Here is a 144,179-nt window from a genome sequence, read left to right as displayed (position 1 = left end):
AAACTTACCTGTGTACCGAACCGGACTCGTAATCGACTAACCTCCTTCTCCTTCCTCGACCACGGCTAGCACTTGACTCCTCTCGACCTCTCTCCACGGAACCTCCCCGGAGGGCACTCTGGGACCAACTTCAATTCCTCTGGAAGCTAAGTTAACTCACCGCATTATACAAACTTTCCCCTGACTACTGAGCTCTCAAGCTTCAGCCTGCTCACACATTCTCCTATCGTTATAGGAGTAATTCCTATTCATTAACCTTTCTACCTCCATAAGAGATGTTTTCTATCAATTAAGCTAAATCAAATCTCTGCAAGTTAATCTGCATTGCCTTCCTTCATTTTATTGCTGCAATTCAATTGTATAGTAAATCTAAGAATCCACTCAACAATCCTGAACCATTTAAAGATACAGTACCTATGTTTCTTCAATCAATTATATTAAAGACACAGTATCAGTTAACTGTCATCTCTTTATTTCATCAACTTCTCACATTCACATCTAATTAATCAGAAATCTGCAGTTGAGCTCCATCAAACTCTATGTGAACGTGACAGATTAATCCAGCCCTTGTAATGGATCCAGCAGATTTCGATTCAAAATTGACGATGCTGAATCAAAGAGTCGATACACTTGCTCAAGGCATGCAAGATCTCCAGGTTACAAATGAACGGATTCTTACTTATGTCAGAGACTTACAAACCCACACTCCTCATACCGTTATGCACTCAGCCAGTGACCCTGCTGTCTGTAATCCGGAGAAGTTTTCTGGAGATAGATCAAAATACAGGGAGTTCCTAAATTCCTGCAAACTATTGATTGCTCTAAAACCTCGATCTTATCTCACTGAAAGATCTAAGGTTTGTTCAGTTATCTCCTTTCTAAGAGGTGAACCTATGGCCTGGGCCCACTCCTTCTTGGAAAATGATGATCCCATCTTAGACTCATTGGACGAGTTCTTTGAAGCTATGTCTCTCCTTTACGAAGATCCTAATAAACAGTCTACAGCTGATCTAACCATCCGAACCCTCCAGCAAAAACATAGACCTGTCGAGGATTACATAGCTGAGTTTAAGAGATGGGCAATAGAAACTCAATGGAACGATATAACCCTGCGCAACCAATTTCAAATTGGGTTATCCGAAGGAGTAAAAGATGAACTTTCTCGAACTGAACTCCCTGCTACATTAAACGCTCTTATTCAACTATCTATCAGTATTGACAGACGGCTTAGGGAAAGAAAGGCTGAAAGAGCTCTCTCAGGTTCATCAATTAGGAAACCAGCTGCTCCTCCAAAACCAGCTGAAAAACCTTCATTGCCTAACGAACCTATGGAAATTGGCACTATAAGAAGTCCTCTCACACTAGAAGAAAAAACTAGAAGACGACTACTTAACCTTTGCATGTACTGTGCCTCACAAGACCACTTAATCCCGGACTGCCCTCTATTGAAAAGACCACGGAGTGGTAAGCATGCTCATAACACTTCTATACTGAGTGCACTCCCTCCTAAATCAACCACTCAATTTTTCTCAATTTCTCTCATATTACAGTGGGACAAAGAAAGAATAACAACTGAAGCCATCATTTACTCTGGGGCTAACGGAGTGTTCATCGATTCATCCTTTGTAATCAAAAATAAAATTCCTTGTGTCCGTAAATGCACTTCTATCTCTGTCAGAGTAATTGATGGCTCCCTCATAGCCTCGGGTCCTATCACAAAAGAAACTATTCCTGTACGAACAACTTCACTTAACACTCATATCGAATACCTCATTTTCGATGTTATCTCTTCTCCCCTTTATCCTGTCATCCTAGGAATCAATTGGCTAAGGGACCACAACCCTCAAATTACCTGGTCTCCCTTTTCTCTCGCTTTTAACTCTGTGTACTGTAAGGAAACATGCTTACAACATATTCCACTCCTCCAAACTATCGAAGAACCATCTATACCTTCTTGCTATTCAGAGTTCTCTGATGTATTCAGTAAAAAGGAAAATGAGACACTTCCACCTCATCGTCCCTATGACTGCCCTATCGACCTCATACCTGGTGCCCCCATACCATTTGGGCACATATACCCTCTCTCTGAATCTGAATTAAAAATCATCAAGGAATACTTGGAGGAAAACCTCCGTAAGGGGTTCATTAGACCTTCCAGCTCACCTGCTGCCTCCAGTATGTTTTTTGTGAGGAATAAGGACCAGACCATCTGTCCCATCATAGATTACAGAGCTTTAAATAAGATAACAGTCAAAAATCGCTATCCTCTTCCCCTGATAAACGAGCTGATTGAAAGGTTAAAAACAGCCACTATCTATACCAAGCTTGACCTCCGTGGGGCATACAATCTCGTTAGAATCAAGGCTAACGATGAATGGAAAACTGCCTTCAGAACTAGATATGGTCTCTACGAATATCTTGTGATGCCTTTTGGCCTCTGCAATGCCCCTGCCACCTTTCAACATTTCATAAATGACATCTTCAGGGATCTTCTGGACGTCTGTGTTATCATTTACTAAGATGACATTCTTATATATTCTAATACACCTGAGGAACACAAAAAACACGTGAGATGGGTGTTATCCAGACTTAGAACTCATAAATTATACGCTAAACCAGAAAAATGTCTCTTTAACGTCAACGAAATAACCTTCTTAGGTTACGTTATCACTCCTCATTCAATTGGAATGGATAGCTCAAAAATCAGTTGTATCCTCAACTGGCCCATTCCTTCTAACGTAAAAGAATTACAACGGTTCTTGGGTTTTGCTAACTTCTACAGGAAATTCATTAAAAATTACTCTGATGTAACTCATTCACTTAATTCACTTAACAGCAAAAAACATGCTTTCAATTGGAATGAAAAGCCCCAAAAGGCTTTCGATGAATTGAAAAGAAGGTTTACAACTGCTCCTATCCTTCAACTCCCTGATCCCACATGTCTATATGTCCTTGAAACAGATGCTTCAGAAACTGCTCTCGGAGCTGTCCTCTCCCAACACAAAACTCCTCAAGATCCTCTTCATCCTGTTGCCTTTTTTTCCCGTTCCATGTCTCCGGCTGAAAAGAATTACCCTATAGGAGAAAAAGAATTATTAAGCATAAAATCAGCTTTAGAAAACTGGCGACATCTTCTAGAAGGAACACAAACTCCTATAATAATTTATACTGACCATAAAAACCTTGAATATCTTCACTCCAACAAAACTCTATCTGCGAGACAAGTAAGATGGAACCTCTTCTTCTCCCGGTTTAATTTTCAAATAGTTTTTAGACCTGGGGCAAGGAACAAAAAGGCGGATGCCCTCTCCAGAATTCATCAAGAAACTGAAGTAGAAAACCCCCATACAGTCATCGGAATTGTCACATCCCTTATAGATGACATAAAAGGTCTTCATCCAGATGCTCTTGACCTTCCTAAATCAACTAAATTATCACTGAAGGACGGTCTCTATTATTTTCATGATAGAATTTACATTCCTCCCCAATTTAGGAATAAAATACTTGAATTCATTCATGACTCTCCTCTGGCAGGTCATCCAGGTATAAAAAAGACCCTCGAATTATCCAAAAGATATTATTGGTGGCCGCGTCAGGACAGCACCATCGAATCCTACGTGAAAAATTGTTCAACGTGTCAAAAATCCAAATCTGACCATCATCAACCCTTTGGTCAGTTAATGAACCTACCAGTTCCAGGGAGACCTTGGCAATCCATCTCTATGGACTTCCTGGTGGAACTTCCCCCTTCTCAACACCATTCTACCATTTTAGTAGTAGTAGACCGATTCACAAAGATGTCCCATTTCATTCCTTTGAAGAAATTACCTTCATCATCAGAACTTTCAAAAACATTTCTCGATAACATTGTAAAACTTCATGGACTCCCAGATGAAATCATACCGGACCGCGGAACCCAGTTTACCTCCAAATTCTGGAATGCATTATGTACTTCTCTTCGTATCCAACGTAAACTATCTTCCGCTTATCATCCTCAAACCAACGGGCAAACTGAAAGAGTTAACCAATGCCTGGAACAGTATTTACGTTGCTATTGTTCCCACCTACAGGATGATTGGATGACGTGGTTACCTATGGCCGAATTTGCTTATAACAACTCAGTTCATACAAGTAGCAAAATGACTCCCTTCTTCTCCAATTATGGATTTCATCCCTCCTCATTTCCTTCTCAAATTATTCCTTCATCTAACCCCACTGTCTCGGATCAAATCTCTCATATGTCCTCCTTATTTCGACAGTTACATGAAAATCTTGAAGTGGCATCTTCTAACCAGAAGAAGTTTTTTGATGCTAAGAGACAACCTTCCCCTACATATAAAGTTGGCGATTTTGTCTGGCTCTCCTCAAAAAACATCTCCACCAACCGCCCCTCGAAGAAGTTGAGTTCCCTGTTTCTTGGTCCTTTTCAAATATTATCTATCATAAACTCTAATGTTGTGAAATTGAAGCTTCCACCTACTTATAAGCTTCACCCCGTCTTTCATGTGTCCTTGCTCAAGCCCTATCATCCTGATCCTTTTCAAAGAAATGTAATCACTTCTCCTGATCCTATCTTGGTACATGGTACTGAGGAATACGAGGTCCAAAAAATTCTTGATTCAAGGATCCATCGTGGCTCTCTACAGTACCTCATTAGATGGAAGGGTTATGGAGTTGATGAAGATTCATGGGAGGATTCCTCTGTGATTCATGCTGATAGGCTACGTACAGCATTCCACAAACGTTATCCATCCAAACCACGTGGATAGCACCCGGTGGGTGCTCGTTACACGGGGGATACTGTCATGGCCGTTACCTGTAATTCCTGTCTCTTCCGGGTTGACGGACTGTAGCCACCCCACCTCTCTGACGCGGTCTCATTGCGCTACATAATGCGACTGCGCCAGGCAACAGACGCTGGATTAATGAACAGCGTACCGCGGAACTCTTCTCTACAAACTTACCTGTGTACCGAACCGGACTCGTGATCGACTAACCTCCTTCTCCTTCCTCGACCACGGCTAGCACTTGACTCCTCTCGACCTCTCTCCACGGAACCTCCCCGGAGGGCACTCTGGGACCAACTTAAATTCCTCTGGAAGCTAAGTTAACTCACTGCATTATACAAACTTTCCCCTGACTACTGAGCTCTCAAGCTTCAGCCTGCTCACACATTCTCCTATCGTTATAGGAGTAATTCCTATTCATTAACCTTTCTACCTCCATAAGAGATGTTTTCTATCAATTAAGCTAAATCAAATCTCTGCAAGTTAATCTGCATTGCCTTCCTTCATTTTATTGCTGCAATTCAATTGTATAGTAAATCTAAGAATCCACTCAACAATCCTGAACCATTTAAAGATACAGTACCTATGTTTCTTCAATCAATTATATTAAAGACACAGTATCAGTTAACTCCCTGGTGAACTGTCATCTCTTTATTTCATCAACTTCTCACATTCACATCTAATTAATCAGAAATATGCAGTTGAGCTCCATCAAACTCTATGTGAACGTGACATTGCCCTGCCCATTGTCTGAGTCTGATCTGGGTTAAGTACCAACGTAGCATAGTTTTGAAAGCCTGCTCTTTGTGGTTCACACAGACAGTTATCGTTGCCACTGCTTCTCATATCTCTGCCCAGTCTGAGGGGTCATCAGGTCCCTCTCCCAAGCCGACACATAGGATAGTGCGTGTTGCATGTGGGTAGTGCTTAGTAGAGAGTATATAGTGGATATTTGTCCCCTCTGTGTTGGAGCTTGTGTGCCCATTTTCTCAAAGGTGGTTAGTTTAGTGACGGCCGCCGTCTTTGTTGGGTGTTGTGTTAAGGAAGCTGCGGATTTGAAGAAATCGGAAATGGTTGAATGTCGTGAGAGGGGTGGTCTGGGGGAGATCTGTGAAAGGGGTCCGTTGTTGGTTACGGAAGAAATAGTGGAATCGGGTCAAGTTGTTATCTTCAAAGTGCGCAAAATTTTACTGTGCCATTCCTGGAATGAATTGTCTGTTCTGCAGGATGGCGGTCAATGGGGATGGGTTGTTGATAATGGAGTATTTGTGTACTACTCTATCCTATATATGAATTGATGTATATAGCGCTGGTGTGGGCCATGTGGGCCTTGATTTCTTTAGTGGCATCTCTCAGCAGGAGCTGTAGGTCCCGCTTGGTGAGGGTAGCGTCATGATTAGAGGTGATTTCACTCCTGTCGGAGTCAATATCATGGTCTTCCACTTCTTGAGAGCAAAATGTCTTACGCAGTTCTTTAGGCATGCGGAATAGCAAGGCCAATGTTGGAGTTTGTTTTCTTCGCTTTTTCCCTCCACCCATCTTCCTGAGTGTTCTTTGGATGGTGGTGACCACTTATAAATTGGGGCTTGGGGCGTTAAGTGTGGTTAGATCGCGAATGTTTGCTTATTTTGTGCTTGTGGGATTAGGAGCTACAGCATTAAGTGTCCATCTTCTCCCGAGGTTAGGCTCCCCCAACCCCCCCCCCCCCCCCCCCCCCCCCAGCTGCTAAGGTTTTTAACTAATATTGTGCAAATTTTTTCGGCTGTTGGTAAATGTTAGTTTTAAAGGGAATATTTATGTTATTAAATGCATGCCACCATAACTGCCGCTGTAGATAAATAGATCTGATTTTCAAGATGTATCACTGTTCACCAGTAAGATATCTAACTCGTTAGTGTGCAGCTGTGGCTTCCCGACTGTTATCAAACTATATTTCCCAAAAATCTCAACCAGGCAATGGTAATTATTAATGAACAGCTTGAGGTTGATTGGAAGGACACCACTAGACAACCAGCAAAGCCTATTTATAACATTAAAGCGCACTCAACAAATCACATTTAACAATTGCCTTCATGTGGAAGGCACTCTTTGAATACATTACTTCCCTGATAAACACATTGAAATCTCTGTTCTAACTTTCTTTTTTCTATTTTGCTTTTAATCTATTTCGTGTCCAGCAGTGACCGATAGCTCCAGACAGATCACTATGAGCAAAGCCGAACTCATTAGTTTTTTGCAAATCTTTTGGGACAATGTCTAGTTAGCAAGCAATTTAGAGGAGCCAATGGTCTTGACAAAGAAAGCTCTTCATTATTGTTTTATATAAAAAATGATATGACTTTATGACTAGCTGCTTTGATTTTCAATCAAATTAATATTTAGCCGTAGGGAAAATGCACAATCTTGGACTGTAACATTGTATTCTTTAGTATGATGTTCAGAACTTTAATGACCCACATAAGATTTGACCTTAAAAGAGCTTATTATGTTTTCTTAATTTTTGTGCCTAAAGTTTGTGTATGCATGCACACATAGACATACTCACACACAACTATACAATGCTCTTCCCATTATTTCAACAGGCTGGTGAAATGTAATATAGAACAGTCAGATCAAATCATATAATGTGTGTGATGTCATTCATTTATTTCTATCCATAGTGCAGTTTAGCCACATAATGCAGTTTATTCATTTTTTTTCCCCAAGTAAAGTTTAAGAAGCCTTAAAGGACCACTCTAGTGCCAGGAAAACATACTCGTTTTCCTGGCACTAGAGTGCCCTGAGGGTGCCCCCACCCTCAGGGACCCACTCCCGCCGGGCTCTGGGGGGAGGAAGGGGTTAAACTTACCTCTTTCTCCAGCGCCGGGCGGGGAGCTTTCCTCCTCCTCTCCTTCTTCCTTGCGACGTCATCGGCTGAATGCGCATGTGCGGCAGGAGCCGCGCTCGCATTCAGCCGGTCGCATAGGAAAGCATTTACAATGCTTTCCTATGGACGCTTGCGTGCTCTCACTGTGATTTTCACAGTGAGAAGCACGCAAGCGCCTCTAGCGGCTGTTAATGAGACAGACACTAGAGGTTTTCTGAAACTGCTATGTTTATAAAAAAAAGGGTTAATCCTAGAGGGACCAGGCACCCAGACCACTTCATTAAGCTGAAGTGGTCTGGGTGCCTAGAGTGGTCCTTTAACCCCTTAAGGACCAAACTTCTGGAATAAAAGGGAATCATGACGTGTCAGACACGTCATGTGTCCTTAAGGGGTTAAGGTGAAACACGTGGACATGGTGAAATTGCACACGTAGCTGGTCCAGAGCAGCTGCTGCATTTCAACTCGAAAGGACTCTTGTCTGGATTCACAAAACTGTTTTCACGTGAGTGTAGTGAGTAACAGCTTCATGCTGCAGTAAGTGCTCTCATTACCTCTTGAAAGACAAAATTGTATTCTTTGTTTTTGTCATGTGTGATATAATTAATTGGATGTGGAGATTAGGGTTGTCTCAAGAAACTGATGGGATGGTTGTCACGGGTGGCAGTCCGGAGACCGGGACCCGTGTATGCCTGAAGATGGTAGGAGTCACAGCGTGGAAATGAACAATCAGGGTCTGGTGCAGGGTAACCACACGCCCCCTGGTGTTGAGCACCAAGATTTGTGCGGCCACATACCAGGGCCCCGAAGCAGCTACTGTGGATCCCAGGAGCTTGATAATATGCAGATATGTATCCAGTACTAGAAATAAGTCAAGACTAGAATAGACACCAGACAAGATAACAAGACAAGACTACAAGAACCCAGAACCGGAGAAGGACACAATGCAGAACCCAGACATGGGTTTGCTTACTCCTATACCCCAGTAAGATGTGCACACTGCAATGGTAAAGGAAGTGTTACAATGTACACAAGACATGAGGGAAACAAGAACAGGACATAATTGTACATGAACTGGGAATACAAGACAAAATAAAACAAGACAAGAGATACAAGGCAAAACAAGAGGAGAAATAACTAAATACTATTTATGTAATAAACATTGGAGATTTAGACATACATAAATGGCCAAGATGTATGCAGCCTACCACGGCACCAAAGTACTCCAATTACGGTGGGTCCTAGCTGCCTAGATATGCATGACTAAAAGTACAACAATAAAACACACACAGTACTTACATGCAAGGAAAGGAGCAGAGGAACGAGACCACTGCTAGCAGGGAACACACTGAAACAAAAGGATAAATGGTAAAAGAATGGGTGTGGCAACAAAAAACAAACATTTAAAGGAATCCAGGAGACTGGGAATTCCAGGAACAGAATAAAGGAATGAACCAAGAAATCCCAGCATAAAGAAAAACTAAACAAGAATTGTAAAAAGAGTACTGGATAACAGATGCCAAAGCCATAAATGATCCGAAAACATGAACAGAATGTGACAATGGTGTAATGACTACCTTTGAAGTCACACAGGCGAGTGAAATTAGAGCTCATATATGAACTCTAATAAATATGAGTAGGAGATTTAAATATTTGGTAACTCAATTATTACATTTTGGGTACCATCTTGCTCTTTATATTGTATTTTTTTTTCCTTTTTAATGTGCAATACATAGAAGTCCAAGATCAACTTTAAATCAAAAAGCATCCAATGATGTGTAAGTATTTTATGAAATGTAAGTCCAAGGAGTCTTTGCCTTGTTGATTTGTTCACTTCTGTGGTTTGAATTATTTTTTTTAATATTTATTACTTAAAAAAATTATTTGTATACACCAGGAACATTTCATTTCCTGTTAGGACTGATTTATTCATGTCAGGATAGTGTTTATTTAGACGAGTCTTTATTTTCTTCAGTCTCCTCATTATTTGCTTATTGTATTGTAAACTATTCAGGATTCAGGAAGGTAACATGCTATCAATGAGGTCGCCAAGCAACCATAGATCAAGTCACTGCCAAGCAAGATGCCTGTAATTTTGACAAACATAGTGTACGACAGAAAATATAGAAATGTGCAAATATCACATTTTCCCCATTCCATGAAGTATGCAAAGAAACCCAAAGACCGTGTTTCAGGATTATAATGTTGCAAATCTATCAGAAGATTGCAGTTGCAAAAATTACCCATCTACCTTTTGAAGAGTATGTTTCTAATCTAATGTAATCATAATGTTTTAAACATTTAGGTTTTGGTAGGATTTATAATAGTAAATTAAATAGCAACATATATACTATTAGCGTTATATGGCAGGAGATGTAAGTCTAAGTTGTGAGCTGTACAGAAATGTGAGGTAAGTTATAATGTGTGTGAGCTTGTGGTTAGTTATGTATAAATGCATAAAAACATAAAAAAAATCTGTTTTCAAGGTCGGCAATGAAGAGATTAGAGTATGGTGGTGACATTTTTGTGCCCATCGCTGTCCATGTCATTTGCAATTAGCTACTGCTATTAAAACTGAAATAGATACCACAGACGTTCTCAAAAAGCTTATCCAGATAAATATACTACCTGAAAATACTATACTGGTAACCATGGATGTGGAATCCTTATACAATAACATCCCATGGTATTGAAGCCTGCATTAAATTTCTCTTATCCCACAAACCCACGCAGAAATATGATAGTGGAATTATTGCCAAGCTTAGAGAATTTATTCTCACACACAACTTTTTCAGTATTTAAAACTGTAGATCCTTACAAATAACAGGGACAGCGATGGGCATAAAAATTTCATCACAATACGCTATTCTTTTCATGGCCGACCTTGAAAACAAATTCTTATGTTCACAGACAAACAAACCATATACCTATTATTGTTACATGGATGACATTTTCATAATATGGACAGAAGGAGTAGAAAGTCTTATAGACTTCTACAAATCATTTAATTTATTCCATTCCTCCATTAAACTCAAAATTAACTTCTAAGCACATAGTTTGAGCTTCCTGGGCTGCACCATAACGGTCACCATTCTCCAGAATTCCAGCTTACATGAACGACGATGGGCTCCTTCAATGTGGCCGGGCCGCGTTACTTAGCCGGCGGCCATAGCTGTCGCAGGGGTCCGCAGGGCAGACGGTGAAATATATTTATTGTAGGATTTCATCTTTGTAATATCATATTTGAATTTGTTAAAATTAATTTCATTTCAAACCACTTTCAGACAAAGAACTGAGATCCTATTCATCTGTATATCAACGGTCACCACATATGGTTCTTTTTAAGATAATGATGCATGAAGGCTTGTTGATATTGACCTTTGACCCAGCAATGCAAGCAAGACTCCCTGAAAGCATTCATTCATTTAACGTATAAAACCCTTTGTGCAACTCATAGTTTACCGCCAAATATAACGTATGGCTTTAATTATAGATTGGACAGTGGCTATGATAGCCACTTATTTTAAAGTATCAGGCAAACCTTATGTGTACACCCATTAGAAACTGAATTTAGACATATAAAATCTTTTTCAGTTAAAATTTCTTTACCAATACGCTTAACATCAAAGATGGATACTATCTTGAAGTGCTTTTTACACATTGCTCTGTATTGGTCCAGATGTGTGCATTGACTTATGCTATTTCGGATGTTGTGTATGTTTGAATAAATATACATTTTTGGCTGCAAGACACTCTGATTCGATTATTAGAACACTGGTGTGTGACAAACAAACATTTCAATAAAAGCTAATTTCCTACAGCCGGGCTCCCTGGAGTGACGGGCCCGGTCGCAGCTGCGACCCCTGAGACCGCGGTAGTTCCGCCACTGCATCTACCTTAATAGTGAAAGCCATTACTTCCTTTAAACAGAAATTATTATTTAAGAGGTCTGTGAATCTACAAGAAACCTTCTCCCGTCCTCCTCGTTTTTCCGTTCTTTCCTCCTTCTCATGCCCTTACTTTTTGGATTACACTCTCCACCCCTGTAAGAGAGATTTTTGAATAACAGCCTCCTCCCCCTTTTTCAGACAGATTAAAAAAAAACAGCTCACCTTTAATGTGCCATAATTCACTTTGAATTCTCACTTTAGTGAATAACCCAGTATATGTACGTGTGTATGATTGCATGTGTGAGCGATATATTGGATGTTTGTGGTGAACTGGGTGATGAGGTGTCATTTGGTGGAGGGCAGATGAGGAGAAATCTAGGGGGGGGTTGGAAATCTACTGGGGAGGGCAGGGGTGGGAGACAAATATTGTTGGATTTAGGGAGATGAATTGGGCTGTGTGAGTAAGTGGTTGGAGATGTACTGGGAATATGTTCTGAGTAATTTGTGTATGCATGAGCTGAAGGAAAATATTGGAGGGAGATGTGTGGGGAGATAAAGAAGAGATGTTCAGGAGATGGTGTGGGGAGGTAAACATAGAGGGAATGTGCTGAAGGACATATATTTGTGCACATATTTTGGGGAGGATGTTGTTGGGATATGTAAAATTAAGACTTGAGAAGTTGGGATTTTGGTAACTCAAGCAGGTGGGAGCCAGAACTGTGCCTAGGTCTCACATAGAAGAATGTATTAGGCTGAACCTGAACTAGGCCACATTGCTCAAAATACTGCTTGTAATAATATGGTGGTCTGATTGACCCCCAAAAGATTTCTTTTTTTTTTTTTTTTTTTTTGTGTGTGCAAGGGATTACAATTAAGCTTACATTGCCACAATAGCATTAATAAGCAGTATATTGTCATGTAATATAACATATAACATTTATATGGCAAGCGAAGAAATTGCACTTTTTTATATTTATAACAGGAGAAGCATAGTAGACATGTCAGGCTGCGACACAGTGCTAGCAGCTGTTGGAGATGAGGTAACAGGATACTCGAATGCACTGGAAGCGTGTTGGTCAGTTATTTAAGGGTTCAGCGCCTGTGAGTGTCAGCATGATGATAATAGCTATGTTGGAGCCGTAGTAGAGAAAGCTAAAAGCATAAAAACATAGTGTAGACATTTCCTGCTATATTGGGTAACCCACACAGGAATTGCTTAGAAAACACATGGTAGATTACATGCAAGGCTGTACTCAATTGGGACAGGTTAAGTATTGAACGTTAGGTTACATGCTAGGCAGACAGATTTTATAATAAAGACCACTGGAGTCGGGCTAACTGCTGAACAGGTAGATATGTCTATATAAGACCATGTTGGAGAGGTGGTTAGGTGAGAGCAGGAACGAAAACCAAAGATAGCTGCCGGGGATTTTAGGGATGTCTCGCTCAGGAGCTGTAAGTGGAATCCCAAACGCTGCATGACTCTTGTTGTGTGTGCCTCTGTGGTGACATAGGGTGCCTTAAGGACGTCGCTGGAGACTGAAAGTCCAATTAAAGTTTACAAAGCAGGTCTGAGTTGGTGAAGTAGTGTAGTCCCACAGTTCTTGGCAGGTATTACTGGGTTTCCTTTGCTTGATATGAGAGCGTCCCATTCACGGTTGTGAGGCATTCTGGGAAGCTTAGTGGCTGTCTATGATGTTTCAGCCTGTGGCTTTTACCTTGCTGAGCTCTCCCCATCAGGGGTTAACTGTAGGCTCACCGCTGGGCTGGCTTTGCGGTCATGCAGGTTGGTGAGCAGTGCGACTTCGATCCTCTGGGGCTGCATGAGGCAGGGGCCGTTGGTGTCGGGCTCCACGCTGCCGCCATCTTGGAAGGTAGGTTTTGGGAGTACCGTGCCTCTCAGTCTCCACTTCTCCCGAGCTCTCCGCAATGGGGACTGGGATAAACCCCTCGGCCCACGGGGGGGGGGGGAAACGGGACTGGCAGGCATCTCAGATAGTTGGCGTGTGGTTGTCACGAGGGGAGACAGGGCAGCGGCCATCCACCCCACTCCCCTCTCGAGTAGGCCGCAGTCCCCAAAGCTTTATTCAACCCTTTAGGGTCCCAAAACTCCCGATCTCGGGGTTTGCCACCTTGTCCACCACCGTGTGCGTGGCTGTTGGGCTCTTTGCGGGCTTCAGAGCTGCAGGATTTGCAGGCCAGATTTCTCTGGAGCCTCTCCTGCATGCGACCAGTCAGCATGTCGGTCCAGCCCCGCCCCCCAAAGGATTTATTTGCTGTTTTTCTCTTTTTCTTTCTACTTATTTATTGTGCAGGGTGGCAAACAAGCATTGGCCAGTCTCCACACAATTAACCCTGGTACCGCCGTGGGTTTTTAACTATTTGCGCGCTGGCTGTTTGCGCTGTCTGCTGGCAAACATTTCATGTCCCAGAGCTGGTGCCTTCATTTATTGTGTCTGGATTTCAGCTGTCCAGTGACGTTCAGTCTGGCTGAAATCCAGGAAATTCCTGATAATGATGAATTCCATGAACAATGTCCGTATTTTGCCGTCCGAATGGCCCTGTATGCAGACGGATAGTTTTGCCCCATTCAGTTATGAGCCATTCTGACTTTAGTGAATGACCCTGTAAATTCACGAAAACTCTAATTTTAGTAAATAACCCTGTATATGTGTAAAGTATGTTTGTGTGTACATGTGAATCAGAAACTGAACACTGAATCATAATTCCCAACAATTCTCACTTTAGTAAATAACCCCGATAGTATAAATTATGTCGATTATGTGTTCACTTGGAAAAGGGTTGTAAAATATAATAGTTTCTTTGCTATGCTTAAATAATCAAGATCAACCATAGTTTTGCAAGTGTTTTGTACTATTAACATTGAAACTAATTCTCGTTCAATACAGTAGAATGGCAAATAAATATATTAGTGAAACAAGCCTGCCATCTAGTGGAACTTAACAAATCATAATTGTCTACATATATTTACAGTACAGTTAGAAAAGTTTAAAAGAAAATTGAATTCTCAATGATTTTGCATCCAAAATGGTATAATGAGCAATAGAAAAATCTAAAGTACTGCAAATGTCTAAAATAAAAGGGAGACTAGAGATCAATTTAATCATTGGTGGGCAGCAACATACATAAAAAGAGCGACTTAGAAAAAATCTTGAAGATCAGAAAACAACAAAGTATTTGCACACCAAATGAATGAATAGACAAATATAAAAATAAAATAGACTTTATATAAATAAATACAGAAATATGTAAGCAGCATCCAGAATCGTCAGCCAAAGATGAGGTCTCACTTAGTGTCCATAAACCCAAAAAACATAAACCAAAAATAATAACATGTATCTAAGTATAAAATAAATATCTCAAATAAACGAAGCAGTCCAGATGAGGTATTTATGGGGGAAAAAAGGGTGTGCGTGACGCACTACTTCAAGAGTGTGCGTGACGTAGTTGTGGTGGTGAAACGGTTAAAGTTCACTATTTGTCTACACTAGACCGGAAAAGATGATAAAATCTCACTTAACACTTAACAACACCCACACTTAAGCATAATAATATGCCACCACCAAGACAATTTATAAATAGGTCCCGCAGATAACTAAATAATAAAAAAAAAAAAAACATCAAATAGAACTTAGCACAATATCTATGTCATTGCAAAATACTAATTTGTCTCTCCAGGTACCGTGATTCTTAACCAGACAAAGGCAGAACCTAATAAAGGAATATTTATTACGAGCAAAAAATAGTTACAGTGCATACAAAAATATAAATGACAATCAAATTAGTTAAAACAAGTTAGTGTAAATTCTCCTGCCATGTCAAGGCAAAACCTTTTAGGTGAGTCCTACAGTAACAATTTGCATTGCTTCTTTAAGCTGAAAGGCAAAATATCTAATGAGACAGAGAGGGGTATTTTTCTAAACCCCTACATACTTATTAAACTTTAATTTAAAAAAATACATGGGGCAGGCAGCAGCACGGTAACATGGCTGTGTAATACAAAAGCAAGTACAAACACTACTCCTGGGTGGCAGCAATGACTATCGTAATACCCCGTAATAAATCTTTTCACATATGTAAGCAAGCATCAGTTCATGGCAATGTCATACCTCCAACCAGGCATCAAAATTGTGTGCAGCTTCCCTGCATTTAGCCGACACCGAATGCTTGTACACTAGGGGGTGTGCGCACTGACGTAGGACTTTTCTCTGATCTCAATGCTGACATGAAACACTGCAAATCTGCCCTGTTTATGCCCATATTGATGGCTAAAAATAAGTAGGCAAACACCTGTGCCTCATTATTAATCATGTTGTGCATAATTGCTCACAAGCCAATCAGTTCTGACCTAAGGCCAGGGTCGGACTGGCCCACCAGGATACCGGGAAATTTCCTGGTGGGCCGCGGCACCTGGGGGCTGCGCATGTAGGTGTCACCAGGAGGCCGGTCGGGTGGCACACTGTGAGGGGGCCGGCTGCATTCCACGCTGATGCTGCCGGGCCAAGTGGCCCGGCAACAGATCCAGCGGCACACTCACTAATACTGACAGCAGTGAGCTGTCAGCATAGGAGGATTGAAGGAGGGAGCTCTATCATCCTTCCTTGTGGTTGCCACCATTCCAAGCACAGTATGAATAATAATCATTTTTAATTTTAAGTTATCTTTTTAACTCTTTATCAGCACACTATGCTGGCGCGACGCATTATTGGGCTGGTAAATAAATTTTTTCCAGGGCTGCTTTTAGTTCCCAGTCCGGCCCTGCCTGAGGCTATATTAGCTCTTCTCTGACCTCACTTCCTTGCTCTGTCATTGTCTCAGAAGACCAAGAGTGCACTCTAGTTGGCCTTAGCTTAATATACTTGTTTATCCTAATTTATCCTGTTCTTGACCTTGATCTGTTTATCGTTATTCTTCTTTCCTCTCTGGATATTATTTTATACTTATTACAGTAGATATTATTCTATACTCCTGGTCTGCTAATATCTGCTGCCTTAGAAACATAGAAATATAGCAACATAGAATGTGACAGCAGATAAGAACCATTCGGCCCAATTAGTCTGCCAAATTTTCAAAATACTTTTAATAAGTCCCTTGCCTTATCTTAAGTCTAGGATAGCCTTATGCCTATACCATGCATGCTTAAACTGCCTCACTGTGTAAACCTCTACCACTTCAGTTGGAAGACTATTCCATGCGTCCACTGCCCTCTCAGTAAAGTAAAACCTCCTGAAATTATTTTTAAACCTTTGCCCCTCTAATTTAAGACGGTGTCCTCTTGTTGTGGTAGTTTTTCTTCTTTTAAATATAGTCTCTTCCTTTACTGTGTTGATTCCCTTTATGTGTTTAAATGTTTCTATCATATCCCCCCTGTCTCGACTTTCTTCCAAGCTATACATGTTAAGATCCTTTAACCTTTCCTGGTAAGTTTTATCCTGCAATCCATAAACCAGTTTAGTAGCCCTTATCTGAACTCTCACTAAAGTATCAATATCCTTCTGAAGATACAGTCTTCAGTACTGCGTACAATACTCCAAGTGAGGTCTCACCAGTGTTCTGTACAATGGCATGAGCACTTCTCTCTTTCTACTGCTAATGCCTGTCCCTATACAACCAAGCATTCTGCTAGCATTTCCTGCTGCCCTTTTACATTGTCTTCCTACCTTTAAGTTATCAGAAATAATTACTCCTAAAATCCTCAGATGTTGAGGTTAGTAGGGTATCAAGTATTCTATACTCTGCCCTTGGGTTTTGACGCCCAAGATGCATTATCTTGCACTTATCCACATTAAATGTCAGTTGACACAGCTCTGACCATTTTCCTAATTTATCTAAATCATTTGCCATTTGGCTTATCCCTTCTGGAACATCAACCCTGTTGCAAATTTTAGTATCATCAGCAAAAAGACATACCTTACCATCAAGACCTTCTGAAATATCAAACAACAACGGATGGGGCTGCGCCACTATAGAAAAAAGTGAATAAATAAAGTTCTAGCTCGGATAAATCCCCGTAAGAATTTATTCACTATTTTGTATTGTGGCGCAGCCCCATCCTTTGTTGTTTGCTATCTCTCAAATTATTCTCAAGGGCACGTGAGGGAGTCCTTGTTTGGGATTTGGGGATTTTTTTTTCCCTTAGGATTTACTAGCGCTGACTCTCTTCTGTTTTTCCTTCTGCAATATCACTATTAAAAATATTAAAGAGAATGGGATCAAGTACAGATCCCTGAGGTACCGCCATGGGTAACTAGACCTTGCTTTGAATATACTCCGTTGAGTACAACCCTCTGTTCCCTGTCATTTAGCCACTGCCTAACCCATTCAACAATATTGGAATCCAAACTTAAAGATTTCAGTTTATTGATGAGCCTTCTATGTGGAAAAGTGTCAAAAGCCTTACTGAAATCTAGGTAAGCAATGTCTACTGCACCACCCTGGTCTATTATTTTAGTTACCCAATCAAAAAAAATCAATAATATTAGTTTGGCATGATCTCCCTGAAGTAAACCCATGTTGTCTCTGATCTTGAAATCCATGTGATTTTAGATGTTCAACAACCCTCTCCTTTAACATGGTTTCCATCACTTTCCCCACTACTGAAGTACGGCTTACTGGCCTATAGTTGCCTGACTCCTCCCTACTATCTTTCTTGTGAATGAGTACAACATTTGCTAATTTCCAATCTTCTGGGACTACTCCTGTTAATAATGATTGGTTAAATAAATCTGTTAATGGTTTTGCTAGTACACCACTAAGTTCTTTTAATAACTGGGTATCACATCAGGCCCCTTCAACTTATTTGTCTTTACTTTTGACAATTGAAATAGAACCTCTTCCTTTGTAAACTCACATGTAAAAAATTACCCATTGGGGGGGCGGGGCCTGGACGCCAAGCCGGACGGTCGCAGACTGCTGGGGCTCCTGCTTAATCCCACTCTAATCGTTAAATAGAGAGTGAAAATCTTCTACAACCGGACTTACCCACACTAGTACCCTCGTCTGATACTCCTGGGGCAATCTTGGAGCGGTCTAGTGGGCGGCCTAACGGCTGTGGCCTCCAGCAAATCGTGGCCTGGTGCTGTCTCGGCGGGAGAAACGGCCGATCTCTCTGCCTGGGGCGACCGGAGCTCTTCTCTGTGTGAACCCACATAGCCCTGCACTTCTCCCCCCCCCCCCCTCTGGACCGGCGGGGGTTATCCCGGTCCCCACCAACTACCCAGCTGTCCACAGCTCCTAGGTCAGAACTGCCGACCATACCACTCTGTGGTCTACCTAAGATGGCGGATGACGGCACTGCCGTGAGGCGTGCTACACAAGCGGAGACACAGACCTGGGAGGAAGCCTTCCTAAACAAGTTTGATGCAATATGCCGAAGGTTCTGGCGACGCTTGGCGAGGAGACAGCACCCAGCACTGCAGATACCAGTGGCACCGCCTGCACGCAAAGCTCCGGCTGGGAAACAACCCCTGAGAAGGAACCCTAGAAGAATCAAGCGGGCGCCAAGGGTGAAGCGTACCCGCGAAAAGCACAGTCCTCTGCAATCTCGAGGACTTTACCGCATTGAAAGGGGACAGATATGGAGCCACAGGAGTTGGAGAGATGGGGCAATCAGCAGAACCCAGAGAGGTTTCTATCGGCTCTTATACTTGCCTGGACTTTATGAGTGTGCTAGGGGTATTGGCTGAATGAGCGACTAACAAGCAGCCCCTGCCCGTTTGATATTCTAGTTCAGGGAGCATGCTGCACTGCCTTCCCATTCAGTGAGCGAGGTTAACAAGCATCTGTTTTATGCTCTTGTTATTGTTTTTTGTTTTTTGTTTTTTCTGCTCCCACGTTGTTCTCTACCTGTCTCTACCTTCTCTTAGCATAAATCTGGCCCTGGAGCTGTAACCTAATCCTGCTACCACCAATAGTATAATCAACAAACAAGCTTTTAGAGGTTTTAACATAAGGGGTAGCCCCTACCTAATCATCATGTACCCATGCATGCATACTTGCTATGTTTTTTCCCTTCTTTTCAGCACTGTCCTTTACCATGTATGAAGACATGCCTGTCGCCTCACATATAGTGCATATTATCCTCCAATGTTTTTAACTGTTTGTGTACCGCACATGCACTGTTCTTTTATACTTGACTCGAAACAAAAAAAAAAGAGGCTTCTTTTTGCCATGGCTCATGTGAGCCCTACTGCTATATTCTGATATGTATTACTCAAATGCCTCAATAAAAATAAAGAATTTAAAAAAAATTACCCATTTGTCCTTTTTCTTAACTGAAGTCCCTCTCCTTCATTTTCATCTGTAAATGCTGAACAAAAATATTCATTGAGGCAGTCAGCTAGAACTTTATCCTCTTCTACATAACTTCCTTCTTTTGATTTTAATCTAACTAATCCTTGTTTTACTTTCCTTTTCTCATTTATGTATCTAACAAATGATTATCCCCCTTTTTTACTGACTGTGGTATTCTCTCTTCTGTGTGTGATTTGGAGGCTTTTATAACTTAGCCTCTTTCTGCTAATCTTATAGATCTGTCTGTCTTCCTCACTCTGTTTTTTGTTTTTTTTATAATTACTAAATGCTAACTTTTAGTTTTTTACTATTTTGGCCACTTCTGCGGAGTACCACAGTGGTTTCTTAATTTTTCTGCTCTTCCTGACAAGCCTAATAGAATTTTCTGTTGCTTTCCATAGTGTAACTTTTAAATAATCCAATTTCTCCTTGATTCCATTAAAGCTGCTCCAGTCTGACAAGGACTCCTTTATGCATATTCTAATTTTAGAAAGTATGTTTTTCTAAAATCTAAAACTTTTTTTTTTTTTGTCAATCTCTTTTTTTATTGAGGCATAACATTATATGGGGTACAGAATGAGAGAATGGAGACGATAAAGTTTAATACATAACGGGTATAATACAATGCAATTTATATCATCTCTGAGTAACTTTTAGCCTCATTTTATATTAAGAAGAGTGGTTTTAGTACGTTTAGCGTAGTAGTAAAGAAAGTGGTTAGGTGGTTAGACTTAAGTGAGATATCAAGCAGCGTTATAACATCAGTAACACCATACAGGCTAAAAAGATAGGTATATTTTAAACATCATTACCACGTATAGTCGATTCTTAAAAGTCTACAAGGGACTAAAATAAAGTAAAAATGATAACTTTCTCATGTGCCTACTGAGTGAGTAATACGGTTTAAACATTGGAGAGTATTACATGAGTAACAGGCAGTCGGGCTCAGCTTCTCTAGGTGATTAAATGACTGGCTACTTAAGAGCATGATTGGTGTGTGCAGTACAGCAATATACTTGTATGTAAGGCATATTGTGAGAGTGCTAGCTATATAAGAGTGGTCAAAGAGTGAACATTTCTATAAGATTCTGCATTGTTGGTGAGTCTCTGTTTAGGAGGCCGCAATGTGGCCCATCCAGCATCTGTTGTGGCAAAGGCTTTGGAAGTGTACCTTTGTGGTTCCCATCTTGTGAGTCCACGGTCAGCCAATACCCAGCACAGGGAAAGTTGTTGGGGATACGTAAGAGTCCTGCTGGGTCACAGCAAGATGCAGCGTCGCTGGTTCCAGCGGCTGGCTTGTCCGCTCGTCACGGTGATGGCCTGGTCTGGTGATGCAGGTGAGTGGTGTTCCTCTCTGATACCCTAGGGCCCTCTGCGGTTTCATGTGGATTCCGAGCCATGTGGGAATCCTGCCAGTTGCAGGGTGTGTCGTGGGTCTCGGTTTCATGCCGGTTCTGTGGGGAGCTTGTGAGCTACTTCGGAGAGGCATCTTTGCGTGGCGCGGTCTCGCTCGCTTATGTGTAGGCGGGAGGGGTCTCCTTCTCCAGCACCATCTTGTAGGCCTTGTCAGGCAAGGGCCTGTGTGGTTCTGGTGGGTATGCGTGGGTTCTTTATTGGGTGAGTCCTCTGGTTCTGCGGCCTGTCGGCCTCTGCTCGCCAGTGTCGCCCAAAAGGCTTCGAATAGGGCATCAAGCTTGGTCTGTATATTTTGCCCTTCCGCATGGCTGTTGTGGGCATATGTGGCGTCCGCCATTTTGTAGGCCCGTGTAGTGAAGGGCTGCTTGAGAGGTTCCCCTGTCCGTTCATGAATTAGCCCCGCTGCCTGGGGGGGTTGGACCGTGATCACCCCCACCGGTCCTGGGGAGGGGGGACGGGTGCTCAGTGGCTTGGTATCTCCGGCGTAGGGGCGAGGAGAGCGGCCGTCTCCCCTCAGCTCCATCCACCTCAGGCCGCAGCCTGCCGCCTTGGCTTCTCGATTATGGGAAACACTCAAGTCCGGTATCGGATACTTCACCAGGGAGCCCCCTGGTCATGGGTAGCGTGTCCCGGTATCATTTCAGGCTTGAAAAGTGTGAGTTTATCCCAATAAGTAGTTTATGTGACGGGAGCTCCTCCACCATGTGACTGCTCTGCTTGCGAGTCAGGCCCCGCCCCAAACTTTTGTTTTTGTCACTGTTCTTATATTAAACCACACTGACTGATGATCACTGGATCCTAAACTTTCACCTACAGTAATATCTGATACCAAATCTCCATTTGTGAACACTAAATCTAGTATGGCCTCCTTATGAGTTGGTTCCTCAACGACTTGTTTTAGCGATCATCCCAGTAGAGAGTTTAGAATATGTGTCCTCCTGGCACAAGCAGCTGTTTTGGTTTTCCAGTTCGCATTCGGAAGATTAAAGTCACCCATGATAATAACTTCGCCCTTCATTGTCATTTTAGCCATTTCCTCAACTAGTAGATTATCTAACTCTTCTATTTGTCCTTGGGGCCTTGGGGCCTATAAATCACACCTACACGAGTTACTATGTGATTACCAAATTCTAACGTAACCCAAACAGACTCTATGTTCGCCTCACTAACTTTTATTAGGCTAGATTTACTATCCTTCACATACGGAGCCACCCCTCCCCGTTTTTTGCCTTCTCTGTCTTTTCTATATAAGGAGTACTCTGGTATTGCTATATCCCAGTAATTTTTCTCATTATACCATGTCTCAGTAACAGCCACTAAATCTACATTATCAGTTGCCATTATTGCCAAAAGTTCATGGATCATATCCCTTAAACTGCGAGCATTTGTAGACATGACAGTAAGCTTATCATTTTTTAACACACTCGTTACAGTTACTTTCTGTCCTTGTTTGGGGGGGCAAATGGATTGATGTTTTATCACCCTTTTGTTCCCCCCCCCCTGTTTATATACTTCCTAGCAGGGGGGGGCGGAGCTAAGGGGCACACTAAGACGGACGCAAATCAGACCGGTTCCGGCCATTAAATTAAATAAACACTCAATCCCGGCGAATAAAAACTCCACACATAGATTATATCCCCTGGAGCTACACTCAGGAGCACTCACCGAACCAGCAGATGCCCTTTCTGTTTCCAGCGACCACCAAAATCCGGCGCTGAGGATCTTGGGCCTACCACGAGGGAAGCCGGCGGCTGGAGTGGAACAGCAGCCTCGAGGCAACCATCGACCTCCTCACCAAGAACATCTTGGGCAACTCCTTCTACAACACAATGGACCTCAAAAAAAATGCGGCAAAGTCAGCCGGCGGCCAGAGATGGCCAAGACATCGGGCAAATGCTCACCTCAGTGCAGCGCGCAAAAGAAACGGCACCCCCGCAGCCTGCAGCCTAACATGCCTGGGGTCCCTGTTGTCAGGGGACAGTGATGCTCCGTCCACAAAAGAAGACATATACAACTTGTTCCTGCACATGCAAAGGCTCTTCACAACGGACATCACATCAGTGAAGACTGAGATACAGCAGGTAACTGCCAGACTACACACCACAGAGGCAGACATAACCTCACTGAAACAGGGCATAGATAACCTTGAGGACACAGTACAACACCTCAGCTCCTCATACTCACACCTATCGAGTCGAATGGAGCAATTAGAAGACAGAAGTAGGAGTAAAAACATCAAAATACAGGGAGTCCCTCCCATCACCCCATAGGTCAGAGGGCACAGCAGATAGGTCAGGAGCTGTAGAACGGTGCCAGAACGCTGATAATACCATACCGCACTGACCTGAGGATAAGCCACACATAGTTTTTTTTTTTTTTTTGAAAATCTGTTTATTTATGATAGGAGAATAGAAAGAGTACATGAAGGATCGGCTCGCAGGCCCACAAAAAAATAATTACACTTCGGTGTGGCCGAGTAAGTGTAGTTCAAGATTGTTTATATCAAAAGTAACATTGCATTTATATGAGTTGACTTACAATATAACTGTTCAGGTTTACATATAACTGTAGGCAAGAGCCTAGTAAGGTTTAATTAGGTTTCTGAATATGCTAATCGAGGGGTGTCAAGCACCTGGACCTACATATGCTTTATTGAGTACAAAGCAACACTGTGTATCGTGTCAAAACCAGGCTGGGCGGCAGGTCGGAGATAATGATGAGACGTTGTAAATGTGTCAGAGGGAGTATTAAATGGGTAGATGAGTGTGCACGTCTACGTTCTTGGTCGGGTTATTATAGCCGGTCAGCCTTTGAGCGAGTGCCCGTGTCTCTCGACTCAAGGTGTCCAAAGTGATGTTGCTATCCAGTGTTCCTGTTACATTACTTTGTTGTCAATTATTTCAGTACGGTTATGTATCATACAATAGGAAAGTAGAAAGGTAGAGATAAGGTGAATTAAGGTGGCCATCGTAGTGGACCCCCTCCCTAGCTCCACGGAGCGCAGCCCGCGCCCCCGCCGGCGTCGCAGACTCGGTAAAAGTGAGGGACTTTTTAAGTGGGTGTCGTGTTTCAAGCCCCGTGGGGTGTGTGCGTATGTATCAGGTCGTCGGGACAATGTCGATTCTGTCAGTCCAGTGCGTTGTCCTTATTGTTGTGAGCGTCTTGCCACCCATAAAGTCAGTGGCGTGGAGTATTAATTGTCGTTTGGGTCACAGTCTTCCCCCTTTTACTGGAGGTCTATCGTCTAGTAGCTTGGTATGCGAACCACGGCTGCCACCGTTCCACGTGCCTGGTTCCCCCACCCGTAAGGGATGCCTGTAGTGCTTCCGCCAATTGTATGTCTCCGACCCTGTTTAACCATTCCTCAACCGTGGGGACCTCGGACCGCTTCCAGTACGCAGGTATGAGGGCTTTGGCTGCGTTCAGTAGGTGACGTAGGATGGACCTCTTATAGCCAGAAATAGATCGAGTGGTGATATGTAGGAGGGCCAGTTCCCTGGACCATTCCGTGTCGTCTCCCAGCATTGTTTTGATTTCAGATTTAATACTGTTCCAATATGGAGTGATGAGTTGGCAGTCCCACCAGATGTGCACGATCGTGCCCCTCTCCTCCTGACATCTCCAGCATGTGGGGGATGTCGTCGGGAATATCCTGTGTAATGTTACTGGTGTCCTATACCACATGGATATTAACTTATAGTTGACTTCCTGATAACGGGAGCTGGAGGAGCTCTTGTACTGCCAGAGGAGTGCCGTGTCCCACTGTGGTTGCGAGATCGGGTTCTCCAGTTGTTGTTCCCATAGTCTCCTGAACGTGGTGTTCGTCGTGGTACTTCCTACCAGCAGGTGTTGGTAGAGTAGTGATACCGCCTTGTTAAGCGTGTCTCCCCGGTGGCATAGTTCTTCAAACCACGTAAGATCTCTGTGAAGGCGTTCCTTGTGCGGGAGAGACCTATAATAGTGTGTCAGTTGTAAATAGCGGAGAGATACCATTGGTGAGTTAGGTCTATCGGCCAGTAATGCGCGGAGGGGCCGAACAGTGCCCCCATGGAGGACCGTTCTAATTGGGACGTAGTCTTGTTCTTCCAGGAATATCCAGGCCTTGGCTGGGATGCCACCAGCAAGGTTTGGGTTGGGAACAATTGGGAGAAGGGGACTAGGAATCGGGGATACGTGCGTAGTTTTGCGCATCGAGTCCCACGCCTTCAAGGTTTGTGTCGTCGGAGTCTCTAGTCCTTCTCCCGTGCGACAGCTTGTTCCCCCTTGCCATACTGCTGCTTTAAGTGCGGCAGGTGATTCCCCATTGTTCAGGGTAACCCATTGCTTCGGGGAGTCAGCTACATGCCACTCCAGAATTCGTTGTAGGGTGGTGGCTTGATGATAGCGTTTGAAATCCGGGAGTGCCAGGCCACCTCTAAGTCTGGGTAGGCAGAGAGTGTCGCATCGTATTCTAGATCTCTCCCCCCTCCAGACGTACCGGATAATTGCGGATTTTAAGGTGGAAAAGAAATTATTCGGTGGCGTCAGGGGTATTGTCTGGAACAAGTAGAGAAGTCGCGGGAGAACATTCATTTTTAGCACTGCGACTCTTCCGTGCCAGGTGATGTGTGGGTACGTCCATTTATCTAAATCTGAGATAACCCTTCGCAGGATAGTGGCAAAATTGTGGCGATAAAGCTCCTGGGGGTTCGTGGTGATCCATATACCAAGATATTTCATCCTCTCCGTGCACCAACGAAATGGGAAGGTAGTTCCCAGTTCCTCGTATTCTTCCGGTCGAAAAGTGAGGTTGAGCACTTCACATTTGGAGAGGTTAAGTTTGAAACCCGAAATCTTTCCAAATTTTTCGAACTCCAGGAGTAGGCAGGGCAGCGTGACTCGTGGGTGGGAGATAAAAAAAAGGAGGTCATCCGCATATGCGGCCACCTTATGTTCTGTCCCCATCCAGGTGTATCCCGAGATGTCCGGGTGGTGGCGGATCGCATGTAGCAGTGGTTCCAGGGTCAGTGCAAATAAAAGTGGTGACAAAGGGCATCCTTGTCTAGTCCCGTTCCGAATTTCGAAGCTGGGAGTTAGGGCCCCATTCACTCGGACGGCAGCATGTGGTTTATCGTATATGGCTGAGATCCACGCCAGCATATTGTGTCCCAGTCCCAAGGCCCGCAGGGTTTCCATCATGTATGACCAGTTGACACGGTCGAAAGCCTTTTCGGCGTCCGTGGAAAGAAGTAGGATTTTATCCCGTGTCTCCCGAGCCCTGTGCTGGATGGAGAATAGGCGCAGCGTACTATCTCGTGCCTCCCTCCCCGGTATAAATCCCGTCTGGTCTGCGTGGACCAGGCTCGGTAGTACCCGTTGCAGTCTAGTGGCCAGGATCTTTGTAAGCAGTTTTGTATCCACATTCAGCAGGGATATGGGTCGATAACTGCCACATTGCTCTGGGTCTTTTCCCGGTTTGAGGAGGACCGTGATAGTGGCAGCCAGAGATTCCGCTCCAAAGCGTCTCCCATCCGTAACGGTGTTCACAGCAGTAGTCAGCCGGGGTAGGAGGATTGAGGAGAAGAGCTTGTAATACCCCACAGAGAATCCGTCGGGGCCCGGTGCTTTGCCTGTTTTGGTGGACTTCAGGGCTGCAGCCATTTCTTCGGCGCTAATTGGTACGTCTAGTATATCCGCCGCTTCTGGGGGCACTCGTTTGTCTACGTTATCGAGTAGGTAGTCTTGAATGAGCGTGGAGGGTTGGTGTCCCAGTATTGTGTTGTCAGGGCCCGGGATGTTGTAGAGGGCGCCATAGTAACGTCGGAATTCGTTAGCTATGTCTTCGGGGAATTGGGACAGTTTTCCGGATTGCAAGCGGATTTTATGTATCCGTGTGCGGGGGGTGTCTCCTTTCAGGATGCGGGCGAGGTATTTGCCGCCTTTGTTTGCGTGAATATAGAAGAAATTCTTGGAATGTTGTAGCGAGCGGTGGTATCGTTTTGTAAGGAGTTCCTTCAGGTGGCGTCGGGCATCCGTTAGGTCCTGTTGGATCGAGGCTAGTGGGGTTTGCTTATGTTGAAGTTCTAGCTTCGAGATGGTTTTATATACATTTGTCATTTCCTGCATGGTCGCCTTGCGTCGACGGGAAGCTATTTTTATAAGGATGCCACGTATGGTACTCTTGTGTGCCTCCCAAAGTGTGATTGGAGAGGTATCTGTCACGTCGTTTTCCTGGAAGTAAAGGTCAAGGGCTTGTTTGATCTCATTTTCCACCGCTGGGTCCTGAAGTAAGGTGTCATTCAGACGCCAGGTCCACCGTGCCGGCTTGAATAGCGGGGAGTCCAGCTCCACCGTAACCGGGCCGTGGTCTGACCATGTGGCGGGGCCTATCTCGGCCGACCTCAGTCGTGGTAGCCCTTCCTGCTGAAGCAGGATGTAATCTATCCGCGCATAGCGACTGTGGAGCGCAGAGTAGTGGGTGTAGTCCTTGGCATCTGGATTGAGTGCCCTCCAACAGTCTACCAGTCCCAAGTCACTCATTGACTTATGGATCGCACGAATGCTAGATGTCGGTAAGGAACTATGTCCCGTCGACGTGTCCAGTTGAGGGTCCAGTGGGGTGTTAAGATCGCCCCCCACAACCAGCGTGCCTTCCGAGAATTCGCTCAGTTTGCTCAGTGTTCTGCGTAGAAAACGCGCTTGATTCCTGTTGGGCACGTATATAGAAGCCAGAGTGTAAATTCTGTCTGCTATCGTGCCTTTTAGGAAGATAAACCTCCCCAATTTGTCGGTTACTTTGTCTAGTTCTTGAAAGTCTAGGTCAGCTGCAAGAATAATGGCAACTCCCGCTTTACGGGCCGTGGGGTGGTTGTTGAAGAAATTGCCGGGGTATTGCCGGTTTCGAAGTTTAGGTGCAGATCCTTCAAGGAAGTGAGTTTCCTGGAGCATTGCTATGGAGATCCGTTGTTTCCTCAATTCCCGAAGTAGGTGAGTGCGGCGTTCAGGTACGTTAAGGCCTCGACAGTTGAGGGTCACCACACGAAGCGGAGCACTAAGGTACGCCCTTGTCCTGTCGTTGTTTGGGCCAAGGCACGCGGAGGCTTCTGCCCTAGCTCCCATACCAGTTAACCAGAGGTCTCCGTACACTATCAAGCTGGTCCCTGGCGGCCAGGCTATTGCGGGGGTAGTAGGTGAAACGGTCTGTAAGTCTCGGTTATGAAGGGAACTCGGACCGTGGGAAATGGTGCTCTGAGTCGGTACGCGAGTAGGGATGTGGGGCGATATACGTCGTCTGCGTCTAATGAGGTCGGGGTGGGGAAGACAACGAGTAAAGCGAGCCGCCCAGTGCGGGGGATGCGCTCCTAGAGCCAAGGAGAAGGCGACACAGAGACGCCAAAGTGAAAGTACAGAGTATAGAAAGTAGAGGGTGAGTATGTTAAAAAAATGGGGGGGAGTTAAGTAAGTCCCCAAGTAGAGGTGACCCCGAGAGGTGGGGTAAGAGAGGTGTTCACCTCAGTCCTCCTCCGAGAGTAGGAGGGAGTAACCGTGCGACGAGAGGGGATGCCCGGGATCACCCAGGTACCAGACCAGGGGGTGAGTCAGCGGGAGGCTCCCTCGTCCAGAGCTATGCACGGCTCGTAGTGGGGGTCAGTGGTCCTACCTCGGCCCGTAATGGACCAGAATCAAAAGTGTGTGGTAACTGTGTAATTTCAAACAACTCCTCTCCGCCGGCCACACAGCCTGGTGCTTTAATCTATACATGGAATACTAAACATGGAAACATAAATACATATAAATATGGTAACAGAATAACCCATGAAAGGAAGGGGTCCCGTCCCCCCGCCTCCCCCAACCCGGGGTGAGCCCTCACGGCAGCTAAACAAAAGAAATAATGGTTAGGCATTTACGGCACATTTAACATATATATATGCAGGGAATAATGCGATCGGTACAATTATATACACATATCTATGGTGAGAACACGTAGATCGATATCAACATAATTCCTAGCTAATCCACTCTAGGTGACTGGGGGGTGGCACGAGCCACTAAGGCATGGTTAGGGTGCGTCTCATCTACTTCCCGGCTACATTATTCAATACAGCTATCTAGTGCATGCATTCCTGTCTACTTTAGTGGAAGTGATAGAGCGTGGTTCGGGAACTATACATGAGACGTCATACATGGCAGTATAGCTGCGCATAAATAGGGTGACCCGAAAACCCAGGGAACCATGGCCAGAGCCCACCCAACCTGCCCCAGATGGGGCTTATCCCCCCGCCCCTCCCAACCCGGGGGTAGCTCCCACGGCAACTGAGCAAAGGAAAACAATGGTTAAGCATTTGCACCACATTTAGTAGACATATATGCAAGGGGTGATGTGAGTATTGCAATGGTGTGCACTCAGACTTAGCGATAACAGATATAATAACATCAATATGCTTCTCGACTAACCCTTTCTAAGTTGCTGGGGGGCAGCATGTGTCCCCGAAACATGGCTCGAGTGTGTTCATTCTACGTCTCAGCCTCAATTACCTGTATGGTTATCCACGACATGTACTCATATCTATGCCAGTGGAGGTGGCAGAGCGTGACCCTCCCATCCCTGTGTGTGGTAGATTGGTTGTCCGCTAGCCAGCGTGGGGCATGACGTGTACCATCCCCCCCCCCGCCCCTATGTGGTAAAATGAGAATAACGTGTGGTGGAGTATTGTGACCTATCCGGTGAGTGTCTGTTGTAACGTGTGGAGGGGCAATGTGTAGGGCTACGGGTGTAGTCTGGTCCCTGAGTGTCATACGGGCCCTGTGGCCATATAGGTGTGGTATCAAATAAGTACGTAAACGGGACCGAGTATATCCAGTGTCCTGTATGTAGGGGCATTGCCCCGTACCGTATGTCCACGTTGAGCATCTGAATAGGTGATGTTGTGGAGTGGAGAGTCCAGGGCTGCAGTCAAGGAGAGCGTATGTGTCCCATACAAAAAGGGGGTGGGTTGCAGTGTGCGGGCATTGACATACCCTAGGGTAATCGTGTTCCCCATGAGATCAGTTCAAGTGTCTCGTTGTATCGTAGTGAACAAATGAACCCGCTGGACGTTGTCCGTGTTGTGGAGTGTGTGCCCCCCGTTATCCCCCCTCCCAAGTTCTTGACTGATACGTAACGTTAGGCAGACGGGTATTCAGGGCCCGGATCACAAAGAGAAGAAAAAACCCAATTGGTACCTCCTCGTTGTCAGGTCAGATAAGTCCCCAGGTTTAGCAGTAGAGAGGTGCAAGCGGTCTAGGCAGGTGTCGTGAAGGTTAAGGCGCGTGAAGGGTCCCCAGGTAGGAGTGAGAGTCAGGGGGATAGATCCAGAGGGCAGTGTGTATACCTCTTATTCCGGCGCCTCCGGGTTGTTGCGCCTGCGTTGTGCTGGGCCTTGCGGTGGTTCTCTGTCTCGTCTCCTATGAGCCCGGTGTTGTTGAGGCCTCCCTCCTAACGGGCCCAGGACCCAGTCAGGGGTAGGGATATGCGGCAAGTTCATTTCCTCCAGGAATCTCGGGATCTCTTCGGGCCAACGGATTGAGGCCCAGCCGTTCCGGTGTCGGGCCAGTAGAGCAAAGGGGTAGCCCCACTTGTATTGGATGTTGCGTTCCTGCAGGGCTGCTGTGATAGGTTTCAGTGCTCGCCTGGCCTCTAAGGTGATGGGCGAGAGGTCATTAAAAAGGGAAACTTGCGCGCCCTCGTAGTCCCAGGCACGGTGGGATCTGGCCGCCTGCATGATGGCATCTTTGTCCCGAAAGGAGCTGAGGCAGCATATAATGTCTCTTGGGGTGCCGTCCGCTAACTTGGGACGTATTGCTCTGTGTGCTCGTTCGTATCTGAATGTGAGCGGAGCGCCCTCTCCCAGGATCATGTGAAAGAGGTCGTTAAGGGTAGTTTCAGGGTTTTCCTCACCTTCCGGTTCAGGGACCCCGCGGACCCTAATATTACATCTCCTTCCCCTATTGTCTAGGTCCTCCATTGTCCGCCTCATGTGTAATAACAGCTCCCCTTGGCGTGCTAGGGCCATATCAGTCGCCTGCAGTCTCGTGGCCTGTGTGTCTCGGGATTGCTCTAGGCTTTGTATTTGGCCTGCGTGTGTGTTTACCTCTGCCCGGACACCTGCTATTTCAGCCCGTAGTGCATCCTGGATGGACGTGGTGTGCACTAGGAGGTCAGCCTTCGTGACCATAGCAGCAGCCATGGATCTGATTTCCTCACCGATCTGCTCCAGTGTAGTAGTGCCACGAGGTTCCCTGGAGGACGGCTCCGGCGGCGCCATCTTGGATCCGCTCGCCTCCTCGCACATGTCGGCCGAGTTTTGGAGAAATCCATCCATCGGGCCGTGAGTGTGCCCGGATTGGGAGCCCCTCGGGGTCTGGGGGGTGTCGGTTCGTCGGTTGCGTCCCATGTGTGCTGATGAGGTCGGATTAAAGGCTGTGTTTTACGCCGGCGGGTCGGAGCTCACTCACTGTGCTGCCATCTCGTTCCGAGCCCAGGCCACGCCCCCCACATAGTTAATACATAAAACATTTAACAGATAAATTCCATTAGACGTGCCCTAGACACATATCGGCATATACTACACATATTTGCCACTAGGGACAACGAATACTGCAATGGATGAGAAATCGGCAACACAAGTATTATATATTGTGCAGTCACATAAATGCAATTACCTATATTGAGTTATGTTGTGCCTTCGATTTTACTGTCATGGTATTGTAAACCTGATACAGGGGTTAAAGTGTCATATAATAGAAAATGTATTCATACTTACTGTAATTTTCTTTTCCTGGTCATAGGCCATGGCAGCACAAAATTGGGTAGCTCCTCCCTAACCCTATTGGACAGGAATAATAATTAAGCAGTATAAGTACCACCTCCTACCCCTCCTTCCCCAGTCATGTTTTCAGCAATAGCCCTGGGTGGGAACCTTGTGCTGCCATGGCCTATGAAAAGAAAATTACGGTTAAGTATGAATACATTTTCTATTTTCCTGGCCATATCCATGGCAGCACAACATTGGGTAATACCCAAGCAATAAACCAGGGAGGGAAGAAGACACAGACTCAAATTTTTTTTAATGCGAAGTGTATTAGCACCACAATCAAGTGACAAAATAAAGAAATCACGTATCGGATACAGACAGAACGGATTTAGCAAATTGATCTGATAGACCTGCTCTGACATCAATTTGGTAGCTCCTAATGAAAGTATTGGTTGAAGACCATGTGGCTGCCTTACAAATGAGTTCAGGAAAACTACCATGCCAACACGGACATAAGCCGGATCCATTATCCCCAGACTACTCAACGCGGCCAAGGCGACCATCCCCATCTACAGGAAGCAGACCACTACACCCCCACAGAGACGCTGGGTAGAAGAAGTGGAAGCGACACGAAAATTTGAAGACATGAAAGCCATCACCACGCGACAAAGGGACCGCTACACACAACGCTGGTTCTACTGGCTACGCCACACCACGTCAGGCCCCTTCCAAAGCCGCCTCGCAGCAGACACCCCCAAGAGGAACGAGCGAGAAAGAGACAGGCCCAAACGAGGAGCCGAGGGACCTGGGGGCTGAGCGGATCGGGGCGGCGACTGGGGACTAGATGGCAGACCACCAACCCACAACCCCCCCACCCGCCCATCCAAGACACAACCACACACACTAACACACTCGAAAAAATCGACCTCAGGCACAAGAGACAATCACATTACAGAACGAAGAGAAAGAGACACATTATACGACCGCAATCAACCACCAGCCAAGGCGACGCCCACATGTCACGCCAATCCCACACAACCCAAACACCAGGGAACATTCCGAGAGACTACAGCAAACAAGTACGGACTGAACAAGAGGAGACAACGTAACACAAACACCCTCACACCACTGACATGCACACAGGAGGCAAGGACCGCAATAACGACCCCTCTCCCACACAATAAACAAACAACTGAACCAGACTCGCACACTAGCAGAACCACCAGAAACTTAAAAGCGACAGCACGACCACAGACTGAGCCACACCCTGACCCGTGGAAATACACAGTGACAACCCAAGGGCACATACTGTTACATGCTATATTTTCCTATCACATATTTAAGTTCAGTAAATGGAGCATTTACGCCAGACGATATGCAACCTTACACAGTAACGATACGTTCACTCTGTTACGTAGTTTTCGAGTTTTATTTCAAGCATAATAAGCCTGACAAGCAGCAGCTAGCAACAAGGACATGACGATATGTTTTGGAACAATTATTATATGCCTCCCATGCTTCATTACTGTTTACTTACCTACCTAACCACAGAGTTGCATGCTACTATGCCTAAGACACCTCACGGATCAACCAACATGAAGCATTGACAGGAATCGGCAAACACAAAACAACTGCATAAATTAGCTAACGTAAGGTAACTGCCCAGACAGCCACGGCAATAACATAATTAATACGAACCTGCTCACACAAAGCACTTGCACAATCCAGCACACACACAGAGCAATGCACAAACCAGCTAATTAGATGCGATGGCATAAACCAGCTAACACAAAACACAGCTCACATACTGCAATTAAAGGGTAGATACCAGCCTGCTCTTCCATAATTATGTGTATGGGTGCTGATTCTTAACTATTACGCCTTTTTTATTGCTGCATGCCTACTCTGTGACTGTTTAAGTGTTGCTACATGACGAACAACTATTACGTACACGCCTAATAATGCGTTAGATATATGTAATAGCACTAGCACACTCTCTGCAATTTATGCTGTAATGCATGTTAATATATACCTGCAAAGTACAAATACGCTTATATGTTTTGATCGAATAAGCTTTTTCTTTTTCTAAGATCAGAGAAATAGCGATTAGATGTAGAGGGTTCCTTCTCTGAGGGTTCCTTTAAAGTGAGGGTTTCTCTAACCAGGGCAATTAAATGATCCACTTCCACTGGTACCAGGAAGTCTGGATCTGACATAGCATCCTCCTCCGAGGAAAAGGCTAGATCTCTCAGTGAAGCTGAATCCATAAACTCATCTTCTGAGTTTCCTGGAGAAAAATCTGAGGGCTCAGAATATCTAGGTCGCTTGTGGGTCTTCCCAACCTCTCTGATGCCCTGGGCAACTGTATGCTTTATAAGGTGCATAATGTCCGGTTTTGCTTCTTTGCTTCCCTTCTATGGCTCTGTTGTCACAGGATATGCATAGCGTCCTTTTGGGCGACTTCCCTTTGGACGATCCTGAAGTCTTTGTACTTTTAGCACTACAACAAACAAAACGTGCTTTTGAGTACATTCCCACTCTTTATTTTTATGGAAAAAAGATGGCTTACCTATATTGCTTAGATTGTGACCTATTATGATGAGATGAATCCGATTCCCTGCATCTTGAACGAGAATGCATCTGGAAATAAATGATGGAACAGATGAACTTAAACCAAGAAGAGTAAGGATAACAAAGAGGAAATAATAAGGAATCAACTTACTTTTTTCCCAAGAAAAGAAAGGAACCTGGCAAAGATGAGGTAACCGACAGTTCCGTTGAAACTATTATGGTCAGGAATACTACTTCTGCAGGAATTAATCAACCTTGGAATAAATGAGGTTTGCCGCTTTAAAAGGGCGTCTGACGTCACAGTGCATGCGCAAATTAACCGAAAAAACGCGTGAACGGCTTTAGGAGAAAGGGCTTCAAGTGCACGAATGGGTAATATGCCAAACTGATATTCAACTAGTAGCGCGCGAACGCGCTTTGTTCGCGTCTGTGCACTCATTCGTCTAATGCCGCGCAGGCGCCCAGAAATTCCCGAACGCTGCGCAGGCGCCATGGAAACTCCCGTATGCCAAACAGGTGCACTGGAACCCCTGAATGCCGTGCAGGCACTCTGAAGCTTCACGAACACCACGCAGGTGGCCTGAATGCTCCCGCAAGTATGGGAAAAGAAAAACTTACCAGCTAAATGATCCTGGCAGTAAGTTTAATCCATATCAGCTTCTTATATTGTTTCAGGTGGGAGGATTCCAATCAGTTAACCAGTTTAATTAGGAATGTAAATGGTCCTTTGCTTGCTACCCCTGGGGTCACTGCAAGGTAATAGAAAGGAAAAAAAACCCGGTCACTAAAGGGGTTTTCTCCAGGGGGACACCTTTGAGCAGGGCCGTGTACTGGAGACTTCCCAGGGGAGAGAGGGTGAACTCCTCAGGGGCTGGAGGAACTAATCCTCAGGTAAGCCATAAAAGAAAATTTTATAGTCCTAAAGACCAACATGTCCTAGGGATAGGACAGGAAAAAAAAGACTGGGGAAGGAGGGGTAGGAGGTGGTACTTGTACTGCTTAATTATTATTCCTGTCCAATATGGGTAGGGAGGAGCTACCCAATGTTGTGCTCCTGGATATGGCCTGGATATGGCCAGGAAATATATATATATATATATATATATATATATATATATATATATACATACAAAAAGAGATGGCTGCACTCACGGGTATTCCTTAAAACTTAGCTTTTATTCGGTTCCATAAAACAGATCAACGTTTCAGTCCAACATGTGGACTTTCATCAGGATCCATCATATCATATGATCCTGATGAAAGTCCACATGTTGGACTGAAACGTTGATCTGTTTTATGGAACCGAATAAAAGCTACGTTTTAAGGAATACCCGTGAGTGCAGCCATCTCTTTTTGTATGTATGGACTACAGCCCAGGTATTGCACCCGGTTTTTGGACATTACAGCAGCCTGAGTGCAAGGTATTGTACTTTTTATATATATATATATATATATATATATATATATATATATATATATATATATATATATATATATATATATATAAAATATATATTGTAACAAACCACCTCTTTTATAGGTAGGACTTTGTCACTGATCTTGTAACCACAGCCTTCTAGGGTAATGAAAGTCCAGGACACATCCAGCTCTGTTTTCAGATTTATTTGGTGAAAATTATATACAGGTGTTTCAAAAGTAAAATAAACAAAACAAAATTCCTTGCTCTTGTTTGAGCACTTACTAAACAGAGTAATTACTATCTGGAATTGGGTGGCTTTCCCACTTACCAATTTTCAAAAAAAACGAAATAGCTTTGCAATAAACACAATAGTTCTTTCTCTCTCCTAGCTGGCTTTTTCTCCCTCACTCTGCAGCATGCTGATCCCTTCTTTTTAAAAGCCTGCTAGCTACTTGATCAGATACAGGTGAGGTGCAATTAGACATAAGTGATACTACAAAGCAAAATAAAAGTTCTGGTTCAACTCTTACATAGCAGCTGGTGCTATTGGAGCACTGGCCCACCCTGCTCTCCAAGTGCTCCGCCCCAGGGACCCATACCGTGGTTTGCAGAGTACCAGTAATGCATCTTGCAAACCTAACATCTCTCCCTGGGACATTTAACTCTCAAACCTCAGGCTGCTGTTCATTTCCTCTCACAATATATAAATATACATATATATGTATGCACATTGTACCTACTATACACAAACACTACAGCCCCTACACACTACAGCCTATAAAACAAACACACATTGCCACTCCTAACACACACACACTCAAGGAAACCCATATACACACACACACTGCAGCACCTAGATACAAACACACAAAAACCCAATAGCCTTTATACACACTACAGACCCTACTGACACCCGCACAAACACCCTTTACAGCTCGTATGCACACACAGTATTTGCAACCCTTGTGGTAGCAAGGTAACACATGAGCACACACTGCAGCCCCTGCAACATATGATAAACCATAAACAGAACCCTTCACACACATACCACACAACAAACAGCTCCCTCTGTCCACACACAATCCTACAGGCAGCCTTCCCACACATGTACAACACTTTTTGCCAGCTCACCAGCAAACACCAGCAAGTGTAACTTTATATTTTTATTTATTTATTTTAATCACTTGCTAAAGGTCCACCAGGCTGTACATCCCCCTTCAGAACACAAGGTACCCTGACAGGACCAGGGCGAGAAAGAAAATGGCCATGGAAGACATTTCCTCAAACCATACCCTTTACAATTACCCAGGTATTGGAGCCCACCCTTAGAAAGTCGAGAATCAACAATGGATTGGATTTCATATTCTTCTTGACCTTTAACCTAAACAGAGAATGGAGGCATAACACAACTAGTGAATCTATTACATGTCAGGACTTCAACAAAAATATATTAGAAATGTATTAGGAATACGTAAGGGCAAAACTATACGCCACAGGATTAACTCATCTAATGATTTTGTAAGGACACACGTATCTAGGGGCAAATTTTATGAAGCGGACTTTTAAGCAGAAATAAAACATCTCAAGTATTGTTCCAACTTTTTGCAAGTATGTTCTACTGCTCCACTCAATTCACGCTTACAAAATGAGTTTATTGAGTTTAATACCCATCTGTGCACAAAAAATCCATTCTGATGCTGGAAACACATTGGGTAACTCTTTTTTTGATATTTTCTCCATTGGTATACCAAGAAAACAAAAGACTTCCCTTGCAAATATTTTAGCCAATTCAGTAACTTAGTCAAGAGAATAAAGTGAGCCAACCGATCTAATTTTGTTAATATAACAGTTTTCTAATATGAAATGGGTAAATCTACAACAAAATCAATTGCTATACTAACCCAAGGCTTGTTTGGAATGTCCAATGGTTGTAACAGACCACAAGAAAGCATAAAGGGTAGTTTGGCTTTAGCACAAGTTCCACAGGCCATAACAATCTCTGGTGTCCTTATGTAAAGACAGTATTTCATTAGTATAACCCCTTAACGCCGTTACGGCGTTCTATGCCGTCGCGGCTTTAAAGGGCTTTAAAGCCGTTGCGGCGGCATAGAACACCATAATGGCTTAAGCCCCCAGAAGATCGCTACTACTACTCACCTCCGCGATCCTCTTCTGGAGGGCTGCCTGACAGCCCAGGCAGCCCCCCCACGGCAAATGAGGCCCCCGGGGGCCATGTGATCGCTCTCAAAGAGCGATCACATGGCCCCCTATAGCTGGCTGTGGATCTGCCAGCAGGGGGACTGTCTGAAATATCAGACAGTCCCCTGCTGGTGGGAAAGTAAAAAAAAAGTATTAAACATGTGTAAAAATAAATTAAAAGTATTTATATATATATATATATAATATGTATACATATTACATATATATGTAACGTCATACAAAGTGTATTTTAATATTAATATTAGTATATATATTAATATTAAAATACACTTAGAATGAGGTTACATATATATAATATGTATATATATTATATATATAATAGATCTATACACATATATTATATATAAATACGTATAATTACAATAATAAATAAATAAAATAATAAAATAAATAAGTAAAATATTGAAACAAAATACATAAGGGGTACTGTTTTACTCGGGAGACTTCGCTGAACTCAAATATTAGTGTTTAAAACTGGTAAATTGTATTAAAACGATGATATTTTAAGTAAAAGTGACGTTTTTTGCATTTTTTACAAACAAACGGCACTTTTATGGACTATATTTTTGTTGTAATATGTTTTACTGTTTTAAAACACTAATATTTGTGTTTAGTGAAGTCTCCCGAGAATAACAGTACCCCCCATGTACAGGTTTTATGGTGTTTTGGAAAGTTAGAGAGTCACATATAAGGCTTGCATTTCATTTTTTTGACATTGAAATTTGCCAGATTAGTTATGTTGCCTTTGAGATCGTATGGTAGCCCAGGAATAAGAATTACCCCCATGATGGCATACATTTGCAAACGTAGACAATCCAAGGTATTGCAAATGGGGTATGCCCAGTCATTTTTAGTAGCCACTTAGTCACAAACACTGGCCAAATATTAGTTGTTTGCTTTTTTCACACAAAAACAAATATGAACGCTAACTTTGGCCAGTGTTTGTGACTAAGTGGCTACTAAAAAAAACTAAACATACCCCACGTTCAATACCTTGGGTTGTCTACTTTTTCAAATGCTATGCCATTATGGGGGTAATTCTCATTCCTGGGCTACCACACCGTCTCAAAGGTAGCATTACTAATCTGGCAAATTTCAATTAGAAAGAGGAACGTTCTATATTTGACCCTGTAACTTTCCAAAACACCATAAAACCTGTTAATGGGGGGTACTGTTGTACTCATGAGACATCGCTAATTACAAATATGTGCATTTTGTTGCAGTAAAATCTAACAGTATTATGACATTTACAGCTAAAATGTGAGGCGGAACTACAAATTAAAAAAAAAATTACATTTCTCACAGTTTTTTAAATTTTATTCATAATAAATTATGTTTCATATATAAATATTTGATATAAAATGAAAGCCCTGTTTCTCCTGAACAAAATGATATATAATAAGTGTGGGTGCATTTAATATGAAAGAGGTGAATTATGGTTGAACAGACATATAGCGCAAATTCCAGTTTTTGTTTACGTTTTGTTTTGATCAGAACGTGCACTATTGACTCCGTCCTGAAGGGGATAATCTTCAATCCCTCCACACTACTTTAGGGTGGCGAAATACGATAGCAATGTGTCATTTCAGAAATGCTGCAGACGACACAGAGTCATCATCCGCAGGAAAAAAAATTAAAATACTTCTATTTTCATTCCAGCAGTCCTTGAATATTTTCTTATTGCATTTGTCAGATTGCATTTAGAGAAGAAAACCAGCACATGCAAGTCTAATGCTTTTGGAATTACAGGATCCACTTCTTAAAACTATGCCTTCCCCCTTATGGGCCTTTACATTGCTTACTTAAAATTGGTTTATTAAATATTTTTAACCTTCTTTGGCAGACACTTCTGGCACATCCACTTTACTGTCTTCGTTAGTTGATAGATTTCAGAAAATAGGTTTTACCCACTACAACATATAAACAAAAATAGCATTGTGGTCTCAGCGTTCTCTTGCTTTTCACAGTTTCACATTTGCGTTCTGATAAACTGCTTACTTCCTTGAAACCTAGCCATTGCACCGCAGTGCTTAGTAAATCCCCAGTGTTCTATACCTGTAATTGCAAGTCTGACTTGCTTATAACTCCCTGTAATTGTAATCATTATGAGTTATGTGCAATTAATGACTTTGCAAGCAATTTGCTTTTAATGAATAGACAATTTGGAAATGGTTTGCAAAAGTAGAAATTCCCTGAACATTGATCAAATCCCTTGAAAATATAATATCTTAAACCAGATGGATATGTTGCACTTCAAAATTAGTCACTGATTTTAATATTTAACCTTTTTTTTTTTTTTTTTTTAAATAAAAATGCTGAGCTGCAGTATTCTCCTTGGCCATAAGATGCCGCTCAACACCATTTCATTCTTCCATGTCTATACTGTAGATTGCACTCTTATCCTATCTGCCAGATGCCTCGTAAATCTATATCAATTAAATAGATGTATAAAAAGAAAAGAATAAAACAAATTATTTGTAGAAAGAATGAAAGATAAAAAAAAAATACAAATAACAAATAAGTGTAATAAATTTAAAATAGCTTCCAGTTTTAAAAAATGAGTGTGATCCGAAATGATCAAGGACCAAAAAAAAATGATGCACCACACATCCTCATTCTTGAAACATGCTACCTGTCTTGTGCTTCCCTACATATTGAGTAAGACATTCTGGGAGAAGTGTGTTAACTTTGATCTTTGTTTAGCGGATAACTCCCCTATTTGCTATCCTTATGTTGCATTGCCATATTTAAGGACACCAAATAAGGGAGCTATCTTCTAAACAGCACCCTAATGTGGTATCTTTACATATGGAATCTCACATAAGGGCACCAATTTAGGGAATTATCTACTAAACAGCAAAAAGATCAAAATTTAAAAAGCCTTTTACTTAATTTTAATCTCTCAGTTGTTTAGTAGATAACTCCCTTATTGGGTATCCTTATGTGGGATTGCGATATTTAAGGACACCAAATTAGGGAGCTATATACTAAACACATACACATTTATATACACACACAACCACAGATATACACACACATTTAATTATTAAGAGGTTCAACCAACCTCCCTACCTTGCTCTGTGAGGGCTGGAGTGGGTCCTCCCCCTGGTGACTAGCGGTTGATGCTGGGTTGGGATCTCTGTGCTCTTCCTGCACAGCTCACTCGCACGACCAGTAGTGATGCCGATGCCAGGATGACGTCATATCCCGGCTGCCGGCTCACTGCAGGGCACACACAAACTCCTATATGGTTCATAAAAAATGTTTAATCTCACTGCCTCCCACTTTATTCCCCCGCTAAGATGGGCGTTTCACTATTTTTTTCTATCTATTTCCCCTCCAATATGGCCGCTACTATTGGCCTCTATTCCACCACCTATAAAGCCATTTAGCTGTTTTTTCAATATATGTTTCTACTTAGTTCTTACTTTGCTGACGCCCATTATTTGAGCTTACATGATGTGCTCATATGTTACTGCCCCCCGGGGTGTTGGTGAGAGTCGTCACTCTGCCAACGCCCACTGCAAGGATGCACATTCCCTAAGGCTACAGCCCCCATAAGGCTGTGCGCCTGGGCTTTTTAAAAAATATATATATATTTTTTGTTTGTTTGTTTCATAACACCTATTTGTTCTAATGCTCGTTTTTAATAACAAATGATATATTTGGGCTCCTTTAACTATTCCTAATACATACATATGTATTTTATTCTGTTTTAATCTATGTTTAGACTATGCTGACAGCATATTGGCTTACTTGTTACACTGTGTTTTTGGTGCCAATTTTAAGTGAGTTTTATGCCTATATAAACCCTCTCTAGCAAGGTGTATGTTTTTACTCCATTTGAAAAAGCCATACTGGTGAAAACACGTTAATGGATGTTACTACTTTGTATTTTAATTATTAAAGGATTTTGGTCACTACACTTGTGTCATCTTTACACGAATGTGCCAATTACCTTTTTTATTTAGTTTTAATACTGTTTTCATACTTCCTGGCATCTTTTATCTCTTCTCCAAAGCAATCCTAGGTGGGGATCAAACCACCAACACCGTCATCATAGAGCAGTTAGTCTGCTCTATATTTGTGAGTATATTTGAACTATTTTTATTATATACATCATATGTTTTATTGAGAGCACTATCTGTCAACTTATCTATTTCTCCCTGGGTTCCTGTCAGTGTGAACCAAATGGACAACTCCAATATATCCTATAAGTGGGGATTATGTCACCCCACGCAATGCACGCTAGAGCTGGCTAAGGCTCTATAAAATGTGAGTGTGATACTGTCACTTTTTTTTTTACATAACTAGATTTGATGTATTACACTATTTCCGCCCTTCCTGCTTTTGTCTTTCTATATACATCAACAAGAAAATAAAGACAGCTGCCCTACCCAGAGAAAAGTCCTGGCTGTACTAAAGACTAAAATATCTACTATCAAGAGACTATTATTTGTGAGGACTGTCACATTAAATTATTTCTTGTTTGTTCCAAAAATCTATTTATTTTTTATATTGTCTATTGGCGCAGCCCTTTTTTATCTTTTTATTTCTGTTTTTTTATAGGACCTTTTTCTTTCCTCTAAAGTAGTACACAAAAGAACCAGAATGACATGAAAAGTTACATATAAAAAAAGTTATCCTTTTATTAATTTATTTAAAGAGGCACTGTCAGGTTGACATTAACTTTTCCCAATTGCTTTCTCTTCTCTTCCTCTTTCAGACACTGTTCTTCTTTTCTTTATTTCTAATCTAGTTCTCTTTAAAACATAAGACAAAGTAGGGACTACTTTGTTGTACATATTTTTCCTACGCTTGACTCTCTTTGACACAAGGAGGGACTTAAGTAAGCTGAATTTCCTGTGTCAAAGAAAGTTTTTCCACAATACTCACCCTCCTCCGTGTTCTCGCATTGCTTCCTTTCGCCATTTCTGAACATTCTGTCATGTAGACTACTGCGCCGAGGAAATGACCGAAATACTCCCAACAGAATGTCGACAGTTTGTCTGTTCGTGTTCAGATGATATTGTTTATTATTTTCAGTTTGAATTTCATTCTGAAGAATGAAATTCTGATCCAGGCCCCGTCTGCATCTTACAGCCATTTAGTATATAACCCTACAACCTCCTAAACAGGTACCATGTGGGATTGTCATATAATGTTAATTCCACAAGTATTATGGAGCTATCTACTAAAAATCTGAAAAACAAGATTGCTCTTTCAATCAACTTTACTAATACTAAGTAAAAAAAATTATTAGTGAGGTTGAAATTTTCCTCCTGCTGACTCACTGTGCAGCTACTAGTGGAATGTCTGCTAAACAGTGAGCAGCCAGTGGCCCCCTCCCACCGCTAATGGGTGTGTGGTGACATTTTGTCATAAAACTAGTATGGTGACCAGGGGTCATTTGACCTTGCTCATGCATGCCTTTCTTACAGGGGGATAAACTTTACCCTTTGGTATGGTAATTGGGTAATTCAAAACTTTATTAGTCAGTAAAGAGATAACCAGGTCCCCTATCTCCATTCCACTCTGTTCCTTCTTGGCTGTGCTACTGAGCAGATGTTAGCAGACATGGCTTAATTGTTATCATGGTGAACTTTGAGTGGGATCTGATGACTTCATAAGGTTTAGCTGTTATAGTAAGTTAGTTAGATTGTGGCTGTTGTTTTAGTTAGTTAGATTGAGTGTCATTAGTCATTATTTGTATGTTGTTGTTGTTGTTGTTTTGTCTCTGAATAAATATGTGTATGCGTACATTATATAGTTTGGAAAAACACCACAGGTTGGAGGCTGGAGGGGACACTAGACTCTCCCCATTATTACTTAGGGCACTCACCCACCGCTAATGGGTGGAGGCTGGAGGAGAAATTAGGTCTCACTTAGGGCCCCTACTCACCACTAATCAGTGGGGCCAGAGGGGGGGACACTGGGCCCGTCCCTTATCACATAGTGTCTCCAAGCCTCCGCTAATGGGTGGAGGCTAAAGGTGACATTAGGTGTCTGGTAGGCAATTCAATTATTTTGTGCTAATTCAGCCATGTCCCAGATGCCAATGCGCCCAGGTTGTGCAATGCATTGTTTTTCATAATGACCCCCTGTTGGGAATGTGTGCATATATACCCATGTCTTTTTTTAATAAAGTTATACCTGTTTTAACCTTCATCAAACCTCGGCTGATGCTTTAGAAGAGCTATAATCACTCTAGCAGCTCTAGCCTAGGGATAAAATACAAGCTATACTCACTTTGGCTTACATGGTGGAGATACTCAGTCTGAGTATAGGCATTCCGTAATACATCCAATCGGCCCAAATTTAGACAAATTGCAAACTGGACCAAAACAACTCTCTTGGCTTTCTATTAAAGGTCAGGCTGCATCTGAAAGCATGCCCCCTTTGACTGTCAGTTAGCAGATCATACACTAATTATCTCAAAGATGTCTAAGGCTCAAAATAATAGGTGAGACAAGGTGTCAGTGTTTTGCAAAGAAGCACTGCTTAATGGAGACTCTTTTGAAGTCATTTGTGATTTGACTCGTGTTTAAATATATTTCATAATTTTCCTGAAGGAAGTATGAGAATTGATCAGGAAACATTACTTTAGTAAATCTTAATACATTCCTAGTATTTGATGTCACACATGGTTACATTATTATTACTGATATAGCGTCTACATATTCCGCAGTGCTTTACAATCATAGAATGGGATAATTGACATCAAGTAGTTGACATACAAAGTATACTTTATATAGTCAGTATATCACGTTTCACCTTATTTTGGGAAGGTTCTTTTATCACATTTTGTTTTGTTCACTATCTGTTTTATGTAAACTAGCTTTTAATAAAAAAAATAAAGGTTCCTGTTTTAACTTTTATATATTGCAGAGCATGGCTCATTTGTAATAGGTATCAAACAGAAATTAACATGTGAAGAACCCTTTAAGTAATCCAGAAAAAGCACATACTGGTTATGCCTACTTATATATGGTAGTAAAGCTGACAAGCACTGCTCTTGCGGTGTTTAATTATTTAACATTTCTGTACAGGGTTCCTAAGCAGCTTGCAGCAGCTTTCCCCACATTTCTCCTGAAGCTTGCCTCGCGAATAATTTCACAATCCGCAGTGGAGACCCTAAAATAGAGTGCCTGAGCAAGCTTAATCTTTATGGAGACATTCTAATAGTGTGGCTGTGTACGAGTCTGTATGTGACTGTGTGTGACTGTAAGTTGCATGAGAGTGTGTAGTTAAAGAGAAACTATAGTGCCAGGAATACAAAGTTTTATGGTGAGTCATACCTGGGGACATTGGGGTAATATGGGAAACAATACTTGTGGACATTGGGAGATATAGTGGGGGATATGAGTACTTAAAGTGGAGGATATGGGTAGACTAGTGTACATGTGGAGATTTACTGTGGTATATGGGGAGATGCTCAGGAGTGGATATGAGCAGTTCAGGAGGTAAGATTTTGGATAGATGGTGTTGGGATATTACTGTGTCCTTGGATGCAGACAGCATAGTATCTTGGGCCAGCGATGATGTTAAGGGGACTAGAGAACTTTATAAAGAAGGGACTAGAAAAAATCGTAGGGTTGCGACAATGAGAATTGTGAAGAAAAGGAGAGGAAATAAAAAAAGAGATACAAGAACCTGTGTGGTGTGCAATAAACAAACAAAAAAACAAAACTGAAATTATGTAAGGGTGAACAAAAAATGGACTTGACACTTTACTTTTCTTTTACTTGATTTCAGCAGAATATAACATTTGGCACAAGGGCTCAAAAACATCACCATCACAGATCTACCGTCAAGGTTCATTGCAAATAGTGCAAAGTCCCCAGACCATGACAGTTCTGCTTTAAAGAAACACTACAGACACCTAGACGACTTAATCGCAATGAAATGGTTTGGTGCAATGTCCATGTCTTCTTAACCCTGCAATGTTGGGTTACATTGCAAACTTAAGTCCACCTGTAGTGGCTATCAGTATGACAGCTGATAGAGGCACATCTGCTACACTGACCGTTCATTGTATTCCTATGGAAAAGGTTGAATGCGCGTTCAGTATTTGACACGCATTAGGTCCCCAATGTTCCTCTGAGGAGCATTAGATTAGACCTTTGGCGGAGGATGCCCTGTCGTCGGAGGCGGAGTGAAAAGCAGTGCAAAAGGAGAAAGGTGAGTAAAAAACAATTTTTTAATCCTTTCTATACCAAATGGGAAGGGGAGACCTCATACCACTAGGGACAAGGAAACTATGGCATTAGGAATACTGATTTGTATTCTTAACACTATAGTGTTACTTTAAATGCCAATCATTTGTCTAAGGCTCCTTTACATGAAACTCACTTATTCATTCATACTGTTAGACATTCGCATTGAATAAAAAAAATTAAAAAATGTAAAATCATATTTTTGTTAATCACAAAGAGAAAATTAAACCAATAATTTTGAGATTCACAAGAAATTATTTTTGCACTTTCTACTGGGAGATAAAACCAGGCTTATTTACATCACAAGTGAGTTTTCAATATAACATTATTTCTTTCTGCATGTCTTGCCAATTCCTATTTAGCATTCTCATAATCAGAGATTTGCAAGGACTCTGGTCTGCTGAGAGCAGATAAACGTATCTCAAACTGTCCAAAGACTCCAGGGAAACACTAGCTTGGAAGAAATTCAAGCCTGCAACAGCTGTAGTCGGACAAGGATTTGTCATTTCTGATGTGTTACTATTTTTAAAATAAAGTAAAAGCTATTCTGTCTTTCACTATTGATGCGAGGTGGTTTAGGAAATGTTTAGTGTTTGGAAAACCATAATAAATAGTGCAACTGGCATTTTTGAAATTGTAATGCCAGTATTAAAATGTCAACATAATTATAAGGTAAATATTATGTCCTATATTGTTTTCATTAGACTGAATGCATACTTGACTAAAACAACATTTAAACAATATAATATGGTGAGCAAAAAAAAAGTTTAAATACAAAAAAAAAATTCCAAAAATGTAAAAGTGGCATTAGCCCCATTTCCCATCATCATGCTGTGTCTGATACGTCTGAGTAGGAACTTGTTCAAAACTCAAAAGATGTAAGTAGGGGAGCGTCTAATGGTAGTTGGAATGACAGATGTTACAAGTGCTTATTTATTCGTAGAAACACCAACAACAGGGCAGCATCTATGCACAAAACCAACTATATTAAGTGGTTAAAGGGTCCATTTCATATTCCTTAAATGCTTAGGGTAAAACTACCACCCACCCCAATTAACTAAACCACAAAAATAAAAAAATAATAAAATAGCCAGAGTCAGCAGTCAGAATTTTAACAGCCTCATTTGCCCTGAACTTCCTCAGCATCTGAAATCTTAAACAGAAGAACTTTGACTATAAAAATATAAACTGTATTCAGATGTTGTCCAGAGTTTGGACAAATTTAAAACAGTTCCCAATGATTAGGCCGCACTCAGAGGTGTCAGTTTTATGCCCCTCTGGTAACACACGCTGCACCTTTTCTGGGGGGTTTTATTTTTGGGAGTGAAAAACCAGAAGAAGAAGTGACCTGCCTCAACTCTTCTACTGTCAAAGAGCAGCCCAGAAATTGTCTGAAGCTGAACTGTTAGAAATGTACACTTCAGTTTAGGATATATGCATTGTGGGTTGCCATCTGCATTGAGGATAACTATGAACTATGGTATTTCTTAATAGTTAGGTAATCTGTCACTTGTGAGAAAAAATCTTCTATAGTATTTGTTAAATAGTCATAGTGTTTTCAGTGATAAAAGTTTTCTTTTCCTTTTGAAGTTAACCAGATAACTATAATAAACAAGGGGTCCTAGGTAAACAGTGTTCTAAAATGTGTATTATATAAGATATTTTGTAACATTATAATTGGATTAATGTACACCTTATGGTACATATTATGACAATTATCACATTTAAATAACAATAGAGTAAGGAGCACAACCATCAATAATAATAAAACAATCTTTATTAAGTGGGTATACGCTATAAGAATATCACATAACATAAAGATCCAAAATATAGGATCATGTCACGCTATACAGCAATGATCAGAAAAATTCTGAATATATATGTATAAACGCCAAAAGCGTCTTATATGAATAACAGAGTCTCAATATACAAAAATAGAGAAATAAAATACCAGTCTAATCCAACCCCACAAACGCAGATATAAATATACAAAAATATATAGCAATAAGCATACCAGACCTAGTGAGAAGCAGGGACAGAGTCAGTCACCAAAACAAAAGTCACCTGGTTTGGGGTTACGCGATGTGCCGACTGATTGCACATGCGCACAGCATTCGAACAGACATATTTCTATATTGGAACGTATGTACGTTCCACCAGATTCAGCTTACTTCTGGGTTTGACGATTTTGAAGCGCTTGATGCTGCTCACGCCTCTGGTCTATATTTTCATTCCTTTTTGCATCAGTTTAAGCTTGTAGATCAAATCTCTGCACCAGGTATTTTGTGACATTTACTTTTGATTGTTTCTTTTACTCTATTGTTATTTACATGTATTTGGGCTTTTGGGGATAAAGCCTTATGTGAGTGAGCACCCCATATCGTATTTTCATAGAGCTCCACTTGGGAGCTTGCATATATTTCATATTGAGTGTGCCTACCTTATTTAAATTATCACATTTAAAACACACAATTGATTGTTGTTTCTAGGTTAATTTATATTTAAGAGTACCCCTCTCCTTCAATTTTCATATAATGTCATTAGCACAATTATTTCATTTTGTATTATATAAAGAGTCTTTGGATAGTTTGTAACACTTTTTTAGCACACAGGGAGACAAAGCATCACAACAATTTCAGGACTCAAAACGAGGTGGAACACATGTCTTAGCAGCACTGTGATCACTGGCACATCACCATTTGCTGCTGCTGGTCTGCTTTGGACACTGAGACATCCAGCAACAGCATGTAGTACATTACCAAAATTTTCCGTGATGCATCCTTAAGGGTAGGACTCACATGAGAGAAAGTTGTTCTCAGCCTTGTTAACCCCAGTGTGTATGGGCTCAAGTTACAGTTTCTGCAATGAGTGATACAGTAAAGCCCTTTCATTTGCTGTTTAAACTGTTGTTCCCTCCAATCATTGCACAATATTACACCATCACTGCCAGGAATCATGACAGTATCCAGGTAATACCATGTTTGAAAATACCTTTATATTTATAAACCAACATTTGAACTTAATGTGATTTTGTTTTTCTTCTTCTTCTTCTGAAGTTTAACAGAGAATGAATGTTGACACCTGCAGGATAATGTAAAGGGATACTCTAAGCACCAGAAATTCTACAAGTTAACCTCTTAAGAACGGAGGCTTGCAACAAACAATAAATCATCTCTATAATCTCTACTCATCTTTATTATTATTTATATGAAAAAATAGGAATCCTTATTAAAAAAAATAGATGGCCTATATAGAAACTGCAAATGTTGATTGTCAACCTAGGACATTTCTCCAGATAAAACCCATATAGATCAGTAAAGTTAATACAACTACAGTGATAATGTAATGTGAATTCCAAATTTAAGGTTGAAATAGCTGAACTGGAAAAATTAGCTCAGTCAGCTATACTTTCCATTCAGCTACCCTAGACTTAAATCAGAAAATCACTTTGAATTAATGCTTTAGTATTGAATACCCCAGCATAAAAGGGACCAATACATTAACAATGGTGTAGAGCCAGATTGCTTAGAAATAGGTATCTGCCCAAATTGAGTTATAACTATTTAATCAAATACTACCATCTAGTGGATTTAGCAGTAACAACAGTTAGTCAAATGTAAATAGAATGAAAACAATATCTGGTTTATAGTTAAAAGTGTTATAGGTAGGGGTTTATAACACACAGACATTTAATACAAAGCAAAATTAAATTAATAAACGTGAGAGAAGAATGAGAAACAAGCTAATTTGTGACACTGAATTGATGAGAAATTGAAGATTTACAGTATGTAAGAAACTAAGAGATGAGAGTAGCCATATTAACACTGGTTAAAATTATTAACTAGGGGACAGTATAAATAAACCAGAAATTAGAAAATAAAAAAGGAAATGTTCTAAAATAGTAAAAACCAAAGAAAAGAAAAAGTTACCTGCGCTCTCTCCTAAATCCCTGTGTATATTTAAACAAATGGAGGTCATTTAGTTACTCCAATGGCCATTGGAGGGAATGCCCGCCTGCCAACGTCAAGGCCAACCCCCTCAGGTGGGTCCTACACTGACCTTTCACCTTGCTTCCTTGAGCTTCTGGCAAAGATATCTCTAATGAGACAGAGAGGGGTATTTTTTTTATATACACCCCTATATACTTATTAACCCTTAATAGGGAACACATGGGATGGGCGGCATTCTAAGTTTTTTGACTGATTTGGCTTATTGTTTTGTGTGATTTTTTTTTAATAGGTCAAAGTCTTGACAAAAGCAGTCTCATAGATGCTCTTTGTGTAAGAGCTCTGGTAGTTTTACTAACAACTATTAGCTCTCTTCAAATCAGTATTCCAGGCTGCAAAAACATTTTGATTTCTGTGTTCTGTCTTTTTTAAGGGCAGGTTCAATGGTGTATATGAAAGCAACAAAACTAAATAAAGCACAAAGCAAACAGATAAGATTCACTACATCACCCCTCGATTTGAATGCCAGAATTTGCCTTCCCCTGTTTTACTATAATTCCAATCATGCCTGTCACTGGATCACTGAGCTAGAATAGATGTCTGTCTAAAACAGTCCAGGCAGCTTTAGCAAGCATGATCACAAATGGGTGCCCAGATCATCATCTTACAGGGAGAAAAAAAATGTGTACTTCAATGCTGTATTTTATCCCAAACATTTGTTTTTGCCATGTACCGCAGAGCCCCACACGGCCAATAAATCTGTCATTATTATGTGTAGTAGCCGTGCATTGTGTGCATGTGCATCATTGAGAGCTACAAGAATTACACTCACACAAGCATGGATGGCAGGCTTTTGAGTGTCCTTGCAAAGAAAGGTGGCTATATTGGTCACTGATTTGTTTTTGTTATGTTTTTGAATGTCAGAAATGTATATTTGTGAATGTTGAGATGTTATATTGGTTTCACTGGTAAAAATAAATAATTGAAATGGGTATATATTTGTTTTTTGTTAAGTTGCCTAATAATTATGCACAGTAATAGTCACCTGCACACACAGATATCCCCCTAAAATAGCTATAACTAAAAACAAACTAAAAACTACTTCCAAAAATATTCAGCTTTGATATTAATGAGTTTTGTGGGTTCATTGAGAACATGGTTGTTGTTCAATAATAAAATTAATCCTCAAAAATACAACTTGCCTAATAATTCTGCACTCCCTGTATATACTTTGAACCAGCTTGTATTCTTTGAAACAGTTTGTTGTGTGTATTTCTTCTTATGATAAGCCACAGGTTGTTGCAATACGTAGTAAAAATGTTGAAGATAGCAATCAAGATGGTTGGAGTACTACAGTCTTCAAAGTCACAGTATTCCAAACAGCTAATTGGGTGGCAGATAACTTCTATCATGCTAAATGTGACTCTGACTGAGGCTGGTGGGAGTTAATATATTTCTGATGTAAAGAGAGAGTAAGCAAGGCAACTTACTTGTTAAACATTTTATATGGAATATTACTCTAATCAGCCACATCTACTGGTTGACTGCATCTGAAAAGTATTTTAGTCCACAATAGCTTTACATAGCAATTCATAATACTAATAAAAAATAAACGGAAACTACAGTCCCGAAAATAACAATCATTATTTAGGGAATATAGGTTCCCTTCTGTCCACCCCCTTTGCTTTAAAAAATACATAGTAAAATAAAAAAAACTTGCCTCAATTCCAACACCGGGACTCCACCACTGCAGAAACCCGTTCCACCTCCGAAGACATCACTATGCATGCCGATATCTTCACAAACTAGTCCATAGAGAAGAGAAGCAAACGATTGGAGGTACACATGAGCGACCAGACATCACTTCTCCAATCAAATGCTGAAATCACCAACATTTGATTTTCAGACCAAGTTATACTCGGTCTGGAGGAAGAAGCGCCTATAGTGGCTATCAGGAAGACACTAGGCATAGTTTTACCCTGCAATATAAACATTGCAGTTTCTAAAAAAAAACATTGTTAAAATAACAAGACCACGGGGGGGCCAGGGCCGGACCGCCGAGCTGGATGGGCGCAAGACAGATCAGCTCCGGCAACTTATCTAAATTTAAGCCCTGTAACCATGATTCCTGAAGGATGTACTGACCAGCAGCGGCGGCCCTCGATGAGCTGGGGGCACTTGGTCCGAGGAGAGGCAGGCTCCTTGAGCTGCAGTCCCTTGGAGGAGAGGCCTTCAGGAACTGGCCCCATTCTCTCCACCCCCCCTCCCCCCGTCCCGGGGGGTGATCCCGGCCCTCACCCCCAGGGCCCGACCGCTATAAAGCACCCAGGACACAAGCGACATTACCACCTCGACCCGCAGCCTCCATTAAAGATGGCAGAGGCCACGTGCGCCAGTGCCGATGAAGAGGGACTGCAAACTGTCTCCCCGCAGCACTTGTAACCTGCGCAGCTCACAGACATCGCCGGACTTAACACCTGCAACAACCAGCCTGGCACACAAATTCCAGTGCCCCAGCATGACGCTCACCTTATGACACTCACCATAAGACACTGGCGGAGGAGACGGAGACACAGCCAAGCGACACCACACAAACCAGCCTCCCACGCTAGATGCCGCAAATCACTCTCGGACTGCCACTGTCAGGATTACTGTTTGATCCGGCACGTAAAACTGTATAGCACGGATGACAAATAAATAACGTATTACCGGTCCTTAGACTGGCCGGATTTAACGTACATAGAATAGTCAAAAATACTAGCCGAGGTCAGGGAACACAGAAAGGGACGCAGCTATGAGGAAAGCCAGGAGTCAGGATACCAGACTATAGAGAAGTCAATAAACAAAGCCAAAGTCAAAGTAAAAAAACAGGTAGAAAACTAATAACAGGAACGCGCTCTCGGACAACCACAAGGGAAACCTCGACAGGGCACTGAGCAGGATGAGAACTGGGCCTAAATACCCCTCCTTTAGTTCTGATAGGCTGTAACCGGCCTTTGACCCCAAAGTCAGTTACCAGGTTTCATTTGCATAATTGCTGCTCAGCATTAACCCTTCTGTGGATTAGGTTGCTGCTCGGCACAACTTTTCCTGTGTGGACAGTAAATGTCATTAACCACATTACTATAAGCGGATGAATACGTGACAGCCACACAGCATCTCCCGACTAAAGCTGCAGGAACCTAGATATACAGCCGGGCTGCAGGGAGAACACGCAAAGTCCACAGGGGACATCTGCCAATCAGGGACTAATGTGGACACTGATAAAGCGCCCCACTGATTTTAAACAGCATAATATGTATGTATGTAGTGCAACTGTAAGTTTCTCCACCAGGATTAGCCAAGCTTACTGAGCCGACTCATGTGTGGCCACAGGGGTCTAGGGGGTGAATCTTAATCTTATCCTGCATAGTTAACCACCCAGCCTTTTACAAGCAGCATGCAATGTCTACCTGCAAAGTTTATACCACTGTTGCAAAACACTTGACTCATTATTCTACATCACATGCTTGATTTGTTTATCCTGTTAATTCCCATATTACTTAAAACATGCACAGTTCTAATCTTATACATATCTCAGGGGAACACTGATCGACGAAACACTATGCATGACCTTAATTAACTCTACTGTCTCACGTATTAAACCCACACACAAGCTATTAGAAAGAGAAATTACCTCTCATGTTAATATAAAATTGTGCAAATTTTGTTTTTTACTGTCCACCGATAGCAGGAAAGAACACAAATAGAAAAAATAGAACATATACAGTGAGACACCAGCCAATCTCCATCCAAGTCCCAGTATAACAGCAAGCATTGCCTCTCAAGCTTCCTATTTCTTTGCTGCTCCACAGTCAAGATAAGTACTAATACTTTTACTCTTAGCAGTATCTGTTTTTCATCGACTTTATCTACTTTTGGTTACATCTTATTTGCTTATAATTGTCATGCCTTAATTATAATATCCTCTTACTTCCTGGTTCCACGGAGCTTAGCCACACCTCTTTATGACACGGTCTCCCTATTTAATCTGACCGCACCAGCTGATCGACGCTGGATTAATGAACTACGTTCCGTACTCACGAACCGGCTGCAACATCGTTGTGAAAGCCTCTGTTACCGGACCGGACTGGAAGCCTTCAAGTTCCCTTCACCTTTCCTCATCCACGACTAAAGCTGAACTCTCACCATTCAGGCTAAACCGCCTCTGAGGAGAACTCGGGAACCAGTGTTCTATGTGCCGGAAGCTAAGTAAAACCTCTGTGATAAGCGTTGCATCTCAAGCTGTTATTTCCTGTCTCCAAAGTCCTTTGTTAAAGCCAACCCGTTACAGCTAACTTCAACTCATACTTTGTCTCAGTTAGCTGCATCTGTCTTACTTCAGTTAAAGTCTATGGAACAGCTATTATAATTTCTTATCACCTAATTAACTAATACTACTAAAGGACTCTTTCTGATTCAGTCACCGTTTACTACTTAAAGCTACAGTGCATCTAATTGTGGACTTCAGTTATCGTTTACTACTTAAAGCTACAGTGTATCTAATTGTGGACTTCAGTTATCGTTTACTACTTAAGGCTACAGTGCATATAATTGTGGACTTCAGTTATCGTTTACTACTTAAAGCTACAGTACCTGTAAATTGGAATTAAAGTTAATACCTTTTACTTTTTATAATAAATATTCAAACTATAAGAAATCTGCAGTTGTGTTCCTTCATAACAAATGTTTAGACGTGACAGATTAATCCAGCCATTGTAATGGATCCAGCAGATTTCGATTCTACTATAACTACGCTGAATCAAAGAGTTGATACACTAGCCCAAGGTGTGCAAGACCTGCAAGTTACTAACGAAAGACTTCTCACTTATGTCAGAGATTTACAAACTCATACTCCTCATACTATTCTGCACTCGGCTAGTGATCCTGCTGTATGTAACCCTGAAAAGTTCTATGGAGATCGTTCCAGATATAGGGAGTTCCTCAACTCTTGCAAACTATTAATTGCTTTGAAACCTAGATCTTATCCTACAGAAAGAACTAAAGTTTGTTCGGTTATTTCCTTTCTAAGAGGTGAACCTATGTCATGGGCCCATTCCTTTTTGGAAAATGATGACCCCATTTTAGACTCACTGGATGAATTTTTTGAAGCCATGTCTCTTCTCTATGAAGATCCTAACAAACAAGCTACAGCTGATTTAACAATCAGAACACTACAGCAAAGAAATAGACCCGTTGAAGATTACATTGCTGAGTTTAAAAGATGGGCTGTAGAAACGCAATGGAATGACATCACATTGCGCAACCAATTTCGAATTGGGTTATCTGAAGCTGGAAAAGACGTCCTTACCCAGTGAACCTATGGAAATAGGGGTAATAAGAAGTCCTCTTACTCCTGCAGAGAAGAACCGAAGACGTCAATTAAACCTATGCATGTATTGTGCCTCTCAAGATCATCTGGTTTCTGATTGTCCCTTATTAAAATGGACAAAGGCCGGTAGACAAGCCTATACCTCTGCTATCTTCAGTGCACTCCCCTCAACACCGACCACTCCGTTCACACCTATATCCCTTGTAATACAGTGGGATAAGGTGAGAATTGTTACTGAAGCTATCATCGATTCAGGTGCAAATGGGGTATTCATCGATTCAACTTTTGTAACAAAGAACAAAATTCCTTGTGTTCGTAAAAGAACTTCTGTACCTATTAAAGTGATTGACGGCTCCTTTATCTCCTCGGGACCGATTCTTCATGAAACCATCCCTCTAAAAGTAACCATCAATCATATACATACTGAATTTCTAGTATTTGATGTTATTCCATCACCTCTCTATCCCGTTATAATAGGGATCAACTGGTTAAGGAACCACAACCCTCAAATTTCATGGTCTCCTTTCTCTATCACCTTTAACTCACATTATTGTAAAGAAACATGTTTACAGCAAATTCCTATTCTTCAGATCACCAAAGAACCAACCATACCTTCTTGTTATTCAGACTTTACAGATGTCTTCAGTAAAAAAGAAGCTGAAACACTCCCACCTCATCGTTCCTACGATTGTCCTGTAGACCTCATACCTGGTGACCCTTTGGATAATTCAAAAGTCGATTGTATCATCAACTGGCCTGTTCCCTCTACAGTAAAAGAATTACAGCGATTTCTAGGGTTCGCCAACTTCTACAGAAAATTTATTAAAAACTACTCTGAGATAGCTCACCCACTCAATCAACTTAACAGTAAAAAACATCCCTTCAATTGGAACGAGAAGGCTCAAACCGCCTTCACTGAATTAAAGAGAAAGTTTACAACAGCTCCTATACTTCAACTTCCAAATCCTTCATATCTTTATGTCCTTGAAACGGATGCTTCGGAAATTGCAATTGGAGCTGTCCTTTCTCAACACAAAACTCCTCAAGAACCTCTTCATCCTGTCGCCTTCTTCTCACGATTATTATCTCCTGCCGAAAAGAATTATCCTACAGGAGAAAAAGAATTATTAAGTATCAAAGTGGCTTTAGAAACCTGGAGACACCTTCTTGAAGGTACTCAGAACTCTTTAATCATTTATACTGACCATAAAAATCTCGAATATCTTCACTCCAATAAAACACTGTCTGCGCGACAAGTAAGATGGAATCTCTTTTTCTCCCGGTTCAACTTCCAAATAGTCTTTAGACCTGGGTCTGGAAACAAAAAGGCTAATGCCCTTTCCAGGATCCATAAAGACACTAAAATTGAACCTCCTTCGCCTAAAGTCATTGGAATCTTATCTTCTCTTATTGACGACATTAAAGATCTCAGTGAAGATGCTCTCGAACTTCCTAAATCAATTAAATTATCCAAGAAAAACGGTCTCTACTATTTAAAAGACCGGATTTACGTACCTCCTTCTCATCATCATACCAGCAGCAAAATGACTCCATCTCTATCCAATTATGGATTTCATCCTTCATCATTTCCTGCTCAGACAGTTTCATCATCTAATCTCTCCGATTCGAATCAAATCTCTCATATGTCCTCTTTATTCAAGAAATTGCATGAGAATCTAGAATTGGCCTCCTCCAATCAAGAGAAGTTTTTTGATACAAAAAGACAACCTTCACCTTCTTATCAAATCGGTGACCTTGTCTGGCTTTCTTCAAAGAACATCTCTACAAATCGTCCATCAAAGAAGTTAAGTTCTCTTTTTCTTGGTCCTTTTCCAATACTATCGGTTATCAACCGTAATGTTGTTAAATTGAAACTTCCACCAACTTTAAAGCTACATCCTGTTTTTCATGTATCCTTGTTGAAGCCTCATCATCCTGACCCTTTCCAAAGAAATGTCACTACTTCTCCTGATCCCATATTGGTCCAGGGTGAAGAAGAATACGAAATTCAAAGTATACTGGATTCAAGGATCCATCGTGGCTCCTTACAATACCTCATCAGATGGAAAGGATATGGAATTGATGAAGATACATGGGAAAACTCCTCTGTCGTTCATGCTGACAAATTAATTTCCAAGTTTCACAAGCGTTACCCTTCCAAGCCAAGTCAATAGCACCCAGAGGTTGCTCATTAAGGAGGGGATACTGTCATGCCTTAATTATAATATCCTCTTACTTCCTGGTTCCACGGAGCTTAGCCACACCTCTTTATGACACGGTCTCCCTATTTAATCTGACCGCACCAGCTGATCGACGCTGGATTAATGAACTACGTTCCGTACTCACGAACCGGCTGCAACATCGTTGTGAAAGCCTCTGTTACCGGACCGGACTGGAAGCCTTCAAGTTCCCTTCACCTTTCCTCATCCACGACTAAAGCTGAACTCTCACCATTCAGGCTAAACCGCCTCTGAGGAGAACTCGGGAACCAGTGTTCTATGTGCCGGAAGCTAAGTAAAACCTCTGTGATAAGCGTTGCATCCCAAGCTGTTATTTCCTGTCTCCAAAGTCCTTCGTTAAAGCCAACCCGTTACAGCTAACTTCAACTCATACTTTGTCTCAGTTAGCTGCATCTGTCTTACTTCAGTTAAAGTCTATGGAACAGCTATTATAATTTCTTATCACCTAATTAACTAATACTACTAAAGGACTCTTTCTGATTCAGTCACCGTTTACTACTTAAAGCTACAGTGCATCTAATTGTGGACTTCAGTTATCGTTTACTACTTAAAGCTACAGTGTATCTAATTGTGGACTTCAGTTATCGTTTACTACTTAAGGCTACAGTGCATATAATTGTGGACTTCGGTTATCGTTTACTACTTAAAGCTACAGTACCTGTAAATTGGAATTAAAGTTAATACCTTTTACTTTTTATAATAAATATTCAAACTATAAGAAATCTGCAGTTGTGTTCCTTCATAACAAATGTTTAGACGTGACAATAATCTTGTTATTCTACTTTATTACTACTGTTTTATATGGTTTTTGATTAATTTTTATTTACCTTTGAGCCCAGGGTTCCAGACCTTCCTTTGGGGGATTCTTGCATGTGATCTCCCCTCTCTTCTGAGTTTTACCTTGTTGCTCCTATCCTTTGGGGGGTGCCTTGGTTTTTTTTCCACCCCTTACCCAGGGGCGTATTAGCCGCGAGGCAAACAAGGCATTTGCCTTGGGCGGCATTTTCCAGTGGGCGGCAAAAAAAGCTGCCCCCAAACGCCCAGGGCAAATGCCTTGTTAGCCTTGCGGCTAACTGACATGCCGTGCGGGCGGGCGGGCGTTCTGCTGGGCAGTGCTGGCGGGCGGGCGGCCGGCGAGGGAGCACTTCCTCTGAGCTGTCTGCTCAGCTCCCTCGCGCGCCGCAGAGTGAGGCTGGGAGCCGGAATATGACGTCATATTCCGACTCCGCCTCCCAGCCTCACTGTGCGGCCTGCGAGGGAGCTGAGCAGACAGCGCAGAGGAAGTGCTCCCTCGCCGGCCGGCCGCCAGCACTGCCCAGCAGCCACTGGACCACCAGGGAGAAATAGGAACCCCCCCCCAGCATTCCCAAAGGTAAGGAGGGGGGGGGTTAAATTAAAAAAAAAAAGTGTTAAATATGTGAGTGAGTATGTGTGTATGTCTGTTAGTGTGTGTGTGTGTGTGTGTGTGAATGTCTGTGTGTGTGTGTGTGTGTGTGTGTCTGTCTGTGTGTGTGTCTGTCTGTTAGTGTGTGTGTCTGTCTGTTAGTGTGTGTGTCTGTCTGTTAGTGTGTGTGTATATGTCTGTTAGTGTGTGTGTGAATATGTCTGTTAGTGTGTGTGTGAATGTCTGTTAGTGTGTGTGTGAATGTCTGTTAGTGTGTCTGTGTATGTCTGTTAGTGTGTCTGTGTATGTCTGTTAGTGTGTGTGTCTGTCTGTGTGTATATGTCTGTTAGTGTGTGTGTGAATATGTCTGTTAGTGTGTGTGTGAATGTCTGTTAGTGTGTGTGTGAATGTCTGTTAGTGTGTGTCTGTGATGTCTGTTAGTGTGTGTGTCTGTCTGTTAGTGTGTGTGTGTGTCTGTCTGTGTGTGTGTATATGTCTGTTAGTGTGTGTGTGAATATGTCTGTTAGTGTGTGTGTGAATGTCTGTTAGTGTGTGTGGGAATGTCTGTTAGTGTGTGTGTGAATGTCTGTTAGTGTGTGTGTATGTCTGTTAGTGTGTCTGTGTATGTCTGTTAGTGTGTCTGTGTATGTCTGTTAGTGTGTCTGTGTATGTCGGTTAGTGTGTGTGTGTGTATGTCTGTTAGTGTGTGTGTGTATGTCTGTTAGTGTGTGTGTGTGTGTGTGTATGTCTGTTAGTGTGTGTCTGTGTATGTCTGTCTGTCTGTTAGTGTGTGTGTGTGTGTGAATGTCAGTGTGTCTGTGTATGTCTGTGTATGTCTGTTAGTGTGTGTGTATGTCTGTTAGTGTGTGTGTATGTATGTCCGTTAGTGTGTGTCTGTTAGTGCGTGTGTGTGTGTCTGTTAGTGTGAGTGTGTGTATATCTGCTAGTGAGTGTGTGTCTGTTAGTGAGTGTGAGTGTGTCTGTAAGTGTGTGTGTGTGTTTCTGTTAGCGAGTGTGTGTTTCTGTTAGCTAGTGTATGCGTATCTGCAAGTGAATGTGTGTGTGTGTATTTAGAAGGCGGGGCGGGGGAAGGGTGGGTGTGGTGCGGGCGGGAGGGGGGCACCTGAGTTTTGTCCTGCCTAGGGCAGCTCAAAACCAGGATACACCACTGCCCTTACCAACTTTATTTCCCCTTATTTTTATGTTCTGGTTCTCTCCCCCCTTCTTCCTGGCTGTTTGGCGCCCTTTTGCGCCCATTTTTGCGCCACTGTTCAGCTATTTTGCGACAGAGTTGGGCCTTTCAGCTAAACTTGCTGTGAATTCTTGCAGTTTGTGAGTTTGGCTGTGAATTGTACCATTTGCCAATTTGGCCGCAAACGTTTGTCGTTCAACTGTTTTGCCGCAAATGGTTTTTGTTCGGTAGTTTTTGCATTTTTTCACTTGTTTTGTTCTCACTAATTCATCCTGTTCGTCGAGTTTTGTTTTGCAAATTGGACGCGTTCACTGGATTTCTTTGCAGCGAGTCTCGTGAAACTGGCGGCGGCCATTTTCTGATCTTACCCATCCTTCTGGCTCTGTCTTTGCCTCATGTCTACCCTGTCTGCTGGTCTGGGCTCTGGTGAGCTCCCCTATCTCTCCCTCTCTGGTGTAGCTAGTTTGGGTGATTAACCCCAGCTAGCCTGTATTATCATGATGTATTTTGTTACATAAGGGTCTAGAGCTGTACTGTTTTTTGGTGGGTCTCACATTGCAATATGCCCAAGCCTAAGGTGCCTACCTGTTCCCCTTCACCTGGTGAGATGGATATACCTCAAGACCTGGCGAGCCCCTCTTCAGTTTCAAGCTCCCCTCCATGAGTAGTTTTCCCTATGGCTCATCCTGATGAGGCTCATTCCTTGGTGCAGCAACTCTCTGCTGAGACTAATATAATAGACCACTTTTGAGTCAGGTAGTCACAGATAGGTGCTCGTGTCTGTTTCTGTTTATTTTTGTGTGGTTTGGTAATTTAATAAAGTATCTTCGAGATTTTTAACGAACACTATTAGCTCCCACGTATTTGTATATTCTACACTTTTAGGGACAGATCTTTTCTCCGTTTTCCTATGTTTTACAATTTTTTACAGTTAACCCCTCATCTGTTCCCTTAGATTTTCGGACATCTATTATTCGGCCAACCCCCTCCTAGCTTTATTCATTATGTCTAACATTGCTAACAGACAGCTACTTGTTTCTATTCTGTTGCACTTCCTACCCAGGGACTCCATCACATTGGTACTATTTTCGCTACTATTTGACTCTTGTATGGCAATATTTAGAAAATATATCTAGACTTTATCCTTAGTGATTTTCGTTTCTGTTCTCTACTATTTAGATATTTTCTAGTATATACAGTATCTGTATAGCAATTTTTTTTACTAATTCCCCCTTTTTTCTCTTCCGTGTTTAAGGTTTTTACCTTTTTTAATTATTCCTAATAAATGCTATATTTTACATTTGTCATCTTTATTATATCAGTGATACTATTAGGACAGATCACATTCTCTCGTTCTCTAATCTAAAGAAGTGAGAACGTTTACCAAGACTTGACAAAGGCTCATAAAGGAGCCGAAACCTTGTTATCTTCTTTGTTCCAAATAAAGACTGTCTTTAGAAGAAACCATTAGGCGTGCCTGGGTATTTATATTAAAATCCTAATCTGGTGTGACAATATTCTAGATAAGGGAACTTGTAGGGGAGAGATCAGAGTACCTTATAACCTGTATATAGTTCCCCCAATGAAATGATAAGGCTACTCAATGGATTAGGTCAGACAGGAAAATACAGCAATCTGAGATCACATAATGCTTTAAGGCATAAAGGCACAAGCTAAATCTTACCTCTACAATACTGGGTTGGATGAACACACCAAGGGCTGACAGACTAAGCCAGGTGGCTGATACATAGTACAGTAGTTCAAAAAATTGCAATAAACAGCTTTATTCGGTTGCACTCACAGGATAAAAGACCAAATCAGGCATATTGAAATCTCACTCTGGAACCAGGACCTTGGTAGGGTTCTTTGAGGGATCAATGTGCAGCAACAATTCGCAGTCTTACCATTGATTTATAATTTAAAAATTCGAATTGAAAGCACGGCTGACATACAAAATATTTCCAGATTGCTTATTTTGAGATATGAAATTCACATTGAATTATCACTTCAGAAAATAAAGCCTAATGAATTCCCTTTAAATTCTAACTTTAGTAAATAAAGCCTAATGAATTCACTTAATTGCGTTTCTTGTTCAGTGGGGAAAAAAAATCAGCAAAAGGATTTTTTTGTGAAGTGTAGGGTTTCATGTTTCTTGCCAGCTGGTCTCTCTTCCTATTGAAAAAGAAAAGGCACAATGTTAGTGAATGTTTCACACATCTGCCATCATGAAAATAAAACAAATTGAAACCAACTTTTGCCCCCCATTTCGTTTCACCAGATGCTCAGTAAAATCTTTCTTATTACATTTTCTCACTGTATCATGATCTCCTTTGGTTTAGTAAATAATCCAAAAATGTCTTGCTTTTGGTAACTTTAATTACAATCTACTAACTAACAAATCAATGTAACATGTATGTGTAACATTTGTCACATGTAGCCAGATTTGGGATACAATTACAAAGCAGCTACAGTGCAACATGTACTATTTTAAAAATCGAGGTTTTTAGAAAGACACGTCATTACTGTCCAGGTCAGTGCATTGTTTGGTTAAAGTGGAAATACTGGATCCTCAGTCCTTTTCACCCTCAGTAAATAATAGCCTGCTGGAAAAACTGGATCCAACAAAATGGCAGATGCCGTCATCGGCGACACCTCCTCCGGAGAGCGTAACCCTTTGAGAGGCACGCGCCGCAGCATCAGCAGCAATGCCACAACACAACACAGCAAGAGAGCCCAAGGAAGGAAAGGCTGGCCGTGCGTGCACGCGCGCGCCTGCGAATGGTGTCGGGAACGAGCCCGCGCTTGCGTCATTGCGGCCGTTGGAAGCAGTGACGACCAGACAGGGATCCGGACATGGCATACGCGTACCTTTTCAAATACATTATCATCGGGGATACCGGTAAGGAGCCGCTGGCCCTCTCTGTGTGCCGTGTGTCAGGCGCTGTCCGTGCGCGGCCTTTGCGGGCCGGTCCCGGGGGATGCAGGGCCCTGCCTGTGGCTGGGCTGCTGAGTCGGTGCGGGCGGGGCCGGCCGGTCCTTCCATTTCCGCAGTGTTGGAGCCGTTGACGTGGTGGCTTTGCGCTGCGCCAGCCAGGGGCCGGTGGGGCAGACACTGCAAGGCCGCAGCTCGGTCTTGATGGGCAGAATTAGGCCGTGTGTGCTCGCGTTGTGCAATACAAACGGCATCCCTGCCAGGCTGTACGTACAGCAACAGAGGGCAATACAGCAGGATAGCTATACAGCAGGATAGCACAGTGCCAGGGCAGGGAGTGCTGGGGGCAATACAGCAGGATAACACAGTGCCAGGGCAGGGAGTGCTGGGGGCAATACAGCAGGATAACACAGTGCCAGGGCAGGGAGTGCTGGGGGCAATACAGCATGATAGCACAGTGCCAGGGCAGGGAGTGCTGGGGGCAATACAGCATGATAACACAGTGCCAGGGCAGGGAGTGCTGGGGGCAATACAGCATGATAACACAGTGCCAGGGCAGGGAGTGCTGGGGGCAATACAGCATGATAACACAGTGCCAGGGCTGGGAGTGCTGGGGGCAATACAGCATGATAACACAGTGCCAGGGCTGGGAGTGCTGGGGGCAATACAGCATGATAACACAGTGCCAGGGCAGGGAGTGCTGGGGGCAATACAGCATGATAACACAGTGCCAGGGCAGGGAGTGCTGGGGGCAATACAGCAGGATAGCACAGTGCCAGGGCAGGGAGTGCTGGGGGCAATACAGCAGGATAGCACAGTGCCAGGGCAAGGAGTGCTGGGGGCAATACAGCAGGATAGCGGAGTGCTGGGGGCAATACAGCAGGATAGCGGAGTGCTGGGGGCAATACAGCAGGATAGCACAGTGCCAGGGCAGGGAGTGCTGGGGACAATACAGCATGATAACACTGTGCCAGGACAGGGAGCGCTGGGGGCAATACAGCCTCATAACACAGGGAGCGCTGGGGGCAATACAGCCTCATAACACAGGGAGCGCTGGGGGCAATACAGCCTCATAACACAGGGTGCGCTGGGGGCAATACAGCCTCATAACACAGGGTGCGCTGGGGGCAATACAGCCTCATAACACAGGGTGCGCTGGGGGCAATACAGCCTCATAACACAGGGTGCGCTGGGGGCAATACAGCCTCATAACATGGTGCGCTGGGGGCAATACAGCCTCATAACACAGGGAGCATTAGGGGCAATACAGCATCATAACACAGGGATAGGTCTGGGGGCAATACTGCATCATAACACAGGGAGCGCTGGGGGCAATACTGCATCATAACACAGGGAGCGCTGGGGGCAATACTGCATCATAACACAGGGAGCGCTGGGGGCAATACTGCATCATAACACAGGGAGCGCTGGGGGCAATACTGCATCATAACACAGGGAGCGCTGGGGGCAATACTGCATCATAACACAGGGAGCGCTGGGGGCAATACTGCATCATAACACGGAGCGCTGGGGGAAATACTGCATCATAACACAGGGAGCGCTGGGGGCAATACTGCATCATAACACAGGGATAGGTCTGGGGACAATACAGCATCATAACACAGGGATAGGTCTGGGGGCATTACAGCATCATAACATAAGGCTGGAGGCAATACAGTCTCATAACACAGGGAGCATTAGGGGCAATACAGCCTCATAACAGGGAGCATTAGGGGCAATACAGCCTCATAACAGGGAGCATTAGGGGCAATACAGCCTCATAACAGGGAGCATTAGGGGCAATACAGCCTCATAACAGGGAGCATTAGGGGCAATACAGCCTCATAACAGGGAGCATTAGGGGCAATACAGCCTCATAACAGGGAGCATTAGGGGCAATACAGCCTCATAACAGGGAGCATTAGGGACAATACAGCTCATAACAGGGAGCATTAGGGGCAATACAGCCTCATAACAGGGAGCATTAGGGGCAATACAGCCTCATAACAGGGAGCATTAGGGGCAATACAGCCTCATAACACAGGGTGCGATAGGGGCAATACAGCCTCATAACACAGGGAGCATTAGGGGCAATACAGCTTCATAACACAGGAAGCATTAGGGGCAATACAGCATCATAACACAGGGATAGGTCTGGGGGCAATACTGCATCATAACACAGGGAGCGCTGGGGGCAATACAGCATCATAAAGGGAGCGCTGGGGGCAATACGGCATCATAAAGGGAGCGCTGAGGGCAATACAGCATCATAACACAGGGATAGGTCTGGGGGCAGTACAGCATCATAACATAGGGATAGGTCTGAGGGCAATACAGCATCATAACATAGGGATAGGTCTGAGGGCAATACAGCATCATAACATAGGGATAGGTCTGAGGGCAATACAGCATCATAACAGAGGGATAGGTCTGAGGGCAATACAGCATCATAACACAGGGATAGGTCTGAGGGCAATACAGCATCATAACACAGGGAGCATTAGGGGCAATACAGCCTTATAACACAGAAAGCATTAGGGGCAATACTGCATCATAATACAGAAAGCATTAGGGGCAATACAGCCTCATAACACAGGGAGCATTAGGGGCAATACAGCCTTATAACACAGAAAGCATTAGGGGCAATACTGCATCATAATACAGAAAGCATTAGGGGCAATACAGCCTCATAACACAGGGATAGGTCTGGGGGCAATACAGCATCATAACACAGGGCTAGGTCTGGGGCCAGTACAGCATCATAACACAGGGAGTGCTGGGGGCAATACAGCATCATAACACAGGGATAGGTCTGAGGGCAATACAGCATCATAACACAGGGATAGGTCTGGGGGCAATACAGCATCATAACACAGGGATAGGTCTGGGGGCAATACAGCATCATAACACAGGGATAGGTCTGGGGGCAATACAGCATCATAACACAGGGATAGGTCTGGGGGCAATACAGCATCATAACACAGGGATAGGTCTGGGGGCAATACAGCATCATAACACAGGGATAGGTCTGGGGGCAATACAGCATCATAACACAGGGATAGGTCTGGGGGCAATACAGCATCATAACACAGGGATAGGTCTGGGGGCAATACAGCATCATAACACAGGGAGTGCTGGGGGCAATACAGCAGGATAGCACAGTGCCAGGGCAGGGAGTGCTGGGGGCAATACAGCAGGATAGCACAGTGCCAGGGCAGGGAGTGCTGGGGACAATACAGCATGTTAACACTGTGCCAGGACAGGGAGCGCTGGGGGCAATACAGCCTCATAACACAGGGAGCGCTGGGGGCAATACAGCCTCATAACACAGGGTGCGCTGGGGGCAATACAGCCTCATAACACAGGGTGCGCTGGGGGCAATACAGCCTCATAACACAGGGAGCATTAGGGGCAATACAGCATCATAACACAGGGATAGGTCTGGGGGCAATACTGCATCATAACACAGGGAGCGCTGGGGGCAATACTGCATCATAACACAGGGAGCGCTGGGGGCAATACTGCATCATAACACAGGGAGCGCTGGGGGCAATACTGCATCATAACACAGGGAGCGCTGGGGGCAATACTGCATCATAACACAGGGAGCGCTGGGGGCAATACTGCATCATAACACAGGGAGCGCTGGGGGCAATACTGCATCATAACACAGGGAGCGCTGGGGGCAATACTGCATCATAACACAGGGATAGGTCTGGGGGCAATACTGCATCATAACACAGGGATAGGTCTGGGGGCAATACAGCATCATAACACAGGGATAGGTCTGGGGGCATTACAGCATCATAACATAAGGCTGGAGACAATACAGTCTCATAACACAGGGAGCATTATGGGCAATACAGCCTCATAACAGGGAGCATTAGGGGCAATACAGCCTCATAACAGGGAGCATTAGGGGCAATACAGCCTCATAGCAGGGAGCATTAGGGGCAATACAGCCTCATAACAGGGAGCATTAGGGGCAATACAGCCTCATAACAGGGAGCATTAGGGGCAATACAGCCTCATAACAGGGAGCATTAGGGGCAATACAGCCTCATAACAGGGAGCATTAGGGGCAATACAGCCTCATAACAGGGAGCATTAGGGGCAATACAGCCTCATAACAGGGAGCATTAGGGGCAATACAGCCTCATAACAGGGAGCATTAGGGGCAATACAGCCTCATAACAGGGAGCATTAGGGACAATACAGCCTCATAACAGGGAGCATTAGGGACAATACAGCCTCATAACAGGGAGCATTAGGGGCAATACAGCCTCATAACAGGGAGCATTAGGGGCAATACAGCCTCATAACAGGGAGCATTAGGGGCAATACAGCCTCATAACAGGGAGCATTAGGGGCAATACAGCCTCATAATACAGAAAGTAATACAGCCTCATAACACAGGGTGCGATAGGGGCAATACAGCCTCATAACACGGAGCATTAGGGGCAATACAGCTTCATAACACAGGAAGCATTAGGGGCAATACAGCATCATAACACAGGGATAGGTCTGGGGGCAATACTGCATCATAACACAGGGAGCGCTGGGGGCAATACAGCATCATAAAGGGAGCGCTGGGGGCAATACGGCTTAATAAAGGGAGCGCTGAGGGCAATACAGCATCATAACACAGGGATAGGTCTGGGGGCAGTACAGCATCATAACATAGGGATAGGTCTGAGGGCAATACAGCATCATAACAAAGGGATAGGTCTGAGGGCAATACAGCATCATAACATAGGGATAGGTCTGAGGGCAATACAGCATCATAACAGAGGGATAGGTCTGAGGGCAATACAGCATCATAACACAGGGATAGGTCTGAGGGCAATACAGCATCATAACACAGGGATAGGTCTGGGGGCATTACAGCATCATAACATAAGGCTGGAGGCAATACAGCCTCATAACACAGGGAGCATTAGGGGCAATACAGCCTTATAACACAGAAAGCATTAGGGGCAATACTGCATCATAATACAGAAAGCATTAGGGGCAATACAGCCTCATAACACAGGGATAGGTCTGGGGGCAATACAGCATAACACAGGGATAGGTCTGGGGGCAATACAGCATCATAACACAGGGCTAGGTCTGGGGCCAGTACAGCATCATAACACAGGGAGGGCTGGGGGCAATACAGCATCATAACACAGGGATAGGTCTGGGGGCAATACAGCATCATAACACAGGGATAGGTCTGGGGACAATACAGCATCATAACACAGGGATAGGTCTGGGGGCAATACAGCATCATAACACAGGGATAGGTCTGGGGGCAATACAGCATCATAACACAGGGATAGGTCTGGGGGCAATACAGCATCATAACACAGGGATAGGTCTGGGGGCAATACAGCATCATAACATAGGGGTCGGTCTGGGAGCAATACAGCATCATAACATAGGGATCGGTCTGGGGCAATACAGCATCATAACATAGGGATCGGTCTGGGGCAATACAGCATCATAACATAGGGATCGGTCTGGGGGCAATACAGCATCATAACACTGGGATAGGTCTGGGGGCAATACAGCATCATAACAGGGCTGGAGGCAATACTGCATCATAACACAGGGCTGGGGGCAATACAGTATCATAACACAGGGATAGGTCTGGGGGCAATTTCAGCATCATAACACAGGGAGCGCTGGGGGCAATACAGCATCATAACACAGGGATAGGTCTGTGGGCAATACAGCCTCATAACGCAGGGTGCGCTAGGGGCAATACAGCCTCATAACACAGGGAGCATTAGGGGCAATACAGCTTCATATCACAGGGAGCATTATGGGCAATACAGCTTCATATCACAGGAAGCATTAGGGGCAATACAGCATATAACACAGGGATAGGTCTGGGGCAATACAGCATCATAACACAGGGAGCGCTGGGGGCAATACAGCATCATAACACAGGGAGCGCTGGGAGCAATACAGCATCATAACACAGGGAGCGCTGGGGGCAATACAGCATCATAACACAGGGAGCGCTGGGGGCAATACAGCATCATAACACAGGGAGCGCTGGGGGCAATACAGCATCATAACACAGGGATAGGTCTGGGGGCATTACAGCATCATAACATAGGGATAGGTCTGGGGGCAATACAGCATCATAACATAGGGATAGGTCTGGGGGCAATATAGCATCATAACATAAGGCTGGAGGCAATACAGCCTCATAACACAGGGATCATTAGGGGCAATACAGCCTCATAACACAGAAAGCATTAGGGGCAATACAGCATCATAATACAGAAAGCATTATGGGGCAATACAGCATCATAATACAGAAAGCATTAGGGGCAATACAGCATCATAATACAGAAAGCATTAGGGGCAATACAGCATCATAATACAGAAAGCATTAGGGGCAATACAGCATCATAACACAGGGATAGGTCTGGGGGCAATACAGCATCATAACACAGGGCTAGGTCTGGGGCCAGTACAGCATCATAACACAGGGAGTGCTGGGGGCAATACAGCATCATAACACAGGGAGCGCTGGGGGCAATACAACATCATAACACAGGGATAGGTCTGGAGGCAATACAGCATCATAACACAGGGAGCGCTGGGGGCAATACAGCATCATAACACAGGGATAAGGTCTGGGGGCAATACAGCATCATAACACAGGGATAAGGTCTGGGGGCAATACAGCATCATAACACAGGGATAAGGTCTGGGGGCAATACAGCATCATAACACAGGGATAAGGTCTGGGGGCAATACAGCATCATAACACAGGGATAGGTCTGGGGGCACTACAGCATCATAACATAGGGCTGGGGGCAATACTGCATCATAACACAGGGCTGGGGCAATACAGTATCATAACACAGGGCTTGGTCTAGGGGAAATACAGCATCATAACACAGGGCTAGGGACAATACAGCCTCATAACACAGGGAGCGCTGGGGGCAATACAGCCTCATAACACAGGGAGCGCTGGGGGCAATACAGCCTCATAACACAGGGAGCGCTGGGGGCAATACAGCCTCATAACACAGGGAGCGCTGGGGGCAATACAGCCTCATAACACAGGGAGCGCTGGGGGCAATACAGCCTCATAACACAGGGAGCGCTGGGGGCAATACAGCCTCATAACACAGGGAGTGCTTGGGGGCAATACAGCATTATAACACTGGGAGTGCTGGGGGCAATACAGCATCATAACACTGGGAGTGCTGGGGGCAATACAGCATCATAACACTGGGAGTGCTGGGGGCAATACAGCATCATAACACTGGGAGTGCTGGGGGCAATACAGCATCATAACACTGGGAGTGCTGGGGGCAATACAGCATCATAACACTGGGAGGGCTGGGTGCAATACTGCATCATAACACTGGGAGTGCTGGGGGCACTACAGCATCATAACACTGGGAGTGCTGGGGGCACTACAGCATCATAACACTGGGAGCGCTGGGGGCAATACAGCATCATAACACTGGGAGCGCTAGGGACAATACAGCATCATAACACTGGGAGCGCTGGGGGCAATACAGCATCATAACACAGTGCTAGGGCCTGAGGCAACACAGCATCATAACATAGGGCTGGAGGCAACACAGCATCATAACATAGGGCTGGAGGCAATACAGCATCATAACATAGGGCTGGAGGCAATACAGCATCATAACATAGGGCTGGAGGCAATACAGCATCATAACATAGGGCTGGAGGCAATACAGCATCATAACATAGGGCTGGAGGCAATACAGCATCATAACATAGGGCTGGAGGCAATACAGCATCATAACATAGGGCTGGAGGCAATACAGCATCATAACATAGGGCTGGAGGCAATACAGCATCATAACATAGGGCTGGAGGCAATACAGCATCATAACATAGGGCTGGGGCAATACAGTATCATAACACAGGGCTTGGTCTAGGGGCAATACAGCATCATAAAACTGGAAGCGCTGGGGGCAATACAGCATGATAACACAGGAACTTCGGGGCAATACAGCATCATAACACAGGAAGCGCTGGGGACAATACAGAATCATAACACAGGGTTAGGGCTGTGGGCAATACAGCACCGTGGGCAATACAGCATCAAAACACAGGGACGCTGGGGGCAATACAGTATGAGACATGGCACATCCCTTGCCAACCTCCTAGCTCTCTCCCACCAGATGTAGGCTTTGGTTTATGTGATACCCGGCTCGATTTCATAGGGACCTCTGTAAACAACTGTAGTTCCAGCATTTGGCCATCTGTGTACTAGGACGAGTATTTCAAGAATGACTCATAGTATGTTCTGTATTGGAGGGAGTCAGCTGCTTTTTGTAATGTAAAAGAAATGCTATTGATGACTGAGTCCCAAGATGCTGGAGGGCATTGTGGAAAAGGAAGTTCCATGGCAGGAGTAGATTTTGGTAAAGAGGTAATAGGCCTTTGAAACCTTTGTTGATGCTGAGTGCATGGATGGCTTCCATACACCATAACATTTAAATACCATGTATCACAACAGAACATTTGTGGTTTATTTTCACTCTGTCTTTTAAATATGGTAGACAACAATTCTCCATTGTGTGAGTGTTTAGACATAACTAGCATGGGAGAACAATCTTAATTACCTATTTCCAGTGATGGTTAACATGAGAAAACAGTATTCTTGGTGTATTTGTATGTTGGGTATCAAAACTATATAATATAGATCCATAAAAAAGCAGTATTTATAGTTACCCTTTTCCATATGTTCAGTTTTTATTTAGGCTTGCCAGATTCATGATTTCCCTGGATAGTTACCACTACATAGAGCTGGATTGTAGATTTAATTCAAGTGCTGCATAAGTCATTAATACCTTGGAATTCTAAAGTGTTTGCCTGTTGCTGAAGTTTACTTATTTTGTCAGTCAACGTGAAGTGATAGATGTTTGGGAATACCTAGTGGATCTAACAACCCTGTTTGTAAGATATTAGTTTACTAAAGGCAAACACACATATTTCAGTAGATACGGCATAGACCTTTGGCTCTGTTTACAACAATCAATATGCAATTTCTAAATTGGCAACTTTAAAGGGGTATTCTAAGGTCAAGAACCATGACCACTACAGCTCCTTGTCCTACATATAGCTCAAATAGTTCTTGGACACTTTTTTTTTTTTTTTTCTTCAAACCAAGGGGTACAACATGGTGCCTCTGCTGCAGCATTAAAAAAAATAACTTCTCTAACAAAAAAAGGACCTAACTTTCTCCTGATAACAAGACATGTTGCCTTCCAAAGTTAGACAAGCTAATGCAGTTCGCTTTCATATTGGCCAAGCCATAGCAGAGGGGCTCGGCTGTATGCACTTAGAAAAGCCAAGGTATTAGATGACACAAAAGAGAGAGGTTGGGGGTGCAGTGGTAAACACAGATTCTGTGCATTATGTTAGTGGTTATTGTGCTTGCAGTGTCCTTTTAATATTCTAGAAAAACTAAAATGGCTTAAAGGGATACTGTAAGCACCCAGACCACTTCAGCTAATTGAAGTGGTCTGGGTGCTTTGCCCATATTGCACTTAGTGTTGCAATGTAAAACATTGCAGTTCCAGAGAACTGCAATGTTTCCATTGCAGCTTTAAGTCTGCCCTCTGTGGTTGTCTATCAGACAGTCACTGGGGGTGATTCCGGTATCTAAACAGACGTTTGGTGTGTTATCTGATGCTGACGTCCTCACGCTCTACATGAGGACCTCCAGCGTCAGATTTTCCACATTGGAAGAATTTAATAATACTTTCCCATGGGGAGGTCTAATGCCTTGCATGTGCATTAGGTCTCCCCTGGGGAGCCGGAGAACATCGGTGCTGGATTTAGGAAAAGTGGCTGAAAGGGGTTTTAACCCGGGACGGGGGGGACACAAGGGTGGGGGGACCTATTAAACCTATAGTGCCAGGAAAACTGCTTTGTTTTCCCGGCACTATAGGATCCCTTTAAAGGGCACCTGTAGTAAACAACTTTAGTTCTTTAACCATCATGCTGGGGAAACACTTAACGACACATGACAAACTGGGTCCGTCATGCGCTGCAATTAACCACAGATTGCCGCGATCACGGGGTTGATGCTCCTCCCTGCAGCTGTGATCGCTCTGACAGACAGTGACAGGATATAGACTTCAAAACAACTGCATTATGCTGTAGTTGTTCTGGTGACTATAGTGTCCTTTAAATAATTTTATTTTTGGCGTTGATTTCAAAGGCTCCTAGATTCCAAGCACATTTATCAAGCCCTGGTAAAATGTATTACCGCAATATCAGTAAAAATGCAGTGTTTTTTCATTTTTCACACACAAACGGCACTTACACTGACGATATAATTGTTGTGATACGTTTCACGGTTTTGAAACACTAATATTTGTGTTCAGCGAAGTCTCCTGAGTATACAGTGTACAGGTTTTATGGTGTTTTCAAAAGTTAGAGTCAAATGTAAGGCTTGTGTTTCAGTTTTTTCACATTGAAATTCGTCAGATTGGTTACGTTGCCTTATGGTAGCCCAGCAGTGAGAATTACCCTCATGATGACATGCCATTTGCAAAAGTAGACAACCCAAGGTATTGCAAATGGTGTATGTCCAGTCTTTTTTAGTAGCCACTTAGTCACCAACACTGGCCAAAGTTAGTGTTAACAGGTACAAAAAGGGACTCTTCAGTGCCAGGAAAACATATCCGTTTTCCTGGCACTGCAGGACCCTGCAGTGCCCCTCTCCCTCCCGTCCACCATCCCATGTTGCTGTAGGGGTTAAAACCCCTTCAGTGACTTACCTGAATCCAGCGCCAATGTCCCTCGGTGCTGGGTCAGGCTCTGACCGCTCCTTACCAGCCAACATCAGCCGGCGGCAATGGCCGCGCGCATTAGGCCTACCCATAGGAAAGCATTATTGAATGCTTTCCTATGGGGATTCCGGCGATGCTGGAGGTCCTCATGCATAGCGTCGTTTAAGAACGCGGAAGTCCTTCTAGTGACTGTCTGATTAGACAGCCACCAGAGGAGGACTCAACCCTGCAAGGTAATTATTACAGTTTATAAAAACTGCAATAATTACACTTGCAGGGTTAAGGGTGGTGGGAATTGACACCCAGACCACTCCAATCGGCAGAAGTGGTCTGGGTGCCTGGAGTGTCCCTTTAACTCAGGAGGGAGGGTGTGGCAGATCTAATGTTGTTTTTTTAGCACTAGTTGTATTCCTGACACCATAGTGTTCCTTTAAGCTTTTCTGTGGTTACTGAGAATGAAAATACCATACCATATGAAACCACAGGTTTTGCAAAATTACATTTCCCAACATTTCTCCTCCCCTCCCCCCATACTTAGGGGCTCTGCCATGTTTGTCTACACATCAATGGTAAATAGGAGTACAAAACAGAAGTTTTGAAAGATGATTGTGCAATTGAATGCAGTTTCTAAAAAGTAGAAACGTAATGAACATAGTTTGGCCAGACTAAATAAAGAGTGTATGGACAAAAGTAAATAGAACATTTCCCATGCTTTCTAGATTTGTGTGAATATAGTATTTAGAATACCAAGTAAGGGAAATGGTTGAGGCACCCCAGTGCTCAAAACACACTTTCATTGGAACAAGGTGAACACCGCAACATTTGACCATAGGAGCCAAGTAATGGTTCTGTGTAAATATTTCACATTAGCATTGTTTTTGGTAGCACTGATTGTTTTACCCTATAGCAGTTCTACAATTAAAGGAGCACTATATGGTCAAGAACACAAACATGTATTCCTGACCCTATGGAGTTAAAACCACCATCTAGCCACCCTGAACCCCTTATGCCTCCTTAAATATAGAAATCTTACTTGTATTCAAGTCTGGAGCTGCTCACCAGAACAATGATTCTACTCACCAGAACAAATTCAATAAGCTGAAGTTATTATGGTGACTATAGTGTCCCTTTAATCTAAGGATTAAATTGAGTAAATAACAGTATCAGGGAGTCCACTGACGCATACATACTCGCAGGACTGAGTTTTACAAAAATAAATTATGCATTTTAAAAAATATTTATTTGTGGTCGAAGACAAATGTAGCATGAGGCTTTACCTCCCAACATTTCAAACGGACGAAGAGGGACACTTTAATTATAGGTGTGTGGCTAGGGCTGTCTTGAAAGAATTTTGGTAATTACATTTATGCAATGTAATTTGGAATATTGGTGTGTTTTACTTACAAAGGCTGATTACTAAACACAGTTATTGAAGTTTAAAAACATTAGTGCAAGGCTTGACAAATTTTGGGCGCCAGGTCATCATAACGACTAGGAATTTTTTCTTGACGCCTGTGTGTTTGTCAGCCCGTTCAGCTCCCAAGGCGGCCACTCGAGAGAGAGAGAGTAAGGCAGGCATCCAGAGGAGGTGGATGCAGGTAAGCTGTGATCTTCTTACTCTGTTCCCTCGTGCGCCGTTTTGTGATGGTGGGACATATTCTGCTAGGGAGTGGATTAGAGCAGGACCAGTAAGGTGACAACAGCTCCACTGGACACCAGGGAAAGGAGGCTGGGAGGACTTAAATTAAAATAAAACTAAACAAATAATGTGTGAGTATGTATATCTAAGAGTGTGTCTGTCACTGAGTGTGTCTGTTTAGGTTACTTGCCCCCCTCCAATAGCACGGGAAAGGTGTTTTTACGCACCTTTTTTTCCAATGCCGCGACTGGCCCCAGCATCATTGGCTGAGATTCTAAATAATGATGATGATTACAGCCAATTCAATACTTTCCCATAGGAAAGCATCAAGAGGTTATTGTACATGCGCAGCAAAAAGCTGAACAGGGCCAATCCGCATCCCTTGAAACAATGCATTAGAGGTGTTACTAGGCAAAAATATAAACATGGCCTTTACTCTAAAAAGGTAGGGTTCACCTTGAAAACGCCTACAGGGACAGGTTGTAGACACCATAACCAGTACATTAAGCTGTAGTGGTTCTGTGACTATAGTGTCCCTGTAAGGAGAAGTCTGCAATCTTAATTTTTACTGTTTTAAAGTATATACAGTTGTCTTCCCAAAGCAGACATTACTGGTTAGACTAGGTATTTACTACACAAACAACATGGAAAGCCATCTGAACAAGATGTAATCCACGCTGTACTTCAGTTGGTTGGAGGAGAGCTGCATTTGGCCCTGCATGCGTACCTTCAATCCATTGCTTCTCTATAAAAAACATTGGAATGGGGGAGATTGCAAAGATGTCACCCGGCATGTTAATTTTCGGCACAATAGGTTCTCTTATAAATGTTTTACACAGACCATGGCTTACTTACAGGGATTTTCTAAGTAAATTTCATATGATATTTTTTAATGTATTATATAAATAAATCATTGAAAAAGAATATTGACATGAAATTAAAGGGATACTATAGTGCTAGGAATACAAAACTGTATTCCTAGCACTATAGCTCCCTCTGCTCACCCCCTCCCCACCTGCACTGTAAGGGTTAATAAACCCTTGCTGCACTTACCCAATCCCAGCACTGCACTTACCCAATCCCGGCGCCGATCTCCCAAGGCTCTGGGTCAACTCTCCACCTCCTTCTACATCACCCAAACAATGTTTTGCTGGACGTCCTCATGCAGAGTGTGAGTATGTCCAGCATCAGTTAGGCAACCAATAGTCACCTAACAAGCAGGAAGTGGCTCTTAGTCCTGCAAGGTAATCATTTCCATTGCAGGACTACGGGGGGGAAGGACACATTGACAGTGCATCCTGACCATTTTAATGAGCTGAACTGGTCTGGGTGCCTATAGTCTTCCTTTTAAATAAATTATTTACGGTTTCAATTGTCACTTGAAATGCGGTTTAGCAGGTCTGTCTAGTGGTTCAAGCAGTCCCATCCCAGACCAGGGTTAGAAACTCTAAGGTCATTTCCGTGTGTACCTGGTGGCTTATGGGGTAAGTGGTTCATCTTCAAAGATAGTTCATTTCATTACACGGGCTGATATAAAGCCATGAGTTTATTTATAGCCTGGTTGACTGTATAGTGAACGGGACTGTGTTTTATCAATTTCAAAGTTGCGGACATTGCATGTACAAGCAGTTGGTCGTCACGCTCTTTGAAGAAGCTTCCTTATTGTGTATGCCTAGTAAAGCCAGAATAGCGTTACGGACTGCTTAAATGACAGTCCTAGTCGTCTCTTTCGCAGTAATTTTTACAAACTTACTAGTACTGTAAAAACTGTTACTACAGTTTTAGGGGTTATCTTTATTTATTTCTGTGTGACAGGTTTGTGGTTTCTGTCTGTCAGTCCTGAGTAGATAGTTTTATCTCCATCAGGAAATGATGCACATACTTACCTTGACATAAGTAAGTTGCAGTTATTTGAGAACTAAAAGAAAGTAGATAGCAAAACAAGCAAAGCAAGTTTCAAAGCACCTCCTATTTCTTTTAAAATAAAACAAGTTGCTAGTGGTAGCGGAGCTCCCTGTAGCCCGGCTGGGTACCTCCGCCAAAGGACCGCTTCCTAGCTGGAACAGGGGACAAACCGCAGCACTTCTGCCCACAGTCGCCGTGGCTGGACTGGGGCCCTGGAACCGCTCCTTCTTGGAGCCGAATGGGGAGTTAGCTCTAGTCCTTACAAGGACTTTCCCTGGTGAATCTCCTGTAAGCTGGAACAGCAGACACAGGGGCAAATCTTCTTTCCCTCCAGTAACAGGACGACACACAGTTTTGGAGTGTAAGCCGGAACAGAATGAACTGAGGCTTTATTGCTTCTTATATACACATTTTCCCACAAGGTTACCGCCCACGGACACACAGTTACAACAGCCAATCAACACAGTACAGTCAGACACTCCCAGGCTCTGGGTCAACTCTCCACCTCCTTCTACATCACCCAAACAATGTTTTGCTGGATGTCCTCATGCAGAGTGTGAGTATGTTTGCCTGTGATATAATTACTGAACACAATGGGCTAACTTAATTATCACAGGCAGAAAATATACAGTTTTACCCGAAACACCCCAAAACGACAACATACACCCATCAATTATATATCCCTGGATAGCCCTGATCTGGGTGAACAACATATCCAAAAATCAGAAAATGGTGATTGGAGGGGGTAAATCAGAAAAGAGAAACCCCACTACAAAACACCCTTTTCAGTAGAGCGCTAGAAAGAATTTACCCCTAATCTAGGGGTGACAGGTGATTGCATTATTGATAAATATGTAGAAAAGAGAGAAAATATACATCCAATGGTGAAGTATGTTAAGTAAAGTACATGTAGTGTGAAAAGTTGCAATTCAAACTCACAAGTAAAGAGCAAAGTGTAGGACTGGCTCAGATCTCATAGGTAGTGATGTATATGGGGAAACACTTTCCCTCTTTGTTTTCTTTCTTGAGTACTCAAAAAGACATAAAAGGAAATATCTTCCTGGTGAAGTATGTAGGAGCAGATAACATACATATAGATATACCAAATAGTATCTTGCTCGCCTTTTCCAGAGCCTAGTGAACCTGGCTCTGGGTAAAATCAGCTTGTTACCCACTAAGGGGGGTACACCTTCATTAGAGGTAGATGGAGGTAGCAGCAAAATGTATTTAAAAGATCCAATTGATCAATTCATTATAATGCTTAAAAAAATAACAATTATATGCATAAATCTTACAAAACAATAAAAAAGTCCTTATGCTGCAGACCTCTTCGAAACGCTCAATATGTCCAAAAAGCGCTCAGATCTCACGAATACAGTTGGATCGCCATGGGGTTAAACAATAGCAAGGGCTGATGAGAGATTGAGGGAGGGACAAAGCAGCCAGTTTCAACTGGTCTGGCAGTGTCCCTGGTCCGACACCCTGCTGGAGGACAATGGGACAGGAAAAAGGGGGAGGAGAAGAGGCACATTCTCCCATGGAATCAGAGGCAGAAAAAGTGTTTCAAAATCCAATAAGCCCAAATAGACTTTTTAAATGGCAATACACCCCAGGGACCATAGTCACAGGGCAAGAGGCTGGCAAGCGGGCCTCTCCAAAACCCAGTTGCGAGGTCCCTTTCACCACACTTGTAAAATGTCTGACTGTCCAGGGGAATAAAGTGGTAACCCAATCTACTTGTCCTGACACAAAATAATATCAAATACACAGATGGGGGTCCCTTGTGTAGAGTGGTGGACATTGGCACGGCTATTTGCTAAACTCATTTTCACAAATTGAATCTGAAGCAAAAATAGCAGATCTGGAAATATTCTGTAACTTTGCAATACTTAGAACAAGGGTATTTTTGTTGCCACTTGGATTTATTTTGCAAAAAAAGTTATTTTTTATTTTTTTTATTTTTAACTACCCGAAGTGTAGTCTCTCTTTTTGTCAGTGCGTGTGTGTGTTCTGACTGTATGTAACATGTGTAATGTATACTGGCTGTATGTTATGCGTTTGTGCGGTCTGTATGCAATGTGTGTGTGCTGCCTGTGCATGTATATGTAGTTTGTGTGCTGGCACTGTACAGTACATGTACAGTGTATATACTTTTTTGACACATACACTGCAAAACTCGATTGCTCACCCACACATTCCGTACTGACACACTGACCCACATAAAGTACGGCCCCTTTTACATTACCAGCAGCAGTCGGTCTGCACCTTTTCCTTCTATTTCCCCCATGTGCAGCCAGCTGGGATGTAGCATTGTGCGGTATCTCGGCAACCATAAGCTCTGTGCATTGAGAGGAGTAGCTGCTCCTCACAGGTCACCATGTCTGGTGGTTTAATGTGGTTCCTTGCTAGCTCCAGACTCAAGTCCTTCAACTGCATTAATTCCCTCCAAAGAATTGATAAAACTGCTCGTCCAGCACACGGGATTGAATATCCCTGCATACCCCCTTATATATTTTTTTTTTCTTTACAAATATTTTTTAAGTAGATCTCAGAAGCTACTAAAGATGGTGTTTGTAATCCTGAATATATTTTGAAATATATGTACTTCTGAAGGAATGTGCAAGCTAGATGTAGCTCCCGAATTCTCTGGCATTACCTGTTCACTGTAAAAAGCCAGTTATCTAGAATATTATCCAAGTGCTCATGGTTATTTTCCTAGTGCTATCTATGTGACAACAAATTTAAAGGAACACTCAAAGAACCATAACCACTACAGTGTGCTGTTGTAGTTACAATGCCAGAAGTGCCCTGCCACCCATCTCCCATTGTAAGTAGTCAAACCACATGGCATCAGGTTGACTTCTTACGTGGGGTCTGTGTCAGCCATTTCCACCAGTGAGAGCCAGAGACTCCTGCTTGGAGCTCCTTTAGCTCTCTTCAGCAACACCATTCCAATCAGGGCCAGATTATTGGCTGAGAGCATTAGTCGATTGCTCTTATCCAGTGCACTAATCCTTGCACCACTGGACTTTGCTTTGCACTTCCTGTTCTCATTGAGGCAATGACTGGCGCCTGACAGATCTTAGTAAAATTCAAACTGGTAACACTTTAGTGGTTATTAGATTGACCAATATAGATTTTTTTTTTTTTTTTTTTTAGAACCGATCCGTTAATCTGTGAACTTTCAGGCCGATAGCTTACCAATATTCTGTACATCTACCGTATTATTATTTTTTTTTTTTTGCCAATTTTTTTTAAGTGGTAAATGCACAAGATATACATGCCAGTCAGATTTCTTTTTATGCTTTCAAGAATTTTTGTGTGTGTGGGTAGTGGATGCAGTGTGTGTGTGTTTGTGTAGTGGATGCAGTGTGTTTTGTGTAAATATGTGTGATAGGAACTCTCTCCCCACCCTCCACCTCTTACCTGTCTCTTAATGCGCCCCTTACCTGTCGTTTCCCTTAACCCCTTAAGGACCGGACTTTTTTTGCGATGTTGTACATTTGCGACCAGGAATCTTTTTGACACTTTTGTGGTGGTTGTGTTTAGCTGTAATTTTCCGCTCTCTCATTTACTGTTCCCATACAAATTATATATTGTTTTTTTCAGGACAAAAGGGGATTTCTTTACATACCATTATTTATATAATCTCATGTAATTTAATTTTTAAAAAATGAAAAAATATGATGAAAAATTTAAAAAAATACATGTTTTTTGACTTTTATATAAAAAATCTTTTACTCATCTACAAAAGCGAATGAAAAAAACTGCTAAATAGATTCCAAATTTTGTCCTGAGTTTAAAAATACCCAGTGTTTACATGCTTTTTGCTATTTTTTTGCATGTTATAGGGCTATAGGTACAAGTAGGATATTGCGGTTTCAAAACCTATATTTTTAAAATGTATCAATAGTGACATTGTAACACTATTATCTGTCATAAATCGCTAAATAACACCCCACATGTACATATTTTTTTTAAAGTAGACAACCCAGGGTATTCAATATGGGGTATGTCCAGACTTTTTTAGTAGCCACTTAGTCGCAAACACTGGCCAAAGTTAGCGTTCATATTTGTTTGTGTGTGAAAAAAGTAAAAAACTAAATTGAACGCTAATTTTGGCCAGTGTTTGCGATATACCCCATACCCCATTTGCAATACCTTGGGTTGTCTACTTTTGCAAATGGTATGCCATCATGGGGGTAATTCTCATTCCTGGGCTACCATACGCTCTCAAAGGCAACGTAACCAACCTGGCCATTTTCAATGTAAAAATATGACCCATATATTTGACCCTGTAACTTTCAAAAACGTTATAAAACCTGTACATGGGGGGTACTGTTATACTCAGGAGACTTTGCTGAACACAAATATTAGTGTTTCAAAACTGGAAAATGTATCACAACAATTATATCATCAGTAAAAGTGCTGTTTGTGTGTGAAAAATGCAAAAAAAAGTCACTTTCACTGACAATATCATCGCTGTGATATGTTTTACTGTTTTGAATCACTAATATTTGTGTTCAGCGAAGTCTCCCGAGTAAAACAGTACCCCCCATGTACAGGTTTTAGGGTGTCGTAGAACGTTACAGGGTAAAATACAGTGATAGCAAATTAAATTCTCTGGACTTTCGGCCTGGGTTGGCAGGCAGGTCCCTTAAATTGCAATCAATAAAATAACTTAATTATGTAAAAATATTACATAAATACGCACGTAGAATTTAAATATATATGCATATTTATATATTTGAAGTCTACGTGTATAGTTATATAATTATTTATGTAATTTTGTATATGGACATATGAATAGTTTGTATTCTTTTTATTTATTTATATATACATAGATATATATACAATTTCATTCTAAGTGTATTTTGATATAAATATATTTATATTAATATCAAAATACAGTTAGAATAAAATTTCGTATAGATATATAATTTTTTTTTAAATTTTTATTATTTTTAATTTTTTTAGTTTAATTTAAATTACTTATTATTTGTAGTTTATAATAATATATATACAATATATATTATATATATATATACACGTGTGTAATTTAATTATAAGTGTATATTTATATTAATATATGTACATATTAATATAAAAATACACTTAGTATGACATTATATATATGATATTTAGACGTATATTATATATATATATATATAATATACGTCTATATATCATATATATATATATATATATATATATATATACACATATATAATTATTTTTATTTATTAACTTTAACTTTTTTTATGATTTTACACTAAGCAGGGAGACTGCCTGTCAGCACAGACAGTCCCCCTGCAGGCAGAGACTAGGACACCTATTGTGACCATGTGGTCGCCCTGTTGGGCGATCACATGGCCACAGGGGTCCTAAACCGCCATGGGGAGACCGTCCTCGGTCGGCAATGCAAAAATGCCGATGACGGTCCTGAACCGTCCTCGGTCCTTAAGGGGTTAATATTCCTCTTCCTTCTCTTTTAGTGGTCCCCCCAACCCCAGTATTCCTTTTCCCTTCCCTCCCCTGTACCTTAGTGTCCTTCCTTAATGTTCCTCTCTCCCCCCTAGTGTTCCTTGCCCCCCTCCCCTGTTCCCCATAGTGTTCTTCACCCCTGTCCCCCATAGTTTTCTTCACCCCTGTCCCCCATAGTGTTCTTCACCCCTGTCCCCCATAGTGTTCTTCACCCCTGTCCCCCATAGTGTTCTTCACCCCTGTCCCCCATAGTGTTCTTCACCCCTGTCCCCCATAGTGTTCTTCACCCCTGTCCCCCATAGTGTTCTTCACCCCTGTCCCCCATAGTGTTCTTCACCCCTGTCCCCCATAGTGTTCTTCACCCCTGTCCCCCATAGTGTTCTTCACCCCTGTCCCCCATAGTGTTCTTCACCCCTGTCCCCCATAGTGTTCTTCACCCCTGTCCCCCATAGTGTTCTTCACCCCTGTCCCCCATAGTGTTCTTCACCCCTGTCCCCCATAGTGTTCTTCACCCCTGTCCCCCATAGTGTTCTTCACCCCTGTCCCCCATAGTGTTCTTCACCCCTGTCCCCCATAGTGTTCTTCACCCCTGTCCCCCATAGTGTTCTTCACCCCTGTCCCCCATAGTGTTCTTCACCCCTGTCCCCCATAGTGTTCTTCACCCCTGTCCCCCATAGTGTTCTTCACCCCTGTCCCCCATAGTGTTCTTCACCCCTGTCCCCCATAGTGTTCTTCACCCCTGTCCCCCATAGTGTTCTTCACCCCTGTCCCCCATAGTGTTCTTCACCCCTGTCCCCCATAGTGTTCTTCACCCCTGTCCCCCATAGTGTTCTTCACCCCTGTCCCCCATAGTGTTCTTCACCCCTGTCCCCCATAGTGTTCTTCACCCCTGTCCCCCATAGTGTTCTTCACCCCTGTCCCCCATAGTGTTCTTCACCCCTGTCCCCCATAGTGTTCTTCACCCCTGTCCCCCATAGTGTTCTTCACCCCTGTCCCCCATAGTTCCTTATGACCCCCCCCCCCCCCCCCCCCGTACCGCGGTGTGCACTGCTCGGCCACGCTACACAAAGTGCCTGACAGGAGGGAGCGCTGTGCGCCCATCCCTGCTCGTCACTCCGATCTAGCGGCCGCTTGTGCCGCTTTATGGATGCGCCGGCCCACCCATGCATTATCGGTATTGCCAAAGATTATTGTCCGATACTTAAAAATCGGAATATCGGCAAAACCGATAATCGGTCGATCCCTAGTGGTTATAGTGATTGTGGTTCTTGGTGCCCAAATGGTTTCCGTTAATCATTCTGTTACATGGATAATTGAAAGGACTCTATAGGTATCCAGACCACTTCATCTTAATGAAGTGGTCTGGATTCTATGTCCCCGTTGTTTTAACTGAAAACATTGCTGTTCTGTAGGAAGGTTCAAAAGGCAGTTGGCTATATTGGACAATATTTTATTTAGATATTTTTAGAAAAAGACTCGCAAAAGGGTGTACCACAGTGCATGACGTGTACCACAATTATTTATGCATGGAAGGAGTTGTGGGTTTTACGGCAGTTGTCATGATGGTCAAGGAAAAGGTGAACATCAGATAATATTTATCACCATACCAATACTGTCCTGAAAATTCATGCACTACCTCACAGGTTATGTCTGAATCTGAATTTAATTTATTAACCACCGCAAGCAATACAGTTAATAAAGTGTAATTATTCATTTATAGTTTTTTCTAATATCATCAATGAGATATGTATAAATGGTTTACTTTTGAGGTTACCTTTCTGTTTATTGACACAAGTTGTTTTTATCTTTGTAGGAGTTGGGAAATCATGTCTCTTATTGCAGTTCACAGACAAGCGATTCCAACCGGTGCATGATTTGACAATTGGTAAGTTGATCAGTCATTGAAATAATTATTTAAAAAAAAAAAAAAAAAAAACACACATTTACGACTTGTTAGTTTTTACCTGCTGTTTAGTCTTACTAACCTGTAAATAGGAAGACTAAATTTGTAGTGGTCACATTTTAGTTAGCGTCACTTTTGTGTTCAGTCAGGATCGAGTGAGGATAAATACGAAAGTAAGAGCCTTGCCTTGTGTTACCTTTGAATACTGGCAATCTTTCAAAATCGCAGTTTGTGAGTTCACACATCTATATGCCTCCCATGATATCTTAAATTTACCCTTACGTTCACCGACCCAAGCTCATGTTGTGGGGTTCCAGAGCAATATATGCAACAAGCCTGTTGGCTAATATAAGTCAATATAAGAAAACGTTGTTATTGTAGGAGAAAACCATACACAATCCATTTTGTTTAGTAAGACGTTTTTAACAGTTACCTATTTGCATAGTCAGAATTTAACTAAATGAGTGCTGTAGTAAGTTATTCCCTTGTGGGCAGAATTCCTACAGGTGAATTTTATGATGGTGTCTACAGTGCTCCGGCTTAACTAGTGGAAACTAGACAATACTTGACTTAGAGGTGTTTTTTCTTTTCTGCCAGGTTTACTCAGACACCCAATGTTAGACATAAGACTAATACAGCATTCCATTTTAGTTCTCATTTTAATTATAAACTGTGTGAATCAAGTCTGATACCACAACATTTCTGTAAGGTACTTGACTTCAAAAGGATACTGTATTCACCAGAACTACAGCTTAATGTAGTACTTTGTATGAAGCGCATCTCCTCCTTTTTTTTTTTTTTTTTATTAGAAATTGGATCTTTCCAAAATTAACCTTGTTACACCCTCATAGTTTTAAAGAGAAACTATAGGCTGCATCTGTGTGCAGTGACCATGTCTGTTTAACCTTGCAATGTGAAACATTGCAGTTTCTGAGAAACTTCAATGATTACGTTACAGGGTTAACTCCACCTCTAGTGACTGTCCCTAATGGAGTTTTACTCCATGAAATGGTGTTGTATGTCCTCACTTTTTACATAGAAAAGCATTGATTCAAGCGCAGCACATGCACATTAGGTTCAACAATCGCCATGACCTTGCGGCAGGAGGAAATCTAGCCAGTACCTTGGAAACATCTGTGCTGGAAATGGAGAGAGAAGTTTAAAAAAATAAAATAAAGTTTTAACCCTTTTTCATCAAAGAGTGGTGGACCCATTATGTTAGGGACACAATACAGGTTTGTATTTCTAATGATATTGTGTCCCTTTAAGCAGACAACAGGTCCTGTTACATCCTGGTTTGCAAAGACTTCTCATTGAGCTGTATTGGGAAGTCTTTGATTGGACAGTTACAGAAACCGTAAAAAAACTTTATTTGCTTACCTTTTCCCAGTGCGCTGGGTCACGGCTCCGCCGAAGGAAAATCTGACACTGGATGTCCTCATGCAGAGCATCTTGAAGCAGACTTAGTCTTGCACGGTAAACCTTGCAGTTTCTCTGGAACTGCAGTCTTTTACATTGCAGCACTAAGTGCAATAGGGACACTGCATCCAGACCACTTTAATGAGCTGCAGTGGTCTGAGTGCCTATAGTGTCCCTTTAAATTACAACATGCAGCAATATATAATCTGGCAAGAATTTCTTCAATAGGTACATTCCTGTTTTTTTTGATAGGATATAGCACATTGTTGTTCCTTTTTAATTATCTTGCAGTACTAAATTTCCTGATAGATGGCAGTATAGCATTTCATTTTACACCAAGAAATAAATGTAACCTAGCCTCATTACTGCTACATTTCTTTGCTTCTCGTGTGATATTTATACACCTATATTTACACAATAGTCAACAAAGTCATGGGCAGGCATTTAAAATTGGTTTTGGAAATGCCTCCTCTTAACTCCTTAGGGATGTTAAGACGTTTCATTACATCCGGACTATAATGGGCTCTGATGCTTCTAGGGCATAATGACATGTTTTGCAGATTTGGTGTGAGCAGGGTTAAATCAATGGATAAACAGAAAAATGGTGTGGTGTACTAATACTTATATATATGTGTGAAAACTCCAAAATAATGATGGGTATACATACACTATTAAGAATCTTCAAACCAAACATGCATATAATGATCAAGCTGTAAAATAAATTTATTTAAGCTTTAATCACTTTGAATCATACAAATGAAAAATAGCTTAAAATCACACAAAACATGTAAAAAGCATAAAATTACACTCACAAACATAAAGCTACTGACAGTTGCTAAACGGGCACGTAAACAGGTCAAATTGACATCCTGATGGTGACCATTCAGTATGTCCAGCAGAAGTCTGATCCTCATCATGTGATTGCTCTAGATCCTTCAACAGCAAGAGAAAAAACTCTTGATTATATGCAAATTATCCAGGATGGAATAAGTCAGTCACCCACTGCTCCACAATCTGACCAGTTTCGTCATTTGGGACTTTGTCAAGGAAGAAACTCTTCCTTTGTGTTTGTAAGTGTAATTTTTTTTTTTTTTTTTTTTTTTTTACATATTTTTGATTCAAGTGGTTTTATGCTATGTTACATTTGTATGTTTTTAAGTAATTAAAGGTTGAAGAAATTAATTTTACACCTGGATCATTATCTGCCTAATAGTATATGTATACCTACCCATCATTATTTGGGGGTTTTCACACACATTAGTACACCACACAATTTTTCTGTTTCTTCTTTATGTATGTATGTATACAGGGAAGAAATGGCGCAACATAGTGCAAAAATTTATGATTTTACAGTTTTGCATACCGTTTTGAACTATGTTGTGCCATTTCTTCCCTGACAGGATAACCCCTATTTTATACATTGATAAATTCAGAAGGTTCTGTTGAGGAAATCTTCGGGACTTTCTATACTTGAAGGGAAGTTTATTTATTTTAATTGCAGTTTGATCACCAGAAGCACTTTATATAATTGTGAAAGTACTTCTTCGTAATATTTTTATCTCTTCTTTATTTGTTACGCCTTTTTTTTTTTTTTAGTTTATTGGTGTGTGGGTGTATGTTTAAGTACACACTATCTTTACGTTTTTTGTTGTTGTGTTATCAATGGCTGGGGCCATTTTTAGTGGCCACAGACCTTTTGCTGAGTTGTTTGCAGCGCTGGACATCAGCTCTGCGCATGGCTCTTTAAATAGGCATCTAAATGCCTCGAACTAGATTGCGGCATCTAGTACAGTTATTTGCAAATTATATCTGACCAGAAAAGAAAATTAAAAAAACAAATGTATTTCTAATCACAACCACTAGGGGTCCTCCTAATAAATGCTAGATATAGTGGCACTTCATTTATTTTCCCACTTCCTTAACCCCTTAAGGACCAAACTTCTGGAATAAAAGGGAATCATGACATGTCACACATGTCGTGTCCTTAAGGGGTTAAACGCAACTTGACCAAAACTGAAAATTTGGTCTTTCCTCCCTCAAGTGTTGCTACTCCTGTGTCTGTCTCCCTCCAAGTCAACGGTGCTACCATCTGCTCCACCACGCAGGCTCACTGCTTAGGTGTTCTCTTTGACTCCGGCCTCTCCTTCACGTCTCATGTTCAGTCTATCGCCAAATCCTGCCGCTTCCATCTCAAAAACATTGCGCGCATCTGACCCTACTTAAAGGACCACTATAGTGCCAGGAAAACATACTTGTTTTCCTGGCACTATAGTGCCCTGAGGGTGCCCCCACCCTCATGGACCCCCTCCCGCTGGGCTCTGGGGAGAGTAAAGGGTTAAAACTTTATTCCAGCGCCGGGTGGGGAGCTCTCCTCCTCCTCTCCGCCTCCGATCCTCCCTTTTGGCTGAATGCGCATGCGCGGCAAGAGCTGTGCGCGCATTCAGCCGGTCTCATAGGAAAGCATTTACAATGCTTTCCTATGGACGCTTGCGTGCTCTCACTGTGATTTTCACAGTGAGAATCACGCAAGCTCCTCTAGCGGCTGTCAGTGAGACAGCACTAGAGGATTTGGAGGCTGGATTAACCCTATTATAAACATAGCAGTTTCTCTGAAACTGCTATGTTTATAAAAAAAAAGGGTTAATCCTAGAGGGACCTGGCACCCAGACCACTTCATTAAGCTGAAGTGGTCTGGGTGCCTAGAGTGGTCCTTTAACGCCAGATGCGACTAACGTGCTGGTCCATTCCACTGTCCTTTCTCGCCTTGACCACTGTAATCCGCTTCTCAGTGGTCTTACATGCTCCCAACTTACTGTTACAGTCCATAATGAATGCGGAGAGGCTCATCTTCCTGCCGCCCATGCCTCACCCTTCTCTCAGACTCTACATTGGCTTCCTGTAAGATATAGGGCTCAATTTAAAATTCTGGTTCTTGCTCTCAAATCTCTACATAATGCTGCTCCAACCTATCTATCCTCCCTAATACACAAGTATGTTCCGTCTACGCCCTTACGCTCTGCTGAAGACTTACATCTATCTTCTGTCTGTACTCCCACCTCTGATGCTCGCCTTCAAGACTTCTCAAGGGCTGCACCGTTCCTGTGGAAATCGCTTCCCTCCTCCGTTAGATGCTCACCCAGTCTCCACTCCTTCAAATCATTAAAAACCCACTTCTTCATAAAAGCGTATCAATTACATTAACCCCTTAAGGACATGTGACATGTAATGATTCCCTTTTATTCCAGAAGTTTGGTCCTTAAGGGGTTAATAGCTCCCAACTGATTCCTCTCTTGTCTCTGTCATTAGTCTAGTACTATCCTTACCTTTTGTGTCACTTTACCCCACTCCCTCTAGCATGTAAGCTCATTGAGCAGGGCGCTTGTCTGGTACAACTACATGTTTGTTCGTTAGGGATCGACCGATTATCGGTTTTACCGATATAATCGGCCGATATTCGGTATTTTCGGCAATATCGGTATCGGCCAATAGGGATACCGATATTGCCGATAATACCTCCCAGGACCGCCAGGCTCATTACAAGCCCGGCGGTCCTGGGGGGGCGGGCAGCAAGCATTTACTCACCTCCCTGCAACTCCTCCAGGTCCCCAGTGTAAATCTCGCGAGACCCGCGGCTAGCTCTGACGGCCGCGGGTCTCGCGAGATTTACACTGGGGAGCTGGAGGAGCTGCTGGGAGGTGAGTAAACGCTTGCTGCCCACCCCACCCCCCCTCCCCTCGCTAAACTAATGCCACTGGACCACCAGGGATTAACATATCCCCCCTCCCTGGCAAGGAAACAAGCAGGGAGGGGGGACAACAAAAAAGAAATAATAATTAAATATATATAAAAAAAAAATAATATAAAAATAAAAAAAAATTTATTAAAAAATGCCCCCTCACACATACACTATTATTATACACATACACTACACAAACACACTGTATATATTATTCAGTGTGTTTGTATAGTGTGTGTGTATATATAATGCAGTGTGTTTGTATAGTGTGTGTATATAATGCACACCACACACACACCGCATTATATACACACTATACAAACACTGCATTATATACACACACACTATATAAACACTACACAAACACACTGCATTATATAAACATTACATAAACACACTGCATTATATACAGTGTGTTTGTGTAGTGTATTTATATAATGCAGTGTGTTTGTGTAGTGTGTTTATATAATTCAGTGTGTTTGTGTAGTGTGTTTATATAATGCACACTACACACACACTCTGCATTATATACACACACTATACAAACACACACACTCTGCATTATATAAACACACTACATTCACTATACACACAACACAAATACACACACTCTGCATTCCTTATATGCACACACTACACAAACACACACACTTTGCATTTAGTATATACAGCATTCACTTTACACACACTGCATTCACTTTACGCACACTACCCACACACTACACAGACACGCTGCTTTCATTATATACACACTAGACAAATACACACTGCATCCACTACACAAACACACACTGCATCCACACCACTCACACTACACAAACACACACTGCATCCGCTACACACACACTGCATCCGCTACACACACACACTGCATCCGCTACACACACACACTGCATCCGCTACACACACACACTGCATCCGCTACACACACACACTGCATCCGCTACACACACACTGCATCCGCTACACACACACTGCATCCGCTACACACACACTGCATCCGCTACACACACACTGCATCCGCTACACACACACTGCATCCGCTACACACACTGCATCCGCTATACACACACTGCATCCGCTATACACACACTGCATCCGCTACACACACACTGCATCCGCTACACACACACTGCATCCGCTATACACACACTGCATCCGCTATACACACACTGCATCCGCTATACACACACTGCATCCACTACACACACACTGCATCCACTACACACACATACACAGCTCCCCTGTCTAAACACACTGCATCCACTACACGTGGCATGTATATTTTGTGCATTTACCTTTAGAAATAGTTTTTTATTTTCCAAAATGGTAAATGTACAGAATATCGGCCTGAAAGTTCACAGAATATCGGTATCGGCTCTAAAAAAATCAATATCGGTCGATCCCTATTGTTCGTCCACCCACTGTAAAGCGCTACGGAATTTGTTGGCGCTAAATAAATAATAACAGAATAATAACATAATATTTTGTTATTTCAAACATGTAAAGTTGAGGTAAATTACACTATTGTGTGGTAGGTTAATACTTTCGATCATATATAGTGTTAAGCAACAGGGGCGGAATTAAAAATGCCCCACCAGTTCTGCTTCACAGTTGGATGAATAATATCTCTGTCATGGCCGAAATGAAAACATAAATAAAAGAGCTCAGAGTGTGATCTTTGTGCAGCTCTTTTAATGGGAATTTAAATCCCCATAGACAGGTTAAATCTCTGCTCACACCAGGAAACTCAGCTATCAGTGCATACCCAGGACTCCCCTCTGTCAGCCTGAGCCATTTTTTGTGGCCTCAGACTTTTTGGTGAGCTGTATGCAGTGCTGAAAGTCAGCACTTGTGATATCAGCTATGTTCTCTCTGACTGCTATTAGGCTTACAAGACAAATATACCAAATTATTCAATAGCTCCACATTCAAATTTTATTTTACTCCTTTTACTTTGTGACCTGTAACTGCCAAACATAGACTGAAATTTTAGACTTATGTACTCTGAAAAACAGGACAAATTAATTTATTTTTAATTACCTTTCATATACTGCACTAATAATTATTTTTGTGTACTTTTTCTATTATAAGTGAGATCAAATTAAAGCCCTTTCTGTCCTTAAACAATATTTAATATGTATGGGTTTGCTTGAAGAGACACCCTTAAATTACGGTGGAACAAACCTATATAACTCAAATTCAAGGTTGTGTTTTGGTTCAGAATGTGTTCAATTACCTCCATCATTACAGACACTCCAGGCACCAAAACATCATCTAAATTAAGTGGTTATGGTGCCAGGAGGCCAGTGGAGGCACTCTCAAACGGTTTAACCCCAAAGTTGCCTCCAGCGGCAGTGTCCAGCGGCATATTCAGAAAGAGTAGAGGTCTGCTGGGCAGGGGAGCTGCTGATTGGCTGTGAGCGGTCATCTGACGCTCTCAGCCAATCAGTGACTCCCTGTTCACAAAATTGGCTTGGAAAGAAATGTACCTTTCTCAAGCTAGTTTAGTGAATGGGGGGTCACTAATTGGCTCAGAGCGTCAGTAACCGCTCTCGGCAAATCAGTGCCGACCTTGCCTGGTAGCACTCTGCGCTTCCTGAATCTGAAAAATTGCCTGGAGGGAGTGAAGATTGGAGCTGGAGGCAACTGTGGATTTAAACTTTTAGAGAACCGTTTAACCATTTGAGGTAAGAGTGCCTCCAGGGGCCTCCTGGCACCATAACAACTTAATTTAGATGAAGTTGTTTTGGTGCTTGGAGTGAGAGGTGTATTAGATTTTTTTTATTTTATTTTTACAAAATAGGAAAGTGCAATGTGCCTGTATTCCTGTCAAATTTCTTCCTATTTACTTCAGTTCTGTTGTGGTTACAGACAGTGAAGACATTAGACATATCATGAAAAAGAGGATAAGTCTTTAAATTTTATTTTGTTATTGTGGACTAGATGTGGCAAACATGTCTATTGTTAAAGCTTGTACTTTATAAATATGTCTGGTGCCCCATATTCCTGCAATGTAGGTCATGCACTCGTGGTGCCTGATCAGTGAGCCCAGTCTCCTTGGTAACAAGTGGGTTTAGTTCTAGTCTATTGGAAGTAGGCTGAATGAGTGCACAGTAATATGAGAATTTTCCCTGTAACCACAGATGCCTGGTGGCAACAGGTCATAGCCTGAGAGGGAAGAACATGTGATAAGGTAGCAGCTAATGGTGGAGACTTACATTGACAAACAGCTGTAGTAAGCAGACTGCAATGTAAAGTGTAGATTTCAGTGGAATAAAGGGTATGCCTGTCCCACTGTAACTTTACAGAAAGGCATATCGTGAATAAACAAAAGGCATCTTTGCACTTTTACCAATGGACCTGTGTATTTTTGATGTTTGTTTTTGTGCAGCCTTTTAGTAATATGCACATTTGGCATAGATCAGGTTTTTTGATACAGAATTTCTACATGCCATTCACACCTAGCATTGAGATACAAAAGCATGTCTCATTCTGGTCTTGCTACCAGGTAAAATGTGTGATGAACTTTCAGATATAACCATTGACACTTTGGACCGATTTAGATAAGGCCTGTCTGCAGTTTCCTCCCCCTTGTGCCTTGTTGTTGTAGCTAAAAACCCCTTATTGAAATTCCATGTCAGCATATTACAATATTAACCAATCTGTTAATCTAGGTATCTCTGTACATAGTGGAGTAGTCTTTCGGGTTTCAGTTACCTTTAGCACAGACACATTAACTCTTTTTTTAATGTTTTTGTTGCTTTGGTTACTGCAATCTGATCTTCACTGTCACAGGTTGATACAATAATGTACGAGTCAATGATGTATAACATTCACACAGTCTTTATTTGCATCTCCATTTATATCTTCACCCGAAATCCTTTTTGGTAAATGTTTGCAAATCTGATTGCTTTTATTTTGACTCAAATGTGCATTTTTTTAAAAAAAAAAATAGTTTGCATCAACTCTTGATACCTTTTATGTTTGTTTATGGTGAAAGAGCATAAGAAGGGAGGAAGCATATAAAGGATATAGATATGGTAGTGGGGAGGTGGAGGAATGAGTAGTGGATAGAGCGAGAGGGGAAGAAGGTGGAGTAGGAAGGACAGGGGAAGTAGGAAGAGGAGAAGGTGGAGTAGAGGGAGGAGTAGAAAGAGGAGGGAGGAGTAAGAGCAGGAAGAAGGAGTAGGAGGAGGAGAAGGTGGAGTAGAGGGAGGAGTAGGAGGAATAGAGGAGAAGTAGGAGGAGAGAGGAGAAGGTGGAGTAGAAGGAGAAAGTGGAGTAGAGGGAGGAGTAGGAGGAGGAGAATATCAGATAATAACAAATAAACATCATTAATTGGATTAAATGTTAAGTGGCTATGTCAGTGTCCACCCATCAATATTATTAATTGGCTCAGGGATTTGAGTGACTAGCTAGGTGTCCTCCCACCGGGAGGTGGTATTGTTCTGGACACGGGTGTGGACAGATGGCTCAAGCGCCATCTCTCTCAGCATGAGGCTTACTCGGTGGGAAGGGGGGCTTGAGCGTCATTTTGGGCAGTTAGTGATGTCAGACTCGTGGTCAGGTGCAAGGTTCTTTTTATGAATAGAACATTTCATTAGTAGTGTTCTCATGGCCTTCAGATTATACTATGTTGCAAATTACAGGAGATTCAGCAATTCCGGGGTTAGTCATATCTTTATAGAAAATACAGTCTCTATTCATTATACTAAATGCTGTTAGGAAATTCTGTCATGTAATGTAGACAAAATGGAGGGTCTGTCATAATGTGAGGTTATGTGAGATTAAAATGGAGTTAGTACAATAATTCAATACAGGTGCAATAATGTTTAAATAATTCTACATCAGTGGCTGCTTCATATTGTAAGCAATGTGTCAAATAGTTTATTACCCCAATTTATTATATATCTGTTTAAAAGTGGGACTTTGAATTTTAGAGTGCCTGTTCCTATTTAATTTCAAGTATTTGGTTTAATCATTTTGTGCCATTGAAATTTATCGTGCAGGCTATTTTAATATATGGTCCTTGTGTCCTTAAGCCTTAATCACATGCTATGTTATGCTGTACTGTTTTGTAGTCTGTTTACATTAGGGATGTGCATGGGCAAAATATTCGGTTTGGCATTCTGAAATTCAGCACTTCGGGAACTTGGCTCGGCATTCCGAAATTCGGCGGTTCGGCAGTTCAGTTTGTGACTTTGGATATGTTCTCTTGCAGCCGCTTAGTAGAAAACTCCCTAATTCCCACAGTATTGGGGCGCTATCTACCAAAAAGGCTGAAAGACCTAAATTATTCTTTCAGTCAAATTTACTAATACTAAGTAAAGATTACTTAGTATTAGTAAATTCTGCCCCTGCCCACTATACCGCAAGTAGGGGGCATGTCTATTAATCGGTGAGCAGCCTGTGACTGCTCACTGTAAAAAAAAAAAGAAAAGAAAAGTGCCCTAATGTCCGGCCCCCACCACTGAGCGGCCCTAAATTAGAATGGGGGAGGGGCGGTGGGGACCTATTGTCCTCCCCCCTTCCCCACCCCTCAGTGGGTTGGGGCCCTAAATACCAATAAGGGGGGGACCTATTGTCCTCCCCCATGGCCCCCACCCCTGAGACACACGATAGGTTCTTCCCCATTGTCATCCAGGGGGGGACACTTGGGGGTTTTCTTTTTTGTTTTTTTAGCAGTTAGCAGCCACAGGCTGCTCACTGTTTACTAGACATGCCCCTACTCGTGGTATAGCGAGTAGGGGCAGAGTTTACTAAGTAATTTTTACTTAGTATTAGTAATATTGTCTGAAAGACCAATTTAGGTCTTTCAGCCTTTTGGAAGATAGTAGTTATCTACTTATTCATTCCCATCCATTGAACGTATTACTTGATTATTGTAAGTGTTGCAAATGCTTACAGCTGAATCCTAGCTATGTGTGTATACTTTTTATTTAAACTGGTATACAGTGTAACATTCTTCCACTGGGTATATTAGTACTTCTGCAATTCTGTGCTTCGGCTATTCGGCAAATCCGAAATCTGGCTCTTCGGACATTCGGTTCTTCAAGACTTCAGTTTGGCACTTCGGTAATTCGGCTATTCGGAAGTATCAAGCGAAACAAAATTGCACATGTCTAGTTTACATTGTTCAAATGTAATTTAAGCCTTTATATTGGGTTATTACTGGCTTGTGCCCTCTAGTGGTTTATGCATAAAATAAGCAGAGCTCTTATGAAAGATATTGGCATTGTTAAAATTGGGACACTGTATTTTTAATACCAGAGTGGAGTGATACAGTCTGCTATATTTGTTGAAAACATATGTTTTGTGTTTATTTGCTATGGTATATTGATGTATCCATACCTCATTTTACTTTTGCTTCAGCAATTTGATTATAAATGCTTTTATTTGAACATTACACCTATTTATAAAGAGTTATCCTGGCTTATATTGACCTTTCATAGGTAAATACAAATAAACTGTTTACTTATGTTTTGAAATGTAAAAACTTTGACTAATGTTTAACATATTCTCCTGTTTTTAGGTGTAGAATTTGGTGCTCGGATGATAACAATTGATGGCAAGCAAATTAAACTTCAGATATGGGACACTGTAAGTAACATTCAGGTCAAACTATATATGAACAAACACTACTGAAGACTATGGCATTCTTGCCACAATTTGACCTATTCTTAAGGGAACATTCCATTGAATATTATTTATAAAATGTTTAGTAGATATACCCCCAAAGAAAGCATTAAAGGGACACTGTAGTCACTTTTAACAGTTACATCTAATTGAAGTTGTTATAGTGCCTGCAGTCATACACCCAAAACCCAATATTGATCTAATTTTAAGCCACAACTTAAAGCCCAATGGTCATGAGAGCTGGGAATCTTACTTTCCGACTCTTGTGCCGTAACTTAACATTACAATGATTTTCTATGGAGGAATCATAGGCCCATCGCGGCATGAGCCTACTTACCCCAGTACTCTGGGGAGACTTGGATTGGCCCATCATCCTGGAAGCATACCTCCAAGACTATATCACTCGGGGGAGGTTGCAGCAGCGCTGAAGGAAACTCTTCACTGGAGAAAAAGTGAATCATTCATTTAATTTATTTTTTGTACACATGATAAGGGATGCAAAATAAGGGGCACCAGGACTGTAGCTTTAGAAATCCATATATGTATTCCTAACACTACAGTGTTCCTATAATGTATTTTTTTCCTGAATATTTTCTTTGGTAGTATATTATTATTATTATTATTATTATTATTATTATTATTATTATTATTATTATTATTATTATTATTAAAGAACCCGCTTGCAAAAGCTACATACTTACAATCTGTACCAGGGAGTTGACCAGAGGCTTCTCATGAGAAGCTGCCTTGCTGGAGTCACAACCTCACACACGTTTGTAGCTTTCCAGTGCAATGAGTTGTAGTACAGTTCATTGAGAAAGCGGGAGCCATTTCTTCCCCAATTTATTAAAGTGTTGATTTTCTATTGAAATCGGCACTTTCATAAACAGTAAAAAACAAATAGACTCCAGACATAAATTTCATTAGCAAGCTGAAGTGATTGTGTCTGGAGTCGTTTAATATCATGCCATAGGGAATATCAAACTTTTTAAGGTGATCTGTCTCCTTTCAAAAGTGATTTAAAGGCACACCGTTTTTACATATTCTCCGCACTAATAAATGCTATACAGTTTAAAATGTTAAACTTGCATATTCTCAGTATTGGTTCCCTTTTTGTGCTTAGTTTGCATTTTTATTGGCTACTCATACAGAGTTGTGATTGGAATTGTTAGTGTTTCGCTCTGTGGTTAATTTAAAGCGGAATCCCCAATGAAATTGTATGAAACACAGAGAAACAAAGATGCCTAGCAAAAAATAAATTTCCCAAATAGTTTTACTCAGATATTCCTTGAATACATTTGGATTTTGCACTAGTTTGACCCAGGTTCTGGTGAATAAAGACAACTGTCCAGGGCATACTTGAAAACGAGAGACATCTCAATGTATCCTTCCTGGTAAAACATTTTATAAATAAATATACAGTATTATTGTTACACAAATCTATTGTAAGAGGATAAGGTAGAAATATTAATATACTCCATTTGCATGTTGCATGTTATGAGCACCAATCAGTCACTGGTAAGAATCATGCAAAATGTTATTTATTTTCCCATCTTAGTGACACTACTTTTGTGTGTGTTGCAAACTTAGTATATGTCCCTAGGGTGTGTTCTACACACATACACACAGCAGTTAGAATTTCAGTGGAGCATCATGGGTAGATTTAATGTACGACCAGCTCATTGACTGTTGCTGTACTGGAGGATGGATTTGTCAGGCTATATATATATAGTCTTATTGTATTCCTCTGCAGCTGTGAGGTTGCCAACAATCTAAGGCAGATCCCCACAAATATGTAATACAGTGTAGATTTTTGGGGAACTAAAGCTGTGTGCACTTGATCACAGACTTCCATTTTTCCTGCTTTTTATATAATGTTGCTGTTGTCTGCATCTGCTGGTAATTTTTTGAACATTCGAAATGGACTGAGATGACGTTCAAGCAGTGTAGCAGCTATGATAGCCGTCAATGATTTTTTTTTTTTTTTTTTTTTTACTCTTCTGGTTTTAGTATAAACAGATTAAAAATGGAAAATATGGCCAAATGAAATGTCGGGTCTCTGAATGTCTGGCTGCTGCTTCCGATAGAATGGATAGAATCTGCATCCTTGGCCTTCCAACAACCTTTACACCAGCAGATGGTGGGCGTAAAGATGTCATTCATCATTTATTTACAATGGGCTTTATTTATTCTAGTGTCAACAGCTGCCCCAGGGAGCGGGTTATTGAATTCAAATGCGCAGCTCTGGGTTATTTGCTTCCTTTCAGATTTGTCTTCAGAGCTCCGTTGCTAGGCGTCCTTTCTGTTCTCTAATAATGTTTCATGTATTGTGAAGCCATTCAGTAAATTGGGATGTCAGGGATTGCCAAAGAAGGTTTTTAGAGGCCTACTTGTTCCTAGAAAAATTTTTTTACACTGCGTATGTGTCGATCCTTTTCATCATTACTGTGGTCATATTACACTCTTCCTGAAAAGCAAACAAACACCATTTCATACCACTTGAGGTTAAAATTTTGTGTGATCCCTGGTAGTTTCAAAAAGAAAATTTTAAAAGTGCTATTAAAAGGAACTTTGGCTTTAATGGATACACCTTTCAAGAGATGGCTTTCATACCAGCCTTTTCTCTTTGTAGAAATAAAAATGTGTTGTTTGGAGACTGAACACATTGAAAAATAACTACATTCAAGCGCCTATTCAATGTATGCTGCAATTCTGCAAGGACCAGATAGTGAACATTTAGACCTAGCTTGTAGCTGAATCTGAAAAACTGGAGGGGTGTATGATATATATTTCACACAGGGTTAAACATTTTTACTCTCCTGCTACTAGCCATTAAGCAGTGAAAATGAAGTTTATGGCGAATGTGCCTGTAAAGATCCTTAGTGCTGCTTTGGATACTAACAATTAGGAATGGACTGTCTCAGTTTGTTCTAGCCTGTCCATTCAACTATCATGCTGATCGCACATCTTGTCCATCATAAGGCATGCAAATAGGTTGCTTTCTATTTCTGTAAATATCTTTGGTAACAAGAAAATGGCATCAATGGCTAATTTGTCTAATACAGTTGTACAGTTTTGGGAAATACAACCTATATGCAAAATGGATAGCTCTAGATGTATATTGCAAAGTATAGAATTTGAGTCCATCTTGCAAATACCCATTTAGCACTGCTAGTTCTGCTTTTACGGTAACGTTACCTGTACAACACACAGAGCGAGGCCAGTATAATGCAAGTTAATCGCAAATGGGTTGTGTTGCTTGCCTTAGAAGTAACAGCCAAAACCATGTATTGACCATTTATCATCTTTCTTGTTAATTAACCTGAGACCAGATGTAGAAAAATATTTATCAATGCAAAACAAGCTCTTTTCTGTTCCATAGTGCTAAATGGTGAGAAATATTGTATTGGTCTCTGAGGTTAAGCACTTTAGTTAGCCCTTTGCCTAAGAATATCACCTGTTTACCTTTATGGATCTCCTCTATAGTGTCTTTATTAGTGGTGTCTCCTATGTTTGCTTTGGCCCATGTGCTGTGAGCATGCAAGCTTGTCAAAGTTCAAGTAGATGCTCCTTTTAGGACAGAAAGAGATGATCAACTCTTCTCAGGGAAAAGGGAATGTCGTGCCTGTAATAAAATGGATGCAAGTACCATAATTAGGAGATGTCCCCGCCTAATGTCCTCCTCAATAATGACTATTTTGGCCCTATGCACCGCTTTGTAATTCTGTAATCTTTTTTTAAAATTATGTTGAAAACGAATATAATCTGTTTGTCTAGCGCGCTTTCTAGAGGACAATGTTGTCAGCATTGGTGTTAAACAGTAATCAAATGAAATATTCCGAGATCTGTATATAAAATTGCCCCAGGGGAGGCGGAGCTTGAACGCCGAAGCGAACGGACGCCAGCAAAGGGAGCTCCGAGCCTTACACGGAGAAAAAGCCTGAAATACCCCCTCCTCTGTGCCCCAACTGGCAAGCAAACACCCCAAGACCTCATGGAGAGAAAGGGGAAGAAAACGATACCACACAAGCCCACCTCGGGACTTACGATAGGGGAGATGTGGAGGCAAGCATGTGGTGCCTCCGAATCCAACATGGCGGCTCTGCACGGCGGGTGCTCGGATTTCTCCGAGGACATATCCAAGGAGGAGGGATACTCACAGCCTCTTCAACCACCACAGAAGGCAAAACAAAGCGGCATGGGAACAGACACGGAGCCGATCACTACAGCGGTCCTGAAGGCGTTATTAGCGGACCTGAAAGGCAGCATCCACGAGGATGTCACAGCGCTCCACGCAGACTTGAAAGGCCTGACAGGACGCATCTCCAAACTAGAGGGCTCCTCACAATACCAGGCCCAGAGTGTCACTGCACTGTAACACACCGTACAAGCCCTGCAACAGCAGAACCAGCAATATGAATACCGCCTCGCGGCGATTGAGGACGCCAGGCGAGCTTCAAACATCAAGATCAGGGGAGTCCGAGAGGAAATCCTGGAGGCCGAACTGCCTAAACTTATGATGCGCCTGATACCAGCAGTGCTACCACAAAGACAGACCACAACAATCACCCCAGCGGAGGTCTTTAGAGTCCCTAAACCAAAAAGTGCACCAGACACGGCTACGAGGGATGTCATTCTGACCCTCGTCAACAACAGAGAGAAAGTGGCGATTCTGTCTTCCCTCCGGGGCAAAACCCCCTTTCGCTTTGAAAATATGGACCTTTCATTTTACACAGACCTGTCATCTGGCACCCTAACCTGGCGCAGGTCGCTCAGACCAATCACCTCAATGCTCCGAGCCCACAGGATTGACTACCGCTGGCGGTCCTCTAGGGCACTGACGGTCCAGCGAGGATCCAACATGCTTACCCTTCAGGACATTCGGGACGCACCGGCCTTCCTGCAGGCCCTGGACCTGCCTCAAGACTCGCTGCCCCAAGCGGAAATGGACGACAACGGTTCCCCAAACAGCACCCATGTTTGGGACCCAGACCGGATCGCCCCATTCATCCCCCAAAGCTCCACGCCGGACAAATATGCAACAATTACGTCCTAAAGGCACAGAGACCCCCCCAACGGAGTCTAGGACCTGCCGCTTGGCCCCGGTAAGGACACGGTACACATCACCCTAACACCCCGACCACTGCCGGTCAACCTCTAGCCGGGAACGGTACAGACAAGCAGGACACCAGAGACCCAATGATACAGACCACAGACCCCTAACACCAACGAAAAATCCCCCGATCCCGGGCAACACTGTGTCCTCGCCCCAACGAGACCAGGTGGGCAGACCAATGTCGAGACTCTGGAGACTTTTGGGCACTCACCACAACTCTTTTAATGTAAATTTTTATTTTTTACTTTTAACTTTCTGGTTCTTATTCTGCAACCCATCAGCTAGGATTAGCCTGTATGCATGCTTAATTTGTTCCTGTAGGCATCGAGAACCAGACCTCACATTATCACATGACCCGAACATGTCTATGTATCTATGTACCAATATATGGCTGCTTAACTTGAGTGCCCTCATTTGCCCCCATTCACTACCATTGTGGCTCTCATGACCTACACTTGTTTATATTGATGCCCCGGTCAGTAGTTTGCATGTCTACAGTTTATAGCAGGTACACTTACTGTAAAGTTGAACTTAGTCTCTGATTAGAGCACTAGCTCTCCACCAGGCACGGCCTCAGGGGCCGTAGCATGACATATACTGTTGAATGAGGGGTCTTGGTTTAGTTTATCGTATTTTCGTTTATGCTTAAAAATGTAAACGTATGCCAATAGCTTCTGTTTATGCTTTAATGATGACACAACTACACTCCACACTACTGGCAGCAACGTTTACTCAACCAACGTACATACTGACATTAAGGCATTAGCTCATTATTTTCAATGCACCTGAATATAACTGAGCCTGTCCCTAGTTGAAAACCCACATCTTACCTACCAGACGCAACAACTCAGCGTACAAAGGCGACAGGCGTAACAGTTAACTGCAGTGAACGCTTGGTAGCATTATTTCTCGCCCTTTATATTACCTTATGTCTACAGCATGTCCTCATCCACCTATTACCAAGCGTGCGACAAAGGTTCATATTACCTGCGATTTACGGCAGTAAACCATAAATTTACGGCAGTAAACCATAAATGCGTTAAGCCCACGCTGCCATCAGTACAAATCCTAGACTAATCAAACATTAACAATCACAGACAGACACAACTCATATATTGTTATTGAGTAACAGTTGCCTCTTGTGTGGCATTATATTATTATTTGTATTTATACATTTCCACCATCTTACAGATCCAGATTGTCTTTTGGTCTAAAATATTTCTGGATTTACTATTCTTATGTTTTTGCTTTGTGTTCTCATTTTAGGATTTAATTCATAAGATTAGTGAAGCTAGTATCATCAGGAAAAAACAGGCCACATCAGCACGTTAACAAAGAGTTAGGAAAGCACATTCCAAAATGGCTCCTCAACTTGCCTGGCTCTTTGATGTTATCAGATCCATCCCTTAGTTGAATAAGCCTCTAGAAGCTGTATTGTGCTATTCTGAGGCATTCGTTTTGACAAACTTACACCACCTGGAGGATCTTATTCCTAGACTACAGCTGTTGAAAATTTGTTTTTAAAAGCGAAATGAAAAGCGATTTTAAGTTTAGTTTTGCATTTTTGTCCAAGTGAAAAGTTGTAGTGCATTTCATTCCTTTAATTGCTAAACATATCACACATTAACATTGTTCTTAAACTGAAAACGGACCAGGGAATTTCAAATTCTAGGATATAATACATTAAGTGGAAAAAATATCCAGTTTTACCATTTTTAGCCTAAAATGTTCAAGTCTAGTTTTAGTGAATAATCCTTACTTACTGAATGAAATATTGCAGTGCTCAAACTTGTTGATGACTTAGTTTTTTTTTTATCTCCCACAGGCTGGCCAGGAGTCCTTCCGTTCGATCACACGGTCATACTACAGAGGTGCTGCGGGGGCTTTATTAGTTTACGATATTACAAGGTAAGAGTTCTGAATCAAAGGACCAATAAACAATATGAAATTCTTAGGATCAGTGAACAAATTATGTTGGCTTCACTACCCAGTGTTGTTGGGTTCTGTGCTTCATTTCACACAAACACTGCTTGAGTACTCACTGCTTGCTACCCCTTACATCGTTGGTTCAGGGAATGAACAATGTCTACCCAGTATGCATTTATTGGAAGAGAATAAGAAATACACTCCTTAATGAGAACCAAAATTATGCTTTTGTTCATCTAACTATGGGAATAGTCTAGATTTGTCTGTTCCAGAAATTTATATTTTCCGATCATGTGGCACAAAACAATAGAGAATTTAGCCAGATCTGCTTATGATCTGATGATGGCAGTTCAGGTCAAGCATTGCAGACAAGAAACAGAGGTTCTTAGGTAGCAATCTTTCACCGTCTTACAGCATAGTGGCTGTTTTTGTTGCTATGTGAATCTTTGTCTCTACAATCTAAAACATGTTGATAGAGATTGCGTGGAGGGGCTGTAGGGTACTGAACCAAACACTGTAACTGTACAAATTCTAAAACACAAGTGTTACTGTTATCGTTGCTTTAAAGCTAAGATAATATAATATTCATCCATACAATATCCTCTAGTTTTTGTACTGTTGTGACAAAACATGATATACTACGAGTCTTGATAAGGGTTCCATGATGAGGATTGAAATGTTGGCTGCTGTGCTGAAGGAATACTCCAAGCACCATGACCATTTCCTTAAATTTGAAGTAGTCATATTGCATGGGGGTCTGTATGTGCAACGTTTATACATGAAATGCTACACATACAGAGATGAGTCTCTGTGCCTCAAGAGGTGTAACTCCACCTCTTACTGCATCATTCGGCATTATTAACCTAGCCAAGCTAGCTGATGCCAATCCTGACACCTCTCCGTCCCCTCCATGCTGCCCATTTATTCCCCTCAGTCCTCCTTGACAGGGAGTACTTGGCTTCGATGCTGTAAAAGAGTTTTGGCTTTCTTTATTTTTAGTGAGGAGGGGGGATCTCTACAGCAAGTGTTACTCTAAACAAAAAACAACTATGTTTCAAAAAATTGGATTTGATTTTGTTTTTGTTTTTTGAGAGAAACTTTTTAACAGTGATGTCACCATCCGTGCAGTATTCAGTAAACATGATTTGCCTTTTTACCAGTTGCCAGCAGGTCATGACTCATTTTCATTTAAGGTAGCCTAGGCCACAGCAACTGAAGCAACAAATATCTCTCAAGAATCACTCAAGAATTTATAAAAATGAATTTTAAGTATTGGTTGAATAAAAACAAATCTTTATTTTTTATTTTTTTCCTCTGTGTAGGAGAGACACATTCAATCATTTGACGACCTGGCTTGAAGATGCTCGCCAACACTCAAATTCAAATATGGTGATTATGCTTATTGCCAACAAGAGGTAAACAATTATGCTTTTTATTTATTTTTATAGCTAGTCAGTGGAACCACATTAGGTTTTTGGTTCCTGAAAGTGAAAATGATTCAGTTCTCTTAAAATGTATTTTTCCATGATTTTTACTATTCTCTTTACTTATCCCCACTATTTAACAAATATGTTTATTTTAGGTCTGGAAAATATAATTAAATGTAGAAATCAACAAATCTATCCTGCAGTTAAGCTCCTTTCACCTTGAAAAAAAATGTATTTTTTGTTCTCATCGTTTGCATTGTGTGACTGAATGTTTAAAGGAACACTTTAGGCACCATAGCAACTTAATCTCAAAGTAGGTATGGTGCTTTTAGGACATTGGGGCCATCCTTTAATATTAAGGTGTTTAACCATTCTTAAATCACCGTCTTCTCAATGGGAATCTAGTGATAAGCGGCGACTGTCAGCAGACAGAGAGGGACAAAATGGGCACTTTCTACACCTTTGGATTAAACCTTTTGTAAACTGTATAACTACTTAACATAAGGCGACACACAGGACCTCCAGGCGCCATTGCAACTTCATTGAGAAAAGGTTAACATGTTATGGGGGATATCCATAGTTTTTGTTTGAATTTCCAGAAAAAAAGACAATTCAGCTTTAAAGAGAGACTGCCATGTTTTTTTTGTTTTCCTTATGCCACTTGAATTTTATAATCCTTGCCTTTATTTATATGTATTATCCATGTGCGTGTGTGTGTGTGTGAGGGTGCTGTCCGTGTGTGTGTGAGGGTGCTGTCCGTGTGTGTGTGAGGGTGCTGTCCGTGTGTGTGTGTGTGAGGGTGCTGTCCGTGTGTGTGTGTGTGAGGGTGCTGTCCGTGTGTGTGTGAGGGTGCTGTCCGTGTGTGTGTGTGTGTGTGTGTGAGGGTGCTGTCCGTGTGTGTGTGTGGGTGCTGTCCGTGTGTGTGTGTGTGTGTGTGAGGGTGCTGTCCGTGTGTGTGTGTGTGAGGGTGCTGTCCGTGTGTGTGTGTGTGAGGGTGCTGTCCGTGTGTGTGTGAGGGTGCTGTCCGTGTGTGTGTGAGGGTGCTGTCCGTGTGTGTGTGAGGGTGCTGTCCGTGTGTGTGTGTGAGGGTGCTGTCCGTGTGTGTGTGTGAGGGTGCTGTCCGTGTGTGTGTGTGTGTGAGGGTGCTGTGTGTGTGTGTGTGTGAGGGTGCTGTGTGTGTGTGTGGGGGGGGTGCTGTCCGTGTGTGTGTGGGGGGGTGCTGTCCGTGTGTGGGGGGGGGTGCTGTCCGTGTGTGGGGGGGTGCTGTCCGTGTGTGTGTGGGGGGGGTGCTGTCCGTGTGTGTGTGGGGGGGGTGCTGTCCGTGTGTGTGTGGGGGGGGTGCTGTCCGTGTGTGTGTGGGGGGGGTGCTGTCCGTGTGTGTGTGTGGGGGGGGTTCTGTCCGTGTGTGTGTGGGGGGGTGCTGTCCGTGTGTGTGTGGGGGGGTGCTGTCCGTGTGTGTGTGGGGGGGGGTGCTGTCCGTGTGTGTGTGGGGGGGGGTGCTGTCCGTGTGTGTGTGGGGGGGGGTGCTGTCCGTGTGTGTGGGTGCTGTCCGTGTGTGTGTGTGTGAGGGTGCTGTCCGTGTGTGAGGGTGCTGTCCGTGTGTGTGTGTGGGTGCTGTCCGTGTGTGTGAGGGTGCTGTCCGTGTGTGTGTGAGGGTGCTGTCCATGTGTGTGTGAGGGTGCTGTCCGTGTGTGTGTGTGTGTGTGTGTGTGCTGTCCGTCCGTGTGTGTGTGTGTGAGGGTGCTGTCCGTCCGTGTGTGTGTGTGTGAGGGTGCTGTCCGTCCGTGTGTGTGTGTGTGAGGGTGCTGTCCGTGTGTGTGTGTGTGTGTGTGTGTGAGGGTGCTGTCCGTGTGTGTGTGTGTGTATGAGGGTGCTGTCCGTGTGTGTGTGTGTGTGTGTGAGGGTGCTGTGTGTGTGTGTGTGTGAGGGTGCTGTCCGTGTGTGTGTGTGTGTGTGAGGGTGCTGTCCGTGTGTGTGTGTGAGGGTGCTGTCCGTGTGTGAGGGTGAGGGTGCTGTCCGTGTGTGTGTGTGAGGGTGCTGTCCGTGTGTGTGTGTGAGGGTGCTGTCCGTGTGTGTGTGTGAGGGTGCTGTCCGTGTGTGTGTGTGAGGGTGCTGTCCGTGTGTGTGTGAGGGTGCTGTCCGTGTGTGTGTGAGGGTGCTGTCCGTGTGTGTGTGTGTGTGCGCTGTCCGTCCGTGTGTGTGTGTGAGGGTGGTGTGTGTGTGTGTGTGTGTGTGTGAGGGTGCTGTCCGTGTGTCTGTGTGTGAGGGTGCTGTCCGTGTGTGTGTGTGTGTGAGGGTGCTGTCCGTGTGTGTGTGTGTGTGAGGGTGCTGTCCGTGTGTGTGTGTGTGTGTGTGTGTGTGAGGGTGCTGTCCGTGTGTCTGTGTGTGTGTATGAGGGTGCTGTCCGTGTGTCTGTGTGTGTGTATGAGGGTGCTGTCCGTGTGTGTGTATGAGGGTGCTGTCCGTGTGTGTGTGTGAGGGTGCTGTCCGTGTGTGTGTGTGAGGGTGCTGTCCGTGTGTGTGTGTGAGGGTGCTGTCCGTGTGTGTGTGTGAGGGTGCTGTCCGTGTGTGTGTGTGAGGGTGCTGTCCGTGTGTGTGTGTGAGGGTGCTGTCTGTGTGGGGGGGGTGCTGTCCGTGTGTGTGGGGGGGGTGCTGTCCGTGTGGGGGGGGTGCTGTCCGTGTGGGGGGGGTGCTGTCCGTGTGGGGGGGGGTGCTGTCCGTGTGGGGGGGGGTGCTGTCCGTGTGGGGGGGGGTGCTGTCCGTGTGGGGGGGGTGCTGTCCGTGTGGGGGGGGGGGTGCTGTCCGTGTGGGGGGGGGTGCTGTCTGTGTGTGTGTGGGGTGGGTGCTGTCTGTGTGTGTGTGGGGTGGGTGCTGTCTGTGTGTGTGTGGGGTGGGTGCTGTCTGTGTGTGTGTGGGGTGGGTGCTGTCCGTGTGTGGGGGGGGGGGTGCTGTCCGTGTGTGAGGGTGCTGTCCGTGTGTGTGTGTGCTGTCCGTCCGTGTGTGGGTGAGGGTGGTGTGTGTGTGTGTGTGAGGGTGCTGTCCGTGTGTGTGTGTGTGTGAGGGTGCTGTCCGTGTGTGTGTGTGTGTGAGGGTGCTGTCCGTGTGTGTGTGTGTGTGAGGGTGCTGTCCGTGTGTGTGTGTGTGTGTGAGGGTGCTGTCCGTGTGTGTGTGTGTGAGGGTGCTGTCCGTGTGTGTGTGAGGGTGCTGTCCGTGTGTGTGTGCTGTCCGTGTGTGAGTGCTGTCCGTGTGTGTGTGTGTGAGGGTGCTGTCCGTGTGTGTGTGTGTGTGAGGGTGCTGTCCGTGTGTGTGTGTGAGGGTGCTGTCCGTGTGTGTGTGTGAGGGTGCTGTCCGTGTGTGTGTGAGGGTGCTGTCCGTGTGTGTGTGTGAGGGTGCTGTCTGTCCGTGTGTGTGTGAGGGTGCTGTCTGTCCGTGTGTGTGTGTGTGTGAGGGTGCTGGCTGTCCGTGTGAGGGTGCTGTCCGTGTGTTTGTGTGTGGGTGCTGTCCGTGTGTGTGTGTGTGAGGGTGCTGTCCGTGTGTGTGTGTGTGTGAGGGTGCTGTCCGTGTGTGTGTGTGTGTGTGTGAGGGTGCTGTCCGTGTGTGTGTGTGAGGGTGCTGTCCGTGTGTGTGTGTGAGGGTGCTGTCCGTGTGTGTGTGTGTGTGAGGGTGCTGTCCGTGTGTGTGTGTGAGGGTGCTGTCCGTGTGTGTGTGTGAGGGTGCTGTCCGTGTGTGTGTGTGAGGGTGCTGTCCGTGTGTGTGTGTGAGGGTGCTGTCCGTGTGTGTGTGTGTGAGGGTGCTGTCCGTGTGTGTGTGTGTGAGGGTGCTGTCCGTGTGTGTGTGTGAGGGTGCTGTCCGTGTGTGTGTGTGAGGGTGCTGTCCGTGTGTGTGTGTGAGGGTGCTGTCCGTGTGTGTGTGTGAGGGTGCTGTCCGTGTGTGTGTGTGAGGGTGCTGTCCGTGTGTGTGTGTGTGAGGGTGCTGTCCGTGTGTGTGTGTGTGAGGGTGCTGTCCGTGTGTGTGTGAGGGTGCTGTCCGTGTGTGTGTGTGAGGGTGCTGTCCGTGTGTGTGTGTGAGGGTGCTGTCCGTGTGTGTGTGTGTGTGAGGGTGCTGTCCGTGTGTGTGTGTGTGTGTGTGAGGGTGCTGTCCGTGTGTGTGTGTGTGTGTGAGGGTGCTGTCCGTGTGTGTGTGTGTGTGTGAGGGTGCTGTCCGTGTGTGTGTGTGTGAGGGTGCTGTCCGTGTGTGTGTGTGTGAGGGTGCTGTCCGTGTGTGTGTGTGTGAGGGTGCTGTCCGTGTGTGTGTGAGGGTGCTGTCCGTGTGTGTGTGGGTGCTGTCCGTGTGTGTGAGGGTGCTGTCCGTGTGTGTGTGTGAGGGTGCTGTCCGTGTGTGTGTGTGTGGGGGGGGTGCTGTCCGTGTGTGTGTGGGGGGGTGCTGTCCGTGTGTGTGGGGGGGGGTGCTGTCCGTGTGTGTGTGGGGGGGGTGCTGTCCGTGTGGGGGGGGTGCTGTCCGTGTGTGTGGGGGGGGTGCTGTCCGTGTGTGTGGGGGGTGCTGTCCGTGTGTGTGTGGGGTGCTGTCCGTGTGTGTGTGGGGGGGGTGCTGTCCGTGTGTGTGTGTGGGGGGGGGTGCTGTCCGTGTGTGTGTGTGTGTGAGGGTGCTGTCCGTGTGTGTGTGTGTGAGGGTGCTGTCCGTGTGAGGGTGCTGTCCGTGTGTGTGTGTGTGTGAGGGTGCTGTCCGTGTGTGTGTGAGGGTGCTGTCCGTGTGTGTGTGAGGGTGCTGTCCGTGTGTGTGTGAGGGTGCTGTCCGTGTGTGTGTGAGGGTGCTGTCCGTGTGTGTGTGAGGGTGCTGTCCATGTGTGTGTGTGTGTGTGTGCTGTCCGTCCGTGTGTGTGTGTGTGTGAGGGTGCTGTCCGTCCGTGTGAGGGTGCTGTCCGTCCGTGTGTGTGAGGGTGCTGTCCGTGTGTGTGTGTGTGAGGGTGCTGTCCGTGTGTGTATGAGGGTGCTGTCCGTGTGTGTGTGTGTGTGTGTGTGTGTGTGTGTGAGGGTGCTGTCCGTGTGTGTGTGTGTGTGAGGGTGCTGTCCGTGTGTGTGTGTGTGTGAGGGTGCTGTCCGTGTGTGTGTGTGTGTGAGGGTGCTGTCCGTGTGTGTGTGTGTGAGGGTGCTGTCCGTGTGTGTGTGTGAGGGTGCTGTCCGTGTGTGTGTGTGAGGGTGCTGTCCGTGTGTGTGTGTGAGGGTGCTGTCCGTGTGTGTGTGTGTGTGTGTGTGTGTGCGCTGTCCGTCCGTGTGTGTGTGTGTGCTGTCCGTCCGTGTGTGAGGGTGGTGTGTGTGTGTGTGTGTGTGTGTGTGTGTGTGAGGGTGCTGTCCGTGTGTGTGTGTGTGTGTGTGGGTGCTGTCCGTGTGTGTGTGTGTGGGTGCTGTCCGTGTGTGTGTGTGTGTGTGCTGTCCGTGTGTGTGTGTGTGTGTGCTGTCCGTGTGTGTGTGTGTGTGTGAGGGTGCTGTCCGTGTGTGTATGAGGGTGCTGTCCGTGTGTGTATGAGGGTGCTGTCCGTGTGTGTGTGTGAGGGTGCTGTCCGTGTGTTTGTGTGTGGGGGGGTGCTGTCCGTGTGTGTGGGGGGGGTGCTGTGTGGGGGGGGGGTGCTGTCCGTGTGTGTGGGGGGGGGGGTGCTGTCCGTGTGTGTGTGTGGGGGGGGTGCTGTCCGTGTGTGTGTGAGGGTGCTGTCCGTGTGTGTGTGAGGGTGCTGTCCGTGAGGGTGCTGTCCGTGTGTGTGTGTGAGGGTGCTGTCCATGTGTGTGTGTGTGTGTGTGTGCTGTCCGTCCGTGTGTGTGTGAGGGTGGTGTGTGAGGGTGCTGTCCGTGTGTGTGTGTGAGGGTGCTGTCCGTGTGTGTGTGTGTGTGTGAGGGTGCTGTCCGTGTGTGTGAGGGTGCTGTCCGTGTGTGTGAGGGTGCTGTCCGTGTGTGTGTGTGTGAGGGTGCTGTCCGTGTGTGTGTGTGTGAGGGTGCTGTCCGTGTGTGTGTGTGTGTGAGGGTGCTGTCCGTGTGTGTGTGTGTGAGGGTGCTGTCCGTGTGTGTGTGTGTGTGTGTGAGGGTGCTGTCTGTCCGTGTGTGTGTGTGAGGGTGCTGTCTGTCCGTGTGTGTGTGTGAGGGTGCTGTCCGTGTGTGTGTGAGGGTGCTGTCCGTGTGTGTGTGTGTGGGTGCTGTCCGTGTGTGTGTGTGTGTGGGTGCTGTCCGTGTGTGTGTGTGTGGGTGCTGTCCGTGTGTGTGTGTGTGTGTGCTGTCCGTGTGTGTGTGTGTGTGTGTGTGAGGGTGCTGTCCGTGTGTGTGAGGGTGCTGTCCGTGTGTGTGAGGGTGCTGTCCGTGTGTGTGAGGGTGCTGTCCGTGTGTGTGTGAGGGTGCTGTCCGTGTGTGTGTGAGGGTGCTGTCCGTGTGTGTGTGAGGGTGCTGTCCGTGTGTGTGTGAGGGTGCTGTCCGTGTGTGAGGGTGCTGTCCGTGTGTGAGGGTGCTGTCCGTGTGTGAGGGTGCTGTCCGTGTGTGAGGGTGCTGTCCGTGTGTGAGGGTGCTGTCCGTGTGTGAGGGTGCTGTCCGTGTGTGAGGGTGCTGTCCGTGTGTGAGGGTGCTGTCCGTGTGTGAGGGTGCTGTCCGTGTGTGAGGGTGCTGTCCGTGTGTGAGGGTGCTGTCCGTGTGTGAGGGTGCTGTCCGTGTGTGAGGGTGCTGTCCGTGTGTGAGGGTGCTGTCCGTGTGTGAGGGTGCTGTCCGTGTGTGTGGGTGCTGTCCGTGTGTGAGGGTGCTGTCCGTGTGTGAGGGTGCTGTCCGTGTGTATGTGTGAGGGTGCTGTCCGTGTGTATGTGTGAGGGTGCTGTCCGTGTGTGTGTGAGGGTGCTGTCCGTGTGTGTGTGAGGGTGCTGTCCGTGTGTGTGTGAGGGTGCTGTCCGTGTGTGTGTGAGGGTGCTGTCCGTGTGTGTGAGGGTGCTGTCCGTGTGTGTGTGAGGGTGCTGTCCGTGTGTGTGTGAGGGTGCTGTCCGTGTGTGTGTGTGAGGGTGCTGTCCGTGTGGGTGCTGTGTGTGTGTGTGTGTGAGGGTGCTGTCCGTGTGGGTGCGTGTGAGGGTGCTGTCCGTGTGTGTGTGTGTGAGGGTGCTGTCCGTGTGTGTGTGTGTGAGGGTGCTGTCAGTGTGTGAGGGTGCTGTCAGTGTGTGATCCCTTTGTGTTCCAAGCATCATTCTGATTCTCGCTTCGACGTGACCTCCTCTCCTTGTTAGGTCGCGTCACATCATATCCGGTTCTCAGCAATTTATTTATATTTATTTTCTTACATAATCCTTATTGTTAGATGGCCCTAATCTCGATAAACACAAAAAGGTAAATTACACCAAGTACCAACAAATGTCATTGAAAGTCAGAGAACCACCAATGCATCTTTTTGTACAAGCTTTCTAAAGTGACCATCACTTCAAGACCAATTCGTTTTATTAGAGAATTGTATTGGCTAGGAAATGTTGATGTCAGAGATACTCGTGTAATGCAAGTTTGTTCTTTGTTGTATTTAGTTTGAAAGCCTGTTACTAACTAAAGAAACTTTGAGATATTTCAAAACATGCCAATGATTTAAGTAATCTTTGTTTGCAAGAAACCTCTACATTAAGTAAGACCCTATCATTAAATTGTTGTCCGCAATTCTAAAATATAGCAATTGTTTATACTGTCCCAATTAATTCTGCTGTACAGTGCTAAAATATTGGCAGATAAAGATAGAGTAGGTTTTGAACCATACCCTCATGTTTGCAGTGTTCATCCATATAAAAAGCCAAAGAGAAATTCACCTCATGATTTAAAATAAAATGGAAGACATTTTTTGTTTTGTTTATTTTCCTGAGCATACCGTTCTTTTTAAAATATATATGCATTTATCTTACAGTGATTTAGAATCAAGGAGGGAAGTAAAAAAGGAAGAGGGGGAAGCATTTGCTAGGGAACATGGTCTCGTGTTCATGGAAACTTCGGCAAAAACAGCTTCCAACGTGGAGGAGGTAAAACACACTTTGTTATTATGTTATTAAGATATATGACTTTCATAGATAGATACATTACATGGCACCAATGTGTCACTAGTTAATTTGCAGGACATGTGCGGAGATATTTTACTTTCATTTATTTACACGTACAATCTATGAGTCCTAAAATTTATACTACTAATCCACATTCTGTTGTCTGACATGTATTTTAATCCAATATGCAGAAATGCAATACTTGTCTATGGAACTTCAAACAGGTGCGGTAAAGTCCTAAATCAAAACTTTCGTTCTAAAAGCTAAATTATCTGATGTACATTTAGGTAGTCCTCCTTATACACTTTATACATTTTTTACCAGTAATCTTGGATCCGACGGTGAGTGAAATGCCAATTGTTCCCTCACATATCTCTGCACTGCCAGTCTACTGTATTTTAACTTACGCCAACATCTGGGGATCTTAATTTGCCAAGGCCTGCAGTCGTATACAAATTATATTTTAAGGACTGCAGTGATTGAATGACTTATTTTTCTGTGAACCTAAAAATAAATTTTCTGATTTCTTCAGTACCCTTATATGCCAATGCATTTTCTGATTACAGCTTCAGAGTCTCAGGATCTGTTTAATGCAAAATCCTGACAGACTGTTATATCCTTGCCCTTGAGTGCTTTATGGAGGACACAGGCTATATTTCCTTATCAATCTTGAGGTTATTAGTTTGAGTTAAACAAGCTTTCTTGCACTTTTGGTAGGCACCACATGACCTCTTTGACATGTACTTTATCAAATAAATTATATACATAATCAATATACTTCAGCAAAATCCTATTGATGGTCCTAGTGTTACATTTAATCTTCATCTTGTGTCACTTTGCTACAGTTTCTAGTTCTTTTGATATATTGACTGGATGCACCCAGTCACAAGTAATGATCACAATTACCTCATAACCAAGTACAATTAGTGTCTTGTCGCCTGATATGATAACGAGTTGGAATTGTAACCCTGTCTCATGCATGGCTCACATGGGTATTGCTGCTTAGAAGAAACCATCAGATGAGATGAGGAAAGGTTCAACTTGAGAGAAGAAATAGTGAAAACAAAATGTGAACAAAATAAAACCAAACCAAATGAAAAGAAATAAAACGAATATCCTCTTTATCGATAATGGGATGTTTTCGAGTTTGTAAAGGAATTTATTGTGAGCATGCTTTTAATGTTCGCAAATAACAGAACAAAAATTTTGTGCGATAATCGTTTGCCTCAATGTTACTGTACTGTGTGTGAGGCTAGCCAGGTTTATTTACAAAAGTGAGAACTGAAAGTGAATTTCAAATTTAAGGCCAGAATATCAGAAATAAAAGCATTGCTGACAGTGAATTGTTCTAGATTAGCTATTTTTTTTTTTTTTAATTCTTTATTTTTGTTGTGCACAATAGTAACAAGTAACCCTGGTGCGCCACAACAGCGACATCAGGATAGGTTGGAAAACATTTGCAATACAGGTTGTGACATAATTTAGTCAGGCACATATTTTAGGTTATTAGGATTATTATTTCAACAGTGTAGTTATCGCTTGTGGAACTATAAAGCATTATTAAAACAATTTTGAGAACAGTTCGCTTGGAACAGTGCAATAAATGTTGTACCAAAATGCTAATTAGTAGCTCAGGCTATTGCGATTAGACTATTTGGCTGCTGGGTATGTGGTAACATGCTAGTCTGCTGCACCTTAACTACAAGTGGACACAAAGGTGATTATAAATCGCAGATGAGAGCTTAGACTATCTGGTCCTGAACTAAACAAAAAATAACGAGAGGTAGTCTATGGCATACTTTACGGCATCTCTGTGTAGCTAGGCTATATGTTTGGCTAGCATTGTCCACTTAAAACACTTAGTCCATGCAGTGATATTTATATTTGCGAGGTATGGGTAGTCCATATGTCGATGGTTGTTGCCGGCTGTGAATGTGCCCTCTAGATGCAAGTGTGGCATGTTCACTTGAGAGGCACAGAGGTAGGCTTGTCAGCCGATGCCCTGTGCATGGACGTGTCTCTTGTCGTCAGCGTTGGTCTCCTTGAAGGCGTCCCTTAACTGGGGCCCAGCTCCGGTCGTGTTCAGTGGGGTGTTCAGCCGTGCGGCTTCCCGGTTTGCAGCTGTGACTTGGAGGGATGGAGGTGAGCTTTGCTGGACGCCGGTTCCCGGAGCTGGTGAGTAGCTTATGTGGGAGGCTGGTTTGGTAGTCTCGTTCTAGTGAGTGGGGACCAATGTGGTCGCTCCTGCAGCATGGTGGCGTTTTCCGCCCACGCTCGTCGGTGTTTGCAGGGTCTGGCTGCTGTACTGGTTGCTTGTAGTGGATACCTATAATGGCGCCGTCGGGTCACTGGACGGATCCATGTGGCCACTAGTTTCACCGCCAGACGGTAAGCCATTCCACGGTTGCTCAGCATGGTCCAGAGGCTCGCGCAGAATCGGTCGATTCCCCCAGGGGGTTCGAGGTTGGTTGAGCATGTGTGCTTCGTTTTTGGGGCCTTCGCTGGGTGGCCATCTTAGCTGCTTCCCAGTGACCCGATGAGTGCAGGTGCTGTTCCGGCTGTGTAGGACAGTCACTTGTGTAGTTGATTCGCTTGTATCCTTCAAAACGCCACGGTGTGCAGAATTTGTAATGAGCTTTCACCAAGCCAAGAACTGACTGATTCATGCAGTACTTTCTATATCAGGGATAGGCAACATTTAGCACTCCAGATGTTGTGGACTACATCTACCTTAATGCTCCTACAGCCAAAATGCTGACAAAGCATCCAGGAGATGTAGTCAACATCTGAATTGCGGAATGTTGCCTATCTCTGTTCTTCTATGCCACTGGTTTTATGGGCTAACCAATGGTTTCTAGGCGTTGTAGTTAAATTTTCATCTGCTCCTGAAGAAAGCTAAGAGCTGAAGTACAAATTCTAAAAAAACTATTCAAGACATCATGTACAGCAAAAAGATAATATTACAGGGTGGAAGGAAGGAGAAGTAAGGGTGACTTTATAGAGCAATATGTTTAAGTGCTAATTAATATTTTCAAAAAGTTAAGATTGAGAAAATGAAACATCTAACATAACTAATTTAATCCACCTATTGCACTAAGGACACATTGATGTGTGTGCCTCTTTAAGCCAATCCCTACCCAGCCAACAGGGCTAGAGCCCCTCGTTCCCACCCAGCCCCAAGATTACAACCTCTCCTCTATCCAACCCCAGACGATTAGAGGGTTGCAGCCTCTCTTCCTGCCCAGCCCACATGTTTCAGCTGCTCCCACAGTATAGCTGCTTACTACATGCTTGACATATTAACAAGTGATTATTTTAAAGTTCACATTGTAAATCTTTGTAACTTTGAAGCCGTTTAGCATGGATGGTATATTGTGCAAGACAAAATATGAATTTAGATATTTTAAAATTAGAAAAAAATAATTAACAAAACCAACCCTTAATTGCAAGTGGCATTCAATTAATTAGCTACTCAGAAACTTTACGCTTCCTTACCTTTTAATTTTTTTTTCTCCTTTTTCTACAAGGGAGGCTTGGGAAGGAATGTAGAAAGTCAGCCAGCTTAGCAGGATCCCCCATCAACATGACAGCTGAAGATTAATTAGCAGCTCAGCAATAATGGAGATACATCCTCTCTCCCATCTTAAGCTTTGGATAGCAGATTTATCACTAGACGACAAGACACAGGAGGTCCTTTCTAAAAAGATTTCTACCCTAGCAATACTATACCACTCAAATATCATAAAATATGTCTCTATGGGGAATTTGAGACACTGATACTCCAGACAGTTTATTTATTTTTGTATTAAAAGGTTACTCCAAGCATGTTACCCACTGTAGTAGTTATAATACCAGAAGTACCCTGGCCCAGTTGCCCTGTAGGAGCAAATATTTGAGAATGCAGTGTAGCTCCTAAAATCAGCTAAATGTAATAAAGTTGCCACAGGCGGGAGTGATCCAAATGTCTTAAATTGCTTTAAAAAAGGTTTGATGTTTTACATCTGGTAGTCTATCTTTTGGTCACCTTTTAGTAGTTCAAACATTTAAATGGACATTCCAGGCACCCAGTCCACTTCTGCCCATTGAAGTGGTCTGGGTGCCAACTCCCACCGCCCTCAACCCTGCAAGTGCAATTATTGCAGTTTTTATAAACTGCAATAATTACCTTGCAGGGTTAAGTCCTCCTCTAGTGGCTATCAGACAGCCACTAGAGGGACTTCCATGTTCATAGAACACGAAAAGTGTTTTAAACGATACTGGACGTCCTCACGCTATGCATGAGGACCTACAGCGTTGTGGGAATCCTCATAGGAAAGCATTGCGGAGCGTGGGCGGAGGCTACCCAGCACCGAGGGACATCGGCACTGGATGCAGGTAAGTCACTGAAGGAGTTTTAACCCATTCTGCAACATGGGATGGGGGGTGGAGGGGAGAGGGGTACTGCAGGGTCCTGCAGTGCCCGGAAAACGGATGTTTTCCTGGCACTGGAGAGTCCCTTTAACTGGAAAGGTATTTAGCACACATGTAATTTAAAATCCATTCTTCCCTGTACACTGTCTTTCTTGACTTGTTTGATCATAATGCACACTTTTTTTAAATAGAAGTCTTAAACTTTAGGAGAATGCATAATACTTTTCTCTTGCTCATAACCATTGTTAAGAAAATTGATGGTCACTTTATATAAATAGTACCTTCTGTGCAGCCATGCATTGTGTATGGACATGTTTTAATTGTAGGACAACCAGTGCATCACAAGTGAGTTCAACACGGTCTTGTAGAAGAAGAATTTAGTGATACAAAGTAAAACCATGTTAAAATACATGCTGTGGGAACACATTGTTAGACGTGTGTATCAGAAACTGTTGCAATATTCCATAACAACATTCTAGCATACCTACTGCATGGTAGACTTATATGATACATACAACCTTTTGTCTGGGGATTCCTATGAGACACTCTTAGTAATGCTGTAATTGGCAAATTATATTTTTAAATACGGTTCCAATATGCATGATATTTAAAAGGTCTGTGCCAAGTATTTACTGACCTTTCTTACTGATTTTTCTTCCCAAAATGCCTACACTTCTGCTGTATTCTTGTTGATGCAGTTTGGTGCTAACAGAAACTATGAAGAAAAACTCTATAATTAAACTATCACATTGTGAAATGTGTGCCTCTGTCACAAGAGAGAGCCTATTGTTCTGAGGTACATTACAGTTGTCTCTCTAACCTTTTCTCTCTGATTAATATGTTAAACGAAAAGGAGCACTTTGACAATTGACCTAGAAAAATTGGATCTTAATAAAGCGTCCCTCCTGAGAAGTAAAGACCTGAACTAAGAGTTGATTTGAAGAGATTGCATTCTGATAATGCTGTTTAAAGTCTTAGTATGCCCCTTCATATAATACCTACAGCCTTTAATCTGGTATTTATGGTCACAGTTTCAGAAATGTAAATGCCCTAAACTCTAATTTAGAAAATATGTAGTGTACACATCTTGCAAATGTTGTTTATAAAGTAAAAATCAATTTACAAAGGAAAGCTATGGGGTAAAAATACCCATCTGTTTTTGTTGTTGTTGTTTTGTTTAATGCATTAAAAAAATACTTTAACATTTATTTTTATTTCTTTTAAATGGCAAAATAAAAGATTAATTCGCCTTTAAAAGCTTGTTTTTAGTGGCTCTAAATGTTGGTGGTGATTATCAGTGGAGAAAACACTCAATGAATAACATTACACAGGTAAATCCCAGAAAGATCCATTCTTTCGGACATAGCTTAAAAGGAATTTGATTCGTTCATGCCAGTGGAAACACATTTGTGCACAAATCTTGAAAATGCTACATATAAATATGACAGTGCTATGTTTCAATTTTTCCACAAGGTGGCAGTATGATACACTAAAGCAGGATTGTGTCTGTCCAGTTGAAGAGTCCTGTTTTTAAAAAAAAAAAAAAAAAAAAAAAAAAAGGAGCCAGGTTTCAATGTCAAAAATACCATTCTTAAAGGGACACTATAGTCACCAGAAACACTACAACTTAATGTAGTTGTTTTTGTTTCTATAATCTGTCCCTGCACACTTTTCAATGTAAACCCTGCCTTTTCAGAGAAAAGGCAGTATTTACATTGCTGCCTTGTAACACTTCTAGTGACAGTCACTCAGGTGGCCTCTGGAGTGCATCCTGGGTCACTGCTGTTACGTCTAGCATCTCCATGCCCTGCATCAATGTATCTCTATGAGGAGATGCTTATTGACACAGCATGGCGTTTTGCCCCATATGCGCAATATCCTCCCAATGCTTTCCTATGGGAAAGCATTGGATTGGCTGAGATAATCAAGATTGATGATCGCAGTCATGGAGGCAGGGCCAACTGCGTCAAGATCAGTTTATAAAATGTAAAAAACACCCACATATTTTTTAAATGTTTTCAATAATATTTAAGCTTCTGTACCCCCTTACATAAAATTAATACATCACGCCCCCTTCACATAAAAACCCTGCACCTCCCTTCTATTAATAAATACAACCCCCTTCACAAATAAAACCCTGCAAACCCTTCCATAAATACACCCCCTTCACAAATAAAACCCTGCAAACCCTTCCATAAATACACCCCCTTCACAAATAAAACCCTGCAAACCTTTTCATAAATAAATATGCCCCCTTCACAAATAAAACCCATCTTAAATGAATAAATACATCCACCCCCATAAAATTCATACATTCCCCTCCTCCCTTTACATAAAATCCCTGCTGCACCCCTTACATTGTGTACTCACACTTATAGATGACTCTGTGCCTGGTGGAGAATGCTGCTCTCTGCTCCGGCCTCATTAATAACTGCATTGCCGTCTTCACGAGAGAGCGGTCCTTCCGCTACTGGAGTTCCGTGGATGCGCATAGGTGCCGCACGTATGACGTGGTGTGCTTCAACATATCACTGCATTAATATAGTGCTGGCCAGCCGTTTATTGCCCACTCCATATTTTTTTTCAATTATGTTGTCGTTTGAAGAACCCAAAGTCAGAGCATATGCACCAATACCTTTTACGATGCCCTATGTCCAGCTCTGGTGGTGGTTATCTAGTAGTTTTATGGCTTAGGCCTGGTGTGAGATCAAAACCTACAATAAATGTTATCCCAACGTTTACAAAAACAACTCATAACATATATCAAAGGCCAACTCATGCTTTTGCAGGACAGGCATATTATCCTGGACATATTATAATATTCTTAAGTTGCTTTCACTGAATTTATAACATTACACCTGTAATATATTATTCATTATTCTCTAATACATTTGGGATGGTGTGTCCTATGAGCAGATGCACATACATGGTATGTGCTGCTCCTTGTTTTTAGTTTTGTGATTAAGTGCAGTTGCTGGTAGTGAAATCTTTGGCATGTCCATGATAAAACCTGTGGAGGCATGCTTATCAGCTCTATTTCAAAAAGTTGATGTAATACGGCATGGTTACCAATCTAATTTGGGATAATTTCTAAGTATGGATGCATTTTGGCACTTGTCACTCCTGTTTACTAGATTTTTAGGTATTTCTCCAGGATTTGAATAGAATTGAAGACATTTTTGGATACTTGCAGACGAAGAGCTAATTTAAATTGGGTGTTATTCTAATTTACTGAATTATTCCAGTTAAATGGGAAGGTTTGTGGTTAATGCAGTAGTTCTCTGAACCAATAAACACCTTCTTTGCTGGCCTCTAAGGTTATGGAGCACAGAGTGGTTATTAACTCATAAACTACACACATTCAATTCCCAATGCAATTATGGGTAGAATTGCACCTTATGAAATATGGGGAGTGTTGACACGAGGGTGACAATCTTGCAATCCTTGGACGATGTAGAGCCTGCGTTTCCTGCTTGCATTGCACATTTTGACGTGTGTTTTCTCCTCCAGTCAATTTTTTTTTCTCTCTCCTTCCTTTCTTCTTCATGTGGTTCTGTGTGGGTTAATCTTTGTACTTCCTGTCTGTTTGGCTAATGAAAATAAATAATACTGTTTGGTCTTTCTGTTAGGGCAGAAGCTAAACATATCTTGTTTGTCCAATTGGCTTTCATAAAGCATCTTATTATTTCCAGTCACGTTCTGTGCTGTGATTTATATTATGTAGTAACACCAGTAGCAGAGTTACACAAAGCTGTGCAATACCCTTCTAGACAGAGCTCACAATCCTTGCTCCGTACCTGAGGCACAGTATATGTTGGGTCCATGTAGCGCCCATGTATCTATAAACCCATTGTGTACCAGAAAAGAGCAAAGCTAACTCTTTAACAAAATTGCTGGGAAAAACACACATGACCCTGATATCTTGCATTATAATTTTTGCTTGACCATTAACTCAGAGTGCCAAAATGGTGTACATTCTGTCCGATGGCTTTCGTAGATGGAAAATAACCTTTAGCTTTAAAATCATGTTTGAAAATCTGTGAATGGCAGCCATCTTGAATAATTATTTCAATAATTGCTTGATTATTCCTCCCGTCTGTTATTCATCGCCATGTTCAGGACTGCAAACTAATTAATTCGGCTTTCGGTGCCACTAGGGTCACAGAACTCTGCTCTGCTGATGTAAAATGGTCCCTAACTAGTAGGCTAAATATATCTAAATCTATTACACTGAGAGGGGGAGGGGAATAACAAGTTATGAGCTGTTTAATTGAAAGTGCAAAGGTATATTATTACCATGTAACTCTTATTTTAAGAGTTTTTTGGTGAAATGAAAATTGTTTCTAGAACGAACTGTGAACTTAAATGCTTGTGTAGAATTTATATGTTTTTTCTTTCATTTATAGTGAAGTATACATTCTAATGTTAAATTATTAGTAACGTCTGCTTCATCCAAATATGGATCACAGTGTTAAGGGTGAGTGTCAGCTGATGCTGTGAGTCTGTCAGTGCTGTCCATATTAGGACAAAGTAGACATTTCTAATGTGGAAATGTAATTTCCATGGGGGGTGGGAAGGACCTGTAAATGGTCAGTTCTTTAAGAGAAATGCTCTGCTCAGCCAAATGTCAATAACCTCCAACCTGGACATCATTTATGGGTTGAGAGAGTTTGGCACACACTCCTAATTGATGCTTTGGAGGTTATGTCACTGCTTTAGCCTTAAAATATCACGTAAAGTGTGCACGGTATTAGAACTTTAATTGACTTTTAGATTCGTAACATTTAAACTTAACATCCTCCCCTCCCTCGTGACTTAATTGCCCACCTAAATTTCCATGTTTGATTAACACATTTGCCTATATCCTTCTGTGTACATATTGTTCTTGGAAAGGATTGATAACACAGTAGTTGAATACAGCAGGTGCATTTGTGTTTGTAACTTTTTTTTATGTACTGTCATAATTACCCCAATTGTCTTTTTTTAACATCCGTGCACTTTTCACTTGATGTGCATGTTCTTTAATGATTCCACATACTGTTAAATGTTAAGAATAGCTGGGCAGTTTCCACGCCCTGGCCGTGTTAGCCTCCAGCCGTTTTTCATTTACCAGCTTGGTGTTCTTTCTACCTGTGCCAAAATGTGCAATACATAACAAATTGGGCTTTTAGGAGCCAAGAGTAAAAAATAGGCAGAAACATGAAACCAGACATAGCTTGTGGAAACATATATTTTTGTAATTTAACTTGATGCGCGTTGAAAGACTGAATATATAGCATGGAACAGTAGGGGAATAGAAAGGTATGTTAGAGTAAGTGGTGCATGTGATTTTAAACATCTGGGGCTGTGGACCTACTGCTGCAATGGGATTCATCGGTTACTTGTTCTCCAACAAAGCTGGTTTGTTTAAACTGGCGACAACATAATGTGGTCTAAAAACCATTTTCATGTAATTTTTGATGTCAGTCATTCTAAATTGGAATTGTCTGATGTTTATTTGTGGGTAATTGCGGCTAAACGGTATATTGCTCTAAAGTTACAGTAATCCTTTCTTGGCAGTGTCACACTTACAGTAGGAGATTTGTAGGTCCATAAATCAGCATATAATTTCTCTTGACCTAAAATAAACGGAGCCCTTAGACTTAATTTAACTGATTTCCCCTGTAATGAAACAAGGGAGGGAGGAAGTGCAGGGAAAGCTAGAATGCTTTCCTCCATGTGCCAGTTGTTAAGTGCTTGTTTACATGAAGTTATCATAACACATTTTCAGGATTTCATGGCTCTGTTTAATGTTTTAGTTAATGTGAACAACTGAACACCCCATAAGGATCGCAGCTGGTTGGATTTATGCAGCTTTTGACCGCCGTTTTCAATTAGCATGGTTTGTTAGGCCATTGTGATAATTGGTATGTTAATCGCAAACGCATTTTTTACCCCCTATCCCCACCCCCTCTTATTTTTAAAATTAAAAACTTCCATTTCTGAGGATTGTGAATCAATTCACAATTGGCACTGAGCCAGGTTTTTCTCAACCCCGCAGCACGCTTGGAAAAATGCACTTGCTTCTCTTAAGTGCTTGGCAAATCTGTGATGATTAATTCCACTCATTATTTTGCTGCAAATTCTCCTGACCTCACCATGATGATTCGATCACCCACTTAGAGCACATGCATATTCATACTGCCCTGCTAAGGCTGCACCCAGCCTCCATCCCCGTATTTAGCTGCGGCCTGAGCCTGGTGCAGTAATTGAGCTGCAGTAGATTGATTGCTCTGGGGAGCTGTAAGGCCTTTAAAGGTGAAAACATATCAGTCCTGTTAATTAGGAAACAAAGCTCTGGTGGCAAGTTCAGCAGTCAAACTCTTCCATTGTCGAAATGAGGAGAACAGTGATGGGTTTCCTATCATGAACCTTGTTTACTTTTTAGATGTGATTTAGATCCTTCTTCTTCACACACATTGATATTTCTATCACATGTTTATGGTACAAGAGTGTTATGGAAAAAATATATATATATTTATATTTATATATATATATATATTTATATATATATATATTTTTTTTTTTTCAAATTAACATGATTAAATTATGAATAATTCTGTGTGTATGACGTGCAGGCTAAAACCTGGGGGTTCACAAAATTTGTAATGTTTCCCTGTAGTTTTGTGTTGATGTTTTGAGGTACATAAATTATGTTATATGTAACAGTGTGCTTGCTCTGAATAATTTAACATTTAAAAAATGTACGAATTTGCAGAAACTGTAACCTGGGTGTTAGCTAGACTTGTTAATATATTTGGCACAGGGTGCTAAGAGTGCGTGGAAATTAAATTTGTCTCTTTATTAGCAGGCTTACCTGTTAATTGTAATTATATTATAGATGCATTGTCTAATGTTTCTGCTGCGGATAATAGCGGTATGTGTGACTTAGCACGTGTTTCATCACCCAAAGGCATTTTTTCATTTAACTCAAAATATATGAAGTTGTGTGCGTTTCAATGGATACTTGTGAAAAATTCTGTGGTTAAAAAAAACCCTCTTCCTAAACAAATCCCGAAATGACTGGTTCAGTATTGGTGGCTACTTAGGAAAGAGCCCAAACTGCAAAGCAGTTACTCCAGCAATGTGAAAAGGATCAGTCTTTTAATAGATTAAATGGTATGACAATTGACTGTCAGCGTTTGTGGGTGATCAGTCAGAGATAATTAGCATTTCCCCCCAGCTGACCTGAATTATAAATAGAAAAGGGCTATCTGGCCTATATTCTAGTCCAGTTAACGTTTATTTTCCGTTATTAAACTTCTTTGAAAGTTTCTAATGGAGAGTGAGTGCATATTGCTAACTCATTGGCTTCAAAATTACTGTGAACGAGTGCCCCCTATGTAAGTAGTGAAACCATTTAACAGTTTGACTTCTTACCAGGGCACTTCTCTCTGCAGCCGTAGGCTCTCTTCACAAAGATAAGCCTGGCTTAGCCTAGGAGAGATAACAGAAGCTCGTTCTATGAGCATCTGGCTGCAGAGAGGCTGGAAGGGAAGGGGCACTTGGCACACCCCAGTTAAGAAATCAAACTGTTCACAAAAGGATTGACTACTTATATTGGGGGAAGGCGCAAGGTCACTCCTTGCACCATAGCCATTACAGTGCACTGTAGTGTTTATGGTGCTTGGAATGTTTCTTTAACTCTTTCCCCGACAGGGAAAAAAAAAAGGCTTGAGTCTTTTTATTCTGGGAAGGGGGACAGTGGGAGTAGGTGGTTTTGTTTTTGTAATTGTATTTTTGTACTTTTTCTATAGGTAGAAAGCTGGCATATAGACAACATGTAGGGCAGGTTTATAGACCTAAAGGATTTTGCTGTTATATTGTCATCCAAAGGAGAAGAAATGGTTAAACTGTTACATCAGGAAAGTAATATGTATACTGGGTATAATTAATCATGGCACAAACAGGGCAGGGTGACATTTGAAATCACTTGTTTTTTTTTTCTTGCATTTGTCTTTGCTTACCTCATCAGAATGCCCAGCCATTATTTTATAAGCCTCTTACAGTGAGTTAGCCAATAAGGATATCAGTCTCCTTTTGGCGCTGTATCTCTGTGGCTAACACGAGACCAATCTTAACTTGTGTATATTACAAAATAATACATTACTGTGAGTGTTATTGCTGTGGAGCTCTGTTATACACTCAGACTCAACAATAATATGGAGTTCCTAGAAAAATAAAATAGAAAAGAGGGACGGAGGGATTTGGGCCCTGAATAAGGATACTTGGAGGCATTTGCTTGTATTTCATATTTACATCAGTGAGAGAGGCAGTAATTTACTGTTGCAATGAGTAGAAGGAGCCTATTTAGTATTGCATATATTGATATGTGAAAGTTCCTCTGACCAGAATTGTCTAGATGCTTCACGTTGAAATATAAAGCCTTCATGGTGAGATATATGTCATACAACTAACTGGGTAAATTTACACCCTATGTCACTAACTGCTGTTTGAATGCTTTTCGTTTCATATATGATTGTGTAATTACTCTACATTTTTCATATTGAACTGTGAGCTCTATCATCATGTTGGGCATTTGTAAAGAAGCTTTAATGTGGGCTTGTCATTTTATGTATTAATACTACTCATGCATGGGTACATTTGATTGGCTAACCAAATCTGAAATGCAAGCTCTGCCCTTTTTGTCGATGTGACTGCCATACACAATGTAAAATAGTCGCTGTATGTTATGAAACTCAAGATTTCAGGAAACAAAATGTAGTCAGACACAGCAAGCTAGGTATATAGAAACAGACTAGATAGCATGTATGTTTAGTGACAGAGGTGCTTTAAGTATTGTGGCACTTTACCTGCATGTGATATAGTTCCAAATGACTACCAGCATTTTAAAAATTGTATAATGATGTAAAAAAAAAAAGGGGGGGGGGAGGGGGTGCCTAAAGGTAGATCCCCAGATATTTTAATATTACACCTTCCATGATGCTAAAGGCATGCAAAGCATTATGGGAGTTGTAGTTCTACAACATATGGGGATCTACCTTCTTGGGCATCCCTGATATTAAACATCTGCAAAAATCCTCTACAATTACATATATTGTGTCCCTTCCATCTTGTACTCTAATGACTGAAGGATTCTGGGTTATACCCAGGAAAATGCATTGTGGACTATGCTTCCTAAAGTAGTTTGTTATACATACACCAACATTCACATCATGATATTGCAGAAATGTAAATTTTATGAGGTCATTGTTCTATATAAAGTGTAAATAAACTGGAAATTTAATTTAATATAGTTATGGAAATGCATTGATGTCATTATACAGCAGCCATAAAATTGATTTTTCCGTTTTATCTTAAAAGTATTTAGTGACAACAGAAATAGTGACTCATGCTTTCTGGCTTTGTCTTGTAACAGGTGTGGATTTGGGGGAATATGGATGATAATAAGCATGCTTGAGTTTAAATTTTTATTTTAAATAGATTTTCAGCTAGATGGCGCTACACTCAATGCAAAGTAACCATTAAAAGTGTCATCTTCCCCCTCATTCTCTCTGCTCAAGCATAGCATCTCTAGTGTCTACTGTCCAATGTTACTAAGGTCACTATTAATATTTAATGGCTCTGCTGTGGCAGCAGGCAGCTCGTAAAAGTGTGCCTACGATCTGTTACTGTGGTGACTTCATAGCTGTAATTTTACCATTGGTTCACAGAGTTGCCTTCTGACAATCCAGGAAGATTTTTTGGACTTTAGAATCAATGCTACAAAATCTGCTTTAACTCATTCCTGGTCACAATCTGTTTATGGGAAATCGTATGCTGTTAACACACCACCACAAAATAATAAGCTAATACTACATATTCCTATACGTCAGGGTCTCTTCAGTGCAGTCCCACTCAGTATATTGACGTTTAATCTGTGCATGCATATATTATGCAGAGTATATCGTGTCTGTATATTCTGCATTCTATATATGTGTGTATTATAATATGCATTCTGTAATAGTTAAAACATTTTATATAGCTATTTGTATAAAAGAAGCCCTGGTAAATATCCAATAAATATTTAGTATTTTTGAATATTAATAAAATAGGTTTTGTTTTATTTCCTTTAATTGTGCGCTGATGTGAAACTATACATTTTAGGTCTGTGCATTTGCAAATTAAACCTGTGGGAATAGTCATTCGGATTTTATAGCATATCTGCTAGGAGAGGTGTGTTTTCCTATTGTTGTAAACGGTAAACAGTGTGATATTAATTATACAGCATAGATAGGATTTTACAGAGCTTACCAGTTAGCTCTCCAGCTGGTAACTGGAGTTGTGCAGCTGTGGATTTTTCCAGCTGGTCAGACCTGCATTTGTCTAGCAATGGAACTAGCAGTTATGTCTCAGTACACACAGCCTCTCACATCTCACCATGGCCGAGAACCCATCATACCTTCTTATAGACTAGAGAGCCCAAACCCGCACTGTTTGTGCCGCTGCGAAAAATGAATCATGACAAAATCACAGTTGTTTCCAAATGTATTAGGAACGTGCCTTGTAAATTGCAAAGCTAATTATTTAAAAAGGAGGTGCCATGCTCACACCCTTGTTATGCTTGTAATATTACATGTCTTTTCACATAGTGCAGCTGATTTAATCCCCTCTTGTTTTTACAGGCCTTTATAAATACAGCAAAAGAAATCTATGAAAAAATTCAAGAAGGCGTATTTGACATCAACAACGAGGTACTGTTTACATGTGTGGTCTCAGGATTTTCTTCTTAGTCTACTCTTTTTTGTTTTAATTACTCGTTGAAGTTTTTACTATTTGCAGCCAGTCATGAAATATAGAAGCAACATCACTCTAACAAAAAACAGTCCATTTCTTTATTTCCCCTTTTTTAGGAACAGTTGATAATTGTCATTTCCGGTACTCGGAGCTTTATTAGTTATAGCTCGTATATAGCTGTCACATCTATTGTCATAGGGACTGTCACACTTTCCCCTAAAGATAACAACAAATTGCACGCTTTGTAAAACCATGATGCTTTGTTATTCCCTTGGTGAAATTAAGCTGAATTTGGTGAATTGTTGGTTAAATTTAGGAGCATACACATGCTTGCAAAGTTATTTATATCAACCAGTTAGGTAGTTTAAGTACGTCCTCTGTTATCAGAATCCATTTTTGTAATTCAGTTACTGTCTCGACATGACCTTTTTGAGTGCTCATAGTTTATAAGTTGGGGACATCCTTAAAATACTAGTTGGGCAGCCAGAAGAGAGGGCCTACGGTTAATGGTCTCCTGAAATTCAAATTCTAGCTGTCTATTTAGTTTCCAGTTAATGGATGTCAGTGGGTGCATAAAACGGTGTGTACAAAAGTTACCCCATGTTGTATGCAGTTCACGCATAGTTTTAGTGTGCAACATCAACAGGCTCTTCATATGACTGTATCAATAGCTGCTGATCAGTAAGCACTGAATAGTATTGGTGCACATCACTAACAAACTGTGAAAAAGGTATAGAACGATATCAGATTAAAATCTTAGCATAATAGAGAAGTTGGTAGCTGTGCCAGTACATGTGAATGACCACAGGGAGGTAGAGTGGAGGCAGCCTCCTATTCCGTGTCCATGATGCTTCAGGGGGTTAAGGGTTGCAGATATTGGCAGAGCATTGTGGGAAAACTCCAGCAGCCCTGCAGCTGCTTACACTACATGTGGCCTGTGAGTAAATGGAGGACTTAAATTTCAAGCACTAGTTGTTCCTAAAGCACAGATCTAGCAAGGGTCGCCACCTGGCTCAGTTCTGACTAGCACAGGATTTGTTTCTCTTTTGTCTTCTTTTTCTTTAAGACAAGGTTGACTGCTGGTTTTGGATCATTAACAGTTTGCAGTCTGCCCAAATACATCCCACCCCACCCCCGCCCGGCTTTGCTGTTCCTAGTTAGATCTTTGAAGTTTTCCTTAATCTGCCCATACCTATTCTTTAGACAGTCGCTAGGCATTTGTTTTAAAATCGGTTGAGCTGTGGAGGAGTTTAAAGTTTAACCATTGCCAGAAAGTAGTTCTGTTTGGAGATTCTTCCATATTATCCTCTTTATTACTATGAACATTTTCCAAGCTTCTCTGCTGCAATAATTAAATACAGTTCTGCAAAGTGCTCTGTTTTTGTTCTCATTAATGTCATTTGGGCTTCTGCAAAAACATTTTTTTAAATGCAATGGTGTATTTGCACAACACTGGGGTTCTGCTTTTTTGGGCACCCCTGCTTGTAGGGAGTTTTTCCCTGGATTGAAAACTAAATTGCAAAATTTCAGAAACTCTAGCAGATTTGGAAATATTCAAACTCCAATATAGTCACAGTTTGAGTTAACCCTCTAACTCCCATATGATTTGCTTAAATCCCTTTGCAACATGTCTGCTAATGTAATAATCCTTTATATTTAACATTTATTACCCCAGTAAACACTGACTTCAGTATGACTTAACTTGTTATCGACTTTAAATATAGTCTACGCACAAGTGCCGCTACATTGTGGTATGTGTGCATTACTTAAATATCCTTCAATGGTCCCCCTCGCTTGTTAGCATTCTCCTTTATGATGGACTGCACTCTCTATCCTGGTCTTATCAGGCACACTCAGTGCTGCGTGCCCATGATTAACAAAAACACAGGCTGGAGATGTACCTCATCTTCTCTCCTTTATCACACCGTGCCCCACTCTTAGTATGTTTTGCCCTGCTTTCTGGCTGACCACACCTCCAGTATCTTTCCTGTGTCTCCGCTATTATCTCATTCTCTTTGTCTTGCTGAGGGAGAGTGGATATGATCCATTGGGGGAGGGGAGATCATCCATCCATTATTCTAAGCCACCAGCGCGTTAATGAAAAAGCTATTGGAAAGTTAGGCAGGTTGTAGTTCGTTTGTTGCAGAAGTTTCTTGTTTCTGCGCAGCCTATTACAGCACCTGACTGCTTTGCAGAGCCTTTCTGGATCTCTGATTGCAGTCTACTGTGAAAGCCAGCCGTCTGTGCTACTTGCTTGGCTTCAAGCCAAGTCTGGCTCTTGAAGTTCTTAAGGAGTTGCTACCAGCTGAGAGGGGGCAAAACCAATGGGCCATAGGGCATGCTTTTTATTAAAGGGAAGTCAAAGAAAGCACAGAAACCACATCAGCTGCTGTCAATACCGAGCAACTGCCAGAAACCCCAAGGCTACTACAGTTGCAGAGCAACTGCCAAGCACTATAAATCTGAGATTTACTGTGACGCAAAGTTTCCTTAAGAGCTTAATTTCTGAAAGCTACTGTATTACTTCCCTCCTCCCCCCTCTAAAGTGCTGTGTTCTTAGGTGAAATCCACTTGAGGGAGCGAGCGTTAAGATATAAGTGTGATCTTGATGAATGAAAGGAGCTGCTCTGTGTGTGGGTTCTTGGCAGCCTGCCATATCTTTGGGGATCATAGAAATTATTGATGACACAGAACACTTGTATGCATCTACTCTCAACAGCTGACTCAACATGGAAAAGAAAAATGCAGTCTGGAGAGAGAAAAGTTGGAGGAGTTTTCTGGGTTTCCCATTTTAGATTTGTTTAGGCTGCTGGAAGAGCTTTTCTTCTCTGACGGCCAGAGCCAGAGAGGAGTGGTTTCCTTACTTTAACCCAATGTGGTCGAGAAGGCTGGGAGACAGACTGCTGTATGAACCACAAAGTGTTAACAGATTAAAACCCACTCGTAGTCATAACCAGATAAAGTAAAGCTGCAGTTAGAAATCTGTAGATGCAAAAAAAAAAGTGAATTGTTTAGGGTGCATTTTGTCAAAAAATGTATTTTTAACCTTATGGTTTATACATTGTGCAATACATATTCATCCGTTCTTGTTCATTCCAATAATCATTTTTTTTTGTGGATAAATGAATCTGAAGAATGCTGAGGAAAATCGTCTAACACATTTTGCAAAAGACCAGCTATTGTCACAAATAAAATAACTTTATACAATCTTATATTTATTTTTATATATATAATTTTTTTACAGCAATACAATTAGAAAATGTTGATAAATGATTATCTTGAATGAGGAGAACACAGAATAAGCTGTACACATAACCGATTCCGAGCTTTAGAAACATTCCTTAGAACTTTGTGATGTAACTTACATTGTAACTATACATATATGGTATAGCGTTATATGTACGTGATAGTGAGCAGATAGAGAATGTTTGAATGTAGACGATACTGTGAAGGACATTAGGCAGACAAGGCAGAACTGCCCAGAAGGGCATAAAATCTGTGCCCTTGTAATATACTGTTGGCTGCATTATAGACAGTTCTGGTTTTGGATAAGGTTATATTGTATTGACCCACATCAATTACACACATGCAAAACTGGAAATATGTTGCTGGCCTTGTCATATATTCAAAAATTACATTAGAATTGTTTTTTTTTTTTGTTTTTGTTTTTTCTTTCATTCAATTTTTATTTATTTTTTGTGAAAAGAATGATGGTGTCTACAAACTTTTCAAATTTTGCCAAATTGATGTAGAAATTATATTTTTTTTATAAACAGTGTCCTATAAAACTCAAGTCTAATTTTTAAGGTTGAGTAAATCAGTAAGCAAGGAGGTTGGGCACACACAAATTGGTTTACTCTTTGTTTCTCTCTCTTTATTCGTGTGTATATATATATTCATATTGTATCTCTTGTACAGAAATCTGATAGACCGCAACAGCTTGGTTAGCCAAATGCCCTCTCCTCAGCTTAAATTGTTTGAGTTTTTGGAAATTACATTCTACAGTATTGCAAAACTCTTACAGAGAGGGCAGTTAAATTACAACTTTCAGAAACACTGGCACAATTATGGTCTTCAGAATGACATATTATTATTGGTAGAGCTTATTGCAGAAACTGCAACGACGGGGCATTTGCAGTAAATACCTAAACATCAAATGTGAATATCCTTTTTATTATTTTGAATATTTGGGTTTGCATATTCTACACAATCAATATCATTAAAGGCTTGTGAATCCCTTTAACAATATAGTCAATTATTGTAAAATAAAAGTGTGATTATTTGGTGGCTTTGATTTGTCATATATTATTGTTCTCTGTTTTAGGCAAATGGCATTAAAATCGGACCACAACACTCAACACCTGGATCACCCGGTTCGCATCTTGGTGGACAACAGGCGGGTGGAGGTTGCTGTTGAACCATTTTTCCTTCCGAAGAGCCTAAATAGGCCATTTATTGTCCATTGGCCATTTACTTCTTTTACCTTTCCATTCCCTGTCTTCTCCCCATCCCCCTCCAGTTTCGATGTTCACTTTAAAAAACAAAAAACAAACAAAAAAAAACAACGAAAGAGACATATTTTGGAAATTGTATTCATACTGTAACTATTTGCTTTTTGATTTCTAAGTTTATTGATTGTGATTGTTATTAAATGTCGTCTTGTTCCCTTGACTAAAAACTGAATTGTATTAACACTAACCGTTTTCGGAGTATTTTAATTAGTTTGTGTAGGTAGGATTCAGAGCTTTTGTGGTGACCTGTCCAAGGGCGCACACATTAAAAAAAAAAAAAAAAGAAATGAAGGAAAAAAGTTTTTTTCTGTCATCATATTTATAAATGTAGGATTACAAACTATTTTCTGATCATGTTCTACCTTTCTACTCTGACATCACCCTATCACAGGAATAGCCAAACAATAGCTCTCCAGCTGTTACTACAATGAGCATCATTAACAGCCATCCAAAGGCTATTACAACTTTTAGGCCAGTGATCGCTAAGCTTGGCACCCCAGATAATGGGTATTGCATTTCTAGCTCAAACACTCCATATCTGGGAGACCCAGGAATGTAGTTCACAAATGGCTACAGTGCCACGGTTTATATCACTGGTAAAAGCTTTGCTCCTATTTACTAAGGTCAGTTAAACGCACACCGTAATATAACCATTAACTGAGCATTTTGCCCGTTTGATAGTATTTCTCTTCTTACAGCAAACTCTTACCCTCTTCAGAGCTTGACATTATAGCAGTCATAGGGGAGAGCAATCATGTCACGATTCAGTTCTTAGGCCATTTTCTTCTTACTTATTGCAGTATCACCATACCTGGCTGAAGCTTTTACTGCACATTCTCTACTTGTTGACAGTGAAAGGGGCAGTCTATACACGGCAATTTCCAATGTGCCGTAGGAGATATTGTGATATATAATGAAAACATCTGTAAATAGCAAAGAAATTGGTGTTATTAAATAAAGCTTATGGTACCGTATATACTCATGTGTAACGTCCACTTTTTCTATAATGAATACATTTAAAAATTTCCAATACACAATCCCGACATGAATGAAATAAGACAAACATAATGCAAGTTATATCTGTAATGAAACTGGTTCTGATTTTTCCTGTATTATGTTATATCATTTTTGTAAGTGTGATGTGCAAGATATCTTTATAAGAGACTTTTGTTCCTTTGGTATTAAACCAAACCTATTCTTAAATATGTTTGGTCTCTTCATCTAGCTAGATCTACCACTATGGGTAAATAATCCACATTTCATAAATTATATCCAATCTTGTCTACATAAGGTTCTTAATTTTAATAAATAGTCTAGTTTATCATTAATATTTTTAATTGAACAGATTAATTGAAAGTTTTTCAGTTATGGTGGATAAACAGCTCTGGGTTTTTTTACGGTTATAATTTCTATTCATTAAAATGAATTTTGAGTTATCCCCTGTAGGAGATATGGTATCTGTGATTTTAGACCTGTTTTTTTGGGGGGGGGGGAGGGAGCAGGGGGGTTCTCCTCTCTTCATACCACATTATAATAAATACTTCGACATGTCTTGTGTACATACTGATATTAATCCGAATATAGTCAAGGTTTTTTTTTTTTTTTTTTTTTTTTTTTTTAATGGTTTGGTTAACTGCCCACAAATGAGAGAATGGTTATGTGACAGGATAAAGCCTGTGTTGTAATGCTGCTCTGTTTATTGGCCAGTATTCATAACAATGGTTTTGAAAGTGCACAGGTTGCAAATAATTAAGTCCATTCATGACGTTTTTGTTCCAGAATGTTAGGATCACACAGCATATGGAATCATTTTTTATTTTATTTTTAAAACTTGCATTTGATGGATTCATCTTTACTTATATTTAGAATGTTAGTTCTTACCGTAGACCCATGAAAAGTCCTCCTGCGTTTATGCACGTGCAAGTGTGCTCGTTGAAGGAAAAACGTGTTTATATTTGCAGTTTTCTCACATTGTCCGGATGTAAAGCATCTGATATTTCCTCAAAGTACATGCTAAAGTTATTAAGGAATTATCCCATTTCTCATCAGGCTTCCTTCTGTATCACAATGCGAAAGCTTGAAACCGTGTGTTTACCTGATACAAAGCAACAGCTAATGTCAGGACATGATCTATTGTGAGCAAAGTTTGCAACTTACAAAACCTTGGGCACCCTCGTTTTACATGTTATTAAATACTTTGGTGAAGTGAAATATCTCTTGTTTGTGCTTTCTATGTCCTTTTATTGCGGTACATATTAAATCTGCCCAATTAACTATACAAGCCTGTCATGGGTAAATACGGTAGCATCCCTTTTAACACCTGCTTGACAGATAAAATGCCAGGACCATCATGATCTCAAGGGATTTGCCCATGCCTTGCATGAAAGATCCATCGTTTTTCCAAATGTTTTGTGGTGGTTTGTTTAAAAAAAAAATCTTATTCTTTGGGTGTTTTTCTTTTTTTTGTTTGTTTCTTTATGTATTGTTTTGTTATTTTATTTTGCACTTTCCAATAATGTGTCTATCATTTACTCCATGTATATATAGTATAATATGCTTTGGTATATTTTCCATTCAAAGTAATTGTTTTTACGAACTTGCAGCAAAACTATAGCTTTAAAGGATCACTTTAGGCACATTTTATCCCGTTGAATTGGTTGTGGTGCCTGGAGTCCCCTGGCACTGTCCCTGCATTCATTGTTCATCTGTTTAAAAGTGGGTTGAGGGTCCTTGCAAAGCCACAGCTTGGCCCTGAATGGTGGTGTGGCTAATGACTGTGCTAGCCTTAATGCAGTCAGCTGACAGTCTCCAGAAGAATGGGTTGCCAGGGTCTGTCGTTTAGCGTTAAACCATTCAAAACCGTTTAACACTGAACAGTAGAACAGCATCAGGGGACTCAAGAAACTGTAACCACTTCAGTGAGACTAGGAGTGCCTAGAGTGTCCTTTCATATTGCTTCTGTATTGAAATACAGCATATTTAAAATATTGGCATGTTCATCCCCCAAAATAATAAATGTATAATGTACTTTAATAGAACGTGTATTTCTTTAATTCGGTATGTGCCAATGGTTTGGGGAAACTAGCTTGTAGGAAAGCAAAGTAAATATTAATCTGTGTAAGTATGAGTAATTTCTGCAAGCCACATCCTGTATACATATTGAAAATTATATATATATATTTCTTTTTTGTTTTGGCACACATTCACTTATTCATTGAGATCTGTGTTGAGGTAGACTTTAATTCATTTGTCAATATATGATGTCAATGTAAAAATCAATAAATAAAAACAATTTTCTTAATATTGTACACTATATCTCTTAACAATTTCAATTATTTATGTAACCTTTATTAAAAAGTTTCACCATTCATAGTTTTCATAAATATCAATCGCATATTAAACCCTGCATCACACTGAAAGATACAGACTTGAACACTGAAAGATACAGACTTGAACACTGAATGGGGACAGAGGGTTGTGTGCTATTAAGCTATAGAACAGGCCTGTCCAACCTGCGGCCCCTCAGATGTTGCCGAACTACAACTCCCATGATTATTTCAATGAAACCGATAGCCAGGGAATTATGGGAGTTGTAGTCCAGCAACATCTGGGGGGCCGCAGGTTGGACAGCCCTGCTATAGAACAAAGATTTGGCCACTCTCTACAATTTAGCAGTGATACTTTGAAATTGGCATCGCTTTCATTAGTTTGACCATCTATTGCGTTTAGAAGGAAACTGACATAGTTAATTTGAGAATTTGTCAAGCATTCACAATGAATTGCGCATATTAGGTCGCAATAGCCAAATCGGAAACATTCTAAATGCTGTGTTTTCCGTTAAGGTATGTTAGGGATATTGAAAGTTTCAATACATTTAGAATTTCTGGAAATTAACATTTTAGTGGACGTCCCTGTCACCAGTTTCAGGTTTATATAGGTCATGGGTGCCCAAATGGTAGATCCCCGAGATGTTGTAGAACTAGAACTCCCATGATGCTTTCCATGCCTTTAGAATGACAAAGCATCATGGACACTGTAGTCATCTGGGGATCTACCTTTTGGGCACCTTTGCTATAGGTGCAGTCTGCAGTACCCTTGCCAATTCATCATCTTTTCTGTAAGACTAATGGTAATTTTTATTAAATTTTTTGAGTCCACACACAACCTTCTGCAAAACTAAAGCAGCCGATCATAAAATTGCAGATTCTTGCTGTCTCCAAGCCAATTCAAGTATGACATGATATTCCCTACCTGTCTCCTGATTCTACTGAACCAAAGTGTTTGCCATGGGCTTGTATTTTCAGTTATCTGATGATCTCATGGCTCATCAGGTGCAACATTTACACAGGTTTCTAGGATTTTTGGCTTCTTTGTAGACAGATGCCAAGTGCCACACCTATAGGTTATGGTGGTGCACGTGCATATGTATTTATGCTACCTTTCCCTGTTTTTTAGTTTTTATTTCCTTACAGGCTAGTGAAGTAGCTTGGTAAAAAAAATGTGCTGAAATTTTATAATTGAAGCTTGAAACAAAAATGTAAATTCAGCCGTAGTCACAACATGACTATTTCTGCCTCCATTTTGCCATTTAGATTTGATTCATATCAATTCTGAGTTTAGTGAAAAAAGTATGTAAGTTGGGTGGGAGGTTCTCAAAATGTTTAGAAGAGGCAGTGATTTCCATCAATATTTGATATCACTGTGCTACAGATGTTTGTAGTGACTATTTACAAGACTATTGGGTTTGTATAGAATATGAGTGTAAGGGACTTGAGTTTGCACCTTCAAATTGCTTTGCATAGAGTGGCCACTGGTAACTTCACTGGACTGGTCACTGAGCAGGTTGATCAGTGGTGTCCTCTTTGCATGCTTCAAAAGAGGTTTTGCTACTGGGTTCATACTACTGGGGAAGTTGGGATGATTTTGCAGTTATCGATATTGTATTGTACTCCACTCATTCCTATTATATTTTAGCAGTTTCTGGCTTCTTAACAGTTGTAATTTGTGGACCTGCAGGAGACTCATAGGAGTTGGAAACTTGCTTAGATGTAGAACCCCTACATCTTCCTCAACAGTAGACCTTTTCTCTGTGCTACTTTCCTCTTCAGTCTGTTAACCATCTGAAAATAGCATCTGTTTAAAAAGGTTTTGCTCGTCCTGCATTTAAATAATTTGAGCAGAGCAAACTGTTGCAGGAGATGTATGTTCAAAACTGCTGTCACAATTTGGCCATAGAAAGTATAGGACTATTTAATTACAGGTACCTGCTGTAAAAACATACGTCTTTTCAATTAAATAAAAAAAAAAAACGTAAGAAGTGGTTTAAAATTAGATAGTGACTAAGGGTTAATGTGACTTTACAGAATGGGCGGTAGATGACTCAAAGGCTTCACACTTCTGAAATTCAAGAATCCCTGGAATTTGCATTAAGCTATCCTACAAAATAAACAAGAAAAATCAGTGTGTTTCATAATGGGTCGGGTTAGATAAACCAAGTGGTTATCTGCCTTTATAAGCAATAAAATGCATTTTATTATGTGAACATTTCCCTAGCTATTCCAACCCATTCCAGGTGCATAGTTTTCAAAGTACAAAGTACAATTTTTTTTTTTTTTTCTTTTTTTTTTTTGCTATTCACGTGTGCATGCCCAAAGTTAGCAAGATATAATTGTGTAGGAGTCTCCCTGTAGGCCAGTGTGATGAAAACTAACAGTAAGGTTTACACCAGGAAAATGAAGTGTTTCACTGAAATGGGGTTGGTTAGCACCTTTCATGCACCATGGAACTCCCAAAGAGTTTAAATTAAAACCACAATAGTGTGTATTGTTTACAATCATATAGGACACTTGCAATAATGCGAAATCTTTTGTGTAATATGTAAAATATATTTAAATCTCAGAAATGGTCTGTATGTGCGCAAATTTTATATGATCAATATAAGAAAGTGCTAATATGAAAAAGTTAAAGGACCACTATAGTCACCCTCAGCTCAATGAAGTGGTCTGGGTGCCAGGTCCCCCAGGTTTTAACCCTTCAGATGTAAACATAGCAGTTTCAGAGAAACTGCAATGTTTACATTGCAGTGTTAATCCAGGCTCTAGTTGCTGTCTTCCTGACAGCCGCTAGAGGCGCTTCCCCGACGCTCAATGCGAAAATCGCATTGAGCACGCAGAACGTCCATTCTGGGCATTTTTAATGCGTGCGCGGCTCTGGCACTTGGGAGCTGATGTCGGTGGGGGAGGAGAGGTCACTGGCGCTGGATAAAGGTAAGTGGCTGAAGGGGTTTTAACCCCTTCAGCCCAGCGGGAGTGGGGCCCTGAGGGTGGGGGAACCGTAAGGATTATATAGTGTCAGGAAAACAGGTTTGTTTCCCTGACACTATAGTGGTCCTTTAAATAAAGTGGCTAACATATAGTAAGTGTATTATCTAAACTGTGATTTATTAACTATATTGCACTCAAAACAATGATCAGTAAATCACAATATATCCGTGTATCAGTTTGTAATATATAGAGATAAAATATTATTATATGATTCCACTTGTGTTTTTATTTTACAAACTGCTACACTAAAGATATTAGGATTTCCCTATTTGAGTGCAATTTAGTTGTTAATAAATAGTGATGTACCGAACTGTTCGCTGGCGAATAGTTCCTGGCGAACATATCGTGTTCGCCATGGCGGGCGAACACATGCACGGTGTGATCCGCCCCCTATTCGTCGTCATTGAGCAAACTTTGACCCTGTGCCTCACGGTCAGCAGACACATTCCAGCAAATTAGCAGCAGCTAGTGTAGCTGCTGCTCATTTGATAGGGAAATTGATAGCTAGGCTAGGGTATTCAGTGTCCACTACAGTCCTGAAGGACTCATCTGATCTCAGCTGTAAGAACAGCAGCCCAAAAAGCCATTTTTAGGGCTAGAACACCAGTCTTCTTTTTTTTTTTTCTGTGTAATGTAATTGCAGTTGCCTGCCTGCCTGCCAGCTTCTGTGTCAGGCTCACAGTGGATACTGTGCCCACTTGCCCAGTGCCACCACTCATATCTGGTGTCACAATAGCTTAAGCTTGACATTTAAAAACAAAAAAAATGTTTCACTGTAATAGATTGAATAGCAGTAAGTTGTCTGCCAGCTTCTGTGTCAGGATCACAGTGGATACTGTGCCCACTTACCCAGTGCCACCACTCATATCTGGTGTGACAATAGCTTAAGCTTGACATTTAAAAAGAAAAAAATGTTTTTCACTGTAAGCTAATAGCAGTCAGTGTCCTTCAAGCAAGTGTCAGGCCTTCAGCGTGTACTCTGCCAACCTCTGACAGTCCACTTTGCCACTCATATCAGGTGTGACAATAGCGTGCCTTTTAAAAGAAAAAAGTTTTTACACTGTAATAGATTGAATAGCAGTTATCTGCCAGCTTCTGTGTCAGGCTCACAGTGGATACTGTGCCCACTTGCCCAGTGCCACCACTCATATCTGGTGTCACAATAGCTTAAGCTTGCATTTAAAAACTAAATTTTTTTTTTTCACTTTAATAGATTGAATAGCAGTTGTCTCCAAGCGTCTGGGTGTCAAGCCTTCAGTGTGTACTCTGCCAACCTCTGCAAGTACACTTTGCCACTCATATCTGGTGTGACTATAGTGTGCCTTTAAAAAGACAGAAAAAATTTCACTGTAAGCTAATAGCAGTCAGTGTCCTTCAAGCTGGTGTGTCAGGCCTTCAGCGTGTACTCTGCCAACCTCTGCAAGTGCACTTTGCCACTCATATCTGGTGTGACAATAGCGTGCCTTTAAAAACAAACTTTTGTCACTGTTATAGATTGAATAGCAGTTACTTGTCTTCAAGCGGGTGTGTCAGGCCAACAGGGTGTACTCTGCCAACCTCTGCCAGTGCACATTGCCACTCATATCGGGTGTCACAATAGCGAGCATTTAAAAACAAAAAACTTTTTTCACTGTTATAGATTGAATAGCAGTTAGTTGTCTTCAGGCGGGTGTGTCAGGCCTACAGCATGTACTCTGCCAACCTCTGCCACTGCACAGTGCCACTCATATCTGGTCTCTCAGTAGCTTGCACGCATAGTACCACTAATCAAATAAAAAATGACAGGCAGAGGCAGGCCACCCCGCAGGGGCCATCGTGGTCGTGGTGCTGTGATTCCCTTTGGCCCTAGAATAATGCCCAGGTTTCAGAGGCCACGTACACTGATACCTGATCTGCAAAGCATGGTCAGGGCAGGTATATCACCTACACTGCGCATTGGGTAAACCTGCTGACGGCTGCCAAGCATGGAATGCGTGGCTCTGCAGAGGAGTTGGTGACACCGCCACGACTTGCAGGCAGGCCTGCTGCCACCTCCTCTACTCCTCCTACTCCATCCTCTTCCATAACCTCCTCGGCTGAGTCCTCTTCTGCTGCTGCGTCTTGCTCCACATCAACGGCACCCCCCTAGTTCCCCAGGTACTATTCCACATCCCGGATACGGCAGTGTCACGCCGTCTTGGGTTTGACTTGCTTGAAAGCAGAGAGTCACACTGGACAAGCACTCCTGTCCGCCACAGGTGGAAAAGTGACTGACTCCGCAGCAACTGGATATCGGCAAAGTGGTTTGTGACAACAGAACAAATTTGTAGGCGGCATTGAAGTTGGGCAAGTTGACACATGTGCCGTGCATGGCACGTGTGTAATCTGATCGTACAACGCTTTGTGCATAAGTACACAGGCTTACAGGACGTCCTGAAGCAGGCCAGGAAGGTGTGTGGCCATTTCAGGCGTTCCTACACGGCCATGGCGCACTTTGCAGATATCAGGCGGCGAAACAACATGCCAGTGAGGCACTTGATTTGCGACAGCCCGACACGTTGGAATCCAACACTCCTAATGTTCGACCGCCTGCTCCAACAAGAAAAAGCCGTTAATGAATATTTGTATGACCGGGGTGCTAGGACAGCCGCTGGGGAGCTGGGAATTTTTTTGCCACGTTACTGGACGCTTATGCGCAATGCCTGTAGGCTCATGCGTCCTTTTGAGGAGGTGACAAACCTAGTTAGTCGCACCGAAGGCACCATCAGCGACATCATACCATTTGTTTTCTTCCTGGAGCGTGCCCTGCGAAGAGTGCTGGATCAGGCCGTAGATGAGCTTGAAGAGGAAGAGGAAGAGTTGTGGTCACCATCACCACCAGAAACAGCCTTATCAGCATCGCTTGCTGGACCTGCGGCAACGCTGGAAGAGGATTGTGAGGAAGAGGAGTCAGAGGAGGAATGTGGCTTTGAGGAGGAGGAAGAAGACCAACCACAACAGGCATCCCAGGGTGCTCATTGTCACCTATCTGGTACCCGTGGTGTTGTACGTGGCTGGGGGGAAGAACATACCTTCATTGAGATCACTGAGGAGGAGGAACGGGAAATGAGTAGCTTGGCATCCAACCTTGTGCAAATGGGGTCTTTTATGCTGTCGTGCCTGTTGAGGGACCCTCGTATAAAAAGGCTGAAGGAGAACGACCTGTACTGGGTGTCCACGCTACTAGACCCCCGGTATAAGCAGAAAGTGGCGGAAATGTTACCAAATTACAATAAGTCGGAAAGGATGCAGCATTTGCAAAATAAATTAAAAAGTATGCTTTACACAGCATATAAGGGTGATGTCACAGCACAACAGGAATCTAACAGGGGAAGAGGTGAAAGTAATCCTCCTTCTCCCACGACAACGCCGGCAAGAACAGGACGCTTTAAAGACGTGTTGTTGATGGAGGACATGCGGAGCTTTTTAAGTCCTACGCATCGCCACAGCCCTTCGGGATCCACCCTCAGAGAACGACTCGACCGACAGGTAGCAGACTACCTCGCCTTAACTGCAGATATCGACACTCTGAGGAGCGATGAACCCCTTGACTACTGGGTGTGCAGGCTTGACCTGTGGCCTGAGCTATCCCAATTTGCGATAGAACTTCTGGCCTGCCCTGCTTCAAGTGTCCTGTCAGAAAGGACCTTTAGTGCAGCTGAGAAGAGAAGTCGCCTAGGTCAAAAAAGTCTAGATTACCTCACCTTTATTAAGATGAATGAGGGATTGATCCCGAAGGGACTGACAGTGGGCGATACATTCGACTAAAAAAGGCCTGATGAGATGAGCTGCCTTGGGCTAAAAATGGTGACTCTATGTAGGAGGAACAGTCCCTATTCTGCTCTGTGTCAGTGTGTATCAGGGTCCCTGAGGACAGGTGTCAATCCATATCTGCCAAGTGACCCTATGTAGGAGGAACAGTCCCTATTCTGCTCTGTGTCCGTGTGTGTCAGGGTCCCTGAGGACAGGTGTCAATCCATATCTGCCAAGTGACCCTATGTTGGGGGAACAGTCCCTATTCTGCTCTGTGTCAGTGTGTATCAGGGTCCCTGAGGACAGGTGTCAATCCATATCTGCCAAGTGACCCTATGTAGGGGGGAACAGTCCCTATTCTGCTCTGTGTCAGTGTGTATCAGGGTCTCTGAGGACAAGTGTCAATCCATATGTCAAGGTGTCAATATGTCATATGTCAGGTGTCAATCCATATCCATTCTGATTTATGAATGTTAGGTGATTTATGCCCTTTATGGATTAAAACCAGACTCTGCATCGACTGTGTAATTTTCCATGGGAGTTTTGCCATGGATCCCCCTCCGGCATGCCACAGTCCAGGTGAAACAACTATTGTGGCCAGAAAGAGTCCCTGTGGGTTTTAAAATTCGCCTGCCCATTGAAGTCTATGGCGGTCCGCCCGGTTCTCGAACGTTTGCGGAAGAAAATTTTATGTTCGCGACATCACTAGTAGTGTGTAATCGCGCAACCCTGGGGGTTATAGGCAAAGGAGCACCCATAGGAGCGGTTGGGTATTACAAGTGTAATAACAGAGTCTTCCAATCACAGCCATAGTGTGATAAAAAGAGGTAAGCCTGTGGCTGCT

At 42.5% G+C, this 144,179-nt stretch overlaps 1 protein-coding gene across 1 annotated transcript; it reads left to right on the top strand.

The window, feature by feature from the left end:
* Positions 1-63,392: 63,392 nt before the first annotated feature.
* On the top strand, positions 63,393-134,215 carry RAB2A (RAB2A, member RAS oncogene family). The gene is made up of 8 exons (XM_063451370.1): positions 63,393-63,501; positions 85,166-85,237; positions 96,946-97,013; positions 103,991-104,073; positions 105,414-105,506; positions 113,415-113,526; positions 128,619-128,687; positions 133,055-134,215. Exons 1-8 carry the CDS (start codon positions 63,456-63,458, stop codon positions 133,145-133,147), a joined length of 636 nt encoding a protein of 211 aa, XP_063307440.1. The 5' UTR covers positions 63,393-63,455; the 3' UTR covers positions 133,148-134,215.
* The last annotated feature ends 9,964 nt before the right edge of the window (positions 134,216-144,179 follow it).

The sequence above is a fragment of the Pelobates fuscus genome, chromosome 4 (genome assembly GCF_036172605.1).
Source record: "Pelobates fuscus isolate aPelFus1 chromosome 4, aPelFus1.pri, whole genome shotgun sequence".
NCBI classification, from domain to species: domain Eukaryota; kingdom Metazoa; phylum Chordata; class Amphibia; order Anura; family Pelobatidae; genus Pelobates; species Pelobates fuscus.
Note: the sequence above shows the minus strand (reverse complement) of the source record. Positions and strands in the feature narration are given on the sequence as shown.

Excerpts from the sequence above, each read along its gene's own strand:
- RAB2A (XM_063451370.1), top strand. The coding sequence starts at position 63,456 with ATGGCATACGCGTACCTTTTCAAATACATTATCATCGGGGATACCG. Across the intron at positions 63,502-85,165 it reads CATTATCATCGGGGATACCG|GAGTTGGGAAATCATGTCTC; the intron begins GTAAGGAGCCGC and ends TTATCTTTGTAG. Across the intron at positions 105,507-113,414 it reads ATGCTTATTGCCAACAAGAG|TGATTTAGAATCAAGGAGGG; the intron begins GTAAACAATTAT and ends TTTATCTTACAG.